Here is a 126495-nt window from a genome sequence, read left to right as displayed (position 1 = left end):
GGTCCGTAAAGAAGCGTTGATCGGTTCAAAATGACATAAGAACAGGTTCTTTTGAATAACCTATGGATTGGCACCATGTTAGCACTTATTAGTGGATGAATGATTTGCGGTGTGGTTCTTTAATCTTGACTTCTGCAGTTTGCGCAATCCCGGCCATAAATTCTACGCCACACAAGAGCAGTTTGTGGAGGAACAGACGCAATACTCAGTACAGTATGCCTTTAATTATCCTTCAATAATATACAATTTTTCTTGATACGGAAATTTGGTGAATGAAAAATCTAGAACTTTATTTTGGAAGAAATTATCTTCAAAGTCATATGGCAACACTGAACACCGTATTTTTACATTTTGTATGTTTAATAGCCGCAGTTTACGATTACCGTACCATAAAATGGGGTAACTTAGACCACTTTTCTTTTTATAAATGATGCCATTTTTTTACTAGCTGAATTAAACTTGAATTGAAACATGCAAAATACAGGTCTATACTCTAGCTTTACTCACCATAAATTCTGTCTCTTATACACATCTAGATGTGTATAAGAGACAGTTCCTCTCTGATACCGACCGCAAGTCGGTTATTGTAAGTCATTGCCTGGACTGCAACGAGAGCAAAGACTGGATCTGTCTCTTATACACATCTAGATGTGTATAAGAGACAGCTGCTGAGATGGCTGTGATTATGCTTTTCCAGCCACAACAGGCGAAACCTAGGGTGGAAGGCCGCTGCCAGCTGGCACTCCTTGTCTTCTAGGAGGGACCCAAATCTTTTTGTGATGCCTGCCAGCATTGCCTCCACCAGAGGACTGCAGTACAGGACATCTTGTGTTACTGCCAGCAACAAAAGACGTGATTGGCTGAGGAACATTTGATGACGTAGTCAGCCGTCAGTGTGGGCGTGGCACACGGCTTACAATATTTAGCATTAAATCAGAGATTTTAAAACATTTTTAGTGGACTGCCAGTTAGCGGAACTAAATTTAGCTGAAGCTAATTGGTCCACTAAAGGTTTTCAAAGTTAGCTGAACAGCTAATCCGATAAGGAAAAAGTTAGCTTCGTTAATCAGCAGTTAGCAGATTAGCGGAACTGTGCCCACCACTGCCAATAGGCCTACTAGGTAGGTATGTCTGTGCTGACTGTGCACAACAATTTTTTTCCCTCTGATCTTAATGAAAATTATACAGTTGAAAAGAGAAAAAATAAAATAAAATTCATATAAATATGAGTGTAGGGTAAACGCGGTATACCTATTCCAATATCGTGAGTAATTCTGACACTTCTCAACTTTTTCCTTTATATTAAGCTTGTCTTAGTTCCATGCATTTGGTGATGGTTGAAACTTGAAATAGTGACGTCATACTGTTGTGCGACATACTAATGCCAAAACACTAGGTCTGGGCTGTCTGGTGGGAAAATGTTAAGATCCAAAGAGAGACAGACGACAGTGCACGTCACCCAGTAAGAACATTGAAAAATGTGTCAAAGTTGATAGTAGACCTTGCTCTACCAAATAGTGATAAACTGTTTGTGTAGAAAGAATATTATGGTTTGAGACTTTTAAATAAGTGTGAATATATTGGGAATCATTTAAGTATACTTAACAAACAGTTTATCACTATTTGGTAAAGCAAGGTCAACTATCAACTTTGACATGTTTTTCGATGTTCTCACTAGGTGACGTGGACTTTTGCTCTGAGGATCTTGAAATTTCCCAGCCAGACATAGTGTTTTGCAAAAATCTGGTGCGCAATAGTATGACGTCACTATTGTAGAACCATCTACGCATGTGTGGAACTAAGACAAAGCTTAATATAAAGGAAAAAGTTTAGAGAAGTATCGGAATTACCAACAATGTCAAAATATGGTGCATTTACCCTACAAGTAAAAGTGAAAAATTATTCTCCAAAATGGACCAATTTCTGCCACTTTTTTTGGAAAAACTCGTATCTTGGTTTCAATGAGCCAATTTAAAAATTTTTAGTACCATTAGAAAGCTCTTGTTGTAGGGTAAATGCACCATATTCCAACACTGGGTAATTCTGACACCCCTCAACTTTTTCCTTAATATTAAGCTTGGTCTTAGTTCCACACATGCGTAGATTAGTGAAATAGTGACGTCATACTATTGCAATAGTGATGCCAGATTTCTGCAAAACACTGGGCCTAGTGGGAAAATGTTAAGATCTGCAGAGCAAAAGTCCAAGTCAACTAGTGAGAACATTGAAACATGTATCAAAGTTGATAGTTGACCTTGCTTTACTAAATAGTGATAAACTGTTTGTGTGGAAAGAAAATTATGGTTTGAGACTTTTAAATAAGTCTGTGAATATATTACGAATCCTTTAAGTATACTTGTATTTGCTGATTTTAAGTGATTAATTTATATAAATAAATTAATAGATGATTGATTTAAGAGACGGTTTTAAGTGATAAATAAATTAATATAGGATTGATTTAATAGACGGTTTTAGATACATAAAAACTAATTCCAACATGGTGTCAGAATTACAACACACAGCCGTGACACAGGGTGTTGTATTCCGACACAGCTCACACAAGGTGTCGGAATTACAAATTACGATTTTGAAGCACTGCCAGAATTAGTCTCACAATATGCCGCATTTAGTCACACAGTGTCGGAATTAAGAGGTTTTATAGATTTGAATTCTAAAGGCTTTTTAAATAAATATGGCAACAGTTGTGGCATTTCATCATTGCTGGTGCATAGTGTGGTGTTTTGAGAGTGACTTAAACCAATCAGAACTCGAGTTGCACATACGGTGATCTATTTATAGCCATTTATTTCTTGCTACATCTTTTAGGTGTTGAAATATGGTGTGTTTACCCTAGGCTATCCATTCTAACTGAATAAAACATTTTGGTTGAGGCTTAGACTGCAGAAGGATGGGAAAAGTGGTTGTGACTGATACCGTGAACCGGGGCTACTCAAGACGGGCGGGATAACTTGAGACAGTCCTCCAACACGGCGTAAAACTGTTTTAGTAGCAAAACTAATTGGAATATTGCAAAACTAAATATAGTGGCATAAATGTCAACATTTTTCCTATCTATGTAGTATAAAGGAAGTTTAAAAATACTACATTTACTAGCTTTGAAAAATTCCTGAAAAAAATGGTGAAAAACTATATTTTTGAAAGGTTACTTCTGCTAAAGTCTAGTAAAAAAAAATATTTGCCATATTAAAAAGTTTTGCTTAGAAAAAAAGTGGCAGACAAGTGTCAGCATGAAAACTTTATTTGCGGAATTTACATACCTTAATCCAAAAAAATGGTGGCCTTTTCCGCATGGCAGGGCTACTCGGGACACCTCCCCGGGGCTATTCGAGACACCCCCAAAAATAGAACCTCAGTTAGCAAAGAACCTCAGTAGAACCTCAGTAGAACCTCAGTTAGCAAAGGCTCCAGTTAAGAAAAAAATGATTAAAAACAAAGAATATTGATTACATTTACCTCGCTCAGCAAAAAAATTTCACTTATCAAAAAATTAGTGCATCATCGGGCATCACAAAATTGTGCATAGAATGTCATCATACATAGAATTGTGCACCAGGCATCATAGAATGAAAAGTAATTGACCTGAACTATGATTTATTTCTCCAAAACATATGATGGTTGTCACTAAAACATTCCTTTCTGTTTCAGGTATGTTTTTAACGATCTTTGTTTTATAGTAAATTCACTTAATCCAATTAAAATGGTGTGAAATTACAAGCCATCCTGTAAGCTTACAGATACAGAAAAAATAATATAAGGCTGCTGATATGAAGCTTGCAGTGGACAAGGTTGTTGTAAATGCTCAATGGCATGTTCATGGATACGGTAATATTGCATCAATAATACGGTAATTAATGTATATGGTAATATCATATCAATAAATGAAAAAGAAGTAAAAATCACAGAAAATGTCATTTATTCTACCTCTACATCATTACAATGAAAGAGGAGGACTTCAGAGTACTGTTAGTAATGGATGAGTACACTCTGCATGCTTCAAATGTTTTAAAATGAAGTTTTATTCCAAGTGCCCCGAGTAGCCCCGTTTAACGGGGCTACTCGGGACACTCTTTTTTTGTTTCTGGCACCTTACGAATATCATATGGAATTTTTTTGGAGAAGCCATGTGATAGCCCTTGCAAAGAGCTATGAAATTAGGCTAAACTTGTTTATGAAATTTTTCATGGGAAGAAGTTATGAATGAAAAACGTTCGAAATCATCCCAAGTAGCCCCGGTTGACGGTAGATTTGAAAGGGGTATAAATTAACTAAAAGGGAGAAGTAAACAGAATAAACTCCATTTTGATAAATAAATGATAAAGAAAGTATACGAAAATGATAAATAAATGACAAATACATAAATGATGAATGAATGAAATGATTAATAAATGATGGGTAATGATGGGAAAATTTTGATGATACGATAGGAAAATTATCTGAAAATGATGGAAAAATAATATAAAAATAATGGTGAAATGCTGGGGAAATGATGGTTAAACAATGGGAAAATTAAGGTTAAATGAAGCTTAATGGAAGAATGTTTGAAAAATGATGAAAAAATGATGGGAAAATGATGAAAATAATGGGAAAATGTTGAGAAGATGATGGGAAAAATAATGGAAAAATGTTTGGAAAATTATGGGAAAAATGCGGAGGAAACTACGATAAAAGTGAACTGAACGTGAACTGCAGCACTGCCATGCATTCTCAGAATGGTAGAAATCACTTTCGAATAGCTGCAGAGCCCTGAAATTTTGAGAGCTTTCTCTAAAAAATGTAATCTTGATTTTAAATTATCTCTCATTAACTTTGAAATATGATATCAAGGTTTATTTTCAGCACAAATGTTTCCCCTTACACATCCCAGCTAAGAAAATAATTGATATACATTTCTTGAAAAACAAGATGGTGTTGTCATAGTTTAGGGTTTTTTTTAGTTCATTTCCAAACACAGGTCAATCAAATTGAGCTAACATTTGGGCAGGACTTTAAAAATTAAATACCTTATGCGCGCCAATGCAGAAAGTGGCTGTGCGCCATTTTGCCAGCATTGTTTACATTTGAGCTTAGTTTGTGCACATACCTACCAAATACCATACTACCAGCATATCTTTCATACTCCTTTCTGTGCATAAGCCTGCTACAGGGTAGAGCAGGATTGAAATTTTCCTACTTGTTTCTGAAATGTTGCAGCTCCAACAAACAAATTTTTAATTCAATTGGAATTGTGCAGCCCAATTATGCACTTTAGTTTACAATTAGACAGGAGGTAATTCATCTTGCAAAAATCTTGCAGTTCCGGAAATGGCAGGAAAGCTCTAGTTGCGGCCTTGAAGGTAGGTGTTTTCCAAGCTTGGGGCAGAGTAGCACAAGTGATTATTTGCTAAAAGCCATAGGTACAAATTCCCTTGGAAATGAACCAGCAAGCTAATGAGAAGAAAGCCACCAATACAATCGCTCTAAGCCGTACTTAAAACTGCCCAACAGTTCTATCCTATGCTGCCTAACCTCCTCACAAATTTTGGTAAGAAACTCCCTGTGCCACAGTGCTGTTGGTGCACAGCCAGCACTCCAGCCTGTCCACTCATAGCAGCTCTTTTCCCCCAGCCTAACTCTACCTCCACGCTTACCCCATTTCCCTACCTTTTTGCACCAACTGCCTGATGGCTTGTTGCAGTTTCTGCTCACTTGACGACTGCCTTACACAATGAAAAGAGGATCTATATGAGTCATAACCTAACCTAACCTAACCTAATTTGAATAAGCATTAAAGGTCTGTGAGGAAAGCTTCCAGCCAGCCATGGAGGTAAGGTGCAGAGTCAGGGTAAGTGTAGAGGAAGAAGATGCTGGGGGTCGGGGGATAGTAAGGCAGGGAAACAGTGACATTGGGTTCACGTCTTATGGAATGAGTAAGGTTATGACGCATTCCCGTTTGGTACTGTTCACATTTGCAGGAAGGCAGCGTGGTCAGCTGCCTCTTTGGATAACAGCGAGTGTAAGAAGTGATGGTATTGTTAAAAATCTTTGGGGAATGTCGTATTGACCGTTAACCATGTGGTGTAGCAGTTTGTGAGCTGAAACAGTGTTGGTTTAAAATTTGTATATGGAGATGGGTCAATTGACTACAGCTGCTTAGGTGCTAGGATGACAATATCAATAGCATTTAGATGGTCCACGTTGGTTCCAGGGCTGATTTGAGCATTAATTTGCTGGTCTATGGCTGCACACCCATAGTTAACTAGGCAGTTGGCTGCTGCCAGCTGCTGCTTACAAAAAATTTGCAGAAAATTTATATACTTTGTTAACTGCTTTCTGCAACTAGAGCTTTACCCATACCACTATTTTTTGGTGTGCCAGATTTCCTCTAGACTGACTGACTGACAAAATCAGTTTTTCTTATCTAATTTTTAAAACCAGAATGATTAAGCTATAAACCACAAGATTCATCATTTCATAGAATTTAACGCAGAATATTTTTAAAATTGTGGGTTAAAAATGTGTTTTTCTTTATGTAAAGAATAGGAACAGCTATAATGGCCATGAAGATGGATAAAATTGGCTGCATTGTCTAGGCAAATGGCTTGCATGTTTCAAATATCATCTTGCTTTAGCCATTTCTATCATAATTTCAACCATGATGGAATTCCAACACTGTTAATTGTCGAAGAAATGGCAGCGATTTGGGTGGTGAAGTCATCAAGGGACCACGGTGTCCCACTCCGTCTCCAGGTGGCAGGGCATGCGCTCCTATTTTGGTCATCACTCTGCTAGATTCCTTAGGTAGATTGTCATTAAAAAGGCATTTAGAATGCCACCGTGATTTCAACATTGTATTCTCTAGTATGGTAATTCTTAAATATGTTGCAATATTTTTAAAAATGGTGGCTACAAAAAATTGCTTTGTGGTAGGTGAAATTTTGAAAATTAGAGAAAAATGTTATTTATATTAATTTATTTTTAGGAAATAAGTCAAGAGACATAGAACATGAATGAAAAACAAGCAGAAGCCACCCATTTTTGTCTCATTCACAGGTGGCCAGTGGTTTCTATTAAATTTTCTACTTTGGTTCACCAGCATGATCATTTGGTTCACCAGCATGATCAGTAAACCACACCTGTAGACTGTAGTGAACTCCTGCAGTAAATTGACTTCACAGCTCTAGTGAATTAGCAATGTAACTAAAAACTTTAATCATTTCTCTAATTATCACATTAACACATTACCATCATTGATGTCTTTGTGCTTCAAAACATTTTAGGAGGAATCTTGTTTGAATTCTTGAAATATGAAATTCACATCTCTAATTGGATCAAATCCATCTGATTTGTCTATTCTTTTAAATTGTTAGATGAAGTTATTGATTTTGAATCTGAATCTGATAATAGCACTAAAATAATGGAGAAAGGTTATTCCCACTGTAAATATCTTTTCTCAAGTGGAGACTAGAAATCACTCTTTTTTATTAGTCAATTTCATTTTTTAAAAAGAATATGGTAATCTTGCTAGAAAACCAGTTGCTTTGTTATGTGAGCCAAGTCATATACCGTATAGATATCAATGTTATATTGATATCTATGACAATGACATGCCAAGTCATATCTATAACATGCCAAGTCATTGTTATAGATTGTTGTTGAATATCAATGAACTACTTTGAATTAAAACATGATTTTACAGAAATGTGAGGCTAATAAATTTCAAGACAAGTCTCTGCAATCAGATCCTGACAACTAGAATAATTTAACTTTGATATAGTTGGTACATGAACTAATTTTTTTGAGGGCTTCATGATTTTTGTACAAGAATGTTACTTTGTATGAGATGTTGTAGATTACCTAATATGGGCAATGTTCAATTAGTTGGTAAATTATATTTATCATTACTTTTCAGGTAGTTAAATTCCATGTGCATGTGAGACTAGCATTTTGCATATAAAATGTTTGATTTTAATTTAGTCTTGAAATTTTCCTAGATCAGGCCTGATTCAAATTACAAACTTGCCAATGGGAATCATCCTTAGTGATCATGCTCAACAGATGCTCAAGATCATCACAACGACTACTCTTGCTCAAAGCTTCAAGATTTATTTGAAAATGTTTGAATTACAATTCCGTCATCATGAAGTAAATGGTTACTTCCTACCACAAGTTTTTTCACAAGTCAAAATTCAAGCTTCAACTCCAGCAGAGTTTCCCAGCTGCTAATAATCTATATGGCTTCTTATCATTGAACACCAATTCAAAATTTTATCTTAAAATATAGGAAATCATGGAAACAGCTGTCACCTATAATTATGATGTCATCCCAAGTTCAAGAACACATTCTAATGACTGTCTCAAGTTGGATATAGGTCTGAGGACCCACAATCATCATGATAATATGCTCTTCTCTCCAGTAAGCCATAAAAAACCTGAACAGTGGCTTGAAACAGTTGAAAAATTTTCCAGCAGCTTACATCATAGAATATTTCCTTTGACACCTGTAACTTTGTCTACATCACAGAACAGTCTAACTCAGACCAGTTCACTCAACAGGTCACCCATACAACATCTTGGGAAAGGACACCAACCGTATCTCAATGGATTTGACCCAAAAGATGCACCATTCGAGACTGAATACTCTCTGTCCAAGAAAGATTTACTAGAAAATATGGGAAGCATCTATAATCTCAAAATAAATCCAAAAACTCTCCAAGTCAATTCAGTTTCAAAGAAGAAGAAGAAGAAAGTTCCCACAAAGAAAGGCACTGGAGCATGGAGTTCTCCAACTTTGTCTGTTGCTCCTAGTGAACAATGTGCTAGCTTACAAATTTTATCTGATTTGCATGGGGCTATTAGTGACTTTTCAATGAAGCCTGAACTTTCACTTTCAAAATTATCAAAAAGTTGTAGCAAAAAGGCTGGTAAAAAAATAAAGTTGGTTTCCCAAATTGATTTGGTATCTGAAAGTCCTCCAACAACTTGTGAGTCAGATGCCTTAATGACTCAAGGATCTACAACTGATGATGTGCTGCAGTCTCCTCTGAAACAATTTGATGCCAAACAAGAGGAAACTAGCACTACAAATTTCAAATGCCCAAAGAAGAATTCAAAAGGTCCTGTCAAAAGAAAGCCACCTAAAACAATAGTTCGAGATTCTTACAAGAAAAACAAACATAAAAACAAATCCAAATTTACTGTGAACCTTAGTACTGATAGTACTCAATTGACTGATAAATACTTGATAGATAAGAGAAGCTTCCTCGAGTCAAATGCACTTTCTTTAGGCAGCCATGCTTACTCAGCAAATGATTACTTTCAACATTATATATCTAGTGAGCTGTATGAGCAATATTTAAAACCTAGAGCAGAACCTAGTTTGGGTGATTTGGCATGGAATAACTTCATTCATCATCCAGAAAGAAGAATGGGAGCTGACAGCTTGAATGCTTTATTCAAAATTAATGCGACGCCTGATGGGGACAACATATTACATCAAGATTTGGAACCTGGAGAAATTTTGCGGCTTCAATCAAATGCATCATCTGCCTTCCACAGAGATATTAATACTGACCCCCACCAATTTTTCAGAAGCAGTGTAGCTGTACCTGATTTGATGTACATCTATTACAGCAAATTCTATGAGACATTCCATCAGCTTGCTCTGCAGAAGGAACCTACAGTGGAGGCCTGTCCAATTCTATCAGAGACCAATACTAATCCTAGTGTTTCGGTTCCTAATTTGGGAAGCAATAAGTTCTCTACCGATGGGGTTTCCTCCAATATTCCTAGGAATCCTGTTGAAATTTCTCATGGCTGCAAACCCACAAAACCACAGCCAACCCACAAAATGGAATCTGACCACACAATTGGAATTTCATCTAGAGCTGATAAACGAAAGCTGCAGGAACTGGACATTCCTCACAATTCAGATTCTACCCAAGAAAGAAGCAAAAAACAGTGCATTGATTCATTGCATAATGAGCAGGAAGACAGAGAACTTATGTCACAGCATGCAAATGTCAAAGAAAACTTTGAGCCTGAGGTGAGTTCAAATTCTGATTTAATTTTAAAATTCATCCAAAAATGAAATACAGATTCTTTTATTGGTTCCTTTATAGAAGTCTGTTATTCCTTTCTCTTGAATGTCATGTTATAAAATAATTCCTCTAGAGCAGACATCACACATTTGGTGTTAAATTTTCCCCAGAAATTGACATTGCCATCATTGAGCTTGTTTGTCAATATTGAGCTGATGATATCAAGTTCATTGTTTTGCTCATTATTTAATGTTTCTATGAGTAAATTTAAATAGGTACACCCAAGTCTAAAGTCCTTAAAAAATGAATTGGGAAAAAAAAACAAGTAGTGGGATTCTCTATTAAACAAAAATGTTAATTAAAAAAACTCAGTTACTTGAATAGTATGAATGTGAATTTAATTTCAACTGCTTCGTGCTGAATCTTTGTTTTTGTCTACAAGTTTTCAGTTGAATGTTATTATAAAATGGTTAAATTCAATGGCTTGAATCAAGATCAAAACCTGTTATGTCAATCTTGCAGGTTACAGACAAGCAAGTCTCACCACTACTGCTGCTCAGGGCCACTCTCCTGGCAAAAAAGGTTAGACATAATTTTTTTCTTTATTAGTTGTAGGTATTTAAAAATATTAATATTAGTTATTTATAAATTAAAATTGTGTAAGTCTAGAGTGCTCCAAGTCTTAAACTTTATGCATCAAATGATTCTTTCTTCTGTTGTCATAGATATAGTGCTAAACTTTTCACATATTTCAAATAATATTTATATTAAAATTTCTTCCTCAATGGAAGTTAGCTTATATAGATTTGAACAAATCCATATTTTTTTTATTACAGGCTATGTGTTCCAGCAATAACCCAGATAATAGTGGGTTATGTTCTTCTACAAACCTGTAAGTTTATTGCCAAATTATTGGCTGTTCTTTTAATAAATGATCATAATATTATTGTAATATTAGGAGATCATCTGAATGATTGCCTTATTTATCTAGTCAGTTAGGAATATATTGAAAAACAGGTATTAAACCTGTTTTAGTATATTTAGTATATTATTATTGAATATACTAAGTATATTATTTAGTATATTTAGTAAGGTATATTATATTAGTATATATTATTTAGTATATTTAGTATAATAAAATTGCTTGACATTTTCTTTGCAGTTTGCCAAGATCCTCCAAGGCAGCCTGTGATGTTGGCAAATCAACAAGTGATGGAATTAACACTTCTGCATTTCCAACTGCTTTAGATCTGACATCCAAACTCCATGAAAGTTCAACATCTTTATGGAATGGTAAGCCACTGGAGCAGGATGATGCTTCTAACTACGCCAAGAACCCGCTGCTGCAAAGAGAAATTCTAAATAATGAAGCCCAATCCATTGATCCAGCTGAAAAATTAAATTTTGACTTAAAGGAGGCAAATTGTAGCCTCAGGCCTACAAATTGTGACACAGTTGGGCAAGAGCCTGATGCTGATGAACTGCTAACTCAGAGAGCAATGAAGCTCAGTGAAGTTCCTTCATGTTTATTTCCTCAAGAGAAGATGAGTGAAATTTTTGAGCCTTTGATAGATTCAAAGCCTTCCAGAAGTGAGGTAAACAAAGATGACAGTATTAAATTATTGGATGGGAATGATGATGTCATGATCGAGACAAAAGGAGAAGACAATACACAAGAGGATACTTCAAACCTCATCAACCTTAGGCTCAATATCACTGCTAAAATAAATCTCATTAAACTTCTTCAAACTTTGTCTTCAACTTTAGAGCAAACAGAAGAATTGAACGGGTCAGTAAAATCTGAAAATGCTCAAAAAGAACAACTAGCAAATTCTTGTGATCTTTTAAAAGAAGAGGAAATGCATGCTGGTGTAGAAGTGGATTCCACAAAGCTGCAGGTTTATGGCCCAATACTGAAGATACCAAAAAGGGATACACTCTCCTCAGCATCTTGTCTGCCAGATGGAGGTTGTAGCGATATGAAGTTTGACGAGTCCCATCGGAAAAACGAGCAACAAGAGGTTGGGAAATCATCGCCTAACAATGTTGACAACTCTAAAATAAACTATTCGTTATTGCCCAAAGATGAGCCTCTTACTGCAAATGAATCTAAGCTGGATTCGACAGCTCATGCTAGTCAAGAAGTCATGCTTGGCAATGATAATCTCACTGTCCAAAACAGGACGAGTTCCCCTGCATCGTCTGTGTGCACAGAAGAGCTTTTTGAGAAAAGTGACTCCGATGAACTGTTGAAGCAGTTCGAGGAGCTTGCCCTCACCACCGAGGAGCATGAGCTCCTTGAAAAGATTGAGTGGAGGATGTGGATGGAACGTCTTGCTGGAACTGGGCTCGAATTTCTTGTCAAGGATGACCCAGTATCGAGTAAGGAATTTGAAGACGAACTTGATAGCGACATCGACATTATACTCAAAAACGTGAGGGAAACTATTTCTTTGCAAAAGCAAAATATTCTGCTGAAAAAGAATGCAGAGGAGTTGCAGATGACAATAACGACTAAAGCAAATGACGCTGACAGTGATCATGTGGTTGAAAATCATTCTGGAAAAATGGTGGACTGCTCAGGTGGAATGGATACCTCTGCCAGCTCTGACGTGCTCAGTGAACATAGTAAGCCTTGCTTGGTTGAAGAGGTGCAAGATTTCGATCAAGAGGTGAGTTCACATTTCGTATTTTCATGAATAAATTGTCTAACTAATGATTTGCAGTTTTGTTTGCTAAAGTTTGCTGTTTAACTTCTTTCTTAATAATTGAGTCAGCTTTATAACATTTTGTATAGTACATTTCACTTTTTTTGCAGGAGAGCAAAGTAGGCTTGGAACCTGCTGATGTGAGCCAGCCAGCGAACAACTATTTGATGGCACAAACTGACAACAAAGAAGAACTAATCGTTTCTACACTAGGCTGGGCTGAACCTGACGAAAGCAGACCATTATCTAGCGCGCACATGCTGCACTGGAGCTACTGTCGCATGACCAACCACTTGCTGGACCCGACGCGTGAGAGCTTCAAGTGTCCATTATGCAATTATAAAAGCCCTAGGAAAGGCCACGTGGAGCGGCACATCCTCATCCACTCGGGCGAGAAACCATACAGTTGCAGCGAGTGCAACTACCGCAGCCACACTAAGGACGCCATGGCGCTGCACGCTAGGGTTCATTCGGGACATAAGAAGTTCATTTGCTGTCGGTGTAATTACGCGACTAACAGAAAAATTTATCTCGAGAGACACTTAGCCTTGCATGACAATGATCCAACACCTTGCAGTAGGTGCACAGAGAGACCTCTCACAAAGAAGCGCGATCGTGTTTTGGATGAAGCTATTGACGTAGAGGCAGTGTTGAACTTGCAGGGAGAGCTGGAGGCACCTGTCACCGCCGCCGAGTCTGACTCTGAAGGTGATGAGCCCTCCGCCTCTTCACTGCCATCAGAAGAGCTCGACAACAACAACGACTACACTCAACTGCTCGCTTGTGTCAAGGAAGAGTTTGATGCTTCACAACTTGGAGAAGATATAACTTTGTGTGGTTGTCAGCTGTTTGCTGCCAAATCTCCAGATCGCAAGAAAGGACGCGTGTACAGTTCGGATCGACCGTATCCTTGCTCTCAATGCTCCTACCGCGCCACCAAGAAGTCCTTGCTTGACAAGCACGCTAAAGTGCACACGGGCGAACGGCCGTTTCCTTGTCCGTTGTGCAAGTATAAAGCCTCGCGAAAAGCACACCTTTTGCGTCACATGCGAACTCATCAGAAGGAACTCGAGTGAATTAGCCTGCCTGGAAGTTCCTAAGAAAGTAACGAAGATTCCCATGGAAGAACAGTTGAGTAGTTTTTCTTTCGAGTGGTCGCAGGGATTATTTTCGCTGCCATGGACTTGGTCATTCAGTCAGAACTCTTCTCTCTGCCAAAGTGTGAAACGTCTGAACTAATCTGACAACGATTTTCGTCCGTTGAATGATATATTTAGTTGTACTTTATAGTAATTTTCTATTCGTGCTCATAGTAATTTTGTACTCGGGATCGTTGTGATAGCTTGCAAAAGACGCATGTGTAATAGAACGACCCACCGCAGTCGCATGGTCGATGGCCTATAATAAATGGAGGAAACGGCGGCGGTGATGACTTTATCTTATTGGCATTATTTCTAGTCTACGTTTTTGCAAAGCTTTTGAAGTACGATTTTTATATTCTAAACCTAAGAAAATTAGAAGAGGCCAACGATAGCGGAGTAGCTACGAAATAGATTTGTAAGCTTCACTCGGTGCGTCCTTTTAATCTATTTAGGTAAGATGGTTACAATGATGGGAACATTTTGCCTGCTGGAAGATCCAGGCATTTATATTTTTACTGCACTATAAGTTATGAAATCAGGCACTAAATTTCGATTGTTCCCAACCTTCTAAAATTAACAGTGTAACGGAAACTGCAAAGCCGTTGCTATTTTCGTTCACTCTTGGAGGATATGAATATGCAGCACCATATGAAAGTTTAGCGTAATGCTGGACGTTTGCAGACGGCAGGTTGTTGCGGGTTTAACATTATTTTGTCATCTATGGTATGCCCAATAATTTTCAGGGCTTCTTCTTTACTGGGTTGCCGCTCGACCCTATAGGTCGATCACTACTAGTAGAGTGATTTGACTACCTACTTCTCGTGACTATTACTGATACTAAAGGCTTCAACCGTTGGTGGTGTGACTTTTATTTTATTAAATATCAGGAGATAATTCTAGGCATGTGATTTAAGTTTACGGGCGACTTCTTATACATTTAGATAGGTACAATACCAGCTTACCATCATTGCGCTTTACCTTACCGCCGACTAGGTAAACTTCTGTGGCTGGTACGTGAACTGATCTAGTACATTATACAGTATTGAAGTGCGGTGAAGAAGTCGCAATGTTGTGCAGAATTATGAATTTTTTACTTCTGTTTGATGGTACAAGGGTAAAATTCTCCGTCATTACTCTAAAGTTAGTTGGTGCAGAAATTCTGGCGGCAAGCAGTACAGAAAACTTGAAGAAAACCTCGATCGTGATTAATTTTTACCTTCAAAGGCTGGCAACAATAAAGGAATTTAAGTGTATTTTGCCTATAAATTAGAAAGCAGTGACGACATCGATTGCCACTGAAGTCATCCTCATTGATGGAATCTTCCCGTGCTCTTCATTCCTACCCATTGTTATTCTTATAAGTGTTCAATTGATCTAACGTGTGTCTGTCCAAAGATTATATCGTGATCTCAAATCTATTTCTCCATTGATTATTCTTAGGGTGATAATTATTATCACGATGATTATTAGGTGTAAGTCTCTGTACCATTAATCTTAGGGTCTCGGTGCGTGTGCTGTACAAACCCAACAGGAAAATGACGTTGAAACAACGTTTAATTAACGTTAATTCAACAAAACAGCGTTCAAATCAACGTCAAACACCTGGCGGGAACGGTCGCCTGGAGCGCAGTTCTTGCGTCTCTCGTCTATTGACAATCGCACTGCTGTCTCGTGGCCCGGCCAGCACCTCTCTTGTTGATGGTGCGTACTGTTTTGTGTTGCGTTATTCCACAGCCTTATTCGCTGCGGTTATCAGCTATTATAAATTTACAACAATTATCAAGAAGAAATTATGCTGTACGTGTATTAATGAGCTTTTTTATGAATTATTTCTCGCGTTATTTTCAGTTTTTCTGTTCAAATTTTGTTTGAGATGCTTAAAATATTTTACATAAATGTCTATTATTATGTGTTACATAGAATTTGAATTAGTTATTATAATGCTCTTTCATTATTACGAGGCTAAGTTCATGCAGAGTAATTTTGAGACCTTCGCCAGAATAGGAAGATGTTTCATCTCCGACATTGTACTTACCGGTGGAGAGGTTAGCTTATAATGCTTTTGTTACGTTCAAAATAAGAAATGGTTCACGTGCTTCGACTCGGCTTTAGGAATAACGATATCTTTCAGCGACAATTTTGATTTAATTTTGTATTAGGACAACTTGCTGCAAGGTCGTTGGAGTTAGAATAGGTGAGAGTGGTTACACTGCCACAAATAGTGGGTGTAATTTGCTGCTCGAGGAATGGCATGAGTTTATTTAATCGAGATCGTTTGCTTCGTTCTTTCAGTTGTAGAGCTTGAAAGAATATGGACGCGCAGGCCGTCATAAAAGACTTGCATGAGCCGAGATTTTGTGTCATTTGTCTCCGTAGTCCCGTTACTAGTCAATGTTTAATATTTAAGTGATGGTGAGTGTTAACTTAATGACCATTTTTGCCATTCCGTGTCTCCTCTTTGATTTAAGATGCCGGTGCTCTCAGCGCTCGACCTTCAAATAAATGACGAACTTTTACGGCAAGAATAACCAGGTTTAATTTCCAATGATACCACAACCGCTTAAACATTTTAAATTCGGAATACTGAGCTGCTGGAGCTTCACAAGTGCATCGCACTTCTGAGGAAGTTAATTCTCAGTAAGGCTTGTGGCCTGTCAAGTCTATTTTGTGAGAATCGCTGGTTTTGTCTTGAAGGCTGTTTACACGTCAGGTAAAGTCGTTTACAACTGTATTGATATAGTTTGTTTTTGTTACGAAGCAAGTCTAGTTCAAAGACAGCTTTTTTTGAGCATAAACTAGGAAAGTCGGGAGTTGGATGATCGTATTACTAAATTAACTGTCTCTCGTTTCAAACAGCTTTTATATGGATGAATTCATGTTGTTAGCTATATTGCATTTTTTGTTGAAATTGTGCTGTGCAGTTCACAGTTCTCGGAGACGTCGCTCAGGATTAGCTCACGCTGTTGAATTGCTTGAGTCAGTGGCACTCAGTGCTCCTACATGTTCTTGGAAGCCTTCAATACCACAAATAAGTACTTGTACGAAACCTCTATTTGGTGCTCTTTGTTGTTAGTTGTTCGCTGTTCCATGGAGGTTGTCCACTTTAAATTAATCTACATATGGTCTGAATTCTTTCGGCACCAGCACCACGTATCATTCGTCAGTGTTTTGCTTCACTTCGCTCACATCAAAGTTGCTCTGAAATTTACCCCATTTTCCCCGATATTTCTTCCATTTACTCATGTTTACCGCCTAATGGGGTAGTTGTCAAGATTATTTTGATGTCATATTTGAAGCTGGTTTGTAATTGCTATACTAAATATCGAAGTTCAAGGTTGTGTTTCGACTTTGCAATATCTCTATATTCTGTGTCAGAAAGACATCACTCGGAAACAATCTATTGATGAGGTTATAATCGCCGCTTTCGATATTCTGTATTTAGAATTTGAGAAAGTATATTGAGAAAAAAGGTGTTGGTGCAGTGCCATGCCAAGAAGTATGCTAAGTCGAGACTCGACTTCAGGATCCTGCATCTTACTCTCAATTCGTGTGAGCAGGATTCCTACGCTGCGAAATTCCACCTCATTGTGAGGAACATCCGTGTCCGTTGGATAACATTGCAATAGCGCTTCTCCGCTTATAACGATGTGTTAAATGGCGAAGTTATCTCAGCCTTTGGCAAAATGGTCTCGGTACTGAAGGTTATTACTGGATTTTAACTGAACAAATCCTGCATTATTGGAGTTTTGAACCACTTCTAATACTTGTTAGTTTATTAAGCCAAACGAAGGACGCAACCGAAAGGCAATAAGTATGACGGGGTCTCACTAGAGTCCCGGGCCGTATGCGTCGCGCTGTGCCGTCTTATTTCTAAGGTTCTTCGAGCGTAAGTGAAACTAAATGTGATCTCTGTTGCATTGTTTTAAGTAAGTAGCACTGAACGAGTCAATTGTTTGCATAAGTAGCACTTTAAATTGTTAGTCTTAGTCCGCCGAATCTATGTCATTTACCTCCAGTTTTTGTCTTTGAGGTCAGAAAATGTCGACTGTAATGCTCCGTGTGTGTGAAGCCTTTTCTTTTTCTTTATTTCTGCGGGCTAGCCGACGTATGATACAAGGGCTGCATTAAACAATATTGGGATCAAACATCAATATTATTAGTCCGGTATCGGAATTAGAATGAAATGGAAGAATAAACAACCTGATTCACGTCATTTATTTACTATTAACAAACAAATAATGATAAATAAAATCACGCATGTATTCACGCAAACTTTTTTAAAGTGAGAGTTGTTTTCACGCAAACTTTTTAAAGTGAGAGTCTTATCAGAGAATTGTTTTTCAAAAAGGATAAAACGATTATATTTATCGATTGTTATAGATTGAATAAAGTTTATTGCTTTCAGTTCATTAATGTTGCATGCATTACAGTTCTTATTTGACTTTCACTGCCACAAACGACAGTGGAAATGTATAAGCTAAAATTTATTAATGAAACCAACAAATAGTTTTTTTAGTTTGTTTTTTAAAAAGACACTAAGAACATAACTACCAAAGATGAGGAAAAATCCGCAATTGTATTGAATTAACATCGTTGCTATTTATGTTGAGATTTTTCAAAAATTGATTGATATACTATATGTATTTGCAATACTTTTTAATCATCATAACTGTGATTTATTAAGTACCGTAGGATATTAGCTCTGTGGATGCGTCATCGCTAACAAAGCTCCTCATAGCCCCCATGTAGTAGGTTGGTGAGTGGAGCTCGGCATGTCAGTTCTAAGCTGGACGTTTTGAGGCCATCATTCCAGGTGTTGGCCATTGCGACGATGAAGAACCAAAAGGATACATGTCATTCTTGGTGCGGTAGCTGGACGTTTTGAGGCCATCATTCCATATGTTGGCCATTGCGACGATGAAGAACCAAAGGATACATGTTATTGGTGCGGTCTCGATGTCAGTGCGGAAGCTTTCGTGGCGCTGGGTGCGGGAGTCGCTTGTCTGCTGTGGGTTTAACATTCCTCGTCACTCTTGTTGTTTTTATCTTTCTTCTCTTCTTCATCTCGATCTTCATTCAGTGTTTCCAGAGATTTCAAATAAAACCTATTGAATGTCTTTTCTGAGTTTCAATCGTCGCTTTAAAAGCATATTCTATAACGTTTTGAACAATTCTGACATACGATTAATTTCATTACAACCGGATCAAAGGCAGTGAAGTAAAATTTACGAGTAAAAAATTTATTCAAATGAAAAGTGGCTTGTATTCAAACATGAATTTGAATTAATAGAGCCATTACCTCTAGCGTAAGACGATGTAATTATTAATTCTCTAGATGTTAATGAATGGCTGGAACCGCATCAGCGGAAGTCACCGCGGCAAATGAGGAAGAAGAGAGCGGTTGAGTCCACCAGCTGAACGCCAGCCTCGTGGTTCATGCTGTGAGGAATGCCTAATTTAAATGAATTCACCATCAAAGAAAATGTAAAAATTTTAGAGATTTGAAGCGGAAAATTTCAAATAAGATTATAAGAAACTAAATTTACACACTCGAGTTTTAATTGCCAGCCAATGGGCTAACGCACTTCCAAGAAGAACTAAAGTGGTGGTAAAAGAAGATGTTACTTGTAGGTGGACGCTTCGGACGGAAGCAAAGAAGCTGANCGCCTATAATAAAAAAACATAGATTTGAGCAAACTTGACAAGACGAAAAAAGTTCAGCTCTCATACGGAAAATTTCATTTGAATCTTTCAAAATTCAAAGGTCATATTATCGGAATGTTTTCACTGGTCGGAAAGCAGTCAAAACCTTTTGAGGGATTTAGTGCTTCAGTTAGGTAGAGTTTCAGAAAAAAGGTGCTGACCGCACCATGGTGGAGACCGCGCTAGTGGGAAAACCACGCCATGGAGAAGACAGTACCAGACTAGTCCTACGTAGGTACTAGGTACCAACCACTCCTGAGGCACCTATCAAACTTGGGCGCAAGAACCTCGCCTGGTGAGGCCAACCACGTACCGGATATGAGATGGCCAGAAAACTTAGTCTTGATGTCGAGTCTTCTTAGGATAAATGCAGTAAGATTCGTGATGACTCGGTAGCTGGCCGAGACCGGCTGCTGTCCCTGGAGTTTGCCACAACAAACATCTCACTTTAACGGTCAGGACAACACTCCTTTACGGTAGTCTACTAACTTCTTTATTGCGAACTCCTCATTTTCCGGAAACCAGGCTCCGACCTAAACTATCCTACCAATAAACTTACCCTAGATTGGACTTGGAAATTTTGTCTTATTTTTGTGCAACAATATCAATAAATAAAGAAAAATGAGTAACGTAGGGACATTTTCACAGCTTTTATGGAAGCCACTATATATGTTTGCTTGACAAGTTACATATAATTACTTGTATAGGAAAGAAAATTTAGCCTGAAAAATATTGTGCTAGTTTTATATACATAGGCAAACGTTAATCCAATTGCAGACCAGCCAGTGGAGCCGCCATGCAGGCAGTGGAGCCGCCATGCAGGCCAGCCAGTGGAGCCGCCATGCAGGCCAGCCAGTGGAGCCGCCATGCAGGCCAGCCAGTGGAGCCGCCATGCATGCAGGCCAGCCAGAAACGTTAATCCAATTGCAGACCAGCCAGTGGAGCCGCCATGCAGCCAGTGGAGCCGCCATGCAGGCCAGCCAGTGGAGCCGCCATGCAGGCCAGCCAGTGGAGCCGCCATGCAGGCCAGCCAGTGGAGCCGCCATTTGATGAATACTACAAATTTATAAGAGAACTTCTAACTCTCATCCGCAAATTGTATGCAGATTAAGATTCCAGATTACATTTAAGTTTAGATACTTTAAAAGTTCTGTATTAGTGAAGCGAATGCTTATGAAGAACTTAATGGCATCAGAACATGCATTCTGTGCGACCCTAATGCCAGGCCCCTACCTCTATATCCAGGAGCGCTTATGCATATATGCACGCTGAACTCAGCTGCTCATACATACATATGTATGTATGAATAATCATCATACAGCGGCTCCTCTTGTACTGGCGGCTCCTCATATACTGAGTATATGCACTCAGCGTGCATATACTCAGTATATGCACGCTGAACTCAGTGAATGCTGAACATTCGTGCATTTCTCTAACTCTCGCTTCAGTTCGGTATTAAATCTCGCTTAAAAGAATTGAAAATCGCCTGTACTCTCTCATTGCTGCAGTAGCACAGCACTTATATACGTTTTTAACAACAAAAATAACTAGCATGTACAGCAAAACGCAACATAGCTAAACAGTTCTGGTGGAAATCGGCAAGGTGCCGCGTGAGTAAGAATCCTAGACAGGCCAACATGGCCTGATGAAAGCCAACTCAAATATGCTGTATGTGATTTAAATTATAATTATGCTGCGCGAGAGTTGAATAAAAGCTACAAATAAAATACATGTATCTCGACGTCGGTAGTTTGTACACCCAAAAACTACTTACTATTGGGTGAAATTTCAGTTGCTGAGCCCAGTAATACTAAATTTTGAAACTCAGTTCGGGAGGCACTCGATTTTTGCACAGGATTAAGTATGGCATATTCATACAAGCTAATTAGTTCAATCAGAGGCTTCAATTTCGTAACCTTTTAATTTACGACATTTCTCGAATGCAGTCACGTCACTTAGGGAAAGCCTTGTCGTCATGGCTGTGCTGGGCGCTCAGCCAATTCTTGGTGAGAAACTCCACATCATTAGGAATAAACATTATTTCCATCTTCCTAAAAAGTACACCAAATGCGTTAAGTGGGAAAAATGTTCAAACTAGAGGACAAGCTCCCTTCTACGCACGGTCAGAAGCGCGCGAACTTATTTTAAAATCGATTAAAGTCCCAGAATTTTCTTCTGAATGTAATCGAAGGTTAATTTCATAATTTCACTAATATAATTATTACTAGTAATTAGAATTTTAATTATAATAATATAAGGTCACCATGAGGTTTTAGTGCTGAGGAAAGTATGCATTGACCTTGTCAGATCTCGCATTTTGAGTGCTATTGGAGGGCAGAAATGCCGCACATTCTCGAATACCTCTCCTTTACATACACTATCAATTTGCATTCATATTTTAATAGATTCTATATTGGAGCCTTGATGACGTATGGCAGCTACATCTCTCTGAGAAACTTGTACAAGCGGCAAATTAATTTAATGTAAATAATAATGTTCGCATGTTAAATGGTACTAATTGTTCTTGGGTCTCCACCATATTGAAATACTACGTAGAAAGGCATAATGAGCTACTCAAATTAAAATGAATACAAAAATAATCGGATTATGCTTCAGATTCCAACGATTTACAGGGCTGTGTTTTCGTTGTGGCGCTGAATCTCAAACCCATCCGTTCATTAACTTTGTAATTTTATAAAATATCCTGCTGAGCAATCGAATGAAAGGTTTTGTCATGAGATTTAGAATTTACGTGTTGTACCGAGAAGCAATCACAGACCTCGTCTAGGGTTTTCTCGGTCAATAGTCTACAGGGAAGATGGGAAAACGTGCCCCCTGTTCTCTTCTCACCCTCACGTAATGCAGCGCCCCCCGCGGTCTCCCGGTTGGCAACCCACCAGCTTTTCAGCGGGCCGCAAGGCTGCCGTCTCAGTCTCTACCAGTGTGCTGCTATCACTGCTCCTGCTTCTGCTCGCTCTCAGGCTTCTTGTTTATCTTGGTCAACTTCTTCGTCGAATCCAAGAGTTTTCCAAATTCTGCATTCAAAAGAAGAAATCTTATACGATCAAGTTTTGGATTTATGAGAGAGTTATTCTCAGTATTCGTCTGGTTCCTTCAATAGAAGGTGAGTGGGCGAGAAGTGGCCAGACGTCTAGAGGAGTATCTTCGTTTCTGGCACGCGATGCGTAGGCGCTAAAGTCGCATTTAATCTCGGCTTCTTTAAGCCGGCTTTGGGTGCTCCATTGAACCACAACTGTGAATTACGAACTAAGATATTTATAACTTTCACAATATCCCTCTATCACATTGTAAGCAGTGAAAACGAGTTGCCTTGGGCGCGCATGTTGCATAGAAGCCATAGGAGTGTGATTTTTAATTATATTTGGGGCGGGCCATTTTAGACATAATTTTGACAAGTATGAATGGAGAATTAGTATAGTTTTTCCCTATTTGTATGCGGATAACTAGGAGTGAAGTGATGCAAGCAACGCCTCAAAAGAAGTGACAACAATTCCTAGTCTAATGAAAAATCGATCTTTATTCTGCGGTTATAGAATTGGTTTCTGAATTTCAATGAAGGTAGAATGAACACAATAATTTTATAATTTTGGTCATAAATTGCTCAGGATAATATGGACGATTACTGTCATGACACACTTGCATATCGGCAGAGCTCATTCGCTCTTGTGTAATAGCTTTGGTAGGTTTTAATCAATTAAATTTAATAAATTTTATTGTGATTAAGAATTTCTGTATTCCGGAAGTTTGATTCAGTGACTGAATTAAGGATCTCTGAATTAAGGAAGTTCAACGCAGAGAAAAAAGCATTTCTGAATTCAAGAAGTTCAATGAATTGGGTGTAGAGTATGAAAGCATGCAAGTAATTGATACGGTATTAATTAAGCAATATTCGTTAATGGCTTACTAGTGTCACTTATTAGTTCGACCCTTACATGCCCCCGAGCATGAATATTAGTGCGCCTCAGTGGCAGCTGATGATTCATGAGCTGTTTTTGACAACAAGCAACAGCTGGGCAGCAGGTGGCGGTATGATAACTAGTCAGGTGCCACTGGCAACTAGTGAGCTGACATCTGGCAACTAGTGATCTGATACCTGTCAACTAGTGAGCTATAAATGACAGCTGAAAACCAGCGAGCTATAGATGACATCTGAAGACGCTGAAAAACGTGGAGCAGGAAGATTTACGTACGAATATTTCAGAAGCAGGAGAATTTGGTGCAGGGTTCTCTGCTGAAAGTGTCATTGAACTTACTATGAATTTTTTTTTGGGCTGGCTTTTAGAATCGCAAACGATGATAAATATCTACGGATTTAGGAACGAAGATTTGGATACCTACGTTGAATTTCATGTTTCTCAGTTACACCGAATAGATCGTTCCAAGTTTGCTGGAGACGATAAGGATCAGTATAACGGATTATGGTTTTTATTCAAACCATTGAAGCATAAAAAAGATTTTCGATTATTTTTTTGTCATGTAAGTTGTTTTGCATTATTTCAACAGCAAAAACCAAGAGTTTATTCGTTAAATGGAATCAGCAAGCTAGTTTATTTCAATTGGTATTTTTATTCTAGGATTTGTTCCACATTCGTTTATATGTTTTCATCTTGGCATACAAATTCATCAAACAACTGGCCGTTTATTTGAAGCAAACAACGGAAATCAAGTTGGACGAGTATTATGAATTAAAACAGCGAAAAAATAGAATTCAAGCATGATTGAAGACCATAAAGATATTTTTCGACATTTTATTGTTCACGGATAATGTTTTCGAGCATTGATTTACGCTTCGTTGTTAATCGCAAATAATTAATCATTAGACATCATTATTGTACAACCTCTCAAAGGCCTTTCATTCATTTGAAACATTTATTAATATTCCGCATGAATATTTACATGTTATTAAATTTGCACAGTTTATATGTATTGGCTGATACATTTGTGAAAGTTTTCTTCAACAGCTCTATGAACGAAAGGAAAATGACGGTGCAGTCGAGAATGTTGGTCATGGTGCGCAGTTAGCGAACGTAATCCTTGCCTGTCATGACACTCGAAATGATACTATAGTTATAAATATTCGAATAAAACATATAAATGATTCGCTAATCCAACATCTACATTGTACCAAACCCAATAAAAACTATATTCACACAGTTGAATCGGTGAAAAAACTGTATGAACGATCGATCGACGAAAATCGTGACAGAAATAAATAAAACACGTAGAAACAAATTTTCCCCACGAAACTGAACACAAGGAAAAGGAACTAAAGGATTCATCACCGACCAAGACCCGTTGGTTCAGGCAGAGAGGTTATAACTTTGACCTTAAGCAATGCCATGCCAACGCAAAAACGTTCGCAATTAGTTAACGGATCCCGCGTCACACAATCCTATCATGCAAGAGTCGGTTTACATAGACAGTGTAAACCGACTGCACCGAATAGGTGCAGTTCCGCACCTATTCTCAAGGCGAAAAAATGCCTCTATATGCTGACGATATCGAGACTTAGTGAAATTAGTTAGGGGCTTCATAGTATGCTGAAATGTACGATCAACTAAGGCAAGAATTTCAGGAATGCGTTTAGGGGCAAGCAGATAGAGCCAAGTGATAATAGTAAAGAGTTAATTAGTAGCTAAGTGATATGAGGGCAGAGTTTGACAAAGTTAATTAACAAGAATAAAGAGTTTATAAAAAGAGTCTATTATAGCCAAGTTATAATAGTATAGAGTTTATTAGTGTTAATTAAATTCTGAGGACGCAGATAGAGAAGGTCTACCGGAAAGACCTGTGATCGCGTTGACTTAGGGACACTCCCCTCAATACTTGAGAGTGTTTGTGGATGTGAGAGCATAACTGGCAAGATACCAAGAGCTACCAAGTCCTAGGTATCACTCAGAAAAATGAATGGGTGACTTTGTGGAAAAAGTGACAAACGTTTTTACCCACAGCACGAGCAGAGAGCGCAAGCACTGATACACATTTTTGCCCATAGCAAAAGATGAACAGGTGACCCACTCAAAGGCATAAATTAAGTGCATCGATATTAGGACAAAGTCTCACTCATTTCTCTGGGTGATACTGAAGAGAAATATGTGACAGGCATGGCAGTTCGTCATTGGTAGAAACTGTGAAAGAAAGGAACGGATGGCGGAATTCCCTTAAAATACATGTATAGAATGTCAAATAGAATGCTCGCTTCTATATTTAAATGTTTGAGTAGACAGCGATATTTCAATCGTCACGGAATAATATTTAATTAAATAAATTCTTCTTAGTCAGTTAATCTATTCGTTGTTCATTAAAGTTACTTCTTGAAAGTCAGCTTTTCCCTTGACAGATCAATTTAAAACCGTGCTCATGTCGAAGTTGATCGTCAGCTAGTATTGGTGTGAGGCCCAAAAATGTTTTATAATTACAATAATACCTCTTAAAATAGGTGATAGCCCTTAATGTACTATATGTTTCAACGATTCTTTTTTACTGAAAATAATCTCATTATTATGAAAATAATCACATGTTCTCAAGATTACTCCTTATTAGACAGGTTCAAATCTGATACTGAAACACACGCAAATACCAAACGGCTACGTTATCGTACCTGCTTACTGAGGCATATAGGGGCTCTATGGAGGATGTGTTGTTCTGAACCACTACCATCGTCCTCCCTTGGAGGTTTTTACTGCACGCCAAAACAAGGCGCCTTGTCAATGCAAGCTCTGATCACTAAAATTAATAATTATTCTGGCTATCCATTTTATATTTTTATGCAAGTGTAAGAGGTTAATTGAAAGATTCTGTTTTAATTATGAATATTTGAATTTGACGAGCAGGATCTAAGAAAGTGGATATGTTAAGCGCAAACATCCGTGGCAAAGTAATATTTTCCAAATCTGCCTCCAATTGATCTCGTACGTAATTTATTTTGTTAACAGTGAGATGGATTACAGGTTTTTAACAATGTAGCCTTCGTATCTTATCGTCCAAACCTCAAGTAACTAGAAGTCATGTATTGAATATTACCCCATATTCAATGCTTCAATTACCGTGAAGCACAAATTTTTTCTAACTAACTTCAGGTTTTATTAATTTCGGATTTGCACACCTTTGTAAACGGAGATATTTTTGTATTGATTGACTTAACTGTTTCACAGTGTGCATTGATAAAAATCTTATTTTCTCTAAAGCCAGACAAATAAGCAATTTAACTTTTACACAGATTTAAAAAATGATTCGAGAGCAAATTTGCTGTCAACGAATATATATATGCTAAGAGGTAAACTAAATTTTCTGAAAACCTTTCAAGGTTCTCAAATTCACTCCATAAAATAAAATTTTGATGCAAAAACGCTCTCATTGGTCGTAACATATATTCTAAATTCATCTATAATTGCCAAATTTGATTACAAAAATGAAGTTAAATCAAAGATTAAATCAAACGCAAAACCTCGGAGTTATCCTCAGTCTTTGTACTAACAGACAATTCAATTCTCATTTCCACGACACCAAACAATAACCGATGACGCTAAACAGAACGGACAATTGCAGTGACTGATTTGTTTTGGTTATGAAGCCATCCATCGTCTGTGGTAGCATTTGTCTCTTTCATCACAATTTATGCCAAATGCCCAAATTTGTCACCAATTTTTATGCGGTAAATTTGGTAAAATTTAGAATATACTTCAATCGTCACTTTACTTGCATCTATCACTGTACCTGCTGTAGCATCTATCACTGTTGTACCTGCATATCTATCACTGTACCTGTATATGTCACTGCACTTGCATCTGTCACTGTACTTGCATGTGTCACTGTACTTGCATATGTCACTGTACTTGCATATGTCACTGTACTTGCAGCGAAATTCTACAGTAATTTGACTTTTCGTTTACTCGTCTTGCAATTTTAATTGAAGGATCATTTTAATTGTACCTGCATTGAACTTGCAGCTCTCATTTGCTTGTGTCATCGTATTGTCGCGACTCACAGACATGGGCTATGAAAGAGCTTGGAGCCTTAATTCTGCTGTTATTTTTCGTAACCCTTGCATTCAGCCGCATAACTGAATTTTGAATTTCATATGAATATTTCATAGTATTGGTATCACTCATCGTAATGGGACTTTCCATGTAGCTTGAGCTTTCAGTGTACGCGCCTGCTTATTGTGCTTGTATATAAATTCTGGCATTTGCCTCGCTCATAATACTATATAAGATGTTTCAGTGCAATTGTCTTTATTTTGAGCTTCTTATGGACATTTTTATTTCATTGGCCGCACAGGAAGAGGATGAGAGAGTGACTCCCTCACCCGGGCCATGAGGCACGCTCAGGCCTGGGGATTATGCTGTTTATAATAACCTAGTTTTTGTACAGGTGAGTTCTTCTTATTATTTTATTTCTGCGAGTTCTTTTTTTAGTGCATTTTACTAATGCTTCTAAGGTCTTCCTAATTGAGCTTTAAGTCGTTTCGTGTGGGAATATTTACTGCATGTGCAATTGTGCATACATTTGTAGTGTAAGTCAAGTTACAAGTTTTTGCATCGTATTTTCTAGAATGCACCCAGGGAACTCATCTTCTGGGCGAATTCAATGCACGAACCACAGAAAATTATCTTACTATACGATAATAGGTGTCACTTAACCAGTCGTGCCTGCAACCCAATTGAATATTTATTTAATAACAAGAAAACCAATCTCGCTCTTCTTCAAACAAAGATTTAAAGAACAGTGAGTATCTGTGACCTTGTAATCTGCCTTTCATTTATAAACTGAGTATCGAGTATTTGTGACTCTGCCTTTACATTTCTAGTGAAAAGTATTACTTTAAAGTGATCGGACCAGGCAAACATTATTCCTTAGGTAATAACTCGACATTATCCCGTCAAGTAATTTATGACTAGAGTTATGGGCCGCGAAAATACTCTCGTGGGCCGCTTTAGTTCATGAGTCAGACCGTTGTCCCATCAGAGCGCCTGACGTCGCACGTTAGTGTGTTCAGGGCTCAAAAAAGTCTCGGTCATCTAAACACACGACATTTATTTTCTTGGTTATCACATTTGCTTCTTTATCATGTCTTCTAAATTCATCACGCCTCAAGTCATCGATAATAATAGAGTAGCTTTTTAGCTAAGAGTTTTTCAACGGTGACTCACCATATGCCCTGTACGGACACCACCATGTTAGCTTGGGGAAAAATTTTTGTTAATGATAAAAATTTTCATTAAATATGAACCAGCATGAGCTAATGCACACGGTATAGATAGACAGAAAAATGTTAATATGGTTTGAAAAAGTGTTATTTTTGCAACAATCTGAATTTATTGAGGAATGTATATGCCAGTTATACGAGTGAAGCGTATCTATGGGAGCGTATCTAAAAAAATTGAAATCATACGCCAATACTAACTAATATAAAGGCTTCAGAAGATTACAAAAAGAAAACATGATTTAAATTCGTAAGTAATGCTTTACCTCACCGCGTCTTGAAATTCTCGAAAAGTTCGGTCGGTCGACAGAAGTCGTACTTTCGAGTACAGACTCCTGGCAGAAGAATCAGTCATAGGTCGACGCTACGCATGCTAGACCAACTTCAAAACTCGCATGCTACACCAACCTCAAAACTTAAATATTCAACAAAATGATACAGATGAATTTCCAATATATCTACGAGTAATCCAATTATCTACATAACAAGAAACAGAGATTGACATTTCAATCCGTAGTATAAGTTTGTTTTCGGGTGCACGCCTTTAGCTTACAGAAATGATGATGTGGCTGCTAACGTGATAATGCTAGGATATTTTGTGCATGTAGTGACCAAATATGTTTGCATGCACTGATGAGTCAAGCTATTTTTTTTGCATGCCTGATTGCTTGCATTTGTGGTTAAAGTTCAATCAAGTTGGCTTTGCACCTCTTAGCTTCATTGCGGCGTCGCTGCCGCCCCGATGCAGGCAGCAGAGCTGGCAAGACAAGCGCAGCGAGAGGCGCGCTAATTTTAACCTAACTGACGACCACGCAGCCTCTGGCTCACTTCTCAGGGCTACTCGAGTTTCCTGACACACTTACATCAAATCCGGTCTTTGATTAACTAGTTGTGGCACAGTTTTGTTTTGTGCAGTGCTCAAAATTTTGTGTTGTAAAACAACTTCATATTTTTAGGATGATATGAGTTCATTGACCCGTGTCCAATGAAACCTCTAAGTCTCATGAGTAAACTTAAGAATACATATACATTTGACCATAGAGTTTTGGTTAGGTTCGTTTGATACAATTGACAGAATAATTATGAAGTATTTCAAGAATTCTTCAATGAAATCTGTTGCAACAAGTGTGTCTACAAGCAAATATATTCTTGAACTGTATGACTAATATTGACTATTTTTTACGAATGATAAAAGGTAAATTGTAGTCTAGATGAAAACGAATATAGTATAGGTCTTTCAATATACAACCAATACCAATCAATACCAATACAACCAAATTCAATACCAATACAACAATATTGGCAGTCTTTCAATATACAACACGACACTTGACATCACAAATTAAAAATCCGAGAGACAATCAAACATAAAATACCGTGCTTCCTAAAGTCGCTGCAAAAAGTTCATGTACCCGGGTGGAGAGCACCCAGTGGACTACAACGGGTCGAATTTAGCTTCTATTCGAGTTCTTTGAAAGAAATTAAAGAGAGGCATGGAAGGCCCACCGTCTAAATTTGTGATGGAAGGTATAATATAAGGGCTAATAAGGGGTGAAAGTTACAATGTAAAGGCTATTAAGTGACGGAAGTTTCAATGCAAAGGCTATTAAGTGACGGAAGTTACAATGCAAAGGCTATTAAGAGACGGAAGTTACAATGTAAAGGTTATTAAGTGACGGAAGTTACAATGCAAAGGCTATTTAGTGACGGAAGTTACAATACAAAGGCTATTAAGTGACGGAAGTTACAATGCAAAGGCTATTAAATGACGGAAGTTACAATGCAAAGGCTATTAAGTGACGGAAGTTACAATGCAAAAGGCTTCTCACACTTGTTGTCATCGTGTACATCATGAACCGCAGCGTGTCACTATAATACTTCATATTAGCTGTAATAAGTATCATTAGTTGCATGGTAATGAGTTATTAGCCGCATATTATCTCGATGAATATGTTAATAATGAGCATGTTAGGTATGTTTGCTGTAGGGCCGCTTGGGTCAAATGAGTGTGAGTGTGGCAAGAGGTGCATATCAATGCCCGGCCATTTTGCTTTAGGATGAAAAAATTAGTCATAAGTGAACAATAACCAGCTAAAAGTGTTGATGACTCTAAAAGTGTACTCGTATACTGCCTGATAGGCTCTCTGCATATGTGCAATGGGAATCAAAACTTGGGAAATACTGTTGCAGGCTGACCTGCTTCGCATGAAGCGTCGAATAAGTTAACCAATACTTATTGTAATATCAGGCTTCAAGGTGTCAAACCATTACAGATAGGCTAACAGGTCATCAGGTTAATATCCTCCATTAAAATTTATTTCCATATTCTTCAGTCAATAAGGTTTGAGGTAACATGGAAATCTAACTTTATGAAATCCACAATCAAGCATTACGAGTGTGAAATTTTTAAATTTGTGAAAGAATGATAATAACGAGCTATTAAGAAACAAAGATATGAAGAAACTACGTTGGAAAAATCGAATAAAAACGCAAACGTTGTCTTACGAGAAGACGTAAGAACGAAGAACGTTCATTGTAAGAACGAAAATCTGTGGCGTAGCGAGGGCAGGGAATGCGTGACGTCACTGGCCCCGTGCCACACGCTGTAGAGAATTGGGCTGTCGCCCCAAAGCTCGAAATAACTTTTTCTGTTCTGCATCCTCCATGTTGCATCTCTTGCTCATCTAGATTATGAGTTGCCATGCAGTCAAAGTTATAAAAAGGCTTCATTGCATTTATCTTGATATGCAATTAGCTGCATAAATGACTCATTGGCAGGCCATCAAATATGAATAAGTGGCGACAGAGTAGAAATTGGGTAAACACTTGGAAATTTAAACTATGAATTTAGTAGGAGCACCAGTCGCTGTGACTCCTACTCACTTCATTTAATGGCTGCAATGCACTTCAAATTATGAAACAGATTGAGATGCATTTACCTGACGAAATGTCACGAACATATCACAGCTTTGTTTGACTCGATACTTCCGTGGAATTGATCACTATCACATCAATGAACAGTTTTCTAACTGCCTTTTCATAATTGCAATACTTCCGTGGAAATGATAATTATCACATTATTGAAGAGTTTTCTAACTATCTTTCCATAATTGCAGAGACAATTTGAGAGGAAGGAAGGAAGATGTCGCAGCAACTCGAGCAATTGCTCACATGCTGCATTTGTTTGGACCGCTTCCGCAACCCGAAGCTGCTGCCATGCCAGCACTCGGTGTGCATGGAGCCATGCATGGAGGGTCTCGTCGACTACGTGCGACGACAGGTACTGCATTTAGGAACGCTATTTGCGTTTTATGATCATCATAAAGAATTTAAAAGCTAACAAAACCCCAAGGAAATTCAGAATTTACCGAAAAGGTAAAACTTAGAATATGCCAAGTTAATTCATCATAGACTACACGAAGAATTTACTTGTCGTTTCATTTGCTTTTGAATCGTTGATGAACTTGAGATTTCAGCAGACTAATGATATTAGTATTTATAGTGATATAAATATCGTACCACCTAACATATTAATATTGTTTCCTTGCGCCAAAGCGAATTACAAATTTGTTTCATTGAAGGGCGTATTCCGGTGACAATGTTTGTCATTTCGAATAATAATTTCATTGCAAGGCTGTAGAGCCTGCAAACTTTATTTAGAACATCTTTCAATGAAGTGTACGACCAAATCCCTTGTATTCAGTCAGAAAGAGCTGTCCAGAAAAAGATTAACCAAGTTGTGTACAATAACTTTAATGTACATCACAGCCTTGAATCCCATCGCATAATGTAAAACTTGAGCCAAAATACTAACGTTCTGTGAATGAATTAAAAGGAATTCTGTTGAATCCTTCATTCTGTATGTAAATTGCAACTATGCACGCAAACTTAGAGTACAAAATTGTATATAAAATTTTAGAGGAGATACCTTCGCATCCCGACGTGTCGCAGGTGAAGTGTCCAGAGTGCCGAGCAGAGCACCGCATCCCGTACAATGGCGTGCAAGGGTTCCCCAGCAACGTGACGCTCCAGCGGTTCCTGGAGGCGCAGCTCGAGATTACGGGCGAGTCGCCGGACCCTCACACTGGTAAGAGATCGAAGAATAAACGAACTTGTATATGAAACATACAGAGGGGAAAGAGATATTAAGAGAATTATTTGGATGATACGATATCATATCATCACCAGTTATTGAGTCCCTCACACCGGTGAGACCAATGAATCAACGCGGATTTGTACAAGGAAAACAATCGGAGAAACCAGATTGGAAATAATTAGCCAGGATGGCATTCCAAATTTCAGATTTTTATCTTATTTATGAGGGGAGTTATCTGTCGAATTCATAGTTAAGAATCTTCATAGACGACTACCGCGGCTGAGCGCGTTGATGCAGTCTTAATTAATTTTTGGATGATACTAATATCATAACGATCAAGTATAGCGCACGTAGGAAAAGAAAAGTAAAAAATAATAAAAGAATTAATTTTCCCATTCGCAATATTTTCTGATCAATTATACAGTGCTTCGAATTGCGCATAGGAATTGTAAGCCAAAATTTCTTCCCAATTTATGGAGACAGATCTGATTTCCCGACTATAGAAATAAATACTTCTTGCGTGCAAATTACTACCTTTATGGCTTTGAATTACGCATATTTTGAAGCGTAAAGACCTTGAATTACGCATATTCAGATGCATTAAGGACTTTGAATTACGCGTATTTCGATTGGCTAAGACTTTGAATTACGCATAGTTCGATGCGTTTAAACTTTGAATTACGAATTTTCCGATGCATTAAGAAATTGAATGACGCATATTTTGATGCACTAAGACTTTGAGTTATATACGCATATTTTTATCTGTTAAGACGTAGAATTACGCATGTTTCAATGCGTTAAGACTTGGAATTTCATTAATTAATTTTAGATGCTTTACGGCTTTAAATAACGCACATTACCACGCGTTACGGCTTTGAACTACGCACATTACGACAGTTTGCACCACTCGCAGGTCAGCTGATGGAGAGATGCGCCGTGTGTAACGAGAAGAACTACCTGGCGGTGTGTGCGCACTGCGAGAAGAAGGTGTGCGACGCTTGCAAGGCAGCGCACTCCGACCTCCTCAAGCGCGAGATCGGTAGAATCAATAACCAGGTAAGTGATAAACTTAATTAATGGTATTAATTGAGACATTTATTCATCTAGTTCAGTGTAATAATGACATTAATAAAATTATGTATCAATAGGCACAACGAATTTGGTTGATAAACATGAATTACATCGTAGTACTTATCATTTTTACTGTAAAATTATTATTAGTAGCGGTACTTAGTTAAATTATAATTGTTTATGATCAATTATTTTGAGTTACTTGAAAGCATTTCATAATTAAACAATCAATGAGAACGGCTTACACAAGGAATGCGCTGAATAATATTTTAATTCCAACCTGAAGTCAATGCACCCAATTTCTGGCTCGAAATGACTTCATTGAAACAATAGTTAGTACTATTTATTATTAAATCCGTGTTAGGGTCTGAGGCGNAATATTACCCCACATTGAATGCTTCAATTATCACGAAGTTAAATTATTCTAACGTACTTCACGTTTTATCAATTTCGGTTTTGCACAGCATTATAAACGGAGATCTTTCTATTTATTGCTTGATTTAACTATTTCACAGTGTGCATTGATAAAAATCTCATTTCTTCTAAAGCCAGACAAATAGGCAATTAACTTTCATAAAGATGTAAAAAATGATTAGAGACGAAATCTTCTGTGAGCAAATATCTAAATGACAAATGTGAACTAAAGTTTTGAAAACTTTTCAACGTTCTCAAATCAATCCACTCATGCATAAAATATAATTATGATGCGAAAACGCTTTCACTGGTCGCAACATATATTTTAAATTCATCTGAAAGTGCCAAATTTTATTTAATAAATGAAGTTAAAATCAAAGATTAAATAAACGCAAAACCTGGGAGTTATTCTCCGTTTTTATTCTAACAGACAATTCAATTCTCATTTCCACGACACCAAACAATAACTGATGTCTCTAAATTAAACGGACATTTGCTGTGACTGATCTGTTTTGGTCTTGAAGCCAACCATCGACCGTGCAGGTAGCATTTGTCTCTTTCATTACACTCTTTGTCAAATGCCCAAATTCGTGACCAATTTTTGCACGGTAAATTTGTTAAAACGTAGAATATACTTTCATCGTCACTCTACCAGCATCTGTCATAGCGATGCATCTGTCACTGCACTTGAATCCGTGACTGTAGGTACTTGTATCTGTCACTTAATTTACTTTAATCTATCACTGTACTTGCATATGTCACTGTACTTGCATCTGTCACTTAATTTACTTGCATCTCTCACTGTACTTGCATCCGTGACTGTCTTGCATCTGTCACTGTACTTACATCCGTGACTGTCTTGCATCTGTCTCTTAATTTACTTGCATCTGTCACTGTACTTGCATCTGTCACTGTACTTGCATCTGTGACTGTCTTGCATCTGTCACTGTACTTGCATCCGTGACTATACTTGCATCTGTCACTTAATTTAGTTGCATCTGTCACTGTACTTACATCTGTGACTGTCTTGCATCTGTTACTGTACTTACATCCGTGACTGTCTTGCATCTGTTACTGTACTTACATCCGTGACTGTCTTGCATCTGTCACCTAATTTGCTTGCATCTGTCACTATACTTGCATCAGTCACTTCACTTGCATCTGTCACTATACTTGCATCAGTCACTTCACTTGCATCTGTCACTGTACCTGAATCTTTAACTAAATCCGTCAGTCGTTGAGCTGACTGTCAGTTTATCGCACTTCTATTCAGTTTACTTTAATCGGTAATTGCGGCGAAATTCTACAGTAATCCAGCTTTACTTATAGTTGTCTTGGTATTTTAATTAAAGGATCATCTTCATTGTACCTGCATCGAACTTGCAGCTCTCTTGTGCTTGTGTCATCGTATTGTCGCGATTTACAGTACATGGGCTATCAAAGAAGCTGTAGCTTTAATTTTGCTGTTATTTTTCGCAACCCTTATATACCGCCGCATAACTGAATTTTGAATTTTATATGTAAATTTCATAGTATTGGCATCACTCATCGTAATGGGATTTTACATGCAGCTTGATCTTTCCATGCAGTTTGATTTTTCCATGTACACACCTGCTTTTTGTGCTTGTATAAAAATCTTGGTAGTGGCCTCGCTCATAATACTAAGATGTTTCAGTGCAATTGTCTTTATTTTGAGCTTCTTATGGACATTTTTATTTCATTGGCCGCACAGGAAGAGGATGAGAGAGTGACTCCCTCACCCGGGCCATGAGGCACGCTCAGGCCTGGGGATTATGCTGTTTATAATAACCTAGTTTTTGTACAGGTGAGTTCTTCTTATTATTTTATTTCTGCGAGTTCTTTTTNTATTCAACAAAATGATACAGATGAATTTCCAATATATCTACGAGTAATCCAATTATCTACATAACAAAAAGCAGAGATTGACATTTCAATCCGTAGTATAAGTTTGTTTTCGTGTGCATGCCTCTAGCTTACAGAAATGATGATGTGGCTGCTTACATGATAATGCTACAATATTTTGTGCATGTAGCGACCAAATATGTTTGCATGCATTGATGGGTCAAGCGAATTTTTTTTGCATGTCTGATTGCTTGCATTTGTGGTTAAAGTTCAATCAAGTTGGCTTTGCACCTCTTAGCTTCATTGCAGCGTCGCTGCCGCCCCGATGCAGGCAGCAGAGCTGGCAAGACAAGCGCAGCGAGAGGCGCGCTAATTTTAACCTAACTGACGACCACGCAGCCTCTGGCTCACTTCTCAGGGCTACTCGAGTTTCCTGACACACTTACATCAAATCCGGTCTTTGATTAACTAGTTGTGGCACACTTTTGTGAAGTGCTCAAAATTTTGTGTTGTAAAACAACTTCATATATCAAAGGATGATATGAATACATTGACACGATTCCAATGACACCTCAAAGTCTCATGGGTAAACTTAAGAATAAATTTCCATCCGACGCGTTTCGCGTATCCAAAGAGTTTTAGCTAGGCTAGTTTGATAAAATTGCCAAAATAATTATGACGTATTTCAAGGATTCTTCATTGACATCTTGAGTAAATATCTTGCAACACGTGTGTCAACAACGAAATATATTCTTGAACTGAATGAATAATATTGAAGATTTTCCACGAATGATTAAAAGGTAAATTGTAGCCTAGACGTAATAATAATGAGAACGAAAATTGTAGCAAGATGAGGTTGGCGAGAGTATAGCGTTTGGACAAAATATTTGATTATTTGGCCGGTGCACATGCCAGAATAACGTCTTTCAATTTACAACACGATACTTTACATCACAAATTAAAAACCGAGAGAAAACAAATAGTTCATGTACCCTGGTGGAGTACACCCAGTGGACTACAACGCGTCGAATTCAACTTCTATTCGATTTCTTTGAAGAACATTAAAGAGAGGCCTGGAAGACCCACCATCTAAATTTGTAATGAAGTTATAATGTAATTGCTAATAAGGGGTGAAAGTTGCAATGTGAAGGCTATTAAGGGACGGAAGTTGCAATGTAAAGGCTATTGAGTGACGGAAGTTATAATGCAAAGGCTATTAAGTGACGAAAGTTACAATGCAAATGCTATTAAGTGACGAAAGTTACAATGCAAAGGCTATTAAGTGACGAAAGTTACAATGCAAAGGCTATTAAGTGACGAAAGTTACAATGCAAAGGCTATTAAGAGAGCCTGACCTAACCGCGCGTTGGCACCTGCAGCCAGGCCGAGGCACCGCTCATCACCGATGTCTTGTCCTTGCTCCACATCATGCGGCCTGTGACTGAACGGCGCTGTTGTGGTGGGCGCTTTGTGTCAAAAGCCGTGAAGATGCCCGGCTGCGTTACGCTCGGGAAGGTATATGAATCGCACTGTGGATTTGGGCTATGCTGACCTCTAGCTATCCACCCGCTCGCGGTTCATGCTGTGAGGAATGCAGGAATGCATAATTTAAATAAATTCGCCATCGAAGAAAATTTAAAAAATCGAGCGATTTGAAGCAGTAAATTTCAAATAAGATAATTGGAAACTAAATTTACACACTCAAGTTTTAATTGCCACTTTTGCCAGCCAGTGGGCTAACGCACATCCAAGAAGAATTAAATTGGTGGGAAAAGAAGATGTCAGTTGTAGGTGGACGCTTCGGACGGAAGCAAAGAAGTTGAAGATTAATACATTGAAACAAGATTAAGGTTGAAGCTATTTCGTGAAAAATCTAAATATAGAGCTCTAGCTAGTTTGGCATACATTTAGAATCGAATAATTGACGTTAAATAAATCAAAAGGACAATTGAAATTTGAAGAACCGCCTATAATAAAAAAACATAGATTTGAGCAAACTTGACAAGACCAAAAAAACTCCAGCACTCAGAAGAAAAATTTTGTCTGAATGTTTCCAAATCGAAAGGTCAGATTATCGGAATGTTTTTGCTGGTCGGAAAATTGCCATAACATTTGAGGGATTTGGTGCTTCAGTTAAGTCGAGTTTCAGAGTTCTGTTCAGAAAACTGAAGCGGGAGGTGTGCTGTGCTGAGCTCCCGTGACGAAAGCCGGCTTCGGCCTGCTGCCACGTCATCGTTCTCAAATTGGAAGTCCCCATGGATGCTGTGCTCGCTCCGAGGCGTTGAGCCTGCGAAGGAGCTACTGGCTAAAGACAAATAGGTACCTACCAATGCTCCTTGCATCCCACTGCAAAATGCTGTACAGCTGAGATGATTCGAGAAAAAATTTTTTGTGCGTCGCCTAGTCCTGACTGGCTTCGCCAGGTGTACTGTGTAGAACCGTTACTTTACAAAGATCTCAAGATAGCCCCATCTGTGGTTGGTGCCCCCAGGTGAGTGGTTAGTGCCCCCAGGTGAGTGGTTAGTGACTCCAGGTGAGTGGTTAGTGCCCCCAGGTGAGTGGTTAGATCCCCCAGGTGAGTGGTTAGTGCCACCAGGTGAGTGGTTAGTCCCCCCAGGTGAGTGGTTAGTGCCCCAGGTGAGTGGCTAGTGTCCCCAGGTGAGTGGTTAGCGCCCCCAGGTGAGAAGTTAATGCCCCCAGGAACCTCCCCCTGGAGTGGGACTATCTGCCCTGGAGTGGGATTCTCCACCCCGGTGTGAGCTCCACTTTGGCGGCCCCATTCTGTAGTCATTTAGCCGTCAAGAAACACTGGACAACTCTTCAGAACACCTAAACTCGTAGCTGAAAATATAATTCATTAAACTGTTATGACATGGGGCCGCATTGAACCAGTCTTCAGAGGCTCCCTTCTTTAAAAAAAAGTCGAGTTTCAGAGACGGGTGCTGACCACCAAGATCTCCACCATGGTGGAGACCGGCGACCGCGCCAAGGTGGAGACCGCGCTAGTGGGAAGACCACGCCAGGGAGAAGACAGTACCAGACTAGGCCTGCGTACTAGGTCCCAGCCACTCCTGGGGCACCTATCACACCTGGGGGAGCAAACTACGCCTAGAGGCACCTACCAAACTTGGGCGCAAGAACCACGCCTGGTGAGGCCAACTATGTCCCGGAGATGGCCAGAAAACTTAGTCTTGATGTCGAGTCTTCTTAGGATAAATGTGGGAAGATTCGTGATGACTCGGCAGCTGGCCGAGACTACTGTCCCAGGAGTTCGCCACAACACACACATCAACGGTTAGAACAACACTCCTTTACGGTAGTCTACTAACTACTCTAAAACTCTATTGCGAACTCCTCATTTTCCGGAAACCAGGCTCCGACCTAAACTATCCCATCAATAAATTTACCCTAGATTGAACTTAAAACAATTCTTATTTTGGTGCGACAATGTCAATAAATAAAGAAAAGTGAGTAACATAGGGACATTCTCACAGCTTTTTTGGAAGTTGTTAAATACGTTTGCTAGACAAGTTCCATATAATTACTTGTATAGGAAAGAAAATGTAGACCCAATAATGTTAGGCTAATTTGAAATGCATTGGCAGACGTTAATACAAATTGGTCTGATGAATACTGGAAACTTATACAAGAATTTTGAACTGTCTTCCGCAAATTGTATGCAAATTATGATTTCCTATTACACTTTAGTTAAGATACTTTAAAAGGTCTGTGCCAGTGTCCAGTAAAGCGATGGCGTTTGAAGAACTTGATGGCATCGCAACATGCATTCTGTACGACCCAAATGCTAGCCCCCGCCTCAAGCCATGGGCGCTTATGCACGCTAGATTCAGTGAATGCTGAACATTCGTGCATTTCTCTCACTCGCTTCTGAGAAGAATATTTGACTTTCCATGACCCGCAGTCAATAACTGTGAAGCGATGTTGGGACGCGCCATCTGGTCACAGTTCTTGGCTGGGCGTTGAAATGCAAATCCAATATAGGTTCTTCATTTCCATAGCCAAACTAGCATTTACTTTGAACAGTTCGGTATTAGATCTCGCTTGAAACAATTGGAAATCGCCTGTACTCTTTCATTGCCGCAGTAGCACAGCACTTGTATACGTTTTTATTATTTTATTAAAAAAATAACTAGCATGTACAGCAAATCGCAGCATATCAAAACAGTTCTGGTGGAAATCGGCAAGGTGCCGCGTGAGGAAGAATCCTAGACAGGCCAACTTGGCCTGATGAAAGCCAACACCAACATACTGTATGTAATTAAAATTATAATTATGCTGCACAATATGTAGTTGAATAAGAGCCACAAATTAAATACAGGTATCTCGACTTCGGCGGTTTGTGTAAGCTGTAAAGCATCTCACGATCAGGTTTTAGGAAATAAAAGACGCTTTTCTGGTCTCAGTATAGAACCCTGTATGAATAACAGATTGTTACAAGTTACATAAATACAAATACAAAGAAAACTATTATTAACGGTATAAATTAAATTAGCTATTAAACAAAGTAATTAGTACAAGATGACCGTTTCTACCCTCAAGTACTTACTCTAAGAACAGGTTCTAGTGGAACGAAGCAAAATACTAAAAGCAGGAATAAAGTTAACTATTGTCGTATTCAATGTGGTAACGTTCATATATAAACAAATCTTATTTTGGTAATTATATCTAATCCTAAATTTCTAAATATTTTTATTATATATATATATACAAAATCTTAAACTGAACCGCTACATGTGCACCCAAAAATTACTGTAGGGTGAAATTTGAGTTGCAGTGATACTCAGTTTTGAAACTCAGTTCGGGAGGTACTCAATTTTTACACAGGATTAAGTATGGCACATTCGTACAAGCTTTTTTGTTCAATCCGAGGCTTCAACTTGTCATTTACGACATTTCTCGAATGCAGTCACGTCACTTTGGGAAAGCCTTGTCGTCATGGCTGTGCTGGGCGCTCAGCCAATTCTTGGTGAGAAACTCTACCCTCACACTGGTGAGAGAGCGAAGAATAAACGAACTTGTATATGAAACATACAGAGGGGAAAGAGATATTAAGAGAATTATTTGGACGATACGATATCGTATCATCATTAGTTTTGACCCCCCATACCTGTTAGGGACCAACTAATCAACGGATTTGCAAAAGAAAATCAAACGAGAAAAGAAAACTTTAGTTAATTATTCAGATAATACTAATATCATAACGATCCTGAGAATAGCGCACGTAGGTAAAGAAAAAACATAAATATGACCTAGTTTTCCCGTTTGCAATATTTTACTAGCAATTATATATAAAGTACTTCGAATTGCGCATAGGAATTGTAAGGCAAAATTTCTTCCCAATTGATGAAGACAGACGGATCTGCCTTCCCTATTATGTGAAATTAATCCAACTTCTTCCCGTGCACGTTACCCGTTATGGCTTTGAATTACGCAAATTTCGATGAGTTAAGACATAGAATTACGAATATTTCAATGGGTTAAGCCTTTGAATTACGCATATTTCGATGCGTTAAGCCTTTGAATTTCGTACATTTAGATGCTTCACGGCTTTAAATAACGCTCCTTACCACGCTTTATAAGGCTTTGAACTACGCACATTACGACAGTTTGCACCACTCGCAGGTCAGCTGATGGAGAGATGCGCCGTGTGTAACGAGAAGGGCTTTAGGGCTTTGAACTATGCTCATTACGACAGTTTTATCCACTCGCAGGTCAGCTGATGGAGAGATGCGCCGTGTGTAACGAGAAGAACTACCTGGCGGTGTGTGCGCACTGCGAGAAGAAGGTGTGCGACGCTTGCAAGGCAGCGCACTCCGACCTCCTCAAGCGCGAGATCGGTAGAATCAATAACCAGGTAAGTGATAAACTTAATTAATGGTATTAATTGAGACATTTATTCATCTAGTTCAGTGTAATAATGACATTAATAAAATTATGTATCAATAGGCACAACGAATTTGGTTGATAAACATGAATTACATCGTAGTACTTATCATTTTTACTGTAAAATTATTATTAGTAGCGGTACTTAGTTAAATTATAATTGTTTATGATCAATTATTTTGAGTTACTTGAAAGCATTTCATAATTAAACAATCAATGAGAACGGCTTACACAAGGAATGCGCTGAATAATATTTTAATTCCAACCTGAAGTCAATGCACCCAATTTCTGGCTCGAAATGACTTCATTGAAACAATAGTTAGTACTATTTATTATTATTAAATTATTATTATTATTAAATCCGTGTTAGGGTCCGAGGCGAAATGACTTAAGTTGAGACAATAGTTTTTAATATCTAATAATATTAATTATTTTATTAACAATATTTATTAATAATTCTGTGTTTGGGTGTCAGGTGAAACGAGCAGCACATCGGTTAACAGAGCAGCTGGAGAACGTGGAGCGCAACATCGCGTCTCTGAAGACCAACACGAACAGCATCACTGAGGAGATAGAGAATATTTCCAAGCGGCTACAGAAAGCCATTCGGGATCGCGGAGAGTACCTGAAATCGGAGGTAATAACCTAGCAACAGGCAAGTGCTAGGTTATTCCGCTTCCGATATTAGTAGTAATAACCTAGCACTTGTAATATCCGCTGCCGATTTTAGCGATGAAATAGCAAACCATTGCCGATAATAATTTTCAGCTAAACAACCAAACGCATAAAAAAATAAATAAAGATGAACCAACTAATTGAGTGGTCTAAGGCAAAAAATTTCAACACACCGGGGTGTTCAACATTTTTAAAATAAAAGTAAAAATAATACAATTGGAGTTAAGGAGCTCAAAAGTTTAAACTATATGAAATAAATAGCAAATTCGAGCGAATATCAATGGAAATTTCAATTTCAATGTAAGAGATGAATCATAGTTATGATTGCTATCAAGTACTGAGCGTCTTTCTCCCAATCCAGGTCCAAAATCAGTACAACGCAGAAATGAGGCATATGCAGAACCTTAAGGAGGGCTTGGATCTCGAGATTGCGAACGTGCAATCAAACATTGAGCTCGCTGAGAAACACATGGACGATGAGACTCCCTGGGACGACGGGGAACTTATGGACACTAAAGATATCTTTCTGAAGACCATGGAGTTCATAAGAAGCTTTGATTATGATACGGGCGGAGAATATGGAAGAAAGACGCGCTTCATACCACCTGATGACTTGAACAAAGTGAGATTTACGCAGTGTTTATTTCAAAGGATGCTCTTTACCTCAATACTTTCAATATACTAGCGGGCATCAACCGAGAACCCTATAATTTCGAATATACCGTACCTAACGAACTACAGATAATTTAAAACAGAGTCGTAACTCTCCGCATCTTTTTTTTTTTTTGGGAGAAATGATTCGATTCTACTGCTTGAATACTGAAGGCCATTATTTTTGGAAGAGATTCGACTCAACGTAGTAAATAATTAGAACTTTTGTTTCGACAGCTTGCGTCTAGTCTCAGCAACATGGGGGAGTTGACTATCCCGAACAAGCACCCAGACTCGTACACGGCGGGCCAGTCTTTTGGCTCGGGGGGCCTCGCGAAAAGCAAGAGCGACCACAGACTCGCGGTCCAGTTTCGGGACCAGGAGGAATCGCTCGGGGGACGAACGTCCCCTATAACCCGCAGAAGGTTCGGCGAGCGTCCGCCCCCGTCAGAAAGGTCATTGGATAATTATAATGATTTTCAATCATATAATTCACATTATTCTTTTTATTGTATAATTTTTTAGAAATATACCTATAGATTTTTATATTGATTTTAATGTCTAGAGCTTTTAATAACTTGAATGAATGCCGTGCCGAAGAAGTGTCAAGACATTCCTAATTTTATAATTTCATTATTTTTGGTAGAATATTGTTGGTATATTTCACACAATTTTCCTATTTGATATAATTTGCCGTATTTGTTTCTATCTGAAGTTTTAGTTTCCGCTTCAACATAACTATTTTGTATCATTTCTTCAATGGGAACCAATAAAACCCACATTAATAATATGGCCGATTTTTATAACCAGCGCTGTTGTTGCGTTTGCAGATCAAATTAATGTAAGTGCTTATTTATAATGACAAGGAATAAGAACAAGATGAACCAACATGCAAAGCAAAATATTGAAGCCAAATCATGATGATTCTCATTCCAAGAAACATTCGGTATATTCAGAGCATTTCTGGCATTTTAAGTACTTACACGAATATATCACGGAAAGTTTCCAAGTAAAGCTTCAATTTACTAATGATAACCGCTCACAGTTTGAGATTTGTACTGCCGACCACTTCTGGATAAAATTCTTTCCCTCGTTGCTATCAATGCCTTTCGGCGAAACATTCAACTGCCCATTAGTGAGAATGAGGGAAAATAAGTTGTACGAAAATAATTTTGTCTTCAACTTGCTTCGATAAAAACTACAATCGTACTCGTCAATGTTAGGTAAGCTTGAGTGAACCAATACTTGAATTCCTCTTGATTCGGTCTCCATTGCATAAAAGCCCTCTCTGATTATAGAAATTCATTTCCAAAAATTATGGAACAAAATTTATGTGAATTCGAAGTGGCAGAACTATGTAGACGTCGCACGCACGTTTATTAACTCTGGCAAGAAAATACAATAAAAATCACTTCAGCCTCGGAACTTTTATTTGCCAAGTTCATTTCTTTTTTCAGAAATGCGATGCAATAATTATAGCGAATAAGATTTTCTTTAGTGTTTGGTTAAATAACATTTCGGTAAATTCATTTCAATGAGTTCATGAATTTCTTTTGTTTCTACTAATGAAGCCTAACCAGTTTTCCCATACTTTTTAAGCAGTAAGCAGTGTAAACCAACAAGATGAATTAATTACGACTTTTCTAGTCAGATGAAAGTCGCATATTCCCATTATTATGATCCTTTTTTACATTTACGGACCATTTTGACCGTCACAATAGTTAATAAAGCATGAATTTCACTGCTTTAAATACTCTTCGCTCTCTATTCCGTAAACTCGTATAAGAAGTGGTCAATTATCTAAACGCAGTTTTGCAATAACTAACTAAATTTGTATGTCTTCCACAGTCATGATTCTGCTTATGAGTCTGATCCAAGCAGACGTCGATTCCGATCTCGATTCATGCGTCGCGAAGATGAAGAAGATAAAGGAGTTCGCTTTACTGAAGATGATGTCACTAAGCCTCAACGAATGAAGATAATCGACACTGAAGATGTATCACGAGGTCCTTTATCCGGAATTGTCCGCATAATGGATTCACCGAGAGTTATACAGCGGCTACAAGAGCGAGAGAAATTGATCAAACAAAAGAAAGAGGATGCAAATAAACCTCCTGCACCAACACCTGTTTCTGCACATTCTGTGGCACCAACAGCATCAATTCCATCTTCGCAAACAAATCCATACACACCAAAAAAAACGGGACGTCAAATTAGTGAAGACGAAATAGATAAAATAAAGAAACAAAATAAAGCAGAAGAATCTGTAGCGCCTTCTAGCTCAGCAAGCGGTGGAGTAAGTGCAACCAGCCCCTCCACTTACGGTTCAAGCATCTCAACCCCGAGGTCTCCGCCAGTTAGGGAAGAAGACAAAAGCAGCCGATCAGATAGATCTTCGGCTGCAGGTAGGAGCTCAGTGACCCAATCTGCTGCTTCGCAGGATGATGATCCGTCATCGTACTCTACAAGGCGTAGAGACTACTCATCAGCCAGAACAACCGACTACACGCCATCTAGAACTAGTGCCGACTACACGCCATCCAGAACTAATGCTGACTACACGTCTTCCAGAACGACTGACCTCAGTCCAGTGGCAACATCAAATGGTACGTCCAGTCGAACTCCATCTCGCAAGACGAGCATTGATACTGGTGTTTTGAGTGTAACCCAAAGAGCCCAACCCTTTAGTAGATCCTCATCCACTTCTTCCGTAGGTGAAACAACCAAAGCACGCAGTTCTCATACCCTTGATACCTCAGCTTACGAAAGGCGGCTATCCAGATCAAACAGCACTGATAGCAACAGATCATATGATGGGACTTTGTCTCCTAGGAAATACACAGGGGCAGCATTTTCGACAGATGAATTAAGAAATCGTTTTGGAAGAACAACTGACTCTAGCTCTAGAAGTAGGACAAACACATATCCTAGGCCATCCACTACTTCTAGCAGTGGCTCATCTCGTTTTCAATCACGTTTTTTAGGACGAGCCGGTACTCCTTCGGCGGAGGCCTCCAAGGAATCGGGGAATGAAGAAGAGGAAGAAAGCAGCGAAGAAACCGAATCCGATGACTCAGAAGAGTCGTCTGAGGAGGAGGAAGAAGCGAAAGAGGACAAGACACCTTATTCCCGATCCGGTGGTGGGCTTCTGGGGAGGAGTACCCAGAACTCGAGTAGTACAGGTAGTTCACTCAAAAGTAAGCCAACAGATTCTGGTTATGCAAGTCGTTATGGAAGCAGTAACGATAACAGCACTAGCAGATATGGTACGAATAATGACACTAGCTCAACATCCAGTTATAGACGTCCATCAATAATTGATAATAAAAAAGATGATGACGGCGAATCTAAATATTCATTTAGCAGTAAATACTTGAATCGTGCAAAATTAAATGCTCAAGAAGAAGAAAAGCCGGCTTTCCAGAGCCGTTTTTTGAATCGCTCAAAAAGTTCGGCCATTTTGGGCCCTGATGCAGTTGGTGCCACAAAGGATGATGACAGTCCTCCAGCCATGGGCACAGGTAGAGCTCGTTTTGAAGAGCTCAAAGAGAAGAGGCAACGACTGGCTCGAAGCAAAAGCTCAGCCGGATTAGATGATGACGAAAGTTCGACAAATGATACGTCTTCCCCGTCATCTACCTATAAATCCAAGTATTCTCGCGACAATGATACAAGCACTTCATCTGTAGGATCAAGAACGCTTGGATCGTCATCGACTCCAACTGGTCGAGATGATGGCGGATCTTCAACGGCTCAGCTTTCGAACTGGGCACGCTACCTCAAAAACAAATATGGCAATAAAAGTGGTGGTGACAGCTCAGCAGTCGGCAGCACCAACTCGACAGGCACGTCGAGCAGTCTGCTCAACCGAACAGGTGTGAGCAGCATAGGCAGTTCAGGAATTGGAAGTAGTACTAGTACTAGCACTGCGAGAGCTTTAGCAAGGTCTCGTTCTTCTCATCTCTTGGGGGGCCCGAATGGTGAAACTTCTGAAGACGGTTCTTCAAAAAACGCGGACGCTACCCCTACTTTCCCAGCAGCAGCAGCAGGTATACTGGTGGTTCCTACAGCTATCGGAAGTATCCATAGGAACCAGTATCTGAAGAAACAACATCTTTTACTTCAGATCGGGAGTAGGGGTAGCGAGCCCGGAAATTTCACATGGCCAAGAGGCGTTGCAGTTGGTCCTGACAATAGCATCGTGGTTGCGGATTCGAGTAATCATAGAGTGCAAGTATTCGATCAGAATGGTTCTTTCCAAAAAGAGTTTGGCTCGTATGGTAGCAGACAAGGTGAGTTTGACTGCTTGGCCGGCGTAGCTGTTAATCGAATAGGTCAGTATATTATTGCTGATCGATATAACCATCGCATCCAAGTACTTGACCCCTCTGGAATGTTCCTCCGATCATTTGGCAGCCAGGGCAGCGGGGACGGGCGGTTCTCGTATCCGTGGGGAGTAACCACAGACGCCCTGGGCTTCATCTACGTGTGCGACAAAGAGAATCACAGAATCCAGGTGTTCCAGTCGGACGGAACGTTTGTGGGCAAGTTTGGCAGTCTGGGCAACAAGCCCGGCCAACTGGAACATCCTCACTACATAGCAGTGTCATCAACCAACAGAGTCATCGTGTCAGACTCAAACAATCACAGGATTCAAATCTTCGACATCAACGGAAAAGTTCAAACAACCTTCGGAGGAGAGGGAGCGGAGGAGGGCCAATTCAAGTTCCCCAGGTAAGAAAGAAGTAGTTTTATTCTTTAAATTGGCATAATAAAGTAAATAATTGCATATTTTTGATAAAAAAAATACGGATGATAAACTCGGAAATTGAAATTTGATATTCATATACACAATCTTTTTGAAGTTTCAATGAAATTTTTTTAGCTATTGACGAATTCAAGTGCAATGCACCAACAAAATTTATCTCTTATAGTAACAAAATTAATCCTTCAGAGTGGTTCAAACACGAATCGCAAATTTATTCAAGATAACGAAAAATTCCACTTTCTTTTTTATATTGTAAAATTTTATCGCTCTAAATATTCAGACTGAATCTTAGTTTATGCATGAAAACGCCTTTTAATGTCCTTGAATGATCCTCGCAGCGTGAATGAACGCTTGCCGCCACAGCTTCTCTACACAAATTGTTCAACTTAAACACTCTCATGATAGACATTAGAAATCCATGTGTGTTCTACGGCATTTTGCATTTTACCTACAAGTGCATGTAACTTAGCACCCAATGAAATGATTACTTCTCAGTAAATGACGTTTAAATAATGTCATACAAAATAAAAGTTCTCTGTCGTTCGAATACAAATGTTTGTAGATAAAGTTTTTGTTTCAGATGTTTTGATCCAATAATTTGTAAATTTCTATTAATAAATAATTTTATCCTGCTATGACGTGATTAAATTACTGTTATTTTTAAAATACTTTAATTTCTATCTTAATATTGTGGTATTTCTGTAACTTTATTTCTCTATTGAGTATCAAATTACTCAATTTGGATTGCCCTTCTAGAATTAAAGTTATTTAATTTCACTATTGCTTAGATCGTATTACTATTAATGATTGCAGTTATCTACGTTGTCTGATTTCATATGAAACGTAACGGCTGACCACTTAGTTATGAATAAGATTTATCATGTAAATTAGAAATCATTGACATAGGAGATTTCGCGCATATCCTAGAGCTTTTTAAAATTTACGCTGATATTTAAGTACAGAGGCGAATCACCGTGGCGTAATCTATGCTCGCTCATCAAAACCTGTTAATTGACAATTATTATAAGACAGCCACCACCACGAGTCACGACACTACCATCGCCTTAAGACTGCGACCATCATGAGACTACCACCGTAAGATTACGACAATTGTAAGATTACAAATTGCAAACTCTTAAAAAAAGTACAGTATATAATTAATTAATTAATGACAATATTGGTGTCGAAAAATATCACGTTCGGCGAAAGTATTTCGATTGTCGTCTTCATTTGGCCTCGTGAAAAAATTTTACATTAGAAAAAGTTAACATGCGAAGACCTGTGAGCAAGTTTTTCATCATGTCTCAAAGCATGCATACTGAGGACTGTTTGATAAATTAACAATGAAACTCATTAAATACATATGTTTATGATCACGATTATCAAATTTCCAATTACAATTGAAACATGGATGTCTGTACATCAATCATTGCACTGTATATACTCCGTTCGTCACTATCAAAGCGCGATCGAGGTAAGGTTTTCGTGGCTTCTTCATTTATGGCCTTGAATTTCGCAATGGCTTACTAGATTTTTGTTCATTTACGCAATTATATAATTCGCTAAAACGATAACCACCTGCTTAGATTTAAAGAATTTGCTAGATTTTCTTTCCCATCAGCAAGAAACGATGCAGTTGGTGCCCAGATTTCATTCGAAACAGTATTTGGAGTCAGTTTGGTGTTTTCACTTCATGAAACATTCAAAATAATCCATTACTTACTATACGAGATGTTAACACTATATTTATCTGTGATAAATATAGTTAGAATGAGACGAGAACATGGGAGGCTCGATCTATTTAGGCCTAGTAATGAATAATGATTTGCTCATATCATGCCAAGCAATTGACCGGCTTAGTCTTCGTTTTAATCGAATAATTGCTTAGCATTAATTAACTTTACGTTGGTAATTTTACTGGTCAGTGGTCAAGCGTACTATCAATAAAGATATGTCGATAAGGGGAAGATGCCAAACTGATTTAAAAAATTTTCATGCTTCGTAACCCGACTGGAAAATGCTCATCAATCAAGAAAAAAATGAAATTCTAAATAAGAACAACACGAAGTATGAAAATGATAAGATAACACAAATGTTATTATAATTTTAAATGTTGGCTTAACATACGTTCCTTGCATTAATAAATGCAAACGCAATTCTGTTTTGCTAACATGCTAAGACATGCTAACATGCAGCTATCATGACGTTAGTATTACCTCAAGTTTCACTTTGGATTGAAAACATGTATTTCTTGCACTAAAGACTTTTAACTATTTACTAACCATGGTTATTCAATGGTGCTCGTGGTTTATTTCCGCGTAAATGTGTCCAGAGTTAGCCCAGTGAATGAATACCACATTCATTGAAGATGACATTTAGCAATAAAACTTTCCGCCAATGATGATCGTTCTCACGCTTCGAAATTATGCATGCTAGTGTTAATTTACTGCATCAATACTTCCATTACATCAATGTTGATTTCATTCTACTTACGTTCATCTTACAGCAGTCTTGACTTTCTCGTAAAGTTTTCCCATATTCGGGAGTTCGTTTTTTATCATAAATTCTTTTAAGGGTCCAGGTATACAGATAAAACTTCTCCCAGCCTTAGCACGACTGTTATTTTGGTTAGATCATATCACTTCACTTAACACCACTCTAATTTTCTCGCCCTTTGCATCTAGATGCGCCACTCCCAACTTGCGGGAGTTAGGGACTCCTGCTAATTATTCCGCCCTTTTGCCTAAAATAAATGATCTGATTATTTTCAATGAAGCATCCGCTACTGCGGAGACGATGAGAGCTCAAGTATATAGCATTGAAGTAAAGAAAACATTTACTGGAGCAACAAACATGAAAACGCTTCAATAGTTAATTTTGAAATGAAATTTTTGCGGCTGCTTTTGATATTACCTGCATGTAAATATGTTTCCTTAGTGGTTGACTAGCAGCCGATCATTTGAATAAACAAAATCCTACGACGACTTTCTCGCCTTACAAAATAATCCGAAAATTCGAACAAGGTTGATCTCGCCCCCGAATATAAATGAACGACGTCTATGAATTTTCATTTGATAATGTTTCGTCTTTCCTGTATCGTTAAAAATGAGTTTTTGTTCAAAGGGGAGTGGCAGTGGACGAACAGGGATTCATAATCGTGGCGGACAGCGGCAACAACAGAATTCAGATTTTCCAAGCGGACGGGAGCTTCGTGAAGGCGTTCGGGTGTTGGGGGTCCATGGAGGGCGAGTTCAAGGGGATGGAGGGAGTGGCGGTGACGCCGAGTGGCAACATCCTGGTTTGCGATCGGGAGAACCACCGAGTTCAGATCTTCTAGAGAAACGGTTAGTACTAACATCAGTAACATGCATATGCCAACCAGTTGAATAATACAATTTTTTTAATTCTCATTGAGGTAGGAGTTGGGTGTCGACAGTTCACTTGAAATAACGAAATGAAATGCGCGATAAACGGTGAAGTTATCTTGGGTTCTATCCTGACAAGGATTTACTAAATAAACGCTGTTGAGATATAAGTAATTTTAACAATTCTGGTCAAGTTATTATAATTATAGCGGTGTCAGCGTTGCAGATTAGGCAACTAGGATTTTTAACATAGCATAATTTTCACAGTTGGTTGCGGGTCTCGAACCCACAACTCACAACTCCAATATCTACAGAGATAACCGCCTGGCCGCCTCGCCAATTTCAACTATAACTTTATATAGTTGGCTACTGGTATTGAACCCACGACTCACTGTTCCAGTACAGGTGCTCTGAGCTTTCACCACGCGCCCACCCTGCCTTATGACACATTACTATAATACTTTCTATTCACAGGAAGAATGGTCTTGTCGACGAGGAAGTTTTCCAAGTGGAAGAACAGTTTCTCGAGAACGATGATGAAGGCCCTCAAAAGTTGTCAGTGAAATTTGTACAGAAAATAAACAAGCCTTCAGTTATCAGTCCTTCTTCATCTTCCATTGCTAAGTATCTGACTATCAATAGACCAACCTCCCGCAGACTGCAAAACTTTTCCTTCGTAAAGAGTGGAGTAAGAGGGAATACACCTCTACCCGTTCGACGACACGGGAAGTTCTGTCACAAGAACAACTGTTCTTGTGATCTGTCACAAGAAACTACTCGATTTGTCACAAGAATGGAATCGGAGGCTGTTCACGCAGATGAGGATGGAAACCGCGGTGAGATTCAACTGATTCAACATTCGGAATGTCCCCAAACACCAAAAGTTGATCTTGCTGTGCAGCGAGAGAATTGTCCTGCTCGCCGCATGTTTGCTCCGAAGAGTGACACTTTGAAACACCAGCAAGCTTTTCAGCAGGCCCGACCAATGAACTCGAAGCGTTCCCAGCAACTCATAAGTAAATACTTGGTCGAGAACAGACTAAAAAGTTTGAATCAGTATTCTGCTACTTTACTTCACATTACTCAACAGAATGAGCTTCCAAAACGCCGCGGCACGCCTAGTTCAAAAAATTCTACAAACCTAAAATTGAAGGAACGGCTTGATAGACCGTCATCTGATGTCATTAATAGCTCATTGAAAGCACGCGATGAATTAGGAAAGGAGCAATGCAGTCACCGCATACATTTGTTGGCCACTGGTTCGCAAAATCTAGAACAAAGCGGTGCCCGATTATACCCAATTAGATACGAAGAGTCTGGGTCGCGGTCTACAGAGCGAGCCAGGGTCCGTATAACTCCATTCAACTCTAGAGATTCCAGGCCTCAAATGAAACAGCAAACTGGATCAGCTTTCTATGCAGCCCATTCGATGGATTCTGGATTAAAAACAACAGATCAAGGCAGAACTCGGTTACCTCCTCATAGTCTCATTGATTCAGGAACTCAAGCGAGAGAACGCGATATAGCCCCTCTATCTGGCACTGGTTTTTCTATGGGTGCCATTAATAAAGTGAGAGTCCCAGAATTCAATTGTCCAACTTCAGCAGTAAAAACGACAGATCATGTTAGTGCCAGATCATACCCTTTTAATTATATGATTCCGGGAACTCAGATGACAGATCAACGTGAAGCTCGATTGAATTCGTCTTACCCTGTAGGCGGAAGGACTTCTGTGCCAGTGGTTCACAGGTTGCCCTCGATTCGACGAGGTAGCGACTGCCGCGTCTTAGCTCCCCCTCTTCAACGAAGGTTGTTTGAACTACCGATGATGGCATCATCTCCATCACGAAGAGTTAGATGAAATTACTGATTTGGCTCTAGGTAATTTTTCGTACCTGGAACTTGAATCACTCACCTTTATGCACGTACCGTGACGCTTGTAGTTTTTTAGGACGTTGATAGATCAGATAAATTTTCTTGAAATGAGCCTTTGTATAAGGCTGTTATGAATTCAAACATGGCATTTCTTTTTCGTTCTTGTTTAAATAGGTTCCTATTTTACAGAGTAGACGGAAGGAAGAAGCTCCGGCATCTTATTAGCCTTCAAAATATTAAGACTTAATACATAAATAAATTCTTTATATATTACTAGTTAATCAATGTAATGCTAGCACTGAAGATAATTTGCTTTACAATTGCCAAATTATATGTTTACTTGTCAACACATTTTTCATAATTGAATATTCAAATGAATGTGTTATAATTGTTTGTACTTATGTACATAATTAAAATAAAAATTTTTGAGAACACCTCAACGTACATTGGTCTTCGTACGAAATACGTGAAACTCGACGATTAAATTTTGCACTTTCCTGTTTATTATCAGGTTAGATACTAATAATTATACTCACTTCCCTTCACAAGTATTTGTATTGTTAAATGTTGAAAATGTTTATGCGTCACTAACCCTGTAAAAACCTGGATCAAATCGCAATTTTATTCGGAAATGTGTACTTTTTTCACAACATTACAGGGGAAAAACAGCACATTTCTAGTAACCAATTTGTTTATGTGATTCATTTCGCTGTACATTTTGCTAGGCCTGGGAATTTTACGAGGGAATCTTTAAGGAATTTGATGACGTGCGACGTTTGCTCGTCAACGAGCCATACTATGTGGTTAATTAAACACAGACTCGTTTAATTTATTTAATCTGACGCGACTAAACTCGATTAAAATAGAATAAGTTCATAAAAGTGTTACTATTCTTCACAGACACTTTTGTTAATAAATTTTGTAGGAAGCTTTTGTTTGACAATCCTGAAACAACGTTTTTCTAACTATCGTACTAATCGTTACGCGGTATAATAAGTTCAACGAATCAATGAAATGCAGTGAACCAAAAATTCGTTAAGTCAAATGGACACCAAATTGTACTCATAAATTGTAATTCGGTTTTAACTACGCAACACTACAGTACCACACTGTATTGCACTGTAAACTGCACAACTTAGCCACACAGCTCAACAAAACAGCTTAATTAAAAACTAAACGAAGTGAATATCTCAATAAACTCAGCTGAAGAAATGCTCCGTCGCGACCCCGCTGAAGAATGGGAAAATTATGAAGGAACCGGACTCCTGGATTACATAATTTGACATGTCCAATATTTAAAAGTCTTAAAAGTTATTAGTTTCCTATTGAAATATTTTAATTTCTCATTAGTGTTAGTGCGCTCAATTAAGGCTATAAAATTGGTACCTCGATTACATTATAATCATTCAGTAATTTTGTCCCAATTAGTAAACACCAATGAGTGAATAGGCATCAGCTTAATTGGTGCTTGAATAGACATCAGTTCCAAAGCAGGATTAAGTGCCACATTTTCAAAATTTTTAAGTGCCACTTTCTGAAACATGTATATGGATTGTACATCTATGTTAGCACATTTGTACTTCAGTATGAGTAGCGTTAACAATAACAAAACGTTGCAAATGAGAGAATACCTATTGGGACTTTTTTTTCAATTCTAGTACTTACAGTACCTATACCTTTACAGGGGACTGAGTAAATGCAAGGAAGAACTACCTTGTTGTTGTTCTTCTCAGATCGGACTTCGTAGGCATCGCGTGTGGTCGATAAAGTACGAATTGAATTAGTTACATAAAGCTACAGTTTTATTTACTGCATTATTCGTCTAGTTTATTTGATGAGTAGCTCCATGCATGTTTCCATAGGCGCGTGCTCGCGATGACTGCATCCTTCACACCATCCATACATGAAGCTGTAGATTAAGTCGACCCAGTCAGAATAATATTTTGTGATTTATGTTGTGCAAATAACTCACATTAACGAAAGTTTTGCTTACGAATAATAACAAACAAAAAATTATGTACTTCAAACTTTTTTTTGACACATTTTTTTTCTATTCTGAATAGTGAAAGAAACTCTTAAATCTTTCCTGAAAGTTTGAGCTTTCGAGAATAACACATCATTATAGTTTGATCGAATGACCTATTACCTCCTCTCAGTCCTACACCTATAATAATTCAAAGAAAAGGTTCATCTACATTCGAAGACATGAAATATAAAAAAAAAATTAAATTGAATAGCATTAAATTTAAAAGTAGTCAGAATAAAATCGAAATAACAGAGAACAACAGTAATATCACTACATACCAACACACAAAGTACACTAAAAAACAGTAATACGTATGGACAATGAAGATTAATAACAATAAAACGAAGTTTTAAATGTTAGCATAATTGTTAGTAATCGTAGTAATGAGGCAATTAACATTATTTAATATGCAAAACTCACGATAGAAGATATAGCCTCTATAGTCCAGTAAATTTATACTGATACTCCTAATTGTTGTCTTATTTCAAACACTAAAAAAATACGGTCAGAAAATTAAATTAATCTCATCTTTAGCGATCCTTCGTTTGACCAACGAAGGCGGAGCACCAGCATGACCTTGGACTATGAGTCCTAAACTCATCATAAGGTCAATACTTAGAGTCTAAGTATTGACCTTATGATGAGTTTAGGACTCTTGAGTTTAGGACTTTAGGACTTAGACCACTTGGACGCTCACCTCATCTTCTGTACTTCGGTTTTGAAGGCCAGTGTTGTGACGACTCCTTCTTCCTTCAACGACCTCGTTACTTTCTCCAGGAAACCTACGCTGCACGTACATCTTTCCAGGATGATGCGACGAAATCTGGCATTTATATTTGAGGTGAAACTTGTGAACACAAGTGCAAAAGTGTAGTTAATTATAAATATTCCATATATGGCTATAATTGCCTCTGATTCAGAAAAATTAAATACTTGGCTTCTCTCGTTGAGATTGCGATAGTTTATGACATCGGACTCCAAATGAAATCGTGAATTTCAATTGAATATTAAAATGTACGAATTTTGTCTGGAATAAACATTTAATCGGATCATGACAGTGCGACTCAGCGAAAGAGGAGGTATTCAGAGAGGAAAAATCTGTACTAACATTTAGTTATTGAAATATGACATTTATCCAGTATATTCTTTTTCGACCATAAAATCACAAATGCTTGTTGAAATATCTAAAAAATAACCTCAATTACAAGTAATTGTTATTATAACTTAAATCAACAAAAATGAAAACCATTGGGTGATCAATAACACTAGTTAAAATTAATTTCAAATAGAGTCTTTTTCTTTCAATTTCCCAGAGCAACAAAATTTCTGAAACATTATAATCAATCTTTTTACCATAAAATTTGAACTTTCCACAGGAGAAATATGGCAAAAATGCAGGCAAATCATTGAAAAGAAAACTGTAAAGACTTGGGATGCTCCAGCATGATTCGCGACTCTGTTAGATCGTTTACCATCGTTTACCAAGGAAATTCAGCTTACCATTTATTCTAATGGAATATATTTAAGAAAATGTTATTTGTAATAGGAGTAATTCTCGATTTATTTTCTGACTCATTTTACTTGATTAACTTAACCTATATATTTAATTCTTCTCACATCAAAATCTACGTCGGAATCTGCGCAGAATACTCACCTCTTATTCTTTGGAGCCACCAACATTAAAAGGTTGAATAAGTCCTTGGCTTTTCCAGTGTCAGCAACATGTACTGTAGGCTCCTTCATTGGCGTACCCCGGGGAACAACACCGTCTGGAAAGTCTTTGTACGGGAATCTGATACCTGTATAAGAAAAAATATTTGAATGTCGTCAATCGAGTAAACATTTTTAATCGAAAAAATTCTCGATTTCTAGCTGTAACAAATAAAAATTCAATGTACTATCTTAGGAGTGACGATGACCCGAAAAATGTAGAATTATGAACCATTCTTTAGTGGCGAATGAAAGATGGTGCTTCGTACGGATTGAGTGCACACGGGACTCATTTAGCTGTGGTAATGTTGGAGAAATCCATAGAGTATGGAATAGTAGCTGTACACACACGCCAAGTGAGATGGAAACATATTTAGTAAAAGCTTTCCATTTAACATTAGGTGAAATTAAGAAAAATCTTCACGCAAAAAATGATGTGCAATCTTAAGCAGATAAATTGAAATGAGATAATATACAATACATATATAACAAATTTCAAGAACTGCTTTAAGTAACGTTGAAGGCAAACACGATTTCAAAGATTTACTTGAAGTTGATTTGAGCATCGGCAGCAGGTGCAATCCGTTGTGGTATGGATCAGGGACGCTAATGGCCACGACTGGTGGCTCGCCGCAGAGATTCAGTAGCGTCGACAGCGCCTGCATGCCTTCGACCGTCGCCAAGCATCCAGAAAAATGGCCTAGGGTGAACCTGGATGAACGTACGATATCATATTTCCACTCTAATACGCTAGATATATTTTCCTTCAGAACGGAACGTCATATAGGACATTTTCTAATAATTAGTTGAACATAGCATTTTTTGATAAAGTTCAGTTCAAGTTTCTGGGCGTGCAATCATAACTTTTCCACATTGTAAATTATGTTACCACGGATTCAGAGAAAGCAGAATCTCAAATAATAATTTTGGCGTTTATTTTTGCGGCATCACATTTGTTCATGAATTTTTTTTTATACTTACATTGTCCATTTTGAAAAATCGCATGATGTTATCACGCATGATGATCAAATACGAACATAATTCCAACTTATGTGCAGATTGACATAGGCTCATTATAGGTACAGATTGACAGAATAAACAAATTGTCTGACGAGGTAGTCACCGAAACAAAGGAAAGAAAGGTAATAATTAGGCAACTACTCATTAAATTAAAGAAAAAACAGAATTTGTTCGCGGAATCTTAGGAAAGTAAGTGAATTAACTTTAAACGTGCTGGGATTTTCACCTCGAAGGTAAAATTTCTTTGACAAGAGAGTCCAGTGGCTGGAATCTCCAGTAGCTGAACACCATAATGAGTTCAAGTTGTCCCAAGAAAGTATTTGTAGCGAGATGAAGAAGATCTGTAAGTGGAGGCGGCAGTTGCTCATCGTTGTGGCGGATTGCCAAAAGTTTAGGATGGTAATAATCCATGATGGCCCGCATTGCTTGATATTCGCGTTTGCAGGAGATCATGCTTGGTTTGAACTTCTTCACCAAAGAAACTCCCATTTTAATGAGGATTTCATTTTTTGGTTTAGTGAGAACGACTTCCGAAAAAAATGACATGTCCACGCCTGCGAAAAAATTAGAATTTTAACAATGGTATAAATTATAAAAAAACAGCATTAACCAGAAAAAGAGGAAGATTTCTACATTTTAACCGATCGAACATTCCTGCTATAAAAATAAGCAAGAGACGATGCAATTTCAAAATTCTTAGGATAGACTATTTATTAATCAACGCTTTGTAAGACCTTTCTGCTCAAGAAGGCGCTCAAGCTCTTCGCTTCTGGCCGCTAAAGTGTCGCAGTTGGAAGGCTGAGCGAGATGTGATAGAACGAAGAGCAGAACATTGTTGTACCTGGAATCGAGATTTTTACATTATTTTTCCATTTTATTCAATCTTAATCTCATTGGAACGAAGATCTGATGTATCGAAGATATATATCATAGTTATACAAGCATAAAGTGTGTAAATCAAACTTTTTGAGTGACTCATTAACATCATATTTTATTTACCAGATTACCTGTCAATAGGATTTTCACGATTCTTTTCCTTTGTTGGACCAGGAAATGCAAGCAAGTCAACGAGTTTAACATGCACTTCTTTTTTCATGAGTCTCACAAAAGTTCTAGCAGCCATGATTTCTTGGATGCTTTTATGATAAAACTGGTAGACGACTGGGCACGCTGGGTTTGGAACTGTTTTCGTCAGGAACACAACTGAGGTGACGACACTAACGTCCAACTTGTTAAGAAGTTTCCACTCCCGGAATTTCGTTTCCAGACAACGCTGTACAGGTCGCATGTCCTCAGCTGACAGCATGACTTTATCGGCTGAAATGCAGTCGAATGCAAATTGGTAAATTTCCCCAAGAGCTTCTTGGATAAAGCACTCGAGGTTAACGAAATGTCGCTCCAGAAGCTTTTTTGCAATAAACTTTTCGTATAAGATTAGCATCTGCTCGATGACATCATTCGAAGTTTCCCAACTTTCAATGGTCTCAGGCGAATAGGTATACAGAAAGTAGAACAGTACAAGATTTATAGGATACACAAAAAATTGTTTTACTTCTGGGAGTAAGCTTTTGAAAGACAATGTCATTCCTAGTGAAGAAGGAGCTTCGGGAGATGAGTTCTCTTCGTATCTTTGAAGAAATTCAAGTTGATCCTCTTCCTCCGACAACGGAACGAGTTCAAAAGTGGTAAACTGAATTCCAGATGAATTTAGCAAATTTTTTAACTGATCAGCTCTGTGGGGTCGAGTTGTGAGAAGAATATGACACGAGATCATGCTCTTCATCTGGCGCAAAATTTGATTAATAACATTCGACGACGACTCATTTACTTCATCATATCCATCGATTATGACGATGTTACCAAGGGAGCAAAAACTGTTTAGGGATAACGAAATTTTGCGAAAAGCTTGTGGAAAATTATTTTTTACAGCATTTTCAAGAGACGTTGTGGTTCGGTCGCGACATTCCAGGAACAGGAGTAAATGGATTTCTTTGAGAAACTCAACTTCCACTGGGATTATGCCAAGAAATTGCAACACAATGTTTTTGACAACAGTAGTTTTCCCTGAACCAGCTTCACCAACGAGAACTGTTGCTTTCCTGCCATCTTCATTTGTTCGCTTTAAAATGTGTCTGTAAGAGATCTTCTCCGTTACTCCACCATCCGACAGCAATTTTTCCTTTACGAACAACTCCATTGGATGATAAACTTTTCCAGAATTTACTACGTTGCCAGTGAACGGAACAGCTTCTGACGTACCGTACTGGCGCCAGTATGACTGGCTTTCCTTCAGTGCTTCTGTTTTGAACACAAACTGTTGCTCCATACACTGTCGTTCATAATCAGTGTTGCCAACATTTTTGAATGATTGTTGGATTTTTTGTATATGTTGATCCACTGCTTCTTTTCCGATCTTTACTTTTTCCAAATCTAGGACCGAAAAAAGCTTGATCATCGTGTCTTTTGCTGTCGTGAAAACATGTTCACTTGTGGATGATGTCTTAATTTTATGACTAATTAGGTTTCTATGATTTCTCAATTTCCACAAAAGACATTCTGCTTTGGTGTCATCATGGTCACAAGGATTTTCGTGAGGGCAGTCTGCGATACCAGCAAACATTTTAATCAACTTGATCAGTAAAGTTACATCAAAAGCCGATGCGTCGTCTTCTTTCAATAATTTTATTTCTGAAGAAGTGAAATAGTATTTTTCTTTCAATTCTTTTTCTGAAAGTCTGGTTTTGTACTTGATGTACCAAAAGTAAGATTTAGATTCCACTTTATCTTCACTCAACCAACTCAGAAGAGTCTGAAGAGACTCAGGAATGAGTTTCTGTATGAGAACAGCATTCCGGTAACGATGTACTTCCTCTGGAGGTAGCAAACTCATAGGAAGTATCTCAGACGAGCAAGACAAATCATCACTAGGAACGGTTGCAGGCTTTTCAGTTACAGACTTCTCTGATTTTCCGCCTGAAGCACTATCATCAACACAACTGGAACCCAGTTTTGTCCATTGAACAGTAGAAGATAGGTGATGCTTGGGTGAAGCTTGAGAATCAATTTGAAATGAAGGGACGTTTGTAATTGATTGGTTCAGCACATTTTTGGTGATAGCTTGGTCTGGAATATGGCCATTTGATGGGAGCTCAGCTGCAACAGACGAGATGCTGCCGAGAGAAGACTGATTGAGTACTCTTTCTTCTTGGGCAACGTAGGGATGAGTCAAACGCAACCGATTAGCATTGTTTGTCGATAAAGTTGGACCATCTTTGGAAGGGGGTGAAATTGTGTCATCAACCGATATACGATCGTTTTGCGAGTTCAGTTCAAGAGAACTAAATATATTCAAGATAGGATCGGATGGAGAAGTTACCTCAGTTTTTTCATTTGTGATTTTAGATATCTTCGACCCTTTTTCACGCGAGGCTTCCGTTAAGGGTGCAGATAAATGACGACAGGAACATTCTGCAGCAAATCGGAAACACGTTGTACATTTAACGCTTGGAAAAACTTTCGCTCCCACGAGGCAATCTTGTACCCGATCTTCTTCAATATTCAAGTCCTTTATTTTGTTATCAATCGTGACCTGGGTATCAGATTTTATATTTTCAAGGGGTAGTTCTATTTTTGGTATTTCATTGTGTGAATTATTCAAATGATTGGTGTTTTGTTTGAATCCTTCACGGTTCATTGGTGTGCGTGAAGAATTCCCTTCACTAGGTAAATCTTTTCCAGTTCTGAGCAGTCGCAGTACCTCAGACATGTCACTTTGGATTTGTGAAACTCGATCACACATTTTGTCGAAATCTTGTGAAATCTTATCAACTTTTTCGTCGATGCGCCTTGTATTTTCTCGGAACTCCAGCAGACTTTGTTGGAAATTGCATTCAAGATCTGCTGGGAGGAATAATGAATAAAATTATAGATTAATGCTATTGCATACAATTCATCACCATCTAGGGGCTTGAAAATCCCGAGTACTTCTTGTCAAGAATATAAGAGAAACAGTTGAAAGTAAATTAAACGCATGAACAATTGATCAAGTATATACTGAAAGCCCACATACCAAAGTTAGTCAAGTGCATGCATGCAAATTTAAACAAAATTTTAGATTGTCTAACTTCGAGGTTTAGTGAAGTTGTTACTTCATTTGGGAATAAAATAATATTTATCATTATTAAGACAGTGTTTCATCATTTGATATAAGAGTACTTGATATTCAGTTTAATCGAGAATTGAGAACGCACCAGATATTTTTGCCTCATCCCGAGTATTTACGCAGTTGGTGCCGTCGTCTGTTTGAGAAGAGGAGTTTGTAGTCGACCGCTGCCCTACCGGTGTTTTTTTCTTTAACATTCGCGGGTCTCTTATCGGCGTCTCTGGCAGCCTTTCATTTCCGAACCGCGTGTTTTTTCTCATTAATGGCCATGATAATTGCCTGGTCGTACCTCCAACGATTTTATCCTCATTAGACGCTGTCTTCGGAATAAAGGATTCAACGGCAGATTTCAGTTTCTGCGTCCTCCTGTGTGACGAGGAGCTTTGATTCCCCGTCTCTCTGTCCATGTTAGTGGCGAATTTCAACGTGTGAAACTACCATAATTAACAAATCAGCGTTCAATACTGTCATAATTGAGACAATTAACGTTCAATACTACCATTATTAACACATTTAACGAGCAACACTTCCATAATTTACAGAGTCAATTTAAATGAACCAACTACAAAACTTATAAAAATGAACCAATGACAATTTTAACTGAAACAAACAGTTTATAATTATTTCTACCAGAACGATTTAGTTATAGTTTCCTACCCTAAGCCTAAGGAGGAAGAAAACGGGAAACGAATCGCCGAGACCTTGAGCCTTCGAATGTTGTGTATTGTAGCACTGAGGGAAAAATCAAGTTTGATAATTCCTTAGAAGCTATCAAGTGCGACTGCAGTCTCTCCCATAATGAAAATAATAGGCTACAAGCTACTTTTTCAACAACGCCTAATTCAATCCGGCAGTTCATAAGCAAGCGAAATGATTTGAGAAATGTTTACTGGAATGAAGTCCCAATCAGAAAGTGCCGAACACTAAGTTACTAACTGCCTTTTGACTCCTAATCATTTGGAATGATCTTATGTATAACTGATGATCAATAATTTGTTGTGTGAAAGTTTGACTTTATCCTATTGGTCCTGCATCCATCCCTCAAGCTTCATCACAATTTAAAGACAAAATATTTAATTTTTTTTGCCTATGTATGTACACGTGGCAGTTAATTTAAGGGTAAAACGTTGACAGAGGTTTGATCAGAAAGCTGTCGTTTTTTACATCACTTCTCTTTAATTAACTTCACATCTTGATGTTAGTTTTTCTGTCTGCTACAAATCTTATAATCGATATTTAACACACTTCTACCTGTCCAATTGATCTGAAATTTTGCACACTTGTGTAAAGTTGGGGACAATGCATGAATCAATTGACAGAATAAATAAGGTATTATTGCAGATTAACTACATCCAAAAAAAAGGGTGTTTTTTTTTAATTATATGTTTTTTGGGGTGTAGATTACGAATCTGAAATCCATTTTTGGCGGTCGGCATCGGAAAACCGATTTTTTGCAATAATACCGATCACAAGTTACGTAACCCCCATGTTAGTAAGTCGCGAAAAAAATCGGTTTTCCGATGCCGACCGCCAAAAATGGATTTCAGATTCGTAATCTACACCCCAAAAAACATATAATTAAAAAAAAAAACACCCTTTTATTTGGATGTAGTTAATCTGCAATAATACCATAAATAATTTTAATAATTTTAAAAACTATTTTTTTTTTCAATATTAATAATATGCGTTTAAAAACGGCTTCTTAAAGACAACACTTCTAAAGAATACTGTGTCTCCGATGTTACATCTCTGAAAAATAAATATGTCCTTGGAGCCGACCAGGGCATGAGCGAACTTCTGGGAGCTCAATTCTGGGAGCTCAATTTCTAATTTTATTTTCGAATATTAAAATAATCCATCTAATTTTTTTTAATATATAAAAAAGTAAATTTTCAAAATGATTTATTTTGTCAATTGATTCATGCATTGTCTCCAACTATACACAAATGTGCACAATTTCAGATCGATTGGAGAGGTAGAATTGTGTTAAATATTGATTATTAGATTTGTAGCAGACAAACAAACAAACAACAAGAAGTGAAGTTAAAGAGAAGTGTTGTAAAAAAATACAAATAATTTTGTCTGATACAAATCTTATAATCGATATTTTGAAACACTTCTACCTGTCCAATCTATCTGAAATATTGCACAGTAAATGCACACTAGCATAAAGTCAGAGACAATGCATGATTCAGATGACAGCATAAATAATTTTGAAAATTTACAAAAACTTTAGACATTAAAAAAATATTTTTTTTTAATATTTCAAAATAAAATTGGAAATTCATTGTACATTTGTAACATCAAAGATACTGGATTCTTTAGAAGTGTAGTCTTTAAAAAGTAATTTTAAAACACATATTATTGTAGGTGCAGTAAGTGAACTGGCATATGTCAACTGGTACTATATATAAATCATGGTTGAACTCTATGCTATCAACTACGTCAACTGCGGCGCTTACATGTTACTGCACTCGCACTGCAGCCTCTGATGTTGTGGTTACTCTGGTAGTTCGATTCTCGAAAAAAATCGAAACTCAGGAAAAATTAATATCAAGCAATTACCAGTGAGAATATTTTTTTGGTACTTCTTGATATGCATCGCGCTTTTAATGAAGATAAAGCTGTTTTAGTGTATGAGTAGAAAATCGTACGTGTGTTATCAAATATTCCATCGAGGGCTCTAGCTCATCATTATGATTAGGTAGACAATGTCAATATGTGCAAACATCATTTTGAAAAAGACGAATTCAATACAAGAAACGTTACATATTATTGCTTTACATATTATTAACTTGACATAAGAACGCCATACAACATCTACGCGTTTTTTTTTTCTACTTGACCAGTCAGACGTTCATGTTAAGCGCCGTCAAATACTTCAAATAACTTATGGGAAACATCAGCCTTCGTTGGTTAGTTTCTCGTGATAGTCCATGTGCTGGGCAAGCTCTGGGTTCGCGCTTCAAAGCCCTGCTATAACCGTGTAAAGTCGGTCCGTTTCACTTTGAGCGCTCTTATAAGTGTACACAAATGCACCAAAGAAATCAACGAGAGCAAGCTTCAGAGCAACCACGCTAGGATAAAAGTATAGTTAAGAAGTACTAAAGTGTGATTTAGACATGATAACTAAGTACGCGACTAACCACACCCCAAAACGCCCGGAGGTACACTGCCAGTCTGCCACGGCTGCTGTAGTCGCACTGTTGCACAGCTGCAGGCTTGCAGCGTTGGCGAGTCAGAAGTGCTAGGGTACTGTTGGTCTGTTATCAAGTCTAGTTTCAGAGTGTCGGCTCGGCCCACTCGTTGTTGCTTATAGAGTCTAACTCTAGCTCTAGGCTATCCGGCTCCGTACCAGCATTTGTACTTGATTCTCAATTTGTATGTAATTGAGTCATGTAAATGTAAAATACAGTAATTATTAATTAATTAGTGCAACCAAGTAATCAACAACGCTTAACAAGCCAGTCCAATACATTTTACTAAGCGGAGCAACTTGCATCATTGTCATTATTGGCTTGTGTGAATGGTCTATTGATTTCCGTTCATTAAATACGGGATTAGAAAAAAATTTTGACTCTCGGGACATATGTTGCAAAAATGAAATAAATTGAAACGAGCGCAGGTTATCACTCAAAATACTCCTGCTGGAAATTCTGAAGATAATTGTAAGCAATTCACGTGACTCGATTCCTTTGGAATAGTTTCGATGCCTGTGAAATTGCCGCTCGCAAAAGTGCCATAAACAATTTATTTGGTTGTCTTGCTTAATTGTTACGATGATCACACCGTTTTTGATGGAAACGTGATCGCTGAATTTGATTCTTTCGTGCAGGGGTATAATTTCCCATATCTTCAGTTCCAAAGTGTAATACCATCATGAATAAATAAAACTTCATGAATGATCACTGAAGGATGATTGAGTTATCAAAAGTCAACCTTTTATGGATACAAAGAATTTTTGTCTTATTCTAAAACTACAAACTTTTTAAACCTGTGATACCTAATACGAAATACTGCATGGATAATAGAAGAAAATATGTAGAAATGATGCAACACTTTGCGGTCGCTGCTTATCGCAAGTCGCTGTCACTGCGTTTGCGTCCTCCACAACTTCCTGTCGTTTGTTGACTACTCCACTGTGAGTGCTAACTCGTGACGAGTCAACCTAGAATTTACCGCTTACCAAGACACAAACAAGTAGTGATCGTTAGGCGTAATTTTTTCTGATTGAAAGTTTTTTTTATCTTGTGATGTGGAAAACTAATCAGTCTTTACTTCTTCGGTTTCAGTTCAGAGTACAACAGATATACAGTACGTGTTGACCATAGACAAATACGACAGTGACTCCCAAAACAGAGAGGACAAGGGAAGGATTTACAGGGTTTCTGTAAGCCAATGAATGTCTTGATATTTATGGCGAACCAAAAGCTTGCTAAGCAATGCAAACTCCAAACACTGCTAGAAAGCAAGTACTAGCAGCAGGAAACATTACTTCTTGTCCCTTAATCAACAAATAGCGGAAAAAGTAATGCCGTTCCTGGAGAAAGCTGTCATTCTATCGGCTGGAAAAAAACTATAGGAAATGTTCGGGTAAAACGAGAAAGGCATTCATCTCGCGAATGCCAAAAATGTGGAAATAATTGCGATTTCTGAAAATGATCAGTCGAAATCTCATTCAGCATATAAAAAATTAAGGTCCCATTTTAAATCTAGATGTAAAATCAACATCGTAGGTAGGTTAATGCTCACTGAAAAACACTAGTGAGCAGCCTCGTAGGCAAGTTTATGTTAGCAGATTGATAATTGGTTTCCTTTCAAGTCGCTGAATGTCGAAGTTATTAACAATTTTCGAGACGCGATATAGAAGATAGAGTATCATTAATTGGTCAAATATTGTAATCATCGTACAAGTTTGCAGGATGCATGCTTTTCAGCCTTTGACGTCGAGTGCTCAGCATGCACGACTCCGTGGCGTGTACTGCATACACGACAAGCTAACGCTCGAAGTTTCCTGCATTCACGACTCTTTGACTCGCCCAGCATTCAAGACTCTGACGCTTCCAGCATTCACGACTCTTTGACTCGCCCAGCATTCATGACTCTTCGACGCACCCAGCATTCACGACTCATTGACGCGCCCAGCATTCGTGACTCTTCGACGCACCCAACATTCACGACTCATTGACGCGCCCAGCATTCACGACTCATTGACTCGCCCAGCATTCACGACTCCCTGACGGGTTGTTTGGTCTAGGATCGACCGGTATTTAGAATTTCTCTTGTGTGAATCGGCGTGAACAAGACTCCCCTTTGTAAACTGTTAGTCGTTGCAAAGGCTCTCTTTGTCTAGCACTGCATGTGCATGACGGTGTGTGCATGCGAAGCTGCGACTTGCGAGTAAACAGTTTACAGAAGATCAGTCTTCAGTGTATTGTGGACCGCGGTAAGACGTGTAGGGTAGTGTCGTTTGAGCTCGTGCACACATGTGTGGCAGAATACATATGATGGAGAACTGTGGTACCGAAATGGAGTTAGTATGCCAGAAATAATACCTTTTATCGTTACATTGGGAAACAAATGCAAAAGCGTTACGAAAAGTTCAAATAAATATTTCAACGAGCATAAACATTTATTTTCCTAGCTGAAAGGCTCGGAGTTGGCAGTGATGAATTCTTGGCGCTTGACTCTTCTAATCAGAATATCGTAATCATATCAGTCTCGATTCATAGGGGGCTGTTATGTAGAGTTCCATCAAGGCACGCTTAGGCCAAAGATTTACCATAATTACGGACGAGAAGCCTCAATCACTTCGCATCTCAGAGTAAGCCTTAATGGAACCTGAACGATTAGCAGAGCGCGAGTTATTTATAATATTATCCATGTTGTTCATCAGTCAATTCCGTATGTGAAGAAATTAATAGAAAAAAACGAGCTTATTTTGGGTGTGGGTGTCTGTATGCGTCTGTAGAATACAGCTCAGAGCCTCAAAGCTAAGCTGCAGCGCGACCACAGCACAAATCATTGGATTGTTCTTGGTTGATTGTTTATCTTTGCCGGGTGTTCCTTGAATGCCTCATGTTGTAATCTAACTCCATAAAGAACGATTTTTTAAGTGACCTGAGCATTACTTTTGCATTGTAAACCTAGAAGTTCTTGCAATGAGTAAATGGCAATCGGGTAGCCGAAATCTTTGAGTCATTTGATAATCATCTCTATCTAGTATAAGTATCGCTCAACTAGATTTAGTGAATTTAATATTTAATGATAAGTTTAATGTCAATATCAAGTCTTTTAATGTCAATGGAATTTAAGATCATCATACACTTCTGGCAATGAACATTGTTGTATCCATCTTTTTTATTTGACGGTGCCAAAGTTAGTATTATTAAACGTCCGGAAACGGGAAAGCTACAATCGCCGGCGAAACTTTCACACATCTGCTCATCTTTCGAAGTAATATTCGATATTCCAGCGTGTATAATATTCCATCATTGAGTTAATTCTAGCAAAGATGCTATTATGTGTGTTTTGTTATTAGCGCAATAAGATCGAACTGTAGGTGATCAAACTTAAACTATTTGCTTGCAAGGTAGTATGATATAAATATGACGCCAATATCTTATTCTAGAAGAGAAGCCGAAGAGATGTCACAGCAACGACCTGCTCTGCAGACGGCAGCATCTCAAGATGACAGCTCCGGGCACACTAGTGACACTACGCGGTCTGCGGTCCAAACTCATGACAGCAGTCAGAGGCTGGAGGATCTACTCACTGGTGCGGTAATGTTTGAATAGAATCATTTACAATCAAGTTCAATAAGCTCTACAATTCATTTTACAGAAATTGAATGAATTTCACAGTCTTAAGATGCTGCGTTGTGTAATGACTTGATAAAATATACCCACATTGGCACGCCGCGAAAGATGATAATATCGCTTTCAGGAATCATAAATGTAATGTATTGGTTCTATTATCAAAAAGTTAGATGCAATTCTTCGCGACTTTCCTCAACTTGTGATTTTGATATCAAAAGATATTAAATGGGACGCCAGGATTCGTCATCGTATGCGTATGTAAAAAAAAGCAATCCCAAGTTAGGCATTTTCCATTTCTCAACCCTCATTGTCTCTATGGACATAATTTCCACATTGACTAAAGTGAGCAAAGAGAAAGAAACGACTAATCTCGTTTATTCGTCTGTCAAGAGGCTCCCCAGCTGTTTGCACTCTCCTGTGCTTAATTGAGAGTGATAGAATGATTGTACCATATTATTTATTTACAAAGTATTTAAGACCAAAATGCTGAGTATAGAAATCTACATTTGATGTTAGCTAAGTGGAGCGCTAGGACCAGGTGGGTGGCACTTGCATATCATTGCTTGCTATTGCATATCATTGCCTGTAAATGCCTGATTATCTTCTGTTAGACAGTAAACATTTTTATTGGTGGAAAATAAATATATATTTATTTCCGCGCACCTAAAATGGTGCGCGTAGCACAGGGTAAAAAGTACTTCTGATCGTGTAGAAGTTTTAAATGTTGATAAAAATTGTAATTTGGTTACTAGATTTGCATTCTTGTCCTTTTCATACTGACATAAATGTATCTATTCCAGGCCTTGGCAAAAGTTTCCAAGAAACTGTTGAGAAGATGAAATGTAACGAAATGAAAACCGACAAGCTCTCCAGCGAAGTTCACGAAATTAAAGAAGAAGTTTCTACAATTAAGAGTACACTGGACCAAGTTTTGAAGTTACTTCAAAGGAGCACCATAAGTTCATGTAGTGAAACAAACAGTGAAGTTCTAGCCTGCTCGTCAGAAAACTGTGAAGTTTTGGTTGAAAGAGACCAAGCATCTGATTCCTGTGCAGTTTTGAACTTCGATACCTCGGCCGTGGTGCCTGAATCGGACACAGATACCTACGAACAAAAGCCAATTGATGTTGATACATTCTCGTTGAACGCAATTTTCGAAAATGCTAATGATGTGGATAATTCTACAATTATCAAACCTCCTCCAGAAGAGTTATATGAAGATATTGCTGCAGATCATGACATGAATTTAGCGAGCGTATTCAACTCAGGTTCTGAAGAAGAAGACATTGCAAGTAAAGAGAAATCTACAGTAGTGTTCCGTCACCGTGATACCAAGTTTGCTGGTCCAGTGGAACTCAAGCGCAGCGACCTTTCCTCATTTAAAGTCTCCCGCAAAGTTTCACGTTCATCAAAAGCGCAAAAGAAAGCTCAGAAAAACACGGGTGGAAAATTCAAATGCAGCTCTGATTCAAAGATTCTAAAGGATGATGACAGCACCATCGTTAAAGAACACATCCTCAGTAGTAATGCTCCTTCCTCTGAAGGAGGAAATTTGCCTGAACTTTCAACGGTCAGCACTTCCGAACCTGTGAACCTGAGCACCATCACAATGCAAGGATGTGTTGATGAAGACAATATCACCACAACGCCAGATACTTCGAGTTTGACTGCATGCACACACGACTCTTCCGACGTCAACAAGGCAACGGCATCTGTAAATCCTACATTCCATGACAAATCTCATGATCCTTCTCCTCGGTTAGGGGCTATTCCTATCAGTCTGCTTCCACAAAGTGAAGTTAATCGTTATCGAAACGCTGCTCTTGTTCAGAAGCTCATTCCTGACGCTCTTCTAACCTTGTTTCTATGGATCTGCCACGATAAAGTTCAGAATGACGACTACCTCAGTTATGTGCTTGGAAAATTAAAAATATCTACGAACGATCTTAAAGGAAAACATCATGTCTCGGCTTCTGAACTGAAAACCCTTAAAGGCAATGATGCATCATCATTCGATATTACTCTACAAGTTAAATTGATTAAACTTTTGACCGATATTGGGGACTGCCCCCATACGACGATTGAGGAGCACGTGGCCAGCACTCCTGAGTGCCTGTTGTGGAGAGTGAAAGATTTCAGAAACGAAGTTAGCCACAAAATTAAAACTTCGTCAACAAGTTCAGACGTTTTCGACGCAGCCAAGAATGTTTTGATTGAGCTATTTTTCATAATTGGGTGCTCCAAATTGAACGTTGAGAGAAAAATAGTGGATGAACAAATAGAAAAAATTGAAGCAGCATTTGAAGGAATAGCAAATACAGATCATGAACGGAAATGCATTGAGAGACAGTATGTTTTTAGGACCGAAGCATTCAGTGAGAGTCAATCCTACTGGAAAGAGTACTGCACAACAGAGGCTGTTCCTTTCGACGGAACAGTCGTTGACTCCGAAAGCATCTTTCATCCGATGGAATTATACGTGGAAGAAAGATCCTCAGGAAATGTCAGTGCATCCGCTAAAGAATCCTACAGACAAATTCTGAAACGTACGCGTCTGGATGGAAGAAGAGCGACAATCCTGATTGGCGTTGGTGGTTCAGGAAAAAGTGTTGTCGTTAAGAACATTGCCTTGCAGTTCCTAGAAATCATTGACGCAGAAGTGGATTTTTTAAATGAAATTCACTTACTTCTCTTTCTTGAGTGCCGCGATCGAAGCACGGATTCCCTCGAAAAAGTTCTGCAAAATAATTTCCCAATTTCTTGCCGCAAAATCTCCATTGAAAACGCCGTGGATTGCTTCTGTTCAATAGGCAGCCTAATCATTGTCGATGGTTATGATGAAGTTAACGAATCTTCTTCAGAAGTTATCAATCAAATACTGCGACGTATGAAGAGCATGAGTTCATGTCAAATTCTCTTCACCACGCGCGATCACAAAGCGGAACAGCTTAAAGGCTTACTTTCCTCTTATGGAATCAAGTTCTCTAAGTTCGAACTCGTTCCTTTGTCAGAGGAGGCAGAACAATTGAAATTCCTACAAAGATATGAAATGCACTTGTCTGACGGTGATCATTCCTTTGAAAGAATGACAGAGTCTTTCAAGAAACTACTTCCTGATGTTAAGCAGTTTTTCGTTCATCCTATTAATCTAGTGCTATTCTACTCCCTATACAAGCATTCCTTTGAAACCATCGCCAGTTTGGAAACGGTTAATGACGTCATCGAACAAATGTTGATCCTGTACGAGAAATTCCTAGCACAAAAGCTTCTGGACAGACCCTTCGCTAACCAGGAGTGTTTTATTCGCGAAGCCTTGGAAGAAATTTATCAGTTTGCGTTCGACTGCATATCGGAAAACAAAATCATGATGTCAGAGGAAGACATGCGTCCTGTTGAGCGCTGTCTGGTGAAGAAATTCCGAGATTGGGACCTTCTGAAGACTCTGGACATCAATGTCGTCAAGTCGGTTGTGTTCCTCACGAAGAAACTTCCAAGTCCTAAACCGCACCTTGTGTACCAGTTCTACCATAAGGGTGTCCAGGAAATCATGGCTGCGAGGATCTTCTTTAAATCTATGAAAAGCGAACCAGATCTAGCCTTACAAACCTTGTTGAACAGAAGTTCCATCAAAAATAGAGAAACTTGGCATGAATTCAACAGGTTAGTCTTTCGTTTAATTTCAGTTCAACTTTATTTTATAATAACTATTATTATTTCCACAATTTTTGATACATTATTCAATTACATGCATTCATTGTTAAACATGTATATTGTTATAACTTTCTTTTTCAGGTACCAGAACGTCCTCCTCTTCGTTATGTCGTATCTCGCTCAGCCATCCAACATTGACATTCTCAAACACCGGGAGCCGGAACTGCGTAGCATATTTTCATCAATTGGTGTGTGCAGAAATTTTTGAGGATCACTAATGATATAATTTTCCCGGGTTTCCTAATATATCTTATTCTAAAGCTTTTTCTGTCTCTCAATTGTCATGATTTTCACATGGCAAATGAAAAGTGAAAATTAACTGTTGGTGCATCAAGTTTTGTGCCACAAGCCTTTCGTAGTAATATTACGAAATATAAATGACATTCCCTATTTATCCACAGGTGTGGACATGAAGTACAACTCTGAAATAGTGCTCACGAAGCCACATTGCGAGGCTCTTGTTTCACTATCAATAACTATGATGAAAAACTTGTCCCTCTGGATTACGAGAAGCCATCGGGAATACCAAGCCGCGTTTGTGATGTTAAAAAGTTTCCAGCCCGAGTCTCTACATATCGACTATCGGCAAGATGGCGACCTGCCCTCGTCCCTCAAAGATCTTCTGCGGCTCATTAAGCACAAATTTGAGGGCACGCTCCAGCTCTTCTTCAGCTCCAGTTTCAATAATTTTACTCCTCTTGATTCCGTCGTCCAGGAAATGGTGCCGTTCAGGTGATAATTTTGCCAGTATAGGAAATTTAAAAAGAACAATTCATTTAGGAAAGCATGATTATAATCAATTTCATCAATATCAAGCTTACTAATTTTCGTTGCAGTGCAGTGCTGTTAATATTTAAACATAACATAATATATTCTTCCATCAAGTAATATTATAAATGACGAGGTCAGCGCCACACCGTATTCATTAAAAGTTAAGCATCTATTTGGATGTTTAGCGAACTGATTTTTTAACAGTGAAGGGATTTCTTTTTGGTCCATGTTAAAAATTCAGTTCACTTTTAATCATTTAATCCATTCATCACTTCTTGGTCAATAATGCTGTATCGGATNAGTGGCGCCACCTTCCTAGGACTAATGGCCGCCACGTGGCGCGCAATTCAAATAAGTAAGTTCCCGCGCCGCACCCTGTATAATTCTTGATTGTCTTATGATTATCTTGCGAATCTACATTAAATTTCTCAACTCGATGAAAATATTAATACATGTATTCTTTCAGAAACGAAGTAATTATCATTTTTCTGTTATATTGTATCATATGAGCGCCTTCTGAATAATTTACCTTCAACTTGAGTTCTACAAAATTTAATTATACACGTCACTATCACAGTACGCCTTCTGTCGTACTGTGCTATTCACACAAATCATGGGCTAGCTCTCAACTTTTGTTCTACAAAATTATATTCAACATAATATAATCACAGTGGTGCGTGTTCAGTACAAGCCACCAAGTCCATCATCAGCGGCCTGTCCTCTGCCAATGGCCTCCCCAAGACTGTCCATCTCCTCAACCGGCGACGGTGCAGGCTTGCTGAGGCTCATAACGACCCTGGCGCCTCGCGATCTCAGGTGAGATATAAAAACTAATATAAATAATAATATTAAATATCACCAAAAAGGCCACCATTATATCAACACGAAGTTTAACACACGATAAACAATGCAGGTACTAACCTCTGTGGTGGATCACGTAGCAATGACAAATAGGTAAACATTCATTTGCGAAATTATCGGTGGTGAATCAAAACGGAAATGACAAATTTAACGAACCTTATTGTAATCCCTAACAATGTATATTGTTAACACTGTTTTTTTCAGGTACCAGAACGTCCTCCTCTTCGTTATGCCGTATCTCGCTCAGCCATCTCACATTGGCAATCTCAAACACCGGGAGCCGGAACTGCGTAGCTTATTTTCATCAATTGGTGTGTGCAGAATTTTTTGAGGATCACTAATGATATAATTTTCCGGTTTTTCTAATATATCTTATTTTAAAGCTTTTCCTGTCCGGCAAATTTTCAGATGGCAAATGAAAAGTGAAGATTAACTATTTTTGCATCAAGTTTTGTGCCACAAGCCTTTCGTAATATTCCGGAATATAGAATGACATTCCCTATTTTATCCACAGGTGTGGACATGAAGTACAACTCTGAAATAGTGCTCACGAAGCCTCATTGCGAGGCTCTTGTTTCACTATCAATAACTATGATGAAAAACTTGTCCCTCTGGATTACGAGAAGCCATCGGGAATACCAAGCCGCGTTTGTGATGTTAAAAAGTTTCCAGCCCGAGTCTCTACATATCGACTATCGGCAAGATGGCGACCTGCCCTCGTCCCTCAAAGATCTTCTGCGGCTCATTAAGCACAAATTTGAGGGCACGCTTCAGCTCTTCTTCAGCTCCAGTTTCAATAATTTTACTCCTCTTGATTCCGTCGTCCAGGAAATGGTGCCGTTCAGGTGATAATATCGTCAGTTTGAAATTAAAAACGAACAATTCATTTAGGAACGCATGATTATAATAAATTTCATCAATATCAAGCTTACTAATTTTCGTTGCAGTGCAGTGCTGTTAATATTTAAACATAACATAATATATTCTTCCATCAAGTAATATTATAAATGACGAGGTCAGCGCCACACCGTATTCATCAAAAGTTAAGCATCTATTTGGATGTTTAGCGAACTGATTTTTTAACAGTGAAGGGATTTCTTTTTGGTCCATGTTAAAAATTCAGTTCACTTTTAATCATTTAATCCATTCATCACTTCTTGGTCAATAATGCTGTATCGGATGTATAGTGACATTAAATGCCTCTGTTCTGTGGTGGCTCATCAAAACAAAATTTGCGATAAATTATGCGAAACTCTACACAGAAAACTTCCTGGCTTTAGGGAAAAGCTAAAAATCTCAAATAAATTTGTTCCTATTGTGAAATATTGACTTTTGCAAAGGGCTTATTAATTATAATTTAGCCATTGCCATCGGGTTCGCTAGACTTTAACAAGGTAGTTTCAAAAACATAGTTGGATGCGTTGAGATCAAACCAATTTGTAATCTGGAATATTAAAATCTCATTTTATATCTGTTCATCATATTGGAATAATTATTCAGATTATTGACTGCATCGATCACTTTGATACTCATATTATTCGACCTGCTTTGCCCCTCAATCCGCCTGTAACTAAGCTACTTTCAATGCTTATTTTATGAACATTCTAGTTGAAGTAGCTGAGCTGAAACTCTAACAAGTACCTATATGTCGTCTTATTTTCACCGCTACTCCATATCATGTCGAGTTCTTCATTAACTAAAGGAGGGTAAATAATTCAATACTGTGTTCGCTTGGTCAAATATTAACTGTTGAGGAGATCAGTTGCAATTATTGATCACATTTGCGCAATAAATCACCAAATTGTGTACTTGTTTATTGCGATTATTGCATGGTGGTGGTACAAGGCTAGCTGTACTTAGCTCACTATAAATACCTACTGCGCAATTAATACGACCAATGTGTAAATAATACTCTTCATCATTTGTATTTTTTACTGTATAACTGTTTCTCACACAGGTTCACTCTAGACCACTTCAGAGGATGTCTGTCGACTAAAGCAGCAGTTCAGCTAGAGCTTGGCAGAGCAGCTCAACAAATGCGACACTCGCACTTCGATGGCCATCGCTCTGCTCGATCCCTACGACCATCCGCTGGCGCCGCTGGAAAATATCAAAATGAAATCAGGTTAACTTTTCTCTCATAATTTAGCTCTTTTTGGTTATTAAAATTGTTAATTTACGGGGCTAGGTGATGATTGTTGTCTGTATAGTGGAACATGGTAGATTTTGTTCTGATATTTTATTCAATTTATGAATTGGACGAAATTAAAGATACAATTGAATAAGAAGTGCCATCAAAGATTATATAATGTTTTTCTCATACATAAGAAATCAAATCACCAAAATTTATACTGGCTTCCATCGAACCCTCGAATTATCGTCTGGCGCTTCTTTAACTCTTCGTTTGGGTTAAAAATTGTTAGCTGTGAAAGCTTTTAAACTTTTTCTTTAAAATATTGTGCACGGGAAATGTGTTTTCAAAGAGTCGATGATAGACGGCAAATAGTTCAGATTCATCGTTTTATAATTCATGATTGTCTTATGATTATCTTACGAATCTTAATTGAATTTCTCAACTCGGTGAAAATATTAATACATGTATTCTTTCAGAAACGAAGTAACTATCATTTTTATGCAATATTGTATCATATGAGCCCTTTCTGAACAATTTACTTTCAACCTGAGTTTTACAAAATTTAATTATACACGTCACTATCACAGTACGCCTTCAGAACTCTTAGCCCTTAACTTTTGTTCTACAAAAATATATTCTAAATAATATAATCACAGTGGTGCGTGTTCAGTACAAGCCACCAAGTCCATCATCAGCGGCCTGTCCTCTGCCAATGGCCTCCCCAAGACTGTCCATCGCCTCAACCGGCGACGGTGCAGGCTTGCTGAGGCTCATAACGGCCCTGGCGCCTCGCGATCTCAGGTGAGGCGCGGGACGAAACCAGCTAGCTGTTAAAACCATGGTTGAACTAGTAGAATAGTAATATATACATAGTTCAACCATGGTTAAAACGTTTCAAACCCCAGTGAGGACTTTCTTCTTTGGGATTCGCCCGGATTTCTAAATTCCAATCAAACTGTTCCGGATTGTAACGATGAAATTGAGGGAATATTGAACCACTACACTTTACACATGACTACTCCGCAAATTCTGAACTTCTTTCCTTCTATTCGCTTTGTAAGTAGTGAAATATATCATAGATCTAGATTATAATAAACCCGAAGTTTCTCATCAATCTGCCTGAAAGAGTAATACGCTACGAGACTCGAGATTTAGTCTTAATGGCGGGCAATTCAAAGTGTTGGAGGTAGTTTGATATGTCATTTAATTTCTTATTACTACTACTCTAACATAAAATTTTCCTTTGCAAAATTATCCGCTTATTTCAATGCATGTTTAGAGTAGGTAAACCTCCTTAGGACATTGATGAGGTCTTTCAATGACTATCAAGTCGGACCCTCAATACTCGATGCTTTGTGTTAGTTGTTGGTCTCGTCAGGGTTCGCGTCAGCACATCCACCTACTAATTCGTAACTCATATTGTGAAGCAGACTAGTTTATCCAATGATTCGGTAAGAGCCTTATGCTTACTTTTTATTACCGACATATATTTTACGCTGATAAGTATTACTTTTAGTATTAGTATAGTGATGTCGGCGCTGTAGAATTGGTCTGATGTGGCCTGTTGCCGATTCTTGTACTTTTCGTGGCTTGTTCACAGGAGATCTACAAAAAGGTCCGCCAGGTTCGTAAGATGATAGTCATTTTTCGCTATATTTTACGTTGATTTTATGCTATGGGTATGAAAATAGAGTATATTTTTCTTATTCGGTTAGGTTTGAAGCCATCTCGCTGGAGCGCTGCTCGTCGAGCGCCGTGTTCCTCCAGCAGCTCGTCGACGACCTCCGCAGCCGCGGCGTTCACACCAACTCTGGCACGCGGTCTGGCGTCGAAAAAATCAAGTAATGCTTCCAATTAATGTTTATAAGCAGTTCCAATTATTAAATCGTAGAAACGTGCTCAAAGCTAGTTAAAATTGCGTAAGATTATGGTTAACGCCTTCTAAAATTTTTAGGGTTAGTTTAGGACGACCATTCATTTATTATTATTTGAAAGTTTGCGCAATTTTTTGAATGAGCTATAAAAATTGCTCAACTTCTAAGTTTTGTTTTGAAATTATTTTAACTTTTGTTAAAGTTTTAAGTCGTAAACTGCAATTTTTCTTGGCTCATGCGTATAAAATGTTTAAATTTGTGTAAAAATGTTGAGCCTGTAAAAGATGTTTTTTCTAAGTTGCATCGTAACTGGAACTTGTGAAATGAATCTGAATTTTTGATCGAACACTTTTTTGGCCATTCACTGCCAAATTTAATTCAAAGGACATTTTGGAGTTTTTATTGAGAATCATGTTGAATTTTGAAGAACTATCGGGCGAAAAACAATGAATTTCGGCTCGTATAGAAAAGTGAATTATTTTTTCTTCTAAACGAAATAACGACGTAAACCTTATCATTTTATAGTACACAATTTCATTACTTTCTTGATTTTTCTCAGCTTCAATCACGGATTGTGCTCGGGATGCAACGGTCGTGTGCACATGGAGGGAGAGAGTTGCTATACGTTACACGTCAGGGCGTCGTGAATACCGGGCTCTACACGCCTGGTGCTGGTGCATGAATATATAGCATATAACTATAAGTTAAAAATATTTAGAGGAAAATTTTCCTGTTACTAGGGATTTGAGAGGTAATTTTTTTAGTTGTTCTCTTACGAGTGTCAAATTTAGTCTTCTAGAAGTTTTTGAGTAACGACTGTTCTCTTGAAGAACTTAACCGAAAATTTCCTCTTCAGATTTTTCAAAGACTGATTTATCGTACAAGATTTAAGCATTCAAGTCTGTTTCTTCTTGGATAGGATGGAATTTGGAAATCGCCTAATTAAGGTTTAAAAACATAAATCAGTATTGAAAAAATTTTTGTTTACCAAAACCCCGTAAGAATCTGAGCATTAGCAGTTGAATACACGCATGAAAGTCAAAGCTTCACACGAATCAAGACAACACAGGAAATCGAAACTCCTGCTACGAGGTCACATACGACAGATAGACTCAATTCTAACATTGCTGGCGCCCATGACGTTACTCAGGCATGGAATAGACATTACAAAGTAGAGCGTATGTTATTATGATAGGGTAGGACGGTGGTAATAATTTTTTGTTATCTACAGTGACATATTTTCTTCAGTTCCGTGTCTTCAATACAAGTGCTTTGGTTTCCGTACAGATTTATCCGTGAAATGTCTTCTAAAACTTTCCAAGACTTGTTGTGTCCCTTGACGACAGATCCTTCGAAATGGCCGCCTCCTGAACAGAAAAATATATGGAAATGGTATTTGCAATCACTGGAAATAATGGTAAGTGTTATTTGAAAAACAATTTAATGACTTATAGGCCAAAGTAATTTAAATAATACTTCTTGGTCTAATAATGAAATCAACGATCAAGGTATACTCTGTAGATAGTCAGTCCATATCTAGTTTGAATTTTGACATTGTTAAGATGTCATTCAAGATGGTTTGTAAAGATTCAAGTTATTTGAAGATGTTCTAGCCGAAAGTTATTTAACTGAGAAATTTATTCACATTAAAAATTATTATTTAAGTATTCACAGTGTTGTTGTTTCAATATACAGAGATGCGACATTCGAAATTTTGATAGCTTGATATTAGTAACTTACAATACTTTGGTCAACGAGACCAAGTACAGGGTTTTGATCATTAAAATTTAACAGAAATCAAGTGTTGAACATTGACATTATAAGTTATTTTATGGAACATAATTGACGAAAACTCCTTTTATTTCTCCACCCTTTGAAGCTGAAGTGGTAACAAATGTCGTTATTAATCGCATATTGTCCATATAGAATTCGGCCACTATTTACATTATTCTCAATATTTAATGGCTGCAGATACTTTCACCGACAAGTCTCACCTGGCGTGGTTTCGATCATCACGGAATACATCGTCCACTTATCTAGTTTTTTCGTGACGGTTCCTTCGCCGAATTTCTCGTGATTCCGGTACTCTCGAGCACTAATGATCTGTTAGAAGAAAATTCATTACAATTCAATAAAAATTTGCAGGGTAGTAGTAGGAGGAGTCATGGTAGGATGCGTGCATAACAGCTCAAGTGTTACACATACTTTCTAATGAGGATGATTTTAACGTCAACGAAGAAAGTTCGCGATATCGGTGTAGGTAAAATATAAAATACTTGATATATTTCGGGTTATTCCGTTTCGATATATTTATAGATATATGTGATTACCAAGCACTAAAATGCGTAACTATAACTCACTTCCTTGATTTCCAACCTAGAACACTCGGAGTGTTCTTCAATAAGCTTATTTATGGCTTGCGTGAGAACTTGTGCCGCTTGCTTGACGTCCGAATTATGAGTGTTCGCAGGTAAGGAAGACTGACAGGCGCAGTAATGCCATGGAATATGAATTGATTCGCACGTCCTGTTCGTTGGAACCTCCAGAAATAGGCTTTGTCCCCGTCCAGCAGGTGTTTTAAGGTCTAATGAGGCATTATAGGCCCCGTGTAATATGTCGAGAAGGGTGCTATGGAGGTCGTAGTTGTTCGTCAAGCGTCGTTGGTTGGTTAGTAAGTTACGCCATGTTTCCGGAAACTCATCTTTAAACCATGGAGGAAATAGCATGGTTACGAAAGGTAACCTTTCTTCCAAGGCACCAAGGTAGGTAGATCGTATGTCGCCAAATCTAAGGCCGTGGTCACTGAAGAAGAGAAGAATGGTGTTATTACGATGAGGTGATTGTGTAAACTTTTCTAGGAAACGTAGTGTGGGTTTGTCTAGAGGGGCTGCGTCCTGATTACGATCGTGTGTGTAAGTGGCGCTCCAGAAGTGCCCAAATACAGGCACCTCATCGGATAGGTTATCCAGAGCCCTCATAATTTGATCGTAAACTACCTCCGTACTGGCCTGAAGACCATAGCAGTAGTGGTTTTGAGCTTTAGGATGGCCGATCTCTTTTTCAGAGAGCAACATGTATGGGCGAGCATAGAAATCAACAGGGGGTTGGACAAATCCGATTTTTTCGTAGTGGTAGAGTCCCATACTGGGTGCGTCTTCAGAGTACACCGTTGCGTAGCCTTGAGCGGAGAAGTTCTTCCAAATGAAAGGACAACTGTCGAAGTTAGCTTTTTGTTTCTTGTAGCAGTCCAATTAGTAATTTATTTTTGGGACTTAAGTCGTTAGTAACACACCATCATTCCATTCTCCAGCAAAGCATATGATCATTTATTGATAATAATAATTGTTATTTGAGGGTTCAGACTGCTTGTACAGTTGTGCGATAATATCCTAAGCCCTTATAATAAAGGCTTAAATGAACTGACTCAACAAATTCAAAGGAATGAAATAAAGCAAAAACTTCCTGTCCTGTGGGCAGGGTGGCCCAGTGGTTACAGTTCAGTGCATCATAATCGAACGCGGGTTCGATCCCACCTCTGTGCGCTAGTTTCTGGTCAGAATCGGCGAAGAGGCCGCGGGCGGTTAAACACAGCAGAATTGTAGCAGTGAGTTGCGAGTTCGAGACCGCATAATGCTGTGAATGTTCTGCGATATTAAGAATCGGCGACATGCCTACGGCCTAATAAACCTTGATCGAAACCGCTATATACTAGCGCTTACTTGTATTTGTTATCACAGTCCGCATCGAACTTTTTGAAGGATTGCGTGGTCCTGGTGATCTCGTGAACACAGCAGGACAGCGAGTCGAGCGTCACATCGTAATGTGCCATTAATTTGGGGTCCTCATTAATCTTGATCCTGAATCCTTCAGTGAAGGTAAAGGGGCTCAAATTCTCAGGATTGCAGACCATCTGGCGTTGATTTAGGGTAATAAATAAATATTCTAACACATCAAAGAACAATTAGACATGTCAAGATATACTGTAGTCCTCCAAAAAGTTTGATTCTTCGGAGCTGAGGTGCTCAAACTGTCATACGGGAGGGTCTGCCAGGAGGTACGCAATCACTTCCCCTACAATATCATGAACGATCTTCAGCAATGCTGATTATTATTGAATGTAATAAAATAAAATGTAAAATTTTTGTGATAATGGGTAGGATTCATGATACGTTTTTGGTGCTTGCCCGAACCTCCAAATGGTGAACAACCAATCAACCATATCAAGTTGGGGAGCCCTACTCTCCACTGCCGGATCAACCTCGTCTGAGGAATGTTGTCATAATCGAAAATACAAGCAAGGTTAAATGCAAAATCGCCTAAATTGATTTATCAGTTGGGAATGCCTTTATCAAGAAATAATCTTGATTTGCACATGTGCATAATTGGTGAACTTATATGAGATGGGAATAATTTCAAAAACGGTCAAATTAAGTAGCAAAATTAGCGTAGAATGTGAGATAACAGTTTTAATCCTCTACCGCCTGACATGAGTAACCTAAGCAATATTGTCACAAGCCTACTTCCAGAAAATGATACGTTGTTTGTGACCGCAGAACGACTTGCACTGATGGTTGGAAAGGTTTTCTGTTGCGTACAAACGACCTCACGTTGCTACACTTAATAGTTCACGTATAATTTAAGTTGCAAGTTACGTTTCCGGAGAGATGCATGCCAGAGGGCATTATTGCCCGAGACCAGCATTTCTTTCATACTCATTTCCGTGCATAAGCCTTCTAAAGGGCTGAGTAGACTAAGGCCCTAAGGGATTATATGTTAAAAGCCAAAGGTACAAATCACCTTCATGGAAATGAACCAGCGAGGTAATGAGAAGTAAGCCACCAATACATTCGCTCTAAGCCGTACTTAAAACCGCCCAACAGCTCTATCCCATGCCGTCTAACCTCCTCACGATTTTCTGTAAGAAACTCCCTGCGCTACAGCGCTGTTGGTGCACAGCCAGCACTCCAGCCCGTCCGTTCGTCGCAGCTGTTTTCCCCCAGCATAACTCTACCTCCACGCTTACCCCGTCTCCCCGCCTTTTTGCACCGACTGCCGGACGGCTTTTCATTGTTTCTGCTCACTTGACTGCATTACGCTATGAAAAGAGGATCTATACGAGCTGTAACCTAACCTAATTCGGATAAGCATTAAAGGTCTGCGAGAAAAGCCTCCAGCCAGCCATGACGATAAAGGTGGAGAGTCGGGGTAAGTGTGGGGGTAAGAAGATGCTGGGGGATAGTAAGGCGGGGAAACAGTGACGCGGGGTTCACGTCTTGCGGAGTAAGTAAGGCGATGACGCATTACTTCGATATTAACTCCTAAATCTTTTTCCATTGTCGACTTCGACATCATCACTCTGTCGTTGCAACCGTGTCTTCTCATACTGTAATCTTGCTGTTCCTTATTCTTGCCAAGGTATATTAATTTACATTTGTCACCGTTAAAACGCAGCTGCCACTTATCAGCCCAGTCAACCAGCCTGTCAAGATCACCTTGTAACTGTAACATTTGCAGCAATGCAGCGTGGGCCCGTATGCTAAATAGGGCACTAGCACTACGAAGTAGCACTACGCACTACAAGCCGTAGTGCCTACTAGTGCGACATGGAACACTACGGTTGGATTGCTAAATAGGGCACTAGCACTATGAAGTAGCACTACGCACTACAAGCCATAGTGCGGCATGGAACACTACGGTTGGTATGCTAAATAGGGCNGACCTGCAGGTTCCAAGCGCAGGTTGCTTGCACTCTGGCGCAAGGCAAAGAGAAAGACCACGAAGGTTGGGTTTAGTTAACCTGAGTTCCAGCCCAGGGCTATCAGAAGAGCCGTGGTGTCGTGCTATCCGACGTGGCGCTTATGCGCTCAAGCAGAATGTGTGCGTTCTGTTGAAGTGGTTGTGGTTAGTGCGCTGGAGGTCGCAGCTAACGACACCTGTGCTCGTTGCAGGTGTCTGTGCACCTGTGCAGGCTTTCAAATACACACCCCAAATGCTGGGAAGAAAAAATTTTTTAAAGCCTTCCCTTCAGTTTATTAATGAAATTTAACTTCTAACTGCGCGAAATTCCCCCAGTTTCACCTTTCGAGCTCGGATAACAAATTACGATCAAGGTAGGAAAGAGTGGCGATGGTTCTTGGCCAACAAGAAAAAATGTATCCACAAAACTCTTTTAATAAATATTTAAACATAATAATGGTTTAAAGTTAAAGTTTGACTGCACATAAGTTGAGGCTATCTGCATGTTAACACACGATTATAAAACCGAAATTTTGCTGCAAATTCCGGTTGCTGCTCTTATTTTATGAATGAAATTTTGAATTGAGCCTCGAGTGGCTCAGCGATTATCTACCGTGAGCGTCGCCAGGTTTGCCAACTCGTATCTAATATACAATTAAGTTATTTTTATTGCATTCAAAGAAGCATTTTCATGTTCTTGCTGCTCGCCCTATCCATAGCTGCAGCCAGTCCCTTGTTATTGATGGAGTTCATACAATACGATGCATTTGCAAATTTTTATGTATGCTTACGTGATTGGTTTCTTCTGCAAAACTTAGGAAAAGAAAGATGGAAAATTCTTCCATGAGATTTATTATTACATTCACTGATTTTACAATATATTATTGATCAAAACTCGACAATCATGAGAACAATCAAACCTCATTCAAAACGAAAATTGAACTAACGAAGTTCTCTGTTATGCCGTAAAATAAAACATAGCTGAATAATCTAAATAAACGCGTTGACCTCTGCAATGTTGTTGCTAGCTGCATGGGAAGCGCTGAAAACCAAACCATTTAAGGGCGTCATTATAGATAATGTAAGTAAATATAAAAAGGTTGACAATCTCAAAAGGACATATTGAACAGCTATTGGATGCTAGGGACGTGCTCACTAACCTTGAATGGCTTTTCAATGAATTTCTTGATGCTGACGTCATAAGGATCGTAGTCAGGCATTCTGCAAGATGGTGTGTCGATGAGGTACCCCAAGTGCGTGCCATCTACTGTGAGGAAATAACTTTTAATTGATTCAATTAAATTACGAATAGATTAAGTAGTTTAAATATTTGACGATAGTACATATCTTATGTTCAAAATCATGTATCAATGTTTGATTGTGTACATGCATTGCAGGCCTACAGTGTTTGAAGGGTGAAATAGTGAAGGGCCTGCAACAATAAAATGAGATATAGTGAAGGGTCTACAATATTATTATAGGCTCCATGACAGAAGAAAATCAAGGAATATCTTCATGACATAGCAAATTGATTCAATGCAACACGAGAAACAGTTACGGAGAGCACCTTACGAGAGAGCGAGAAGAATAGGGTGATAGGATGCATGAAAACTGTCTTCTAAACACATTTCAAGCCGTTCCGTAGAACCGATTAATAGCAAACACAACATTTCTAATTGACTAATTCATGTGAGGTTATTAATACGAACACATCTTATTGTTGAAAATTTTCGATTTTCTTTTGGCTTGGCTATATATATAGTATAGCAATAGTTTGATACATCAAGCAGAGTTGGTTAACTTGCATTGAAATATGCAAAGATGCAAATTTCTCAATCCATTGCATGAATGAAAAAAACACTCTAAGATATATTTACTCCTATGGATTTTCCCAAAGCAAACGTGAAGGGTAACTATCCAACTTTAAGTTACTATTATCAAATTTATAAAATTAATTGAATGGAAATTCCGCCTTAAAAAATGAGGAGAAGCGTCAATTTCCTATTCCGGGCTCACAAACTTTAATTGAAATGCTCATATTTTATTTCTTGGGCAAGGTTGTGGATGATGGAACGATGGTCAGATGGTAGATGATTGGGAGAGGCATGATAATGAAGCAGCAAGCACAAACTGCAGGGTCTTGTGGGTCTTTTTAGGAGATTTTAACACGTTGACTGCGATTGTTTCATCTTGAAATATAATTTCATTTTTTGTACCATATCTGAAGCGTGAAACAATGAAGCAAGAAAAAGAAAATGACAGAAATTGAATAAGACAACCAAATGAAGTCCAAGAATAGCAAAAGCTTTTAGAATAATAATAACATCTCTTTGTTGACTCGTTTTGTCTAGGCTTAATATAACTCATCTTTAATAATGTTTCGTCTAGGCAGTGACGATATGATGTTATAAAATTATAAAATTGTTTATCTCCTTTTCCATTTATTTTTCTTAATTGAAAAATGAAAAAACCAGTTGTCTCATTTTATAACATCGATCACTTGATCGATATAAGAAGCTCAATCTTCATCTGTAACCACCCGCAGCAATAAAACCAAGGGTGAATGAAACCGACTTAAATCTAAGCTAAATATTCAATAATTCAAGAGGCGAGTGGACCTATAGTAACTGAAATTTAAATGAGACAACGTTGAAAATTTCAAGTGGCCGGTTCACGCCTATTTCGTGCAAGTCCCGTGCAAATATAGAGGATATTAATGCAGTGCGTAAGCGTTAGAACGAAGCGAGACCTTGCGACGTTGTAGGCAACCGCAGACGCGCTGCTTCGGGCGCTGGAGGGCCGACCTCGCTCTCGTTCGTTGCTGCGGTAGCTGTCACGATGAAAATAATTCATAGGTTGAAGTCAAAATCCCAGAAAAAGGAGTAATTTGTCAGTATGGACTATGTTTTTCTTACATATATTTTTGCGTAGATGAATTGAAGGTTTCTTTCATTGCAAGTTAACAGAGGAATAAATGAAGAATAATAACTTATAATATAATAATAATATATTAAAAATACTCAACTTAAAGGTGAGTACGTCAGCATGAGAACATGACTGAGATAACAACTGAGTGATAATACTTTCAAATACATTACTAAACTCAGCCCTTATAAACTGTGTTCAAAGCTTCCAGAAATAGCAAATAGACTCGGCTTAGAAGGTGAATCGTGTTCATATCGGCCATCTACCCTATTTGGCTGGAAATTAGGAGCTTATTGCGGGAGTCGATTGCACGATGGGCCGAATCTGCGCAACGTAACCAAAACGAGCAGCTGGCCAGGCTGTCTGTCTCATGTAAGTTGCTAGTATTTGAGCGTACCATTACCATCACCCGCTCATGGAATGATGTCGATGTATGTACACGCGGACGTCTGTTGGAGCATACGATGGAACGAAATGTGGATTGACTTTAAAAAGTTTTTGAGCTTACGTAGTAGTTAAATAGTATTTTCATTAATTATATGACAAAAATATCTTAATTTATTTTGCTATAGTTAGAAACCACAGGCTGCTTGACGGCATGGAAATATGATTTAGGGATGCAAAAGGAGAAAAATACTTGATAAGCATATGACAGTAAAATAATTGATTCTTGTGGCTCCAAGAGATAAATTTCAAATCCTTATCATAAGATACATAACTAAAATGTAAGCTGTTATTTGGTAGAAAAAGCAACAGATGAACATTCGGTTCATCAACAGATGAACGTCAGGGCCTACAAGTTTTTTATTAAATGTTCAAGTCGCAATGATTTGGGATGCAACTACTTGAAATTGTAATGACAGTTTATTGCCTGATGACAGGCATTGCACAATGTACCTTTGGTTACTCAATCAAGGTCTACAAAATTTAAATATTTTCACGTGAGGTTCACAATTGCATCATATCGTGGTGCGGTTCAAATAATTCGTTTCTTCGATGACGTTTGTGCGTGCTGGGCATGAGTCATCGCGTCGCAAGTATTATGACACCTCGCTACTTTTTGAACAAATTATTACAAACTATATTCGGTGGTTCAAACGACATCGATGACACAACTTAGTCCACGCCTTACGGTTTTCATTTCACATAGATACTTAATTCTGTTCGCGGCGCAAACTTTGTTATTAGACACGTAGAATGTTTAACCTCCACCCATTATACTCGCCATTATTTGGGGGTTACCACTAACTCGGTTTGGGGTTATGCAGGGGGAATGAGCAGACGCCGAGACTGCAGTGCTGGCGCATGCAGTTGCCTAGTTCTGCTTAGTCTTGTTCACATGTTACGTGGCACACGATTCTCATTTCAGTTGTGTAATCGTACAGTGGAAAGTGAAATAAATATGTGACTTTAAAATAAGTACAGTGGAAATAAATATGTGACTTTAAAATATTTTTTTTTTCGACGGATAGACATGTTAATTCTGAGCATTTTTAGAAGCACAACTTTCAAAACTTGTTGCACCAGGAATACAAATCGGTTAAAGCTCATACAAATAATATCATTCCAAGTCCGTACACAATATAATGTAAAGCACCTGCTTCTACACCCTTGAACTCGACGTAACCGTTCGTTGTTTTGTGCGGATCATTTTCTGCATGTAATTATATCAAGCTCCGCACGTTGAAATAACCAGGTGAATGCACCTTGTCTACGTATAACCTCCATTTAAAATGCATTACTAACAGAAAATTCAATCTGGTTTTTTAACTTTGTATTCTGTATAATACTGGGGGAGATAGAAAAATATAGAAACAACAACATTGCAGGAGAGATATCGAAGCACTCTTCTATAAAGTATTATAATTTAGCTTCAATAAATTGCTTGTTTATAATGTAAATGGATCGTTCGGGATAACTAAATAATTCGTCACCTAATTGCAAGGATTGGACCTCATGGCCACGAAAATCATAGTAATACTCACTTTGAAAGGCAATGGGTTGCCAGTAATGTTCCATTGCCAGCCAGTAGGTGAACGACACGCACACTAAACTAGTGAGCCCCAATAAAAAACGTGTGATGGGCTTCATTTTTGCTGCTTTTGCCAGGCTGATTAATTCATGAAAAATAACGCGAAATAATCAAATGAAATGAAAATCTGAAAGTAGAATCGGTAGTAAGAAAGTATCTATTGAAATAGCGGAATGAAAATTAACTCAGAAGAGGAGAGAAAACGTTCAATACAGTTTTACCACATGCTGGATATTATATGTAGGCAACCTAAATTGGAATTTCAAAACCGTGTGAATTAAAACATTAACGCATATAGTTACTAGCCAGCGGATGATCACATCCTGCATAAACAGTTTAACAGCTACCGATCATTTACCCACAATCTTACCCCGAATCTTGACCATCCAAATTTTGTAAACGATCATTTACCCACGGTCGACCATCCACAATTTAAACCGAGAACCCAGGGCTTAAAATTAGTTCTAATGGTCTGTCTTAACATAAAATAACATAGCGATGTCGGCGCTGAAGAGTAGGCCCAGATTTGGCCTGTCGCCGATACTTGTACTTTTCGTGGCTTGTACACAAAAGATCTAAACTCGTGTCCTATTACCGGATCTTTTCAAGACTGACGATAGTTTGAAATAGCTATACTAGACTTCCACCGTGGGTTCGATATGGTGCTAGGCATTCAAGTCATCTTTCCATTGCTTTATCTTGTCTGTCGAGAACGCGTTCATACTCGGAGCGTCAACGACGTAATCAGGGAGGCTATTCCACATGTCAGTGCTTCGAAGCGAGAAGAAATGTCGCTTGGATAAGTTGCAGCGCAGTTTTATTAGTTTATAGCCGTGGCCGTCTTGATCAATGATAATCCTGACCGGTCATAATCTGTTACCATTTTACGCATATAAGAACAAACTAGATAAAGCTATTGAAAAATATATGTTTAGACTTGAAATGCCTAGCACCATATCGAACCCGGTGGATGTCTAGTAGCTATTTCAAACAATCGTCAGTCCTGAAAAGATCCGGTCAAATGACACGATTTTAGATCTTCTGTGAACAAGTCACGAAAAGTAAGAATCGGCGACAGGCCACATCAGGCCTATACTCTTCAGCGCCGACATCGCTATGTTATATCATGTTATATTTGGTTTTTACATACGATTTTCGCGTTTGATATCAGTCGGCAAAATGAACGTCTTAAGGAGAGTCTTATTGACATGAGGATTAAAGCTGAATTCAATAATAACATTCCTTACAATACACATGCTTATGCCTTGATTCTTCCAGTCAGAATAATTCAATTACAATCTGATGGTGAAGAAATGAATATAAATTGCTAAAAATTTGGAAATTCTCTTGGATTTATATCATATTAAAATGATGTATTGCATAAAGTGTCAAAAAAGACTGATGCTGAGCACTCTCAGTATGTTATGAAGAAAAAAAAATATTTGAGAGCGGACGTTGCTTGATTTCTAAAAAAAACTAAACTTCTTTTATATCAGCAAAAGTAGGTTTCATTTTTTTCAATTTCTGCTATATGCTTTCGTCTATGCAATCCCTGATATAGGCGCTGTATGCCGAGTCTCTGGCAGGAGGGGCTTCTACCATATCCAGAGCGGTTAATAAGAAGAAAACTGATGAAAAACTTATAGCAGCAACAAACTGACATAATGAAGCAATGGAAGCTAAAAAGGGATCTGGTTTGAGATTGATCCCAGCGAAAAAAAAATCTTCACCGAAAAAAAATCTTGTAGGGAAGGTCTCCACTTAAATCCTCCAAGAAAATAATACCTATTAAAAAATTAACACAACATGATTTAAAACATTATTCGAGATTATTAGAAGTACCTAGAGTCAGATATATTTTCATGAGAGATACACATTTTAATATATTTGGAACATATTTTAATAGTACACCCATATTACATCTAAGAGGTCCCCCAGGTATTGGCTTTCAGTACCTTCACGCTGAAAAATTGTGATCTGAATGACCAATGATCGGAATCTTGCAAATATCTCTTGTTCAATTGAGGATAAGGATGCCGCATGCAAGAGTTATGTTGATGAGGAGGTCGTGAAAGTCTTAGATGTTCATGTAAAGGATTTAAAAATGAGCAATAAAAAAGAAATGTAGTGATCGAGGGAGGGTGTCATGGTGCATATCAACTTTATCGAGAATGAATTGCCTGCAGTAAAATCAATAGTAGAATAGTAGAAACTCTTGATGGAAAAATAACTCAGGAAATGATTGAAGTAAAAACAGAATTGGAAAATGCTGGTATGAAATTAACTCAAGAAATGACTGAAGTAAGATTAAAATTGCTAAAACAAATGAAAATTTGAAATTCCTCGATGAAAAAGTATCCTCATTAGCAGGAATTCAAGTTGAATTATATGCATCTATTGATGATGTTGAAACACCGGAAGGCGGAAGATGACAACATGAATAAAGTAGTAGAAGTAATGATAAAGCAGGATGAGTTTTCTGAACGACTTGCAAATCTTGAGGAAAGATTCAATATTGGAACAGGCGTTCGCTAGAGAACTCTACTGTGATTTTGGGAAAGATATATATTAAACTAAGTTTATAAATGCATCAAATGCATTTATAATCTTGGTTAATAAAAAATGAGAGCTAATGTACCATATGAAATAATTGACAACAAACATACAATTCACTCTACTTGATGTATTTTCGCTTCAGTTAAGAGGGGGATTGAGGGAAACGTACTCCAATGGATCAGAGATTTTCTAGTAGGTAGACGACAACGTGTCAGTATTAACGGAACCGTGTCAGACTGGGCATCAGTGCGCAGTGGCGTGCCACAAGGAAGCGTCCTGGGGCCTATTTTGTTCTCCACATCAGGCCTACACTTCAGAGCCGACATCACTATGTTATGCTATGTTATGTTAAGTCATTCCAACTAGTCAAGTGTGACGAGACCATTAAAAATATTCGAAAATATAGAGTCATTCATGATGGAGGCAAATTAAAGTTACTAGAGGGTAGTTCATTTACACGCTATTGTCGTTCGAGGTAGCCTGTGAGGATAAAAAAGCCTGATGAAATCTCTTAAAGAAATTGTAGAAGCAATAACAGATGTTCAAAGAGAGGTGATGTTCAATTCTGGAAATATTAATTCGTTGATAATATCTTTGATGATTGATGTTGATAATATCTGCGAAGATATTCCCATCTCTCCACCGAAATAAATCAGCTGGTAATTCAAGTGAATATATTAGAACAAACATTGAAAATAATGTTAGAAATAAAACTTTAAGAAATGCTTTAACAGTGGATATATAATAAAAATAAACAGAAAAATCATTTTGTATTTCCTTTTCCAAGTTTGAAAGGTCTCATAATTGGAAGATCAAATTGCGGTAAAACGTCGTTGCTTCTGAAGTTGCTATTGGAGAACTTTATTGATTTCAACAATTCCTGTATAGCAAGTAAACTCATCAACCTGAATATAAGTTGTTGAAAAATTCTTTCGATAAGGGATATCATAAATCTGAAATAATTGATTTATTTTTCAACGGCAATGGCAATATTGATGAAAAGCATGAAAATTTATCTAAAAGACGCCATCAGAAATGTGCAATCGAATACTTTGAAAATGCTGCTTCTGTGCCTGATCAATTATCCCAAAACTAACACATATAACCAAGACAAACCATTAGAACGAATTCAAATTTATTAACTCTCATCGAGTTTCCTTTCATCGATATGAAGAATATTCACAGTGATTACATTGCTTGCGTTATGCCCCTTGCAGAGTTTCAAGAATTATGTAATGAAACGTACAAAGTACCATATAGCGTTGTGTTCATCTATAAAGATGAAAACCCCGGTTCTGGAATGTATTTCAAAAATTTAAATCAATTATATATTTCACAGAACTATTTTTCTGACAGCCGCTCTAGGTTAAGCCCTGAGTTCTTGGTTAAAATAGTGCATGGTCGATCGTGGGTAAATTATCGTTTACAAAATTTGGATGGCCAAGATTCGGGGTAAGATTGTGGGTAAATGCTCAGGTTTTTGATCGGAACAGTGCTAAAATTTTTGATGATCAAGATTCGAAATAAGATTGTGGGTAAATGATCGGTAGCTATTAAGCTGTTTATGCAGATTGTGATCATCCGCTCACTACAGTAACTACCAACGCAGAAGTGAGCAGTGATCTGCATACTGGACATCAAACTCTACACACCTAAGGACGGTATGTAGTAATTAAAAAACTGCAGACTTAATGGGCAGGATGGAGCAATGGTTAAAGTTCAGAGTACCAAGATTGGAGCACAGAGGTGCGGGTTCGATCCCAGCTCTGTGCGCTAGTTTCTGCTCTGAATTGGCAAGTAGGCCGGGCAGTTAAGCAAAGAAAATTTGAAGCAGTGAGTAGCGAGTTCAAGCCCGCAACAAGCTGTGAATGTTCTGCAATTTTAAGAATCGGCGACAGGCCTACGACGTAATAAACGCTGAAACCGTTGCATTAATGGACATGCCTTACATACGGTATCATTTCTCTCTTGCCCTCACAAACAATGATCATTTCAAAATAAAAATTCAACCAATAAATCAAGCTTATCTTTCCATGAAGTAGATCCTTTAGCAGCCTTGTGGATTGAAACCGACTTTAAGTTAGTGGTGCAGGATCTGCCGGTAATAAAACCATGTTGGCAATCTGATATGAGATGGTGAGCAGTCAAGTGATCGATAATCCTATCCCTCAACATGGGGAAGATACAATTAGTGACTCGTGCGGTATCAAGAATTTAGATAAATTGCATGACATTCAGTAGCTTGATGTTTCACTCGAAAACTGAAATCCAGTCTCAGTCGGATAAATATCTCTGCAAACATCTGACTATCAGCGCAAGGCAGCCACTCGCTATAGAGACCTGGGGCAAACTGAGCTAAGGGCAACCAATTGCACCTGCGAAACGATAATTAATTTTTATGCTGTACGCGCGTACACGAGCTGCCGTGAAGTGCCATGGGTGTTGTGCTATCACGCGACTTGCAGGTTCCAAGCGCAGGTTGCTTGCACTCTGGCGCAAGGCAAAGAGAAAGACCACGAAGGTTGGGTTTAGTTAACCTGAGTTCCAGCCCAGGGCTATCTGAAGAGCCGTGGTGTCGTGCTATCCGACGTGGCGCTTATGCGCTCAAGCAGAATGTGTGCGTTCTGTTGAAGTGGTTGTGGTTAGTGCGCTGTAGGTCGCAGCTAACGACACCTGTGCTCATTGCAGGTGTCTATGCACCTGTGCAGGCTTTAAAAAGTTATTTTTATTGCATTCAAAGAAGCATTTTCATGTTCTTGCTGCTCGCCCTATCCATAGCTGCAGGCAGTCCTTGGTTATTGATAGAGTTCATCCAATACGATGCATCTGGAAATTTTTATGTATGCTTACGCGATTGGTTTCTTCTGCAAAACTTAGGAAAAGAAAGATGGAAAATTCTTCCATGAGTTTATTATTACATACACTGATTTTACAATAGATAATTGATCGAAACTCGACAATCATGAGAACAATCAAACCTCATTCAAAACGAAAATTGAACTAACGAAGTTCTCTGGCTACACACGCGTTTAAATTTTCAAGTTGTTTTCAATGGGCTACTAATGTTGAATGTCGTAATGTTGTACTAATGTAATGATGTTGAAGAATTTCAGTTCCAAAATATTTCGAGTCTCACTACGACAAAATACTCAATAAATTCAGCCTTCAGCTTGGAGTTCTCAATGACGAATCCAAGCCACACTATAGCCTTTCGACTGGGCTGATTGTAAATTTATTGAGACATTTTCTAGCAAATCTCAAGTGAAACTTTAAACACAGCCTTTCCGTCTGAGTGCAAATAAAAATTATAAATCGATTGAGAACTTAACATTTTCAGAAAAAATATTAACATGAGTATGAGAGTATGACAATTTAGACCATGATAGTAGATACCGTGAGTCCAAAGCAAAACAACACGTCATAAGTGCACGCTAATGAACAATGTAAATCACTGATAAAAACGTGTAGCATTCACTAGCAAAGTATTTGTAGTCGGGTCGTTTGTTCAAGTGGTTCAGGGTAAACGTGGCACTGATCATAGTTACTCGAGTCAGACGGAGTTACATGTTCAACAAAAGCATTACGTGGCAAGAGCAGAGAACATGCATCAGAGCTCCGCCCGCGTGTAAATCTCTCTAAAAATTAGCTCTCGAATCAACCTGCCGCTGTCCAAAGACACCTCGTCAGTTAGCGGGAACTCCGCTAACCAAACATAAAGACAGAAACGAATTTCATAATAGACAAAAATTTCAAAATAAAAATAAATTTCCAAATCAGTATTTAATGTAAGGCTTGCTACATTTCTACAACACAACACACTCGCCCACCAGCCTCGTTTCACGAGACTTACTGGAATAAATGTCCGCGGAATACATTATTATTGATCTTTATCGTAGCTACTGAATTCTACTTCTTAAGTCTAGGGTGACTTTTATGTACAACGACTCAAAACTAGTTGCAACTCAACAAAAAACACATAATTTGGTAATAAACAATTACATTGAATTTGCATAAAAAATAGCACAAAAGCTTCTCGACAGACCCTTCGTTAAGCAAGAATGTTTTATTCGTGAAGCCTTGGAAGAAATTTATCAGTTTGCCTTCGACTGCATATCGGAAAACAAAATCATGATGTCAGAGGAAGACATGCGTCCTGTTGAGCGCTGTCTGGTGAAGAAATTCCGAGAATGGGACCTTCTGAAGACTCTGGACATCAATGTCGTCAAGTCGGTTGTGTTCCTCACGAAGAAACTTCCAAGTCCTAAACCTCACCTTGTGTACCAGTTCTACCATAAGGGCGTCCAGGAAATCATGGCTGCGAGGATCTTCTTTAAATCCATGAAGAGCGAACCAGATCTTGTCTTACAAACCTTGTTGAACAGAAGTTCTATCAAAAATAGAGAAACTTGGCATGAATTCAACAGGTTAGTCTTTCGTTTAGTTTCAGTTCAACTTTATTTTATAATAACTATTCTTATTAACACAATTTTTGTTATATTATTCAATTACATGCATTCATTGTAAAACATGTATATTGTTAACACTGTTTTTTTCCAGGTACCAGAACGTCCTCCTCTTCGTTATGCCGTATCTCGCTCTGCCATCAAACATTGACATTCTCAAACACCGGGAGCCGGAACTGAGTAGCATATTTTCATCAATTGGTGTGTGCAGAAATTTTTGAGGATCACTAATGATATAATTTTCCCAGGTTTCCTAATATATCTTATTTTAAAGCTTTTCCTGTCTCACAATTGTGATGATTTTCAGATGGCAAATGAAAAGTGAAGATTAACTATTTTTGCATCAAGTTTTGTGCCACAAGCCTTTCGTAATATTCCGGAATATAGAATGACATTCCCTATTTTATCCACAGGTGTGGACATGAAGTACAACTCTGAAATACTGCTCACGAAGCCTCATTGCGAGGCTCTTGTTTCACTATCAATAACTATAATGAAAAACTTGTCCCTCTGGATTACGAGAAGCCATCGGGAATACCAAGCCGCGTTTGTGATGTTAAAAGTTTCCAGCTCGACTCTCTACCGCAAGTAAAAATTAAGGGTGGCGAACCGATGATTATAGGTGGCGATGGTAGATTATACGTGGCGTAACGGTGGGTGGCCACATCTGCTAAAAATCTACGGTAAAACGACAATAAATTGAGAGGTTGTGCGAGTATAGATGGCATTCATTGATGAATCATCGATGATTTATAGGGTCTTATTCATCGATGGCACAATGAAGTTTTACCACAAGTGGCCATCTCTTAATCATCGCACAAGCGCCATCGATGAAATTTAAATACAATGAATTGAGTTTGAAGTTAGATTATTAAAATTAGAAATGTACACAAAGCGTGCCAAATGCATCGAATGATGCTTATAAAATATATTCAATTATTTTATTACACATTAGAATTCATTTTACTCCAGAACGTAGTTGACCCAAGTTATCTTCAATTAACTCGGAATAAGTACTAATCAAGGCATAAATGAAAAAATATCATGGTCTTAAAAGTTCTCAATTGTTCTCTTATATATACGTAAGACGGGGAACTTGCAAGACACGCTCGATGATAATTCATCGATTAAACACGCTGACGAAAGCTTTATTTTGATATTTTAAGGTGAAATAGGTTATTACCCGGCGAAATCGAAATAATCATGCTCTTATTAGGCGTCCATTGCGCATGGTATCAAAAGCCATATTCCAATATGGTTAGTCAAAGCATTATTCCCATGCAGTAGCGCATCTAATTATTGGAACAATATTCAAATTATTGCGTTTTTTAGGCTCCACTTGCTGGGTAATGAATATTTCGGGTCGGGTATAGGCGGATATCTATTCATTCACTACGTAGTTATGGGCGATCAGCAAGCGTGCACAATAAATCGGAAGTTCAAATCAGCCGTGATTGTCACTAAAAGCACAAGATGGTATGGTAGAATTTCATATTTTAATATTCTATGAATATGATGTTTTAAAAGATCTCATATGCGAACTAGCTTGGAGTAAAATAGGCATACTTTAATTTGTGAGTTTCTGTTCGCGTCGGTAAGTTGTAATCTCAGTGACAGATCGTAAGTCTGGCAGCAATTTGCCCGTATAGTCGTCAAATGCCATCTATTTTGTCGAAGCTGATACCTTCATCATTTATATCGATAAACCAATAACTTTAATTGATGGGAACATTTTGATACAACTTTTTATATTAAATACTAGAAATTGTTATTTATTTTTTGGCCTTAATTAACATGACTTGAATGCAGCCACAGTGGGACCTCTTTTGACTTCTTGCAGTACCTCTCTTGACTGTTGCGCTCGTTCGCCGAGACGCTGGGCGCTGGCGTTTGGAATCCTTTATCCTTAGCGGACATACGAAATGTGCACTGCTGTTCACACATGACTGCTTTTACTGCGGCGTAGAACTTGACGCCTGACGCCAGCGTGTGTCGCGCTAAAACTGCGGCAGTAGATTTGCCGCGACAGTTTAGCTTGCAATGGTATTCAATGTAATCTTTCACACTGGGTGGTTTTTGACGCCACATCCTAGCAGACAGTGGTGCCGTATTTTAGGTTCATAATAAACAGCACTGCATGACATAGATTATAGCATAATATTATTACATAAATATCGGTACATAAATAATGTTACATAAACATAAAGATATACATTGATAAATATATATATCCTTGAAGTGATAGAGGTATATTTCATATAAAATATATTTTCCATAAAATATATAGGTATTTCCATAGAGATGTATTTACATTATTCTCACGTAGAGATAGATTTCCATATAGAAATATTGTTACATAAACATAGAGATAGACTGATGAAGCATAAAGCACTGCAAAACTGATAGATCCCAGCAGTAAAAAGCGCCTCGTGTGAAAGATTGCGATGTAAATACTGCCGCGACATTTTTGATGCGCGCAAGTACGTATCTACTGCCCTGTGTGAAAGGGGCTTTAGTCATCATAACATGTGTGCGTAGTGCTGGCTTAGTTCTGTTGATGCAATGTGGAGTTCTAATAGAGGTGAATTAATTCGTGATTCCTGTTATTCTTGTATTCTTTCTACGCGAGGAACTAACTTTAATGCCGTATAAGAAAATAATGTGATGCCGATTTACGAGGAAAGTTTTATTTTCTCTAATTAAATTCACATTCATCGTGACTTTATTGATGGTCGCCATGTTGCTCACGCCTTTTCGGTGTTGATTATCGAAAATCAGATTAGGATCACTTAATTTTCAAGGAATACGGGAGCCCCCGAAGACTAAGTCTAATGCGGTATAAAAACGTTCTCGCTGCCCTAGAGCTGCCGTGTCTTTGTGGACTATCGCGAACAAGGAAACTTACAGGGAGAGCGTGTTCAAACGGGATCCCATTTGTGAGCAACTTATTTGATTTCGCATTCCTGTCATATATTCTACCATAATTTTGGTTATCAATCTAGGAATTTAGAGTGCAGTTGATAATTTGAAAGCTCGAAACGAATTTTATTTAGAGCTCAACACTTCCAATGCAAAAATAACTTGTTGACTGTTGTGAAGTGTGATCTGGTAGCTGCTTTATTGCAAGTTACTGAAATCGAGCTACTGCAGTAACTTGACTCTGTTAAGATCAACACGCACTTTTCTATTGTGTTTTCGTTCTTAAACGATGACGTATTTGACTGGAAAATATTCAATTGTGAAGGAAAATTTTTTCTTCCTTCGAGTATTTTTTAGGATGTAGTTAAATGGTGTGACTTTCATCATCACATATTTGAGAACACAGCAATTGTACGGTGCAAGTTGCGGCATTAGACAATAATGAAAGATTTCAGCTTGAGAAATATGCTCTGCATCAGTTGTTATTTGACCGGCTTTTGCACGTATGTCTCAGGTTCTAATTTCTAATTCATCGCGCCAGCTGGATAAATTTGTGGAATGGAAAATAATGCATTTAGAGAATCGATTTGAGTTTTTTGGTTAGGCCAGGCTGTCGGCGTCGAATGTCTCCCACTTTTAACGCGGTTTATGACAAGACTTCAAGTCCTCATTGTAAGCAAATGTTTTCCTCGGATTCAGTTACTTAATCAATTAGTGCTCTATAATGTAGTATCTTTAGGTTAGTTGTTGGAGTCGAGCATCATTATTAATTTGATCTTTGTTTATTGTTGGCTGTAATTTTTAGCGGATTGAGCCTGGAAATTGCAATCAAAAGCAATCTTTCTGGAAATTACAATCTTTCTGTCCTCGTTGTATATATACGCAGAATTTTGAGGCCCTTGCAAAATTGCTCGATAGAAATTCAAGATGATAAAAGTTATGCGATATGATACGGCAATTAATTTGACTGTTTAAAAAAGGACGTGGTTCAATCCAAAGTATATATGGATGAGATAGGTGAAATTGCCTTGACTTGCATTACCTCGAATAATCTATTTTCATAAAGCGATTGGAATTTCTTTTGAAAGCAAATTCTACCCTAATTTTAGAAAAACGTCATGTTAAAATTGTTACTAGTTACAACCTTAGTCTACGCATAGAAATTGAGCCTCTGATAGGCTTTCCTCTGGTCTTAAAACTAATCGAATAGTATACTCAGAGGTGGGCAGTAGCGCGCTACATGTAGCGGCCGCTAATAGCGGCCGCTACATTTTCAGTAGCGGTAGCGGTAGCGGCTCTACATTTAAGGCAATGTAGCGGTAGCGGTATCGCCCGCTACATATTTAAGTAGCGATACGAGGTTTTGCCGCTACAGCGCTACCGCTACATTTATATATAAAGCCTTTAGATTTTACTTAAGGGGACCGGTTACCCTCCAACAAAACTTTTTTGTTTACAGACGGATCGTTTTGAAACTTGGTACACATATGTAAAACCGAAATCTAAGACCTTTTGTTCATGTAAATTTAAAAAAAATGAAAGAAAACGTGGAATTAATAGAATACGGCAAATAAGGGGTACTCTAAAAAAATTTATAACTTTTGCAAATCACATGCTACAATGTCGAGACACATATCATTCGATTTGTAACAACAATATCTAGCGACTGTAGAGCCACGGTTTTTTATTTTCCTCATCGGTTTTTTTCGTTTTCTTCCCATTTTTTCACGTTTTTATCCCCCCTTTCCTCCCCCTCCCATATATAAGTCAAACCATGCACATATTAAAAAAAAGGCTTCTAGAGTCGCTAGGTATTGTTTTTACAAATTGAATGGTATGTCTCTCATTGCCGTCTTAAAAACTGTTGGAGTTATAATTTTTTTAAGATGGAGTTTTTTGGATTTTTAAATTGTTCAGGGGAGTCAAATAAAGTAAAATTCATTGAAAACAGAAGAATATGCCCAAAAAGTCTTGATATTGTAGCCCAAGCTTTTCCATTGCCTCCCAAGCTTTTCCATTGCATTCCAGGTACCAGCACGCGTCTTTAGACCTATTTATGTTCAATTTAACGTGAATACTAGGCTATAAATGGGACTTTTTATATATAAATATATATATATGAAATATTCATTTTACATAACTTTACAACTGCATTACGCAAAAACTATTGCATGAACATGCGAAACTTGATCAACGATGTCTGTATCGCTCAAATTTGTATTATTGACGCACTCTAATTAACCTATCGACATGTAATTTCTTGATCTATGCCGTTGACTAGCGTGACTTCAATAAATTTTAAAAACACATACCGTTTCAAGAAATTCGTTTCCCCTGGGCTTTCCTGTTCGAAAAAAATGGGCTTAGAAATTGTGCGATCGTGTCGAAGCGTTTCACTCTCTAATATTGCTACACCCCATAGCATTATACGTACTCGCCCATTACCAAAGCACAGGTGTAAACACAGCGGTCACTTGAACACAACAACTGTGCTTGCGTGGGGTTCCTCTATGGCCGGAGTGTTTTACTTGACTTTCTGTATGTCGCCCGCCTTCATCTCGCTAAAAGCTTTTGGGCCATCGGCCGTCACGGTACCTCTGACCGCCTAACTGATCCACATTTTTACGTTCGTTTTCTCTGGAAGAACTTTCACACCCTGCGCCGAGCTCTATAGTTAAAATAGTGAGCTGCAAAACATAATAGAAAATTCCAGCAACCCCAAATTTTTGTCCTGCACCGACCGTATTCATGAATAAGCTATTAACGCCTTGAACCGAAAACTAGAACCTGGTATTACGGCATAGTTTCACAAAATGACGGCATTACTTTTAGTAATAATTATTTAGAACCTCATATTACGTCTAATTAGTAGCTTTGTTAAACGCGTCTTGTTTGTAGCTTTCAAACGAGTGCAAACACTTTGCAATTAACCTATATAATGACATATAATACCATTTATTTGTAAATAATGATATAAATTCAAGACTGCATTACCCAAAAAGTTTTGCATGTACATCTTTGGTAGTAGCTTTGTTGAACGCGTCTGGTTTGTAGCTTTCAAACGACTGCAAACACTTTGTAATTAACGAGAGTAATGATCTATATAAGCAGATTTAATTCAAATAAATCTTCGTACATATTGTTAAAAAATGTTCATATATATATTTTTAAAATTGTCTTACGCAAAAATTATAGCACGCACAGACATTCTATAAACTTCAGCAGCTACAAAATGAGTCAAGAAAACGGTAAAGCCAAAATTTCCGATTTTTAGGGTAGCCGGTCCCCTTAATAGTATTATATATTATTTAAAAACCAGCATGATACATACATAATATAAATTACAGAATAAAACTGTACGAAAGATTTCGGTGTAATGTTGTCAACCTCAGCCTGTTACTAGAGTCAACATGTTAGTTGTTAAATGTCACGTTGTTACCAGTTACCACTTACAGGTTTTTGTCATCTTTCAGTTTGCTTACAGTTATTTTTACACAGTTATTTTTATGTTTCACCTTCCCTACATGGATGTCTACTTTAATCTACCAATCTCAAAAATAATCCACATATATATAAAAAACCTGATTTTTATATGTATATGTGGATAACTTCTTAGATTGGTAGATTAAAGTTCACATCCATGTCGGGAAGGTAAAACCTAAAAATAACTGTAACTTTTATTTACTGTATCTAACCCTGGGGTAACCATACTAGTTCGGTTAGGTTAATTGCAATAAAGTTGCATTGATATGTTTTAAAAATGTTTTATTATCATTAAATGTTAATGAGTAAATCCCAATGGCAGAACAATAAATATTTAGAGATTTCCAATAATTTTGGCCATTGTAGCGGTTAATGTAGCGCGCTACATTTTACTGTAGCGGTAGCGGTAGCGCCCGTTACAATCTAGTGGGTGTAGCGGTAGCGGTAGCGCCCGCTACATTTAGAGCATGTAATATAGCGGTAGCGGTAGCGCCGCTACATTTCCAAGTAGCGCTGCTCAGCTCTGAGTATACTGAGCTGCATATATGTAGCGCAGAGAGATTCAAATGCCTCCTCCCTTCCTCTCACTGTACGGGGGGAAATAAATTGCCCGCATGATAGGTTCTAGTGTGAGAGAAACTGCCAGAAAGAATGACGTTTCAAGAGGTTCCGTCTCAAAAGTAATGGCTACTTTTGAAAGAGGAGGAAATACGTCCTCATCAAGCACATGTCTATTTAAAGTCGAAATTATCTGAGAGAGACCGCCGGTGAGTGAAAGTGAAAAGACAACGACTTCGATTTCGATGTGAAAATCGAAAGACAACGACTCTTCAAATTACCACAGACCTCAGCGAACATTTTACAGAAGCCAGTTTCCTACAAACTGTACGTCTGGAGTCTCTCCAACGTTTAATTGCCTAAGTTTCTTTATTCAGCGATAATATTTTTTTAATGCACGTGCTTGATTATAAAGTATAGTTCATACTTGAGGCGGAAAAATTTTCATGCCTTCGATATTCACTTGACAATTATTCTGAAAGCACCTGCACCGAGTTAATTTATGTAGCTGCTATAGTCTTTAATGTAGCTTTTGTTGTAGAACAGATTAGTTATATTACTAACAAATTTCATATGATTTTTCAACAATTTGTTGAATAAGACTTGAATGTTCAGATATATAATGTTTCCATGGGATATCTGATCGTAATATTACGTCGTTTGAATTAAAATTATTTGTTATCAGGTAGAGTGAATATTAGGTTTTGAAATTGCTCATGTACAAACTTAAGGTACTACTACTAGCATGCATGTTATATCGGCTGTGCCTGAGCTTGATAAAAATTATTTTATGTTTTTTAAATCAAATTTATACTTACATATTACAAATCAAATTTCAATTTGAGGTGCAATCTTTTCTCTCAATTCCTTTCAATTCTCCCACTATGAGCGAAATTTTTAGGTCCAGGTGATATAACACAATAATACAACATAACATGTAGACAATAATTCCAGCTTCTATGTATAATATACTGACACGATAAGAATCCTGGATACGCGCCACAACAGCCCCTATATACAATATCCCGACACGATAAGTATCCTGGATACGCGTCCCAACAGCCCCTATATACAATATCCCGACACGATAAGTATCCTGGATGAGCGCGGCAACAGCCCCTTTACAAACAGCCCTTATATCTACAGCACAGTTATGTCAAAACCGTACATAACTTAAAAACACGCATCGTATTTGCGGCGCCAGGCTTGAAACACACCCTTATCTCGTACACAATAACTTCGTAACTGTTGTCATAAGTTCAATCATTATCATCATGAACTTGAAAATTGTGATGATCAACGTTATAACTGTGAGCATGAATTTCAGTACTGCAATCATAAAGTTCATATTTGCGACAAAAAACTTCATAACTGTGATTACCAATTTTAGGTACTACGATCGTGAACTTTAAGAGAATAAATACGAACTATACTACTGTGATCGAAAATTTTATTACTGTAATCATGTGAGTTTTATTGCTCGAAATTCAATGTTTGTGTGGGTATTTATTAAACTCTCTTGAATGAGGGGATAACGCTTTTAGGGCCAAAAAAATCTATTATCTGCGTATATTCGCTGATTAAACAAGATGAAACACATTGATGCAGGCATCACCACTCACTGAATCCCATGAGCGATTAATAAATTTCACTAACTGAAATATATTGAGCCATCATCACAGCTCTCATAGTTCACTCCCACTTCACTCTGAGTCATGCAATTTGTCATAAATAAAGCAGTTGAAATAAGATTTAAATACGGTATGACTTTAATTAAGACCTTCCCGAAACCATCACCGCGATCACTTAGAAAATTGAATTATTATCGCTGGTACAAGGCACCGTTTCCAAGAGTCCCAGCGAAGAGCTGTGCGTCCAAAACGCATTCACCAATTTTGATGGTTTAAATAATATTTGCCCATGAGTGTATAGATCTAAAAACATTGAAAAGAAAACATCTAATTCGTAAGGAATGATGGCGGAACGGCACGACAAATTCGTTAACTCGCCACTAATATCAGCCACAGTGGACTCAGCGCCGTCGTATGCACGAATGAACAAAAAATCAAGTGGACCAAAGAAAAAATAAGATTATCAGCACCTGTGTAGTACAAGTCTTTGAATACGTCCATTGAACCCGTATAGCTATTTGTGGAAAAGGGAAGGTGGTACAATACCTTTTCTAGCCATATGAGAAAGTTCATTTCGACACAGGCGAAAAATATACATGACATTATATATAACATTACAAGTGTACTAACACTTGCCATCAAACTGCAAACCATGAGTCAGTCCACCGACATAAGGCGGCTTGGTTCGAGCTAAATTGATCGTTTTTTCGTGGAGTTTTGCCAGACAAGAATTAATACTTTCTTAATTGAATTATTCCTTGGCTACGGAATTATTATTTATTACTCTCTTACTTAACTATTAATTTCTTACTTGAATTATTACTTTCTTACTTGAACTATTACTTTATACCTGAATTATTACTGTCTTACTTGAATTATTACTTTATTACTCGAGTTATTACTCTCTTACTTTAACTATTACTTCTTACTTGAGATATTACCTTCTTAATTGAATTATTACTATATTACTCGAATTATTACTCTCTTACTTGAACTATTACTCTTACTTGAATTATTACTTCCTTACTTGAACTATTACTCTCGTACTTGAATTATTACTTCATTACTTGAACCATTACTCTCTTACTTGAACTATTACTTTCTTACTAGAACGATTACTCTCTTACTTGAACTATTACTTTCTTACTAGAACGATTACTCTCTTACTTGAATTATTACTTCCTTACTTAAACTATTACTCTCTTACTTGAATTATTCCTTGACTACGGAATCAGGATGTACGTTTACTGAGGGTAAATGCTCACCCTCAGCCAGAACTTATTTTTAAAAAATATGCGTTGGAAAATTACTTTTAATAGACAGCACTTCTAAAGAGGTCAGTGTCTCCGATGTTACACATGTACGATGACTTTCTTATTTTATTTTTAAATATTTACAGCAATTAATTATAATTTTTGAAATGTTTTTTTTTTGTCTTTCAAATTATTTATTCTACCAATTGATTCAAGCATTGTCTCCAACTTAACGCAAGTGCGCCAAATTTCAGATCGATTGGACAGGGTAGGTGTGTTAGATATGGATTATAAGATTTACAAATAAGCAAACAAACATACAAACAAACAACGAGAAGTGAAGTTAAAGAGAAGTGTTATAAAAACTTAACTCATGAGCAAAATTCCGTATACGTGGTTAGAATGAATCAAAATCGGGCCTAGAAATAGAACACATTCTTCAAACCTGCCCTCTTCAACATATCAAAGTCGCTTTACGTGCGTTCTGTAGTGTCTCGAATTATATCTCGCACTAGTATTTTTCTCGAATGTCATAGTTAATTTTATTAAACTTTCAAACTCGTGATTATCGACCTCTGTAACAATATCTTACTTAATTATCTTGATCTCGATTGCATATTTCGGCTTTCATCAATTTCATTGTCAAACCATTATAAAAATATACAGTCAGTTATTCATCAAATTTTGAGCACGAATAACACTCGTGTAATTACTGAATGATGAAGTTTAGTAAATATCGAAATTATTTTATGTTAAATCGTACCAGAAAATATTGTGACATTTCTTGAGAACGCCAGTGGAGAACCATTTGCCAATCGCGCATTGGGTAGCTACGAGTCATTTTCTAGACAACGCCGTGGGGTAACCATCAGCTAAGGGGTAAGCTGCTAAGTTCTTCACTAGAATTCAACTTTGTAATGCAATAGAATATTTCGGGTAACTGTAATAACTAAAATGCTAAATTGTGTTTTGTATTCTTTTTATATTGTTACTCCAATATGTTCATGTCATGTTTGTATTCTAATGACCAACCGCCTGCAGGTGTTTGGCGTGCCGTCATTCTTCATCCCATCAATAAAGATACTAAACCTTCAGATTCTTACTTAAGCCTACTTAATGCATATTTACTACAATCAATAGGAAGAGGAACGGTTGTTATCACTTCTAAATCTCAATTCACACCCTTAAACAACCCTCCTCTAAAGTTCCATTGGTAATTGCAACCCGGCATAAAAATGATTCCAACGGATCGCAAAATTCTGTTCAGCGCGCCGTGTATTGTAGACAGAACTCTTACATATTTGGGGAAGCCAGGTGACAGAGTTTCTTCATAGGTAATGCCCTTCATTTTATTTCAAACTGGGGAAATACTAAATAATCATATATAATAGATTCAAAAAATAAAAAATACATAATAATCATAATAGATGGTTGAAAATTAAGAAAGCAGTTTACTAGCTAAAAGTAGTAGGAGGTTATGATAAGTTAGATTATCATCATCAAGATATACTTGCAATAATAAATAGACTAATCTAATTTATTTTAATGACCCTGTATTATCACTCTTGATGGTAACAAATAAAAAATATGTTCAATTATTTATTTTTCGTTGTACGTGAAAAATTATAACTTGGTCCCATTAGGAACCGGGGTAAAATATTTCATGATCTAAATGACTAAAAACATCATATCACGTAATACCATATACAGCATCAAAAGTACTCACTTTATCTATAAAATTCTGCATTCAACCCATAAATAATGTATTTTAATAACGAATTACTCGCCTTAAATTTCTAGGCTATGATATCGAACCGTCCTGTCTGACACCTGGTTCTAATAATCTTTTAATGTTAACTGAACAGGACGTAGTCGGCGCACCAGAACCAACCCTATCAAAGTTTTGATACCTGTCAGCCGCTGGCTCAGTGACATTATATTCGGCTTAGGAGCGAATCAGGCGCCTATATAGGCCACCTAACGGCATTCAGCGGCTATTCACGAGCCGATTGCGGGAGTCGATTGCCCGATAGGCCGAATATACGAAGTCAGAGCGAAAAAAGCAGCTGGTCAGGCTTCTGTGGGTAGACGCTGTTATTTGAGCGAACCATGACCATCTCCTGCTCTTCATATGGCGTCGATATATGTACATGCGTACGTTTGTCAAGGCATATGATGGAACGAAATGATAATTGATTTTACTAATTTTTTAAGCTTACGTGTTGTAAGATAATAACTTTATTAATTATAGGATAAAATATCTAGATTTATTTGGCTATCTTTTAAAACTTGAAGGCATGCTTGAAGGCATGGAAATATGATTAAAAGGTGCAAGAGCAGAAAAATACTTGATTATTATGTGTCAGTAAATAAGTAATGCTTGTAGCTCCAAGAGATAAATTTATAATTCTTGCCATTACATACATAACTAATACGTAAGCTGTTAATTGGCAGAAAAAGCAACAGATGAACTTTCGGTTAAGCATTCAGCCGATTCTTGAATTTTTCGTGACTTGATTCACAAGGGATCCGACCTTTGGAGCCCGATCTTTCCATAACTGACGATTGATTAGATAGCTGCTGGACTTATTGACTGGTCCGTAATTTGCTAGGCATTTTAAGACTGAACATATGCTCCTGCATAGCTTCGTCTTGTCTGTTCTTGAAGGCCTTCATACTCGGAGCGTCAACGTCTCAACTCTCAACGATGCTATCAGAGAGGCTGTTCCACATGTCGGTGACTCGAAGCGAGAAGAAATTTTGTCGCATGGATGTGTTACAACGCAGTTTTTTTAGTTTATAGCCGTGGCCCCTGGTGTTGGTTCTTGTTTCAAATTCTAGTAATCCTTCTGGGACCTTGTATAAACCATGAGTATACTTGTTTACTTCAATGAGTTCTCCACGCAGACGTCGATAACTGAGGCTTGGAAGCTTCATAATCTTTAATCTTTTCTCATAGGACTTGCCTTTCAAGCCCGGAATTATCCTAGTTGCACGTCTTTGAACACTCTCTATTAAATTTTTGTCCTTTTCAAGTTTCGGTGACTATACGACGTTTCCAAACTCTAGGTTCGGGCGCACGACAGCAACAAACAACTGCTTCATCGCTTCTGCATCAAGGAACTCGAAAGAGCGTCTGATTAGTCCAAGTCGTTTATTGGCTTTATTAACTTGACCTTTAATATGCTTAGAAAATTTCGACTCATTGTCGATATTAACTCCTAAATCTTTTTCCATTGTCGACTTCGAAATCATTACTCTGTCGGTGCAACCGTGTCTTCTCATACTGTAATCTTGCTGTTCATCATTCTTACCAGCAAAGGTGGATTACTTTACATTTGTCAGCGTTAAAACGCAGCTGCCACTTATCAGCCCAGTCAGCCAGCCTATCAAGATCACCATGCAACTGTACTTTTTGCGACGTATTCTTCACTGTATTATAAATTTTTGTGTCGTCAGCATACATCGAGCACACGCTAGACACAGCTTCTGGCAGATCGTTTATAAACGCAACGAATAGAACAGGCCCGAGAACGCTTCCCTGTGGCACGCCGCTGCGCACTGAAGCCCAGTCTGATACGGACCCATTAATACTGACACGTTGTCATCTCCCTGCTAGAAAATCTCTGATCCATTTGAGTGCATTGCTGTCAATTCCCAAAGACTGTAATTTCCGCAACAGCCGTTCATGTGGGACACTGTCAAATGCCCTGGCAAAATCGAGGTACAGTGCATCTACTGGCTCCCTTTCGTCCAGCAGGCGGGTCCATTCGTTCAGAGTAGACAAGAGGTTAATGGCGCAGGATCTCCCGGCAATAAAGCCATGTTGACAGTCTGATAGGAGATTATTAGCAGTCAAATGATCTAACAATCGATCCCCACATCAGATTCCATTACCTTTCAAATGACACTTGTCAAACTGACAAGGCGATAGTTACCCGGGCAGCTTTTGTCACCTTTTTTGAATAATGGTGTCACTTGAGCTGCTCTCCAGTCAGCCGGCAAGATCTCTTCGTTCGAAGTTTTTCGAAAAAATGACGATAAAGGGCCGTCTAGGACAGTTGGTAACTCTTTGAGTAATATGGGGTGGAAGTTGTCTGGTCCACATGACTTGTTTGGATTTACAACGATAAGGCGCTTGAGAACCTCTTCTTCTTGTATTTCAAAACTTATTAATTTACAGCCGACTGGGCGCTCCTCAATAGCTGTTCAAGTCCTCTTCAGTGAATACGCTACTGAAAAACTGATTAAGAACGTTAGCCTTGCCCTCATCAGAGGATATCTTTCGTTGATCTACTTTAAAATAAGAAATACCGTCCTTTATCTTGCACTTCGAGCTAGCGTACAGAAAGAAGGCTTACGTTTTTTTTTTTGCATTTTTAGCAATATTTTTCGAGGGTTTTTACTGCGGTGCGACAGCTTTCTTTAGCTTGATTTCGATCTCTCCCTCATCAGAGGTTATAGTCAGTATCGCTACGAGTCTGGAAATAACGCTGGTAGGCTTCCTTATTTGTTTTCAGCTTAGCCAGAACTGTACTGTTCATCTACTGAGTTTTTTTGGCTCCACCAAGGTTAATTTTAGGTACACACGCATCAACTGCAGACATAACCGTGTCCTTGAGAAATGGCCATGACTCAGCCGTGAATATTCACTGCATTCACTGCTTCACGGAGTTCATCATTGTCGCTTTTCGCAAAATTCAAACGCTCACGCTTTCGAGGCGTCTTCTCAGTACAGCACTCTAGACTGAAAAACAATGATTGGTGATGGCTTTTGCCCAATGGAGCCTCGTGACGAAGCTCATCTAACATTGATTCATCAATTGTAAACACCAGGTCTACAATATTGCCAGTCTGTTTACTTCTATAATGGGTTGGCTTAGTAACGTGCTGGACTATAGGAAGGAGTCTCTCACAGACTCCATGAACAAGAATGCTTGGTGATTCTCATCCCTTGGAGAGGATCCATCTGTCCAGTCTAGGTCTGCATGATTAAAATCACCAACGATCAACTTGTGTTTCCTACGGAAAGCCATGCTCGGTAAAAGACTGTTTAGTACTTTATCGTTATCAGAGGAACTGTTTGGAGGCTACCGAACGCCTATGACGCCTATGACACGACGCCTATGAGGAGGCTACCTTTGCCTTTGAGAGAAAGTTCGCACCACACTGATTCTCTAGCTGATTGATGCTCTGCAGATAACTTGATTTGCTGGGTCCCATAAAAGGTTCTAACCCATTTAAAATGTATTGGTCTGATTAAAATAAGTAGAAAAAAAGTCATTATGCTCAGAAAATCATTAATTATGATGGTCAGCTTTGGAAAACTATTTCTAAGATGAAAAAAGAGAACGTCAGCTGTGTAGACAAAAAGAGAAAATGTCAGATATATGAATGATGAATGGAATAGAAAAACCCATTTTTATTTCAGCTTGCCCAATTTTTTCTTTATTTTGGACTTATAATCAAAATGAGAAATTAATATACTGTGATAATTAAGTATTTAAACTAACGAAAAATTCAGTTATGATGCTTAAGCTATAGAACTAGTAGGTTTTACTAACATAAAGTTTAACTGTCCATTGTTCTGTGATTATTCTATACAATATATCAAAATAGAATGATGTCACCCATCAGGAGTATCAGCATTGGCTACATGCTGCTGAACACTCCTATGTATCATATTCGCCCTTATACCACCACAATTACTGTCTTGAGGTCACTCATCGGAAGAGTCAGACTGACTGTCAAATACTTGACTAGTGTTACTGCACACACCGTGTCACTGGACACATGCTGGTGAACATTCCATATCCTGTTTCCGACAAGCACACCTCCTTGTAGAACAATCTGTTCAACAATTGCATCTCACCATTTCTAGTAGCTCAGATCTTGGGGGCAACTTCTTGATCTGTGAGAACAGGCACGCATTATCCATTTCTCACTTCCCATCCCCACTCTTCAGGTTTCATTCTGTTGCCCAGACACTCTTGCACTTGGCAAAATGTCCTCAGACTATAAAACTGGGCAGCTGCTGATGTAGGTGGAAGCACCTGGGGGTCTACAAATGCTTAGCTAACAACTTTTCTGTGAAAGTTCTTGAATCGATTTTGTCCAGAGACTCTCCGGTAGCACTCTTGTACAGAAAGACTAGTGCAATCTCTCCAACTGCTATTATCTCCTCTTTTGTGCTCTTGTGGAAGACTTCAGCCTGAGCTTTGAGAAGTGCACTGTCTGAAATCTGCTTCACTATTGATCCTTTTCCCAGGCCATACACAGCAGATGTTGTATCACACCCAAGCAAGGCATGTGTGAACAAGATGCTTTTGCAAACCTGTGGGCCCATAGCTCTCTTGAGAATTGCAGTATTCCAACATCGTGGTGGATATTTTCCTACTTGTTTGGGTTCTGGTCTGAAGTACAGGTTAGTTGTTGTGTCTTTGGTGTGGTAACAGAGCAACACCAACTAGTTTGTGCAATCCCCAACTAGACATACTGGAGTCAGTTTACTCTCTGCTTCTGCTATTGCAGATTTGGCTATCAGCAAATCTGCATCTCCCCTAGCCTGGTCTGTGCAGCAGCCACTTTGCTCAAGAAGGTGGCCCAGTGTTTCCAGTGCAGCAGAGTACCAAGATTGGCGCAGAAAGGCGCGGTTTCGATCCCAGCTCTGTGCGCCAGTTTCTGGTCAAAATTGGCAATGAGGCCGGGCGGTTAAGCACAGCAGAATTGTAGCAGTGAATCGCGAGTTCGAGACCGCGAAATGCTGTGAAAGTTCTGCACTGTTAAGAATCGGCGACAGGCCTACGGCCTAATAAACGCTGAAACCGCTATTATTATTATTAAGATGATCCCGGAGCAGGGCAACGAACTAGAGCTTGTTAACCTTGTTGCTGAGGAAGATTTCTTTCTTTTCATTGAAAACCATGGAACCTGAGATGTGCACAGTTGCTCCAGAATTGCCTCCAGCACGTCTACTGTGTGCAATGTCTTTTGCACTTGGACCATCTTGATAGCCATCAAACACAATCTTGGGCTTTTCATAGTGGCGGGCTACATACCTGCAGTATATACTGTTGACATACTTCATCATATGTTTGCCCCGCTGCCAGGCAAGTCTATGTAGCAGAGCACCTCCGTCAAGGATATACTGCACATTTTCAGAGGGCAGAGGTAGATCTCGCGCCATATGTTTCCAGAGTGCATCAGCCAGGGCTGCTTTTTTGGTGCTCTCAGTGAATATTTGTTTTCAAATAGAGCAGATGGATAGCTACATAACTCATATTCAAACATTGTATGCAGATTTTCACTGAGTTTACCAACTTACTAGATACACGCCGGGTGCGGGCGTAGAGCCCGATGTATAAATATCTAGCATAACTATAAACTAAAAAAAATTAAGGGAAAATTTTCCTATTACTTAATATTCGAGAGATAAAATTTTGTGAGTTGTGCTCTTTCGAGCGTCAAATTTAGTCTTCTAGAAGTTTTTGAGAAATGAATGTTCTGTCGAAGAACGTAACCGAAAATTTCCTTCTCAGATTTTTCAAAAACTGATTTATCGTACAAGATTTAAGCATTTAAATCTGTTTCTACTTGGATGGGATTTCATTTGAAAATCACATAATTAAGGTTTAAAAACTTAATTAGTATTTAAAATACTTTTTTTATTACGAAAACCTCGTGCATCATTTATGAATATCAGCGTTCACAGTTGAACACACACATGAAAGTCAAAGCTTCACACGAATCAAGACGGTACAGAAATCGTAATTCCTGCTACGTGGCCCATTCTCCGGATCTATGACATAGCATTCAATACATTCATTACTCAATATACAATTATACATTATAGTGCACGAATCCTTCAGCTGAGCTACGCATTCGTTGCTCTGAGGCTTTATGAAAATTCGTCTATGTTCTTGGATCAGACATTAATTGGAGAAAATGCTATCGTAAAAATGAAAAAAGGATTTCCTGCGTTCATTACACAGGTAGATGTTTGTTAGAAAACTCAGGATAATCACGCTGCTACTCGTAAAACGACACGAAATATTACGAGTGATGAAATAAAGGAATTAGTCTCGGAACACACATCAGTGACATCACACCCACACTGAGTGGATAGACTATGTCAATTGGAGATAGATTCGTTGTGACATTGCAGGAATCTACGCCTTATCTCAGTCGCGGAAGAGAGTATAGATCTGGCTTTCTCGATCAAACGTGTAGTAGCACATGCAAGTTTCGTGCAGTAGTTACGTACCACCAAATATACATATTACTCTCCAAAATGTAGTATTAGTTGCATTTCATTTCACACAAGGCGCTAAGTTTGAAAAAATTTTATGCTTGAATTTAACTTCGAGTCCCGCTGAGAGCATGTAGGTAGCGTGTGGCAACTGTTAGTTGGAACTCGTTGCGCTAAGCCTAACCATTTTTTGAAGTAAAACTGACACAGCTTTAAATTATTCGTGGTGCCGAAAGTATTTACCTGCCACTAATGGGATGCGTACCAGTTTAAAAATCATTGGCATAAGGAAACGGCTTTGTCTTCTAGGCTCAAAATTTCTATTATTGATGGAACCCATTTTACTCCTATTCTTCAAGCACTTATATAGTAGATTATACACATGACAGATAGACTCAATTCTAACATTGCTGGCGCCCATGACGCTTCTCAGGCATGGAATAGACATTACAAAGTAGAGAGTATGTTATTATGATAGGGTAGGGCGATGGTAATCATTTTTTGTTATCTACAGTGACATATTTTCTTCAGTTCCGTGTCTTCAATACAAGTGTTTTGGTTTCCGTACAGATTTATCCGTGAAATGTCTTCTAGAACTTTCCAAGACTTGTTGTGTCCCTTGACGACAGATCCTTCGAAATGGCCGCCTCCTGAACAGAAAAATAGATGTAAATGTTATTTACAATCTCGGAAAATAAAGTAATTGTTATCTGAAATACAATTCAACGACTTATAGGCTGCAGTAATTTAAGTAATACTTCTTGGTCTAATAATGAAACCAACGATCAAGGTTTACTCCGTAGATACTCAGTCTATATCTAGAATTTGAATTTTCACATTTTTAAGATGTCATTCAAGATGTTTATTAAAGATTCAAGTTATTTGAAGATGTTCAAGCCGTTAGTTACTTAACTAAGAAATTTATTCACATAAAAACACACGATGTTGTATACACAATGTTGTTTCAAAGTTCAGAGATGCGACATTCGAAATTTTGATAGCTTGATATTCGTAACTTACAAATGAAAATGTATCATTGTCTATCTATCATTGTCAATACTTTGGTCAACGTGACCAAACACACAGTTATGATCATTAAAATTTAACAGAAATCAAGTGTTGAACATTGATATTATAAGTTAATTAAGCAACATAATTGACGAAAACTCTTTTTAACTTCTCCACCATTTGAAGCTGAAGTAGGAACAAATGTCTATGTATATTAATCGCATTATCCATAGAATTCGGCCATTATTCGCAACATTTAATATCTCCCCACAAGTCTCATATTTCCTCCCACAAGTCTCACCTGGCGTGGTTTCGATCATCACGGAATACGTCGTCCACTTATCTAGTTTTTTCTTGACGGTTCCTTCGCCAAATTTTTCGTGATTCAGATACTCTCGAGCACTAATGATCTGTTAGAAGAAAATTCATTGAAAGTTCATAAAAATTTGAAGGGTAGGAGTAGTAGGAGTCATTAATTGTAGGAGCTGCGTGCCTACCAGCTAAATTGTTATACATACTTATATATTTCGGAGTTATTTCGTTTCGATATATTTGCACTGTGAATACAAAACACTGAAATACGTAACTATAACTCACTTCCTTGATTTCCAACCTAGAACACTCGGGATGTTCTTCAATAAGCTTATTTATGGCTTGCGTGAGAACTTGTGCCGCTTGCTTGACCTCCGAACTATGAATGTTCGCAGGTAAGGAAGATTGACAGGCGCAGTAATGCCATGGAATATGAATTGATTCGCACGTCCTGTTCGTTGGAACCTCCAGAAATAGGCTTTGTCCCCGTCCAGCAGGTGTTTTAAGGTCTAATGAGGCATTATAGGCCCCGTGTAATATGTCGAGAAGGGTGCTATGGAGGTCGTAGTTGTTCGTCAAGCGTCGTTGGTTGGTTAGTAAGTTACGCCATGTTTCCGGAAACTCATCTTTAAACCATGGAGGAAATAGCATAGTTACGAACGGTAACCTTTCTTCCAAGGCACCGAGGTAGGTAGATCGTATGTCGCCAAATCTAAGGCCGTGGTCACTGAAGAAGAGGAGAATGGTGTCATTACGATGAGATGATTGTGTAAACTTTTCTAGGAAACGTAGCGTTGGTTTGTCTAGAGGGGCTGCGTTCTGATTACTGCCGTGTGTGTAAGTGGCGCTCCAGAAGTATCCAAACACAGGCACATCATCGGATAGGTTATCGAGAGCCCTCATAATTTGATCGTAAACTACCTCCGTACTGGCCTGAAGACCATAGCAGTAGTGGTTCACGTCTTTAGGATGGCCGATCTCTTTTTCAGAGAGCAACATGTATGGCCGAGCATAGAAATCAACAGGTGGTTGAACAAATCCGATTTTATTGAAGTGGTAGAGTCCCATACTGGGTGCGTCTTCGGAGTACACAGTTGCGTAGCCTTGAGCGGAGAAGTTCTTCCAAATGAAAGGACAACTGTCGAAGTTAGCTTTTTGTTTCTTGTAGCAGTCCAATTTGAAGCTCATTAGGTCTTCTGCGCGATTGCCCATGATGACGGGTGAAACATTCACATCAGTATTGTCTGCCACCTTGTTGTAGCCCATGAAGTCTAAGGTGCTAGGATCGTCCGAAAGAAATTTGAATGTTTCCGGAAAATATCTGCGCAAATTTTGTCGAAAAGTCGAATCGATCCCCATTAGGATGAAGTTTAAAGGAAGAGCTTCACTGGACTCTAAACGCTCCTAGAAATGAAAAAATAAACATACTCATATTTTGTGTGCAAAAATGTAATAAGGTTCTGCTGAATTTTAGAAAAAAAAATGAGAACTCGAAATGTCTTTCGCGACAATTGCGCACTTGCTTCTAGGCATCAATTTTTCCTTTCCTGTACTCTATTATTTGAAATTAAACTTAGAATTCGATTAAAATATATACTTTTCAAATTCCATGGGAGTCAATCAGAGAGGTATTCTCTCCAACGTAAGTCGAGAAATATCTAAACCACGGTTTTTATGAGTTTATATTGAACTTACTTTGTGAGTGGCAATTTTGTCGCGTATTTTTTCCGTGTGGAAGAAATAGTGGACGTTCTTGTAGAATGGCTTAGATTTCGAGTTGTTTTTTGAGCAGACGACAAAAGCTCCGTCTGTTGTGACTTCTGCAGAAGTGCCGTTGACGATCAGATGACACTTGCTCGTTCTGCGCCATACCAACACAATAGAATTTGAATTATTGAGCACATTAATTGATATTTGCGCAATATGAGAAATTTCATTCATAATTTTGTTCCATATTTATATCATCAGCACTGAGAAGCAATTACAAACAATTTTGGTTCCTCTACTCTACAGTAATTTATTTTCAGGACTTAGTTCGTTAAAAAACATTAGTTCGTTTGAAACTTAGTTCGTTTCAGATTTACCAGCAAAGCACATGATCACTTATAGATAATAAAAATTGTTGTTTGAGAGTTAAAGCTTTCAGCTTTGTACTTCGAAATCTAATATGGGGAAGTTTTAGACAGGAGAAGCTTTGTGTCGTTTGTCAATTAAGGAGATGTGCAACGCTTAACACTACACAGAATGCTCGTCAAGTTGTGTGCTAACATCCTAAGCCCTAAAATGAACTGACAACACATTCAAAGGAATGAAATCAAACAAAAACTTCCTGTGTCTGTACTCACGCTTACTTGTATTTGTTATCACAGTTCGCATCGAACTTTTTGAAGGATTGCGTGGTCCTGGTGACCTCGTGAACACAGCACGACAGCGAGTCGAGCGTCACATCGTAAGTGCCATTAACTTGGGGTCCTCATTAATCTTGATCCTGAATCCTTCAGTGAAGGTAAAGGGGCTCAAATTCTCAGGATTGCAGACCATCTGATGTTGATTTAGGGTAATAAATAAATATTCTAACACATCTGAGAACAATTAGACATGTCAAGATATACTGTAGTCCTCCAAAAAGTTCGATTCTTCGGAGCTGAGGTGCTCAAACTGTCATATACGGGAGGGTCTGCAGGGAGGTACGCGAACACATACAATATCATGCACGATCTACTGCACTGCTGATTATCATTGAATGTTATAAAATAAAATGTTAAATATATGTGATTAATGGGTAGGATTCATGGTACGTTTTGGGTGAACCTCCAATTAAATGGTGAACGACCACATCATGTTGGGGGACCTTACTCTACACTGCAGTATAAACTTCGTCTGAGATGAATGTTGTCATAATCGAAAACACAAGCAAATTTAAATTCAAAAACGTCTACATTGATATATCAGTTGAGAATGCTTTATCAAAAAATAATCTTGATTTGCCCATGTGCATAATTAGTGAACTATTATGAGACGGCAATAATTTCGAAAACCGTAAAATTAAAGTAGCAAAATAAGCGTAGAATGAAAGATAAAGATAACAGTGTTAAAAATGAAATATAAGTCGATCTAAGCCAGATAGACTGTGCCGTAGAATGTGGGTTTGCGTCTGTGATGTGGCGTTTGTGTTCATTTTGATCTAAACGCGACTAGTGACTGAATGAAATTTGTATAATTCATAATTATGTGGTTATGTTGATGCACTCCCATTTAATATCTGGCGATAATCATCTAATTGTCAATCCTAACACATAGCATATTAAAATCAACAGGAAATTTCATTGAAATGAATTAGATGCAAAACGAGAAACTCTGTGGAAGAGAGAGACGGATATTTGATTAATAGATGGATGTCTTAGAATAGGTTTCTATAGTACAAAGAGGTGGTATTAATCTAAATGGGATTGATATTCTTTGTCGGAAAATGAAATTTAGCTGAATATTCAAAATAAACGCGTTGACCTCTGCAATAGAGGAATATTATTGCTAGCATCATGGGAAGCGCTGAAAACAAAACCATTTAACCCTCTACCGCCGTGTGTCACTCTCCGTAAACATAACTTTCAGCTTAAATTATGCGTAAACTATTGAGTGTAGTAACCTGAGGACGTTTGTACGCAAAAGAGAAAATTTTAAAGTTGTTGTATGTGGCGGCAACCATCAGTGCAAGTCATTTTGCGCTCGCTTTTATGTATCCTTCTTGGAAGAAGGCTTGTGACAATATTGATCCGGTTACTCATGCCAGGCGGTAGAGGGTTAACGACGTCATTATAGATAATGTAAGTGAAGAGATAAATTCTGACAATCTCAATAGGACATATTGAACTAGCTGATATTAGATGCTAAGGGCGTGCTCACTAACCTTGAAGGGCTTTTTGATGAATTTCTTGATGCTGACGTCATAAGGATCGTAGTCAGGCATTCTGCAAGATGGTGTGTCGATGAGGTACCCCAAATGCATGCCATCTACTGCGAATAAACAATTTGTAATTAATTCATTTATAGACGAATTAATAATTATTATATATATTTATAGACATCATAAGGTCATAAGGTCATGCATTGCAGGCCTACAGTGCGTGAAGGGTGAAATAGTGAAGGGACAACAATATTATAAGCTCTATGGCAGAAGAAAATCAAGGAATATCTTCATGACAAAGCAAATTGTTTCAAAGCAACACGAGAAACAGTTATGGGAAAGGGCACCTTATGGGAGATAGCGAGCAATGGGGTGATAAGATGCATGAAAGCTGTCATCTAATCACATTTCAAGCATGAACATTTTCTGCCGTTCCGTTGAACCCATTAATAGCAAACATTTCAATCTAAGATACATTTGCAACTATGGATTTTCTGAAAAATCTGCTTATTGAAGGAGTAAATCGCAGTTAAAGAACGTATTAAATACGGCCACTAGCTCACAAAAATTGATGTAATTTAAAGTTAAAGATGCAAATGTGAAGAGTAACTATCCAACTTCAAGTTAATACTATAGAATATTTGCAATTAATTTAATTTAATAGATAGATAGATTTAATAGATAATAATTGATACTTCCGCCTTAAAAAATGCGGGAATGAGTAAATTTCGTATTCCGGCCAGAACTTGAATTGAAATGCTCACATTTTAATTTTCGGGCATGGTTGGGGATGATGGAACGATGGTCGGATGACAGATGATTGAGAGAGCATGATAATGTAGCAGCAAGCAGGAAGTGGAGGCTGTTGTGGGTCTCTTTAGGAGATTTGAACGACTATTAGTAACTTGCCCGCTAATGAGCAAAAAGCAATTATAGTTTAATTTTTAAATCATGTATTCCTTCAATCCGGGGCCTTTGGGCGCATTTTAGCAAGGAGATAAAATCTGTTATCTGAAACTATAGTCTTTGCCCATTTGTTATATGGTGATAGGAATTTTGCACTTAGAATGCTTTAATACTATATCTGAAACGTGAAACAAAGAAGTAATAAAAGGAAAATGGCAATCCGCGAATAGCAAAAAGACAACTAAATGCAATCGGCGAATTGCAAACGCTATTAGAAGTTAGAAGAATAATACCATGTCATTGTTGACTCGCTCCGTCTAGTCACTCTAGAGAGCCGAAACGTGTTCTTGGAGATTATTGAGTTTCACTATAATGCGTGAAACTCATTATTTATTTGAGCATTTTACTTCAAACCAATTTTCTCATTTTATAACATCGATCACATGATTGATATAAGAAGAACAATGTTCATCAGTACCCACCCGCAGCAATAACACTTTGAGGGTGAATGAAACCGATTTAACGTCCGGCAATTTTACACGCGTGAGTGTCCACTGTTAAGGCAAGTTAAATCTTACCAATAACTCATGAGGCGGGTGGACCTATAGTAACCGAAATTTAAATGAGACTAAGTTGAAAAGTTCGAGTGGCCGGTTCACGCCTATTTCGTGCAAGTCGCGTGCAAATATAGAGGATATTAATGCAGTACGTAAGCGTTTGAACGAAGCGAGACCTTGCGACGTTGTAGGCAACCGCAGACGCGCTGCTTCGGGCGCTGGAGGGCCGACCTCGCTCTCGTTCGTTGCAACGGTAGCTGTCACGATGAAAATAATTCATAGGTTTGAAGTAAAAATCCCAGAAAAAGAAGTCCGGGAGCCTCCCATGAAGAGTACAAATGTATGGAAAGAAGTCGAGAGGATTTTTAAAATACTCTCTGAAAAAGAATTGAAATGTAATAATATGCGTTTAAAAATTGCTCTTTAAAGACAACACTTCTGGACAATCCAGTATCTTGGATGTTACACATGTACAATGAATTTCTAATTTCATTTTCAAATATTGGAAAAAAATTATTCTTCAAATTTTTTAAGATATCAAAATTTTGTAAATTTTAAAAATTATTTATTCTGTCAATTGGTTAACGCATTGTCTCTGACTTTATGCAATTGTGCAAAATTTCAGATCAATTGGACAGGTCAAATTGTGTCATATATGGATTATAAGATTTGTAGGAGACGAAATTATTTTTTTAATTTTTTTAATATTGAAAAAAAATTTAATTTATAAAATTATTTATTCTGTTAATTGATTCATGCATTGTCTCCAACTTTACGCAAGTGTGCCAAATTTCAAATCGATTGGACAGGTAGAAGTGTGTTAAATATCGATTTTAAGATTTGTAGCAGACAGACAGACAGACAAACAAGAAATGAAGTTAAAGAGAAGTGTTGTAAAAATAGAGGAGTCAATATTCCAGAAGAAATTTGTCAGTACGTTCTGATTTCCGAACAATTATTTTCTCCTAGATGAATTGAAGGGTTCTTTCCTTGCAAGTAAACAGAGGAATAAATGAGGAATAATAAGTTATAATTTAAAAGCAAAGAAATTTCTTTGATTATCTAAACTCACAACAAAATTTTATCACATTTACTATGGAGCTTGAATCTAACAATAGTTTGTCCTTCCTCGATTGCAATATTACAAAACCTAATAGCCGTTTTTTGACTTCTGTGTTCCGAAAACCAACATTCACCGGTCTAAATACCAGTTTCTTTAGTTTTTGTTCATTCCGGTTCAAGGTAAATGGGCTTCAAACTTTATTATACAGAGGTTTTCGCATTTGTTCAACATACCATGCTATGCACGCTGAATTTGAATTTTTACGAAATATTTTCTCGCTCAATGGATTTCCGGCAACTTTGGTCTATACCCAAATCAAGAAATTCATGTCGAAGCGATTCAGTGAGGTTGCTCCCGAGCGCGATAGTAGGAACGTTATTTAATGTTCTTTTCCATAGTTTGGCCCTGCGTCCGAAGCTATGTCAAGAGAATTAAAAGTCTTGTTCGATAGATGCTTTCCAAACGTCAAACTTCATATTGTTCTGGTAAACAGGTTTAAAATCGGTTCTTTCTTTAGCTATAAAGATATGCTCACTGCTCATATGCGATCGTCCCTGGTTTATCAATTTCGTTGTGCACAATGTGTATCTGCGTACGTCGGGATGACGTCACGCAATCTTTATTCCAGGGCCGCTGAGCATAAGGGCAGGAGTTGTAGAACCAGACAGTGGCTATCGCGCCCCCCTCATTCGGCTGTGCGCACTCACGCCGAGCAGTGTGATGTCCCTGTTTCTGACAGTGACTTTAGAGTTTAGAGTGTTAGCTTCCACCCACGGTACTTCAGATTTGCGTATTTTAGAATCATTGTACATTTTTAAACTTCGGCCCAGTTTAAATTCAGCTGTTAGCTCCTATCCCCTTGAAATTGTGAATAAATAGGTTTTGTGCCCTATTATTGTAAACTTAGGTTTTTAATTGTGTTCTGTGCTTTCAATTGTACTAATTTGTGACTTCCTATGTGAATTCTAGATTCTACGAACTGACGATGGGGCTGGACTCCGAAACGGCACTGTTTAAAATCGATTATAGCGACTATATGATGAAATTTAGAAGATAAGCTGATTTTCTGGGAAGAAATACAGTGATTAGTAATTAAGACACCATAGATTCATCAGCCAATCAACATTCAAGTTGAATTCTGAGCCTGCCAATTGGAGAATTGCTGCGACAACGGGCCAATTTTTTAAATATATATATTCTGGCGAAAAGATATTATTTGATCAATGAGAATAACATTGAAGAATAAACATTTGTTAGGAATACTAGTTACTATATATTTACTAGTTAAAAATAAATTATTTTCCTCTGAAATTTTAATTGGTGTACGAAATATTTTTGTCCCCAATTATTTCACTGGTGAAGCGTTTTAAGCTTAAATTTTAAAGAAGTCAAAACCATAACACGTATCGTTAAGTAAAATATTTATTTCATTCTTGTTCCGTTGCCAAATGAACCTTTTACTTTTCAATCGCAGTTTGCATCATCACTGCATCCAAGCAAGACTCGGCCGAGTCATGCCCTGAGAGCGTCGCTGCATCCCAGCAAGACTCGGCCGAGTCATGCCCTGAGAGCGTGCGGTTGACTACCACTTCTGTATTACCAAGATTGCGTCACATGAACAGTGCAGGTGCTGGCATCTGCTTATGCCTCTTCCCAGCAGGTGAAATGAATTCATTTAATTAAGATTTCATCGCAATTACTATTTATATGCTTATAGATGAATTCATTTAACTAAGATGTCGTGTCAATTATTAGGTGTATCCTAATAAATAAATTAATATAACTAATATGCCGTCTCATTTATTATTTGTATCCTAAGCAACAAATTCATTAAACCAAGATGCCCCCTCACAATTACTATTTGTATCAAAAGAAATGAATTTTTTCACTAAAATGTCATTTTTTTCGTTTAGTTTATTCTAAGCAGACGCCAACAATCTAGGGGCGTCTGAACGACAATTCGTACCACCTCACGTAATAAAAAATTCATACCAGCTTCAAGTGCCGCCTGAAATGAACATGATATATTTGCTTACATGTGCAATCTTATTTGCGATGAAATTCATTCATTTGTAGAATGTTCATTAGTTCTGTATACTTTCGAAGCTAAAAAGAACAGAAAGTTCAACGATCATTATATGGTCTGCGGTTCTGAACATTGTACGAAGAATTTTAATACAGATTTCTTTAAAAAGACTTCAATTATTATATTTTAATAAAATCTGGGCTTAATTGTTCTTCACTGGCAAGGGCTGCATTCCGCCTTAAGTTTCTGCGGCCGTACTATTAAAAATATTTAGAAGTACGCGACTCCGGTAGCCAAAAACTGACGTAAACCCACCAATCAGACACGAGAAATCGACCGTTACGGGTACTTATGTCGCTACGTGTATTAATTTAGGTCGCTAAGTGTACTTAGGTCGCAACGTGTACTTAGGTCGCTACGTATACTTAATTAGGTCGCTATGTGTACCTAGGTCGCTACGTGTACTTTGTCGCTATGTGTACTTGGGTCGCTACGTGTACTTAGGTCGCTACGTGTACTTAATTAGGTCGCTATGTGTACCTAGGTCGCTACGTGGACTTTAGTTTTGAAAGTAAGGACCCATGTATTGTTGTTAAGGAGAAGGAACACACAAGATGTTTCTTACTTATTTAGATATTTGCCGAATAAATTGTTCGGTTAGTATTCATTTATAGGAATATTATATGATCCCGCATTTTGCGATGTGCGTTATACGGTTGTATTGTTGTTAGGTACGAGACAAGTTGTGAATTTTGCGTGATATGTTGAATGTAGCGTTGTGGGGCTGGGGGGAGTATGGCTACTATTATCTAATTTTAATGGTTGCATGATAGCGTTGTTGTATGGTGTCAACCTGGTGCAAATTTTTACAACTATCTGAGTTCCTTTTGAATATTTATAATTGAATTAAAATCGGAAACATAACTCTCTCTATCTTCCTGTTCATGAGAAAGAACGTAAATAACATATAAAATATATACTTATAGAAGACATTATACCCATATAGAGAGCGTGACAGCCGGTATTATTGATGACACTCAGATGCTTCGTAGCTTAAATACATAACCCTGAATGCACCGCATGGGTACACTGTAGCATTAATCGCCCAGTGAGTATCTGACACTTTTATCTAAGATAAAGCAGCTTGCTATGGGTATGACAATTGTAGTGTGTCTCCATCAGAACAACGACGAAAATACCCAGTCTGAATTATTTTCAACACAATCTATACAAATCAGGAGAGATATCGAAGCACTCTTGCAAAAGGCATTCTACTTTAGCTTCAATAACATGCTTGTTTATAATTTAAATGGATCGTTCGGGATAAGTAAGTAATTCGTCACGTAATTGCAAGGATTGGACCTCATGGCTACAAAAATCATAGTAATACTCACTTTGAAAGGCAATGGGTTGCCAGTAATGTTCCATTGCCAGCCATTAGGTGAACGACACGACACGAACCAGTGAGCCTCAATAAAAAAATATGCGATGGGCTTCATTTTGCTACTTGTGGCAGGCTGATTAATTCATAAAAAATAATAAAAATAACCAAAAGAAAATAAAATCTGAAAGTTGAATCGGTAGCAAGAAATTATCGATTGGAATAGCGGATTAAACATTAACTCAGTAGGTATGAGAAAACATTCGAAACCGTTTTATCACACGCTGGATATTATATGTAGGCTACCTGAATTAGAATTTAAGAACGTGTAAAGAAAAACATGAAGGCAGAAGTTGAGCAATGTTCTGCAGCCTAGACATCACACTCTACACACCAAAGGACGGCATGCTACACGATAACTGAAATTAAATTGTAGAGTTCTGACTGCTGGTCTCTAATTTTCAGCTCATATTACGCGCACAAACCCTGAGGAGCAGCTCGTACGTGTACGCAAGTACAGCTCGAAGTTATCGTTACGTAGGTGCAGTTGTTCGTCCCAAGTCTCTATTGTGAGTGGCCGCCTTGCGTCAGATGTTTGCAGAGAAACTTGTCCGACTGATACTGGATTTTAGTTTTCGAAAGAAATATTAAGCTACTGAATGTCATGCAATTTAGCTGAATTTTTGATACCGCACGAGTCATTCATTGTCTCTTTCTCCATGTGAAACGGTAGCGAATTAATCGGATAATTGTTAATAAGTCAAACAGAAGTTTGAGGTCACTTTAGAAAAAGCATAATGATGTAATCGAGTCGGTTTCGATCCAAAGGGCAAAAGGATCTACGTCTAAAAAAGATAAGCTTCATTTCTTGGCTGAATTTCTATTATGAAATGGTCAATGGCTGCAGGGGGAAGTGAGATATGTTAGCGTATATTAGGCATGTCCACTG

The 126495-nt window shown here is 38.1% G+C and overlaps 7 protein-coding genes across 11 annotated transcripts in view; 4 read left to right on the top strand and 3 right to left on the bottom strand.

Moving 5' to 3' along the window:
* Positions 1-7908: 7908 nt before the first annotated feature.
* On the top strand, positions 7909-19005 carry LOC108677399. Its single transcript, XM_018165613.2, has 5 exons — positions 7909-10042; positions 10560-10619; positions 10874-10929; positions 11200-12709; positions 12856-19005. Exons 1-5 carry the CDS (start codon positions 8288-8290, stop codon positions 13819-13821), a joined length of 4347 nt encoding a protein of 1448 aa, XP_018021102.1. The 5' UTR covers positions 7909-8287; the 3' UTR covers positions 13822-19005.
* Positions 19006-22530: 3525 nt separating this feature from the next.
* On the top strand, positions 22531-52161 carry LOC108677398 (RING finger protein nhl-1). Of its 3 annotated transcripts, XM_018165612.2 has the most exons (11): positions 22531-22714; positions 27892-27984; positions 31933-32096; positions 32768-32903; positions 33826-33968; positions 42640-42801; positions 43201-43461; positions 43728-43945; positions 45339-48224; positions 51382-51602; positions 52098-52161. In XM_018165612.2, exons 3-10 carry the CDS (start codon positions 31959-31961, stop codon positions 51593-51595), a joined length of 4158 nt encoding a protein of 1385 aa, XP_018021101.1. In that variant the 5' UTR covers positions 22531-22714; positions 27892-27984; positions 31933-31958; the 3' UTR covers positions 51596-51602; positions 52098-52161. The 3 variants fall into 3 exon arrangements, with proteins under 3 accessions (XP_018021101.1, XP_018021098.1, XP_018021100.1); XM_018165609.2 differs by lacking the exons at positions 22531-22714; positions 27892-27984; positions 31933-32096; positions 32768-32903; positions 33826-33968 and adding an exon at positions 41992-42135 and having other exon boundaries at positions 45339-46096; positions 46475-48224; XM_018165611.2 differs by lacking the exons at positions 22531-22714; positions 27892-27984; positions 31933-32096; positions 32768-32903; positions 33826-33968 and adding an exon at positions 41992-42135 and having other exon boundaries at positions 45339-46672; positions 47180-48224.
* Positions 52162-54189: 2028 nt separating this feature from the next.
* Positions 54190-63016, bottom strand: LOC108677397. 2 transcript variants are annotated; one of them, XM_018165607.2, is made up of 8 exons: positions 62505-63016; positions 59262-62154; positions 58989-59095; positions 58481-58808; positions 57782-57945; positions 57179-57323; positions 56222-56347; positions 54190-55407 (listed from the first exon to the last, which is right to left on the bottom strand). In XM_018165607.2, exons 1-8 carry the CDS (start codon positions 62821-62823, stop codon positions 55326-55328), a joined length of 4164 nt encoding a protein of 1387 aa, XP_018021096.1. In that variant the 5' UTR covers positions 62824-63016; the 3' UTR covers positions 54190-55325. The 2 variants fall into 2 exon arrangements, with proteins under 2 accessions (XP_018021096.1, XP_018021097.1); XM_018165608.2 differs by having other exon boundaries at positions 59262-62151.
* Positions 63017-67865: 4849 nt separating this feature from the next.
* Positions 67866-75103, top strand: LOC108677393. The gene is made up of 7 exons (XM_047883809.1): positions 67866-68240; positions 69048-69193; positions 70035-72894; positions 73027-73133; positions 73347-73677; positions 74388-74532; positions 75092-75103. The coding sequence occupies exons 2-7, from the start codon at positions 69064-69066 to the stop codon at positions 75101-75103; spliced, it is 3585 nt and encodes a 1194-aa protein (XP_047739765.1). The 5' UTR covers positions 67866-68240; positions 69048-69063.
* A 254-nt stretch (positions 75104-75357) lies between these two features.
* LOC108677396 lies at positions 75358-79316 on the top strand. Of its 2 annotated transcripts, XR_007157082.1 has the most exons (5): positions 75358-75422; positions 76535-76702; positions 77368-77512; positions 78427-78552; positions 79145-79316. XR_007157082.1 is itself a non-coding variant. In XM_018165606.2 (4 exons), exons 1-4 carry the CDS (start codon positions 76633-76635, stop codon positions 79230-79232), a joined length of 429 nt encoding a protein of 142 aa, XP_018021095.2. In that variant the 5' UTR covers positions 76582-76632; the 3' UTR covers positions 79233-79316. The 2 variants fall into 2 exon arrangements, 1 of the variants encoding a protein (XP_018021095.2); XM_018165606.2 differs by lacking the exon at positions 75358-75422 and having other exon boundaries at positions 76582-76702.
* Positions 79317-79553: 237 nt separating this feature from the next.
* LOC108677392 lies at positions 79554-89360 on the bottom strand. The gene is made up of 7 exons (XM_047883808.1): positions 89232-89360; positions 87071-87151; positions 85482-85588; positions 82305-82495; positions 80946-81837; positions 80580-80688; positions 79554-79952 (listed from the first exon to the last, which is right to left on the bottom strand). The coding sequence occupies exons 1-7, from the start codon at positions 89335-89337 to the stop codon at positions 79807-79809; spliced, it is 1632 nt and encodes a 543-aa protein (XP_047739764.1). The 5' UTR covers positions 89338-89360; the 3' UTR covers positions 79554-79806.
* A 24457-nt stretch (positions 89361-113817) lies between these two features.
* LOC108677391 overlaps positions 113818-126495 on the bottom strand; it is a 14670-nt gene continuing 1992 nt past the window's right edge. Inside the window, exons 3-9 of the mRNA XM_018165598.2 lie at positions 121253-121333; positions 119613-119723; positions 118061-118172; positions 117405-117570; positions 115995-117113; positions 115699-115807; positions 113818-115039 (exon numbers count right to left, since the gene is read on the bottom strand). Of these exons, the coding sequence (XP_018021087.2) occupies positions 114894-115039; positions 115699-115807; positions 115995-117113; positions 117405-117570; positions 118061-118172; positions 119613-119723; positions 121253-121333 (1844 nt within the window). The 3' untranslated portion in view covers positions 113818-114893. The remainder of the gene's footprint in view (positions 115040-115698; positions 115808-115994; positions 117114-117404; positions 117571-118060; positions 118173-119612; positions 119724-121252; positions 121334-126495) is intronic.

This window comes from Hyalella azteca, unplaced genomic scaffold, assembly GCF_000764305.2.
Source record: "Hyalella azteca isolate HAZT.00-mixed unplaced genomic scaffold, Hazt_2.0.2 contig13715, whole genome shotgun sequence".
In the NCBI taxonomy this organism is placed as follows: domain Eukaryota; kingdom Metazoa; phylum Arthropoda; class Malacostraca; order Amphipoda; family Hyalellidae; genus Hyalella; species Hyalella azteca.
This window is presented reverse-complemented; position numbering and strand designations above follow the sequence as displayed.

Bases quoted from the DNA above. Each gene is read 5' to 3' on its own strand.
- LOC108677392 (XM_047883808.1), bottom strand. From the start codon at position 89,337: ATGAAGCCCATCACACGTTTTTTATTGGGGCTCACTAGTTTAGTGTGC. The intron at 87,152-89,231 runs GTGAGTATTACT...TCATCGTGACAG, and splicing joins GCAACCCATTGCCTTTCAAA to CTACCGCAGCAACGAACGAG. The intron at 85,589-87,070 runs GTCTCGCTTCGT...ATTTCCTCACAG, and splicing joins GTTGCCTACAACGTCGCAAG to TAGATGGCACGCACTTGGGG.
- LOC108677396 (XM_018165606.2), top strand. From the start codon at position 76,633: ATGGCCATCGCTCTGCTCGATCCCTACGACCATCCGCTGGCGCCGCTG. The intron at 76,703-77,367 runs GTTAACTTTTCT...ATATAATCACAG, and splicing joins AAATATCAAAATGAAATCAG to TGGTGCGTGTTCAGTACAAG. The intron at 78,553-79,144 runs GTAATGCTTCCA...GATTTTTCTCAG, and splicing joins TCTGGCGTCGAAAAAATCAA to CTTCAATCACGGATTGTGCT.
- LOC108677398 (XM_018165612.2), top strand. From the start codon at position 31,959: ATGTCGCAGCAACTCGAGCAATTGCTCACATGCTGCATTTGTTTGGAC. The intron at 32,904-33,825 runs GTAAGAGATCGA...CACCACTCGCAG, and splicing joins GTCGCCGGACCCTCACACTG to GTCAGCTGATGGAGAGATGC. The intron at 42,802-43,200 runs GTAATAACCTAG...CTCCCAATCCAG, and splicing joins GAGAGTACCTGAAATCGGAG to GTCCAAAATCAGTACAACGC.
- LOC108677397 (XM_018165607.2), bottom strand. From the start codon at position 62,823: ATGGACAGAGAGACGGGGAATCAAAGCTCCTCGTCACACAGGAGGACG. The intron at 62,155-62,504 runs GTGCGTTCTCAA...TATTCCTCCCAG, and splicing joins GGATGAGGCAAAAATATCTG to CAGATCTTGAATGCAATTTC. The intron at 59,096-59,261 runs GTAATCTGGTAA...TCTCGATTCCAG, and splicing joins CGTGAAAATCCTATTGACAG to GTACAACAATGTTCTGCTCT.
- LOC108677399 (XM_018165613.2), top strand. From the start codon at position 8,288: ATGGAAACAGCTGTCACCTATAATTATGATGTCATCCCAAGTTCAAGA. The intron at 10,620-10,873 runs GTTAGACATAAT...TTTTTATTACAG, and splicing joins CCACTCTCCTGGCAAAAAAG to GCTATGTGTTCCAGCAATAA. The intron at 12,710-12,855 runs GTGAGTTCACAT...CTTTTTTTGCAG, and splicing joins TGCAAGATTTCGATCAAGAG to GAGAGCAAAGTAGGCTTGGA.
- LOC108677393 (XM_047883809.1), top strand. From the start codon at position 69,064: ATGTCACAGCAACGACCTGCTCTGCAGACGGCAGCATCTCAAGATGAC. The intron at 69,194-70,034 runs GTGCGGTAATGT...TATCTATTCCAG, and splicing joins GCTGGAGGATCTACTCACTG to GCCTTGGCAAAAGTTTCCAA. The intron at 72,895-73,026 runs GTTAGTCTTTCG...TTTCTTTTTCAG, and splicing joins ACTTGGCATGAATTCAACAG to GTACCAGAACGTCCTCCTCT.